Source organism: Triticum aestivum, chromosome 4A, assembly GCF_018294505.1.
Source record: "Triticum aestivum cultivar Chinese Spring chromosome 4A, IWGSC CS RefSeq v2.1, whole genome shotgun sequence".
Lineage (NCBI taxonomy): Eukaryota > Viridiplantae > Streptophyta > Magnoliopsida > Poales > Poaceae > Triticum > Triticum aestivum.
Genome location: NC_057803.1, coordinates 510,388,846 through 510,533,024, shown reverse-complemented (window position 1 = coordinate 510,533,024; position 144,179 = coordinate 510,388,846).

Below are 144,179 nucleotides of genomic sequence, written 5' to 3'. Positions count from 1 at the left end.
TACACTTTTTAAGTTTTTTATGAAGCTGAGTTTAATGTGAGTGTTCCACATGAACGCTGGACTAGCGTATGAACGTTTGGAATTTACATTATGGCCCCAGTTAACTGCATGAACCACTGTAACAAGATACATAATTGCTTATATGTCAGACATCAGATTATTGATTGTTAGTTGGTCGATAGCCTAGTGTTGAAGCGAGTTGAGCCACTGTGTCATGTTTTGCACAACTGCTTATAAGTGGGGTAGCACCAACAGTGTTTACAAGTACTTATTGTCAGTGTTCTGGGAACAGGGGTCCCCAGACTTGCCTGCCTGCGGCCTGCAGCGTGGCTCAAAGGGGGGCCAGCACGACCCATCTTCACCAACACAAACCCAAGACCCTCGTGAGGGGCCAAGCCTCGCGGGGCAGACGACGCGGAGCTTCCTCAGGCACGGCCTCGTCAGGCTGGCTCATGAGGAGGCGGAGAAATCAAGGCGGGGTACCTCGTGAGGTGCCCGCACGCAAGCCATGACGACTCAGGGCGCCAGGCAGGTGCCAGCCCGCGTAGCATCCTCCTTTCCTCTTTGGTGCAAAGGGGGCAAGTGCAGCCGTGGAGTACCGAGGCATCAAGCAAAGATTGCCATTTCGGTGCAATGAGACCAAGACCAGGAGGACTACGAGATGGAGGTCACCGTGGAGCCCAAGACGGCGTCATCACCAGAGCTTTGCGCAGGCGAAGACTACTTTTGTCAGGATAGCTGATACTTGCTGTCCCCTTTCAAATTAGCCCGCCATTGTTGGCTCCCTTCCCGCTCGATATTTGGGAAGAGGACCAGGGCCTCTATAAATAGGACCTGCCACCCACATAGCAGGGGGGGTGTTCGTTGGTTCGTTCGTTCGGTCAGTTAGAGAGAGAGAGAGAGAGAGAAAGAGAAAGGCGACTGAACTCCTCCCAGCAGTTCATCGCCCCGGCCAAGTACAGACCCTCGCGAGGCTGTTCTTCCTTGTATTGTTCATCATCATCAGCCCAAGAGGCAATCCACCACACCACACACTGGAGTAGGTTATTACACCACAACGGTGGCCTAAACCAGTATAAACCCTGTGTCTCTTGTGCTGTCCTTCCCACAGTTTAGATCCTAGCGTGGCGGAGGGGTGCGGGTAGATAGGAGGCATAATCTTCGCGTGCACCCCAGTGTTTGAACCTCAAGGGTCTGCCAGAACCCGAAATCTGACATTTGGCACGCCAGGTAGGGGTGCGCCGGAATTCGTCTTCCATCACCCCGTTCTCCTCCGACCATCGCGCCCATGTCTGACACTCGTCGGGACCGCGCGGAGCGCCGGGCTGCCCTCGCTTCCCGCGTCGCCCAGACAGCCCCTGTCGGAGGGCGTCCTCGCCATTCCTCGTCACCTGCCGTCAACGCCGCCACCGGCCTGGCGGGGGACGAACAACAAGCTTCGTCTCAGCATCCATCCGTGCACCAAGACGGCCGCACCACAACTCCCTCGCTCGCCCCAGCTAGATCTTCGTCCCGCGCGCTCCGCGCACCCATGGAGGCTCGAGCTGTGCTCATCGCGGCAAACGAGCTCCTGTGCTACTGCCCCGTCGACGACGTCTACGAAGAATGGCTCGACCGCATCGCCGAGCTCGTCCGCGCCACAGGGGGCTCTTCCGCGTCATCCGTTCCGCTGCACCGCACCCCGCCCCGCGCGGGCAACGAGGCTCCGGCGGCACCCCGACCGCCTCCTCCTCAAGAAGACGCCATGGCTCCAAGGCGCGTGGCCCCTGGGCGGAACCCGCTCCTTCAGGTGCCAGCGCAGCAAGAACAGAGCTGCCAAGAAGTCCCTCGCCCGCAAGAAGCTGCCCGGGCGCTCCCTGCTCCAGCACATCGCGACCATGCTCCTGCTCCCGCGCGTCAAGACCCCGTGCTGCTCTCAGCTGCAGCGCGTGGGGACATGCAAGACCAGGCACTCCGTCACCCAAGGCCTCACGTGGCCACAGCAGGCTGCCGCGCCTACACCACTGAACTACGTAGCGTCGCGTGGCCCGGCAATTTCAAGCCAGACCTGCCTCCTCGCTACGACAGCACGGCCGACCCTGTGGAGTTCCTCCAGCTCTACGAGTTGGGCATTGCAGCTGCCAACGGAGACGAGAAGGTCATGGCAAACTGGTTTCCCATGGCGCTTAAGGACGGGGCCCGCACCTGGCTCCTGAACCTGGCTCCAGGCACAATCTCCTCCTAGGACGAGATGTGCACCCGCTTCATCGCCAACTTCCAAGGCACTCGCGACCGGCCACCCGCTGTGAGCGACATGCGCCGCATCAAGCAGCAGCCCGGGGAGACCCTACAGAAGTACATCCAGCGCTTCAACAACGCACGCCTCAAGATTCCCAAGGTGACTGAGGAGGCCATCATCTCGGCCTTCTCCGACGGCGTGCGCGACGTCAAGATGAAGGAGGAGCTGGCGATGCATGAAGACCTGTGCACTTCCTTGGAGCTATTCAACTTGGTGAACAAGTGCGCCAGGGCTGAGGAAGGGCGTCTCTCCCTCCTCGAGCTGCTTGCCGCAGACCCAGAGGAGAAGAAGCTCAAGGCCAAGGACGTGAAGTGCAAGGGGGCTGTCGTGCTCGCAGCAGAACCGGACACCAAGCGGGGCAGAGATCATCCCGAACCATCCAAGGGCAGCCGGTACTATGTGTACCATGACCTCCACACCCACAACACCAACGAATGTCAAGAGCTCCAAGCCGTGCGTGAAGGAAGGATCGGCCGTCGCCCTGACCGCGGTGACCGGAGCTACGGCCGAGGAGGAGGAAGGAACGCAGCATGCTTGGAAGACCGTGGCCCGCGCCAGGGGTGGCGGGCAAGACCCGCCTCGCGAGGGAGGCTGGAGGGATCAGCCTCGCGAGGCTCGCCCGCAAGGCAACGCAGGCCTCCCACCGCTGCCGCTGCAGCCAAGGAGAAACGAGGACCGTCACTAGGACGAGGAGGCTGGGGGCTTCCAGGAGCCGCGCGCGATCGCCTGCATCTTGGGTGGAGCACAAGCCCCCGCCTCTCAACGCATCTTCAAGCAGTTTGCCCGCAAAGTGAACGCAGTCCTCCCCAAGCTCGAAGCCACGCGCCCTCTCAGGTGGTCGGCGTGCGCCATCACGTTCAGCTTAGCAGATCAGCTCAAGTGTGCGGCTACAGCCGGAGTCCTCCCCATGCTTTGTTCCCCAATTATCAGCAACGTGGTGGTCACCAAGACTCTCATCGATGGCGGGGCAGGGCTCAACGTCCTGTCCATGGAGACATTCAACAACCTCCAAGTGCCCTACAGCCAGCTTCAGCCAACCAAGCCTTTCTCCGGTATCACCGACGGCTCCACGGTCCCGATTGGGCAGGTCCGCCTCCCTGTCACCTTCGGGGCACGCGACAACTACCACACCGAGCTCATCGACTTCGACGTCGCCCACATTCGCCTACCGTACAATGCCATCCTTGGGTACCCAGCGGTGGCCAAGTTCATGGCTGTAACTCACCACGGCTACAACGTCCTCAAGATGCCAGGAAGCGGCGGAGTCATCACGGTGCCCTGTGAAGAGAAGGACGCAGTGTGTTCCCTGGAGCGAGCCTTTCAGGCCACATCACTGGAAGACCCGGATTGTGGAACCAGGAGGCCTTCCAAGACCGCCCCCAAGAAGAAGAAGACATCATCCGGCCTGGCCCCTCAGGAGGCAGGCCCCTCCGGGCCCGCGCCTGCCTAGGGGGAACCTCCCTCCATCGCATAGGAAAGCGCGCCCAGCGCCCTCCTCAGGCAGGGCACGGGGGCTCTCCCCTGGAGGGCCGCCGACCTAGCTAGGGTCACGAGGGAGGCACTTGGGCACCACCTGGAGGCGTGTTTCGAAGCACGTTTCCCTCAAGAAGGAGCAATGCAAGGAGATCCAGCCCCTCAGGAGTTCGTCAGCAAGGCCATTCAGGAGCTATAGGAGTCAAGAGTCATGAGAGGCGGCCGTCGCCTACCAGCAGTGGCCCCCCATCCAGGCGAGGATGGCGGGCTACGCGTCTGCATCGATGTACCAGGGCTCAACCAAGGCTCCTCCCTGGAGCGCCTATGGCCCTCGCGAGTGGGGCGCTGCGGAGGCCTACCCCACAGCTACGTTCGCATGCTTTACGGCTTGCCGAGTGCGGCTGACATGTACCAGCGCCTCATGAGGGGCATCACGGAGGCACGAGAGGCCAGGCATTCCGCATCCCTGGCAGAGATGGAGATGGCCCGCGAGGAGCCGCCAGCGCCTCCGGAGCCTCCCTAGGCCCCTGGGCCTGGGGGCTCGTGAGGATCGGCTCCCGCAGCCCACCGAGTCTGCTACACCGACACTCCTTCGCCCTCAACATCATCAGTTGACATCTCTCTAGTTTCATTTCCAACTGGGAGCGCCCCCCCAGGGTTGCATTATTCCCAGGCCGTGTGGGTCCGTCCCTGCGGCGTGTATCCCTTTTTATTTCACGTCGTTAGCTTACCTCGTTGGGGGCGCCCCTCAGGCCGCATGATCCCCAAGTCGCTCGGGCCAGGCCCAGTGGCATGTATCCCATCTGCATTTATTTCCGATTATGCGTTAAACCCACCATGCATGATTATTCGATGTCGGTCCACGGCACCTCTTCTTCTCCATGCCGACCACTTGCACGTTAATGGGGGGGTACCTGAGCATCGCTACTCAGGGCTCTTACTGGCTCTCCAGCCCTCACCCTCTGGCCTTGTCCATGGCATCGCGACCTGGCATACCAGCGACGGCTGAGACCAGCTCGAGGGCCGGGACCCGAGGACATAGAGTGCAGGCATCTAACCAAATTTGTAGGGATACATCACAAGATAAGGCCTAGTGTCAGGCGCAACCCACCTAGAGGTAGGGCCCCGCGAGTCCCGCGCTGGCTCACGGGTGCCCAGATACACCTCGCCAGGCCCTACCGTGCCAGCCACGTGTCAGGGCGGGGCTATACACGCCCCGGGGGATCCTCCCGGAGGGGGGCCCCCTCCCACGTACCAGTGGAAGCACCATGCTCCGCGCTGGCTGACGACACTACCGAGGAGCGGCTATGCCCGTACACATACGGTAGCACTATGCTCCGCGCTGGTGATAAACAACTGAGGGTGGCCCCCGGGCTGCATCAACCTCAGGGAGCCCAGAGCTCAGTGTCTAGCCTCATTGTAACGCCTCCCTTCAGGAGTGCCGCGTGAGGGGGCTGGGCACGGGGGCTGCGCCTGGGTCACGCCCAGACGCAATTCGTCGCGCGTCCCTCCTCGAGCGGAGCCAAGGTACGAAGGCCATTTGAGCGTCAAGGTGGACTCCTGAGCATCGCGACTCAGGAGCCTAACTGGTCATGTAGCCCCTCACTCCTTTGGTCCCGTCCTGGTTTCCGGTCGGGGCTAATGCTGGGTGAGGTATGCGCGGGGCCGGGCTCTGCAGACGTAGAACGGTGGATACACCCACATCACACCTCCCTACTTGCTGTTCGCGCGCCAAGGGGGACTCCTGAGCATCGCGACTCAAGAGCCTAACTTGTCACGTAGCCCCTCACTCCTTTGGTCCCGTCCTGGTTTCCGGTCGGGGCTAATGATGGGTGAGGTATGCGTGGGGCCGGGCTCTGTCGGTGTAGAACATAAGCAAGTAGGAAGGAAAAGCGTAAATTCAAGGAATTCAAAAGTGAAACATTACAGTCCACATTGTTATCTCGATACCAAACGCAAGTTTGAGTGCCTCCTCGAGGCATGATACATGTGCAGGAATTAAAAGCAGGGCAGGAGCCACAGCGGAGCCACTTGTTGGCGGTGGAGCAGCGCGGCGTGGGTTCGCCTCACGGAGCAGCGGGGTCGGCAGCGCCTTGCTCCGGCTTGGTGCTGAAGCCCCGGAACTTCCACAGCAGAGCCTCCGCACGACCCTTCACGGCCTCGGCAGCAGCGGTGGCACGCTCGCCGCTTGCTGGCTCCAGCAGGCTGTCGAGGTCGATGCCGGGATCGCGAAAGAAGATGTGGGTGAGGACCCGCGTCAGCGCTGCAGAAGACAGGACACACGCCTCAGCCTCGGCCGTGGGGCCAAGGCCAAGGGCGACATCTTCAAGAGCATGAACCAGGAAGGGAAGCAGATTCGCGGGGCCGTCCTCGAGGCAGCCAACGGGCTCTCCAGGCCGCTGTCGTAAACCGTCCTCAGTGAGGAGCGAGCCCTCGCCTCCATCTCCGTGAAGGCCACGCGGTACTCGGCAAGAACCAGGGCCTTGTCGTCCAGCTCGGACTTCCTCGCCTTCAACTCCTGCTCCAGCGCGCCTAGGCGGTCGTGGCGTTTCTTAAGCTTGACCTCCCTCTCCTCGAGAGCCGCCTCGCAAGCCTTCACGCCTTCTTCCTGCTCTTGGCGAAGGCAGACCTCGTTCGCGAGCTGGTCCCGCAAATCTTGCAGTTCGCCCTCCAGCGCCTTGCAGCGACCACAGACGACGACCACCTCCCCCAGGGCTGCGTCACGAGCAGCCTTCGCTTCAAGGACGGCCTGCTTCTCCTCATCGCAAGCCGTCGAGGCCTGGACCAGCGCCGCCCGAATCGAAGCGACGGAGCGAACCCATCCGGAAGCCAGCTCCAAGCGCCCGGCCACCAAGCGAGGGTCGGCGCCAAGAAGATCCTGCTGCAGTCGGTCCAGCTCAGTGACAGCACTATCCAGAACGGCAGAAGGAGTCGAAGAGATAGCAGTCGGTGGAGTAGGAGGAGAAGGCGGCTGCGCGGCCACAGCATCCTGAGGCGGAGCCTGCTGCGCCCTAATGGCTGTAGTGGCGGCAGCAGGCGAGGACACCTCAGAAGTCACCTGGGCCATGGGGGCCAAGCTCGCCCCAGCCGGCTCGGCCAGGCCTCGCGAGGACGACCGAGCAGGAGAAGCCCATGCGTCGCGGTCACTCTCCTTCACGGGGAGAGGTGCTGCCACGGATGGAACCTCGGGAGCCCCCTTCGGCTTCTTTGCTGCGGGCGCCAGCCTATCCAAGAGATGCGGACGTCAAGCCTCAGTAGCAGAACAAGAGATAAAGACAGGAATTGAATGCTTACGAGTCGTAGCCAGCGAGCTCAAGCGGCCTCCGGCCAAATTTGAAGCCTAAAAGCCGGCTGGAAGGGTCAACCTCGGGAAGCTTGGAGGCGGAAGGTGCGCTTGCGGTCTGCCCTGGGGCCGGGGCAGACCCTCGGGAGATCAGCCCGGTCCTGTCCTTCTTCGGGATCGGGGGCGAGCTCCCGCCGTCCTGCTCGTCATCGTCTTCATCGTCATCCCCGTCATCATTGCTCGGAGAGTGGCGGAGAACGCGGGACCTGCGCCGGGGGAGAGGAGCCCTCGACTCTCCGTCAGTCGCCTCGGAGTCAGGCCCTTTTCCCCACTCCCCTCCTTCCTCCTCTTCGCTGGAATCGTCGGAAGGCACGTCCACCGGTTCCTCGGGAGTTTCCATGGGCACGAGCCCATCCCCGTTGAAGGCGGACATGGACTCCACTACCTGCTCCCAGTCATCGCGAAGGAACAAGGGCGTAGGAGCACCCACCAACCTCCCCACATCGCCCCGACCAGAGATTGGAGGACCGCGGCCAGATCTCCGTCAGCCAAAGCCGCGGGGCTCGGATGGGGCCTCCACATTGGGAGCGAGTACTGCCAGAGCAGAGCCAGCTGGTGCTCCAGGAATTCCCTCAGCAGCGACGCACCGGTCAGCTTCGCCACCGCCATGTTGGCCGGCCTCAGATCCGCGTCCATCTTCTCCAACACCAGCTTCATGCGATGGTCCGCGAGCTCCGCCCGGCCCCAATTGCTGGAGCTCGTGGGCTGCTCCGTGGGCAAGATCAGTCGAGGGTGAATGCGCCCGGCATCTACCAAGACCCACTTGCTCCTGAAGCCCTCAATCCTTTTCCCGGGGTTCGAGATGACAATGGCGCCACCGTATGCGAAGAAGCTCGTGCATGCGGAAGCAGTACCGGAGAGGTCCGGAGGTAGAAGTAGTGGCGCAGCAAGGCCACTGAGGGCTTCACCCCTACGTGAGCCTCGCAGTAATAGGCGAATATTGCCAGGAGAAGGACGGAGTTGGGGTGGAGATGCAGAGCCTGTAGCTTGTAATGGCGGAGGACAGAGAAGAAGAACTTGGAGAAGGGAGGCACCAGGCCAGCAGCAATGGCACTTACGAAGAGCGGATAGAAGGTGCTCCCTTGACCCTCAGGGGTGGCGGAGCCGGCCTTGAACACCTTCGCCCCGTCGATGCCCCACGCCGCCGCCATCCGGCGCAACCAGGCAAGGCTCGCCTCCAACACATTCGGTGAGTCCAGGGCAGGCGAGTACCAAGCTACGGCCGGGGACTGACGAGGCGCCATGGCTTCCTAGGTCACGCGGTCAGAGTAGATCTGGAAACTTTGGAGGAAGGAAGGAGAGGCGCAAGAAAGGGGATCTAAGCAGCAACCAGAGAAAGTAAAAAAGCAAAGCCTAGGCAGATGCCGCTCCTTCATCAACTCGCACGGTTGCTAAGGCGCTCACGTCCAATCAACCGCCACGCGGCACCTAAGGCCGCAGGCTGTTAGGGCCCGCAGCACTTCGCCCTCGCCCTTCCGCCTCCCTGCACGGCCAAGTCCGGGCGCACCTTGGGCCCGGGGGCTACTGTCGGCGTTCTGGGAATGGGGGTCCCCAGACTTGCCTGCCTGCGGCCTGCGGCGTGGCTCAAAAAGGGGCCCAGCACGGCCCATCTTCACCAACACAAACCCAAGACCCTCGCGAGGGGCCAAGCCTCGCGGGGCGGACGAGGCAGAGCTTCCTCAAGCACGGCCTCGTCAGGCTGGCTCACAAGGAGGCGGAGAAATCAACGCGGGGTACCTCGTGAGGTGCCTGTGACGCAAGCCATGACGACTCAGGGCGCCAGGCGGGTGCTAGCCCGTGCAGCGTCCTCCTTTCCTCTTTGGTGCAAAGGGGGCAAGCGCAGCCGCGGAGTACTGAGGCATCAGGCAAAGGTTGTCACTTCGGTGCAATGAGACCAAGACCAAGAGGACTACAAGATGGAGGTCACCGTGGAGCCCAAGACAGCGTCATCACCAGAGCTTTGCGCAGGCGAAGACTACTTTTGTCAGGATAGCTGATACTTGCTGTCCCCTTTCAAATTAGCCCGCCATTGTTGGCTCCCTTCCCGCTCGATATTTGGGAAGAGGACCAGGGCCTCTATAAATAGGACCAGCCACCCACATAGCAGGGGGGGTGTTCGTTGGTTCGTTCGTTCGGTCAGTTAGAGAGAGAGAGAAAGAGAAAGGCAACAGAACTCCTCCCAGTAGTTCATCGCCCCGGCCAAGAACAGACCCTCGCGAGGTTGTTCTTCCTTGTATTGTTCATCATCATTAGCCCAAGAGGCAATCCACCACACCACACACTGGAGTAGGGTATTACACCACAACGGTGGCCCGAACCAGTATAAACCCTGTGTCTCTTGTGCTGTCCTTCCCACAGTTTAGATCCTAGCGTGGCGGAGGGGTGCAGGTAGGTAGGAGGCGTAATCTTCGCGCGCACCCCAGTGTTCGAACCTCAAGGGTCTGCCGGAACCCGAAATCCGAGACTTATGTATACATCGGTGCATAGTTCTCGAATGAGTACTCTATTTCATCAAACACACACTGCTCGCATGGTAAACCGTGACAACTTATGTCTTACCATGGCATATTCATGAAAAAGCTAGTGAGGACGCATCTGTTTCAGCAACAATTACGATGGTTCTCACATGATTCATGGGCACACAAAAGTAGCAGCAGTTCCCATAGACGGATTCAAACAGAGTACTAGCCCCAGAGGGCTTGATAATAGGCAAGGTTCAGATAAGTAGACACAATCCAAACTAGTATTAAACACTAGCTGGGGCAACTATTTCATGGCTTGATCTAATTTGGGTTGGACACAAGACAGACCTTGCCATGAACATAATCGAGGATGTCCAACAGCAGATCAATCCTGTGAACCTTCATGAAGATAACCTTGTGGCCTTGCCACTCATAGACTTGTTTGTGCAGGCATGCCACACCATCTTCCTGTGTAAGCTTGACAAGAACAGCATGCCTCACAAACGAAGGAGTAGCTTTGAACTTCTAGTGCTTCAGTACACCCTGGACAACATGCCTGACAACAGTGAGGCTAGAATACAACTCAACATCGGTATAAGCGCAAATGGATTCCATGATCCAACAGCCTAAGAACTCCGTTTTCTTAGTGCGTATATTCAGGTCATCCGCCTCATAGCGAGTGACATGGACAACCACACAATCCTTGTTTGCATCAAGGCTCTAATTGAAACAGAAACAAATTATGAAGTACTTTCCAGTATAAGAGACACAAGTTATTTAAACCACTATGTATAGCATGGCATCGAACCTAATAAAATTTTTCATTATTCATCACCACATACTTAGATGAAAAACCACAGTCGAGATCGGCAAACAAGAAAATCACCTTGGGCAGCTCAGTGGGGGGCACATCCTCGAAGGGGGAAAACTTCTCCCGCAGTGCCAAGGGGGCTGTAACCTCAAACGGGTCGCCTCGATGGTTGCCTCCATCTTCTTGGAGCTCTCTGTCTCGTGGGGATCAGCCTCCCGCGTCTGCTCCAATATCAGCAGATCTTTGCCTGGTTCTCCTTGGTTCATCATGAAACTAACGAATACTAGGAGACCATTGAAAGGAAAACACAATCGCAATGACAATGAACCAAAAAAGAGAGTGAGGATCGGTTACTGCTTTGCAAAAGTTCTTTTTTTTGTTTGAACGAAAATATACAAATATCACGGATCCGCTTACCTTCCCTTTGTTGGGAGAAAAGAACAGTGGCAGATGCGAGTGTTGGCTTTCTTGAACACGGTGAGGGAGAAGGGGATTTAGCGAAGAGTGAAATGATGGTTGCTTCGTCCGTCAAACTTAGACTGCGGGGAGGTGGGGTTTTGTGATATGACGGCTCATTACTGCCGCGCTATGACCGGGGTGACTCTCCGCCTGCATACTGCCTTCTAATTTAGTGGATGGCATTTGGGCCCGCGCACGGCATGGCCCGCATATCGGTGAACAAAAGTAAAACAACATTCAGTAGAGGGAGACGTTTCAATGACCTAGGAGGAGCCAGAAGCGGTAGTGTATCCACTGTACTAGTAGTATAAGTAATTGTTTTTCTGGTATCTGTAGAGTGTCTCCACTGTACTAGTAGTAATTGTTTCTCTGGGCCCAAGGTAAAACAGCCCATCCACCCTAGTAAATAATAAAATCAATTCAAAAGCCCATATATTTACTTAATGAGAGGCGCTACCCCCAACCAGCACACCGCCCCCCAAAAAACCTGGGTGCTCTTCTTCCTCCTCACTCCCATCCACCTCACGTCAGCTCACTCCACTTGTACCCCCAAATTCCTCACCTCACTCCTACAGAAAACCCCAGCTCCCCTTCTTCCTCACTACTACAAAAAACCTCAGCTCCCCTTCTTCACTCGCACTACAACTAGGCTCGTCATTCGTTACTTTGATCAAATCCATGAGTGCGACACGGCGCCCTTGAGGAAAATGGAGTCGGTTGACCCCAGCGCCAAGAAGATGAGGCTCCCGCCAGCGACGACGCCTGTTGTAGATCCCACACCCGGCAGCGCGGGGAGAAGCGGCGACCCCGCCCCCACCGGATCCCAGGAACCCATAGAATCTCGGGTGGACCGCATCAGTAATCTCTCGGACGCCGTCCCTGGGGAGATCATCTTGCTTCTCCCCACCAAGGACTACTGCCGCACCCAAGTCCTCTCAATTCGATGGCGCCCTCTATGGCGCGCCGTGCCCCTTAATCTCGACTGTCATCACCTATCTCTCTTCAATGATTTTGAAATTCCTAGAGACATCATCTCCTCCTACCGAGGCTCCGTTCAAAGCCTCTGCATCCCGTCATGCTACCTGAGCAAGCATACCATGCCCTGCATGGTGAACGCCTGGCTGAAATCCCCTGAATTCATAGAACTACGGCTGCTTGAGTTCTACTATTCCCCTAGAAATCACCTACCAGATACCGAATGCCGTCTACCCGTGCCCTCAGCACCGATGTCCATCTCGCGGTTTTCCACCTCTCTCCACACCACCACCTTTGTGATGTGCTACCTACCAGACAATCTGGTACTAAACCTTCGACTCCCATTTCTGAAGAAACTTGCACTTGTGCGGGTTCGTATATCAGAGGCCTCATTACACAGCATCATCCACTCCAGTTGCCCTGCCGTGGAGTGCTTGGTGCTTGTTTTCACAGTTAGAATCGGTTGTCTCCAAATAAAGTCGCCTAACCTTGTAAGAATTGGAATTTCTTTTGACAGAAGGCAGCTCATCATCCAAGATGCCCCTTCACTTCAAAGGTTGATCCTTGATTCTAGTTATTCACCGTCACAAATAACAGTCCTCTCTACGCCTAAACTAGAGACCTTGGGTGTTATACATGATCTCTGTGTTCATTTCAAGATGGTTTTTGGCTCCATAGTTCTTCTGGTACTTTATATTATCATCTACACTTGTAACCATAAGCTGCATTTTAAATTTCTGCGCATAAGTTATATATCATCTCGGAGTACACACTTTGTACTAATATTATGTTCTATGCTCAATGAAGAGTTTCTCCATGGATAGCCTATCAATGGTGCTGGATTCTGTCAAGATCTTATATATCCAAATGAATAGTTTTGATCTGAACAAGATTATTGGCTTGCTGCAATGCTTTCCATGTCTGGAGAAGTTGTATATAAAGGTGATAATTTCACGCACATTGGAAGCCCGCATATAGTGTACTATAATTAACCGTTCAGCTATTGCTCTTTCCACTCTTTTTAGACCTTAACTGTTTTCAATCTTCATGTCTATTTAGGCAACAGAACAGGGTAAGAAAGTTATAACCAATTGGTGGATTCGTAAGCACTGGGATTTTCTCACTTCTCATGACATTCGATTGAAGACAATAACGCTAGAACGATATGTAGCCAACCATGCAAACACTAGATTTGTCACATTCTTCCTGCTGAATGCGAGGTTACTATTGTCCATCAGGCTTAAGTTTATCAGCAACATGGTTTTGATGGATGGGTACGTCGAAGAGCAAAAAAAGGAGTTTCAGGTGGGCAAAAGAGCTTATGAACATGCCGGGCTTCTATTTACAACATATTGTGGTCATAATCCAGTAAATTTTATGACCCAGGATGTTCATTAAATGGACCTGACCGATCCATTTGACTGTGACTGCCGAAAACAGTGCTGGAGTTAGATGTTGTTGCCCTTTTCAACCTAGGTTTTGTCTAAACCTGCTGAACAATTAACCCTCGTGCTTTTGTATAGTTTGTAAGCTGGAGTTAGATGTTCTTGCCCTTTTCAACTCGGCTCTGACTATCATATTTTCTTTGAAACAAGGCAAATGGCTTGCCATTCGTTTAATTTAGAGTGAAATATTGTAACAAATCCCAACCAAGGGAAATAACATCACTCTCGCTGGCTGCTTGAGCTCACTGTGCATTACAGAAACCAAGTGATTAGCCCCCACCAGCACCCACAAACTTATTTCGAACTAGCACATGAAATGGGCTATAAAAAGTCATAGGAAAGGCTGCATGACTATGACAGATTTGGATTCTGACATTTGGGACCCACGAGGAAATAGCCTATCCAAGGTGGTGTCGACTTACTAGCTAGTCAACAAACATTTCTTCCTACCAGCCGTTGGATTGACATCCAACATCTGTCGTGTATCTTCTATCTCTGGTCTTCTTCCTCCAGCCACCCAAACCAAACCACCCCATCGGCTCCGCCTGCTCCCGCCTCCCTTGGCTGGCTGCGCCTCTGCCGCCCTACCGTACCCTCCAATGTTGGCCAGTCCCTCCCTCTATTCCATCACATGTCCTGTTATTTTCCGGCGACGTCAGCCCCAACACGCACCCGCACCTGAACCGGTCAACCCTCGTACTCCCCTCCGCCTGCGACTGGACCGGCGCATCTTCCATGGCTCCTGTTTGTTCCATCCGAGGCCTCGCCATCATCCTCGGCCTTGGTTCGCTCGCCATGCAAGGTGCGCCGCCCTCTTGCGTTGCCAACGCCATCAACAACCGAGAGGAACAAGGATATGACTGTACATGGAAAGTATGACAGTAGGGACCCACCAGCGTCATGGCAGTATGCAAGCAAGTGCTTTGTTATTACTACAAGCCCCAAAAAATGGTTGTTCCTAATGGTTGGACATCTGGGGCTCACGCCATTGTCAACGTAGTCAGTTAACGAGAGAATTACACAACGAGCGGCTGACACTAGGGACCCAGCAGGTCGCGCAGTTGTTATTTACTTTTTTTGAGGAATAAGCAGTTGTTATTTATACTAGTTTTAGCGACTGATCAGGGTAATAACGGGGCTGTGCGGGGGTTGTGGCCCGTCTAGCCAGGGTTTTATTTATGTTTACCACATCATGAGCTCAGTTGTGTTTTTTTCTAGCTGAAAATGGCTAGCCCAGTTCTAATTTTTAAAAGAAATACCCAAACGAGTCCTACTTGCTTTATCAGCCCTGCTGGGCTGCAAATCTTTCAAGACGAGGTGAGAGTTTCATTCAGTTTGCCCAGAAATGGGCGGTACGTTTTTAAAACACATCAAATCGGGAATTAGTTTCATTTTTTTAATTACAAGATTTTAAATTCCATTGATTTTTATGCATGGACATTTATTTGGATTTTATATTTATATAATTTATTTTTCAAAATAGTTTGAATGTGACTCGATATTTCGGGATTAAAAACAGTTGACCGCACCGAAATATGCAAAAATAGCATAATTTTTAACCATGGCCACAATATGGGGTGTAATGCTAACAAAAATAAGAGGGGCTCCAAAAAAATTATTAAGAATTGGCAAATGGGCTATAAATTATTAGAAATAATGGCAGATGGGTTGTATGTTGTTTTCCACAGATTTGAGGCTGACTTGTGCGCCTACTACAGGTTGACGTGTATGCTTTCCTAAAAAATAAGGTTGACGCACACGCAACGCCATGTCAACTTAGTCAACACACGAGAGCAATGACTGTTGGATGTCCATCCAACGGCCGTCGTGCTTCTTCAATCTCTGCTCTTCCTGCTCCAGCCGCTCAAACAAGCGCCGGCGGGACTGCCTGCTCCCTCATCCCGCGACCGGCTATGCTGCCGCACAGGCCTCACCGCCCCATCGTTCTCCAATCGCTGGCCTAGCCATCCCTCTGCTCACCCACACCTGCTGTTATTCTCCGGTGACAGTGGACGAACCAGTAAACCCTTGCACTCCCCTAGGCGTGGGAAACAACTACCGAGTTTTCCCTGGCTCCATGTCGTTCCCTTCCTAGGCCTCGTCGTCAGTGGCGGAGCTTGGCCCAATTAGTTGGGCAGGCCGGCTGAAGGAAATACGTATCTGGGCTTATTTTGCAAACTGTAGGTATACAATAGAAAAAACTCATGGAATGGGCGGGCCATGGCCCACTCGGCCTTGCTGTAGCTTCGCCACTGCTAGATGTCGTCCACCGCCCTGGTGCTCTCGGTATGACGTGGTCAACATGGTCAACGAACAACATGCATCGGAAGTGGACTGTACGTGCAGAGGCTGACAGCAGGGTCCACGGCCGCACGCAAGGAAATGCCTCCTTATTACGCGCAAAATAATGATTCCTCCACCTAACGGCTGGGACCCATCGGAAGGGCCTCTGTATCTCACAAAAAAACATTGCCCTACTGACAGGTTGGACCCATCAGCTATATCTTCGCACGCAAGGAAGTGCCTCGTTATTACGCACAAAAAAATGAATAACCCCCTGGTAGCTGAGACCCACCATACTGGGAGGCTGACTTGTGGGCCTACTAAGATGACGGGGATGTAGGGCTTTGTCAACTTAGTCAATATGAATGATTCTAGCTCCAGTGACCATACAATGTCCGTCCAATGGCCGTAGTGCTTCTTCAATCTCTGGTCTTCTTGCTCTAGCCGCCCAAACAAGCGTCGGTCGTGTCGCCTGCTCCAGCCTCCCGTGTCCAGCTGTGCTGCCACCGCTGGCCATGCCATCCCTCTATACTCACCCACACCTCCTATTATTCTCTGGCGACGGCAGCCTCACACCACAGCCGAAGCAGTCAACGCACATACTCCCCTCCGCCTGGGCATATACCATGAATCTAGGACGTGGTTCAAAGAGGAAATGAGTGGGGGGAAAGTAGTGGGAAAAGTTGTATATAGCATGAATCTAGGACATGGTTCAAAGAGGAAATGAAGGGGGAAAGTTGTATAGCATGAATCTAGGTCGTGGTTCAAAGAGGAAAGGAATGGGGGAAAGTAGTTGGCAAAGTTGTATCGCATAAATCTAGGATGTGGTTCAAAGAGGAAAGGAAGGGGCAAAAGTACTAGTTCAAAAAGGAAAGGAAGGGACAAGGTTGTAGAGTTTGAGTAGGACTAGATTTGCTGCACTCACATAGGGAAAGGTGTCTAAAGATAACAAAACTGGGACCAACACAAATATGCTCCTTGGTTATTTGTTCTTTGTTGCAACAGACTATGCATGACCACAGTATATCGGTAGATGCACATGGTGCTGGTGCATCCACTGTCCCGTGCAACTCATTAGCTGTTGTTAATCTAAGGCCCTGTTTGGTTAGAAACTCCCTAGTCCCTACCTGCTTGGTTCCAGGGACTAAACATGGACTAGAGGTTATTAAATGACATGCTAAAAGACCTTGTTACCCCTAGTAATGAACTAATAGAGACAATGTACGATGCGTGGCAGGGGCAACTGTTAGAAAAAGTCCCAGAAAGACTCCCTCGGGGTCTTCTTTCTTTAGTACCAAATGTCCACTTTTAGTCCCTAAAAGTCCCTCCTGTTTGGTTTAGATGGGACTGACACGGAGTTTTTTTAGTCCCTACACCAAAATGTCCCTGTAAACAAACACCCTCTAATAATGCCGCTAGAAAATTGATGCAATGCCACAGTTAAAAGCAAATTACATGTTTAATGAATTTTATTGTTAATATAATCTCTATGTTAATATTAATCAATGCCACCGTTTGAGAAATGCTACTGTCTTGCTTTCTTTCCCATTTAGATAAGGTAGATTCTTCTTTTTGTTGGCTTCTATGTCATCCACCGTTATTGACCACTAATTGTTTCCTTTGCACCTCTGTGTAAACAGGGTTATCTACTTCACCTCGTTGCCATTGTGACCTTTTGTTGCACTGCACAAAACACTTTTGTTTTAAGAGTGTTTTGTGCAGTTCAACCAAAATCTCACACCGACAACGTTGCTTGATTGCTTGATCTTAGTAGAACTGCACAAGAGGAGATCTTACTTCCTATCTGTTAAGGTGAATTTGGTTCAGATCTTCTTCTTGTGAGTTGTTTGAATTCTGCATCATGAGAGGTCAGTACTAGCCTTCTTTCACATGATTCTGCAGTGTCCTTTCATATGTTCTGCTACTTGTACGATAATGTTGCTTGATTTTAGTGAACTGCACAAATGGAGACATGACTTCCAATATGTATGTGCACCGTAATATCCCATTGAGGTAGGATAAGGATATTTCACAACTGCTGGCCTGTATTTTGCCACTTTCATCAGAAAATTAAGTTTAGTACTATACTTGTGCTCCCTAATTGACATGCCAAATCTTACATTGAAGGCGAAGCTTGTCTGTTATTGAACCAAGTGATGAAGGGGAAGAACAAGCGGAAGAAAACCAAAAATCAACTCCTGGTGCTGTAATGAAGCACTGGAACTGTGATGACACAAGTAATGATATAGTTTTGCATCTTAATTTATTGCTATGGCTGGAACGAGCAATTGTTTTGCCACTGATCTGATGCCACTCTTAATGTAATATGTAATTATCTCTACTTGTGCAAACAGGGATCTTCTTTGAAGATACTATATATTTTAGTGGAACTGCACAAGAAGATGTTGGAAACATTAAACTAATCGAGGAGTATATAGTAAGCATGACCACCACCGTAGATAGCAACAGATGGTTCCGGAGAAGTGCTTCATCTATATGCTCTACACAATAAGCCTCCTGACAAAGGTTGGTACTCGCCCACTGATTTCATCCATATGATTGAGCTTTGTCATCTCTATTACTGTTGTGCTACTGTTTAGATACTGTCATGAAAAAGTGGTATTGTCCTTGAGAAGTGCTTCATCTGTGCTGTTTTAAATATTTTCTTTCCTTTTTTTCGAGCAAACAGGGATGCTAGCATTTAGTAGTCCTCTTGTCTTTGCACAACAGGATCATCTTCCTCTGAAGAAGAATATGGAGTACGTGAAGTGACTAGTTTCGGTTATGCCAGGATGAAGAATCCCTGTCTATCTTCTCATCAGAAGGAGCAGTTGAAGGATGGTTACATTACTCCCCATAAGACCAAACTAACTTCAGCTCAGAAGGACTGAAAAATCTCCATTGTTTTGCTGTGATGCGCGAGTACAATGTTGTTCTAGGATTCTTTCTGGTGAGTTCCATTTTTCTAAAAGTGTGCTCTACATGGACCATGTATGTGCATGTTGAAACTGTCAATTCATAGTATAGTTTGCTTTATACTGATCACTTTTTTGTATTTGTGCAAACAGGGGTGCTCAGCTTGATTTCAATGGGAACTGCACAAAATGTTCATGAATACATCGAATCATTCATTTCCACCACAAGAAAGGAGGTGCCGATAAGTTCAAGGCGTTGCAACATATAAGGGCGAAATCATACAAGCTACGCGCGAATTTGGTTGATTTTGGTGGAACTGCACAAAAAGAACAGCTGGTTTATTTAGCACGAGGTGCCATGTCAATGTCCGAACTGATGGCAAACCCTACCCATTCCACAATCGTAGGCATTTGATATTTTGGAATGGGACAACCTTGTCAAATTTTGCTCATTGATTTTAGCAAGACATGCGTTTGATATTTTCGAATGGGACGCCCTTTGCTATCAGCAGCGTCGATCAATTTTTTCTTTATTCTTTAGTTGTGAAGTAAATATTGCCTCTGACATGTGAGTCGCTAAGATGCATAATCATCGATTGTTTTGAATGTTCTCTATGAACTGCCAGGCCTGTGTGTTTGATTGCAATGTACAGAAACGCTAAAAAGCTGCTCAAACTCTTTGTACTCCTTCTGTTCCTTTTTACTTCGCACATTGTGAAAGCGCATACTTTTTTGTATAAGATTGGTCAAAGTAGAGATACTTTGACTGCAGACAAAACGTGTATGCAGACTAAAAAGGACCGGAGGGAGTGCATGTGAAACTGCTGCAAACGAGTTGATCACCCTGGGAATAATGCTAGTACGTATTGTTTTGCATGTTCATCCAATGCCAGTGATACAGGAATTCGAACTAATCGAAATAAATTCATTCATACACGGTCGGATTTCATATAAACATGCCGGATTTCATTACATTTCATACATTCTTCAACTAAAAAGGGGTGCAATGGAGGTATAATTAATTAACTGAAGCTACCCACCTGTGTCCCGCTGAGCCGTACAGAAGCTTCAGTGACTTAACTGCAGGTGCAGTTGCATAACTGACATGTGGCCTGTTGGGCCCATGTGTCAGTCAGCCAACTGCACCAGCAGTTAAGTAGAAGCAGCGTTCTTCTCCAGCGCAGCTCTCCGACTCCACGTCGCCACCAAGAAGCTAACCGGCCATTAATGGTCAACCCGCCTAGCTTGGCTTCAACCGGAGGGTAGCAGTGGTGGCCTTACTTGGACCCGAGCGGCGGCGACCTACCGTGTTCTACTCTTCCTCGTTTTTTGTGTGGCGCGGCCTCGATGGCAGGGGGCGGGGCCTCGGCGGAGCCGGCGATGTCCTCTATCTTGTTGCTGGCCGGTGGCGCCTCAGTGGAGCGGTGGAAATCCTCCCCCATGTTGTCGGCAGGGTGGGGCCTCGGCTGAGTTGGCGATGTCCTCTGCCTCGTTGTTGGCGGGGCGGGGCCTCGGCGGAGCCGGCGGTGTCCTCTGCCTCGTTGTTGGCGCTGCGGGGCCTCGGCGGAGCAGGGCCTCATCGACGCCAGCAGAGCGGGGACTCATCGGAGCCGGCATTGTCCTTTGCCTCGTCCTTGGTCTCGCCAAACAGCGCCTCGCCCGCTTCATTGCCCTCTTTGCTAGCCTCTTTGTAGGCGGCCGCAGCCTCCGCCACCTGCATGCGGTACCGCCAGCGCTTGAGGCGGCCCTTGCGGGCGGACTGGTACAAGTCGAGCAGCGCCTCCTGCTCCGCCCGCTCCGCGGCGATCTACTCCTCCGCCTGCAGGTGCTCCTGGAGGAGATGGTGGTTGTAGGCGGCGTCGGCCTGCGCCTCCCGGAACTGCTCCTCACACATCTGCCTCACCCTGTCCATATATTGGGCATGGGCCTCGCCGATGGTCATGGTGCAATGCACTGGCGAGGATGGCGCGGAGGAGGGGGTTGGCGCCGGATCGTCAACTAACATGTTCTCCATTGGGACGTCGTCGTCCTCTGGCTGCCTGCCGGCCAGCCGGTCGGCAGCAATGGCTGCCATCTCCTTGTGGTCCGTCATCCGCCCGTCCCGAAGAGCGCTGGAGCGTGAGGAAGCCATGGTGGGTAGTAGTGGTGTGGACAGGAGAAAGGGAATGGATGCGGATGACTGCGGCTATGGCCGGCGCAGCAGTTTATATAGCAATGGAGGGTGGGCGGAGGGACGGAGGTGTGGCATCGGAGTAGCCGCCTCAGCAACCGCGTATCATTAATGTGGGTGGCAGATGGATGGACGGGCGACACTTGTGTCATTTGAAGGCGGAGCAATCGCCTGCACCGGGAAGCGGGGCAGGCGGCGCTTACTGTTTCGGGCGGAAAGCGCGCGCAGGCGAGGAGATGACTTTACTTGGAGAGGATGACAATGGGGACCCACCAGGTCCATAGCCTCACGTACGCAAGTGCCTCCTTATTATATATATAACTATAATTTATTTTGCTTCCTCATGGTTTCCTGACATCACTGTCCCACACCATTGTCACCCTATGTAGTACTAGTCAATAAACGAGAGAATTGCACAAGAAGGGGCCTACAGCTGGGACCAAGCAGCTCGAGCAGTATTTGTGTTTTTGAGGTGTGAGCACTTTAGAGTTTTTCGATTTTTAGCCCAGATATTAATTTTTCTCCTCTGAACAACAACGAAAACATCGCTGCAGGTATTAACTGGGTGGGCTGTGGCCCGTCTAGCCCAGGCCAGATATCCAACCCAGATATTAGTTTTTTTCAAGCTGAAAATGGCTAGCCCAGCTATACTTTTTTAGGAATACCCAGGAAAGGTCAAGTTGTTATTCTCCGCCCCGCTGGGCTGCAAATCTTTCCTAGGAGGGATGCATTAGGCTTAACAAGAAAATGGGCTTTAAGAAATAATAAATGGGATGTAATTATAAAAACTGGGCAGTAACTATAAAAAAATGCACCAAACATGTGATTACTTTATAAAATATTATTTTTGGATATTGAAAATTTTAATTTCATTAATTTTTGCGAGCGCAATGTTTCTTTGGATTTTTACGTAATATAAATTTATATTGAAATTGTATTTAATCTGACTAGAAATTTCGGGATAAAAATATTTTAGATCCCATCAAAATGTGGGAAATTTTATTGAATTTTGTTTTGAATGGTTGGTTGAAATGGGTTGTACTTTTAACAAACTGTAAATGGGCTGTAGTAAATTCCATTAGAATTCAAAAATGGGATACACATTCTTACAAATCTCAAATGGGCTATAAGTTCTCTACCACACACTTCTGGCCTTACTAAGTTGACGCGTCCCCTAAAAAACAGAGTTGACGCGTATGCAAGGCTTTGTCAACTTATAGTCAACACACGGTTCTAGCAGCAGTGGCCGTTGGATGTCCATCCAACGGATGCCGTGCTTCTTCTTCAATCTCGGATATTCTAGCTTCACCCGCCCAAACAATGATTCCTCCCCCTGAAATCTGGGGCGCACCGTTCCGGAAGCTGACCTATGGCCTACTAAGTTGACGTACCAAGGGCTTTGTCAACTTAGTCAACATAAATGATTCTAGCTGCAGTGACCGTACGATGTCCATCCAATGGCCGTCGTGCTTCTTCAACCTCTGGTGTTCTTGCTCCAGCCGCCCAAAGCAGCGCCGGTCGTGCCGCCTGCTCCTGCCTCCCGTGGCCGGCTGTGCTGCCGCGGAGGCCTCACCGCCCCCTACTACTCCCACCGCTGGCCAGGCCATCCCTCCACTCACCCACACCCCCTGTTATTCTGCGGCGATGGCAGCGCAGCCTAACCAGTGAACCCTCGTACTCCTCTCCGTGTGTGCATCCACTATCGCGTCTTCCCCGGCTCCGCGTCGTCCCCTTCCTAGGCCTCACCGTCGTCCACCGCCTTGGTGCTCTCAGCGCGGCGTGGTCAACGTGGTCAAGGAACGACTTCCATCGGACGTGGACTGTACATGGAGAGGCTGACAGCTGGATCCACGACAGCCACAAGGAAGTGCCTCCTTATTGCGCGCAAAATAATTATTCCTCCACCTGACAGCGGGGACCCACCGGACGGGCCACCGTATTTCGCGAAAAAAATGATTCGCCCCCTGACTGCTGGGACCCACCAACTACATCTTCGCACGCAAGGAAGTGCGTCCAAAAAAACGATTTGCCCCCCTGACTGCTAGGACCCACCAGCTACATCTTCGCACGCAAGGAAGTGCGTCCGAAAAACGATTCGCCCCCCGACTGCTGGGACCCACCAGCTACACCTTCGCACGCAAGGAAGTGCGTCTGGGCAAAAAAAACGATTCGCCCCTGACTGCTGGGACCAAGCAGCTACACCTTGGCACGCAAGGAAGTGCGTCCGGGCAAAAAAAAAACGATTCGCCTCCCTGACTGCTGGGACCCACCAACTACATCTTCACAGGCAAGGAAGTGCCTGACAGTCGGGACCCACCTGGTCGAAGCATACATAGCATTGTCATTCTGGTCGCGAACGTCTACGTACATACTGGTCGATGTAGAGGCGCGCACGTGTCTTAGTAGAGGCGCGGACGTGTCGTAGTAGAGGCGCGCACGTAGCATGTACACGTACGTACAGTGGCCAGGGTGCAAGAAAGAAAATACGGCTAGTTATGTGTACATACAGGCAGGGTCTCGAACGCCTACTCGCGCATACGTACGGCCAGGGCTCGTGTACATGGCTGGGTCAGAACAGAGAAATAGCATCGCCGTCGTGTTCATGGGGAGGCAACACAATGCGTCGTGTTCATGGGGAGGCAACGGAATGCGTCGTATTCATCGGGAGGCAACGGAATGCGCCGTGTTCATCAGGAGGCAACGGAACGCGTGGGAGCCAACCGGCTGGGTCAGAATGGAATGCGTGGTCGTGTTCATCGGGAGGGCTTGGACGGAATAGGCGGTGGAAACAAGGCCTGGCGTATAGCAGAACGGAGGAAACGGACCTTCTATGGTTGAAACGGGGGTCCTGTTGATCGGGAGGGGTGTGGCGTACCGCAAAACGGAGGAAACGGACCTCCTACGGTCGAAACGGGGGTCCTGTTGATCGGGAGGGGTGTGGCGTACCGCAAAACGGACGAAACAGACCTCCTATGGTCGAAACAGGGGTCCTGTTCATCGGGAGGGGTGTGGCATACCGCAAAACGGGACTCCACGGGATACTGTTCATCTCCACCATTGACCTCCTCCAGCCTCCACGGGCTCCTGTTCATCTAGCCTCCACCGCGCGCTACTCCACCGACTATTGTTCAACCACCCCTTGATACGTCTCCAACGTATCTATAATTTTTGATTGCTCCATGCTATAGTATCTACTGTTTTGGATATTATCGGGCTTTATTATCCACTTTTATATTATTTTTGGGACTAACCTATTAACCGGAGGCCCAGCCCAGAATTGCTGTTTTTTGCCTGTTTTAGGGTTTCGAAGAAAAGTAATATCAAACGGAGTCCAAACGGAATGAAACCTTCGGGAACGTGATTTTCTCAACGAATAAGACCAGAGAGACTTGGACCCTACGTCAAGAAATAAAACAGGAGGCCACGAGGTAGGGGGCGCGCCCACCCCCACCAGGCGCGCCCTCCACCCTCGTGGGCCCCTTGTTGCTCCACCGACATACTCCTTCCTCCTATATATATCCACGTACCCCCAAACGATCAGAACAAGAGCCAAAACCCTAATTCCACCGCCGTAACTTTCTGTATCCATGAGATCCCATCTGGGGGCCTGTTCCGGAGCTCCACCGGAGGGGGCATCGATCATGGAGGGCTTCTACATCAACACCATAGCCTCCCCGATGAAGTGTGAGTAGTTTACCTCAGACCTACGGGTCCATAGTTAGTAGCTAGATGGCTTCTTCTCTCTTTTTGGATCTCAATACAATATTCTTCCCCTCTCTTGTGGAGATATATTCGATGTAATCTTCTTTTTGCGGTGTGTTTCTTGAGACCGATGAATTGTGGGTTTATGATCAAGTCTATCTATGAATAATATTTGAATCTTCTCTGAATTCTTTTATGTATGATTGGTTATCTTTGCAAGTGTCTTCGAATTATCAGTTTGGTTTGGCCTACTAGATTGATCTTTCTTGCAATGGGAGAAGTGCTTAGCTTTGGGTTCAATCTTGCGGTGTCCTTTCCCGGTGACAGTAAGGGCAGCAAGGCATGTATTGTATTGTTGCCATCGAGGATAACAAGATGGGGTTTTCTTCATATTGCATGAGTCTATCCCTCTACATCATGTCATCTTGCTTAAGGCGTTACTATGTTTTTAACTTAATACTCTAGATGCATGCTGGATAGCGGTCGATGAGTGGAGTAATAGTAGTAGATGCAGGCAGGAGTCGGTCTACTTGTCTCGGACGTGATGCCTATATACATGATCATACCTAGATATTCTCATAACTATGCTCAATTCTGTCAATTGCTCAACAGTAATTTGTTCACCCACCATAGAATACTTATGCTCTCAAGAGAAACCATTAGTGAAACCTATGGCCCCGGGTCTATCTTTATCACATTGATCTCCTGCTACTTAGTTATTTCCTTTGCTATTTACTTTTCCTTTATTTTACTTTGCATCTTTTATCATAAAAATACCAAAAATATTACGTTATCATATCTATCAGATCTCACTCTCGTAAGTGGCCCTATAGGGATTGACAACCCCTATTTGCGTTGGTTGCGAGGATTTATTTGTTTTGTGCAGGTACGAGGGACTTGCGCGTAGCCTCCTACTGGATTGATACCTTGGTTCTAAAAAACTGAGGGAAATACTTACGCTACTTTGCTGCATCATCCCTTCCTCTTCGGGGAAAACCAACGCAATGCTTAAGAGGTAGTAAGAACGATTTTTGGCACCATTGCCGGGGAGGTCTATGCAAAAGTCAACATACCAAGTACCCATCACATACCCTTATCTCCCGCATTACATTATTTGCCATTTGCCTCTCGTTTTCCTCTCCCCCCACTTCACCCTTGCCGTTTTATTCACTCTCTCTCTATCCTCCCTCTCTTTCTCTATTTGCCTCTTTTTGCCCGTTTCTTGTTTGCTCGTATGGTTGGAACAGAGAACCTAAGATCTATGGATCCTCATCCGCTTGCTAATCTTTTTAAGAGATCCAATTATGATGAACCAATTGCTAGTGAGTTTTGTGCACTAGATTATCTTTATGAAGTTTTGCTTGAAATTCGTGAATCTGAAAATTGTGATGAAGTACTTTATGGAGTGATTCACGATAGATCTTTGAATAAAAAGCATGATTGCAATGATTTTACTATAAATTCTCTTGATGTCAATTGTGCTAATAATATGCAAAATCCTGAGCTTGCGGATGCTAGTTTTGCTATGACTACTATTTGTTTCAACGATCATGATTGGGGTGATTCTTCTTATGATCTTGAAAATTTATTTAAGACCCATGATGAATATGAGATTGATAATAGTATTTGCAATATTATTGAGAGTGGGTTTGGAAGAGTGCCAACTTTAGATCCCACATATTTGGAGAATGTTCAATCTTATGAAATTTTTGATAAAAGTGGGTTTGGAAAGGTCATGACTTTAGTTAATATTAATCCCACTATTTTGGAAGAATGTCAACTTTGCATGCATGTGGATCATGTATAAAATATTTTATGTGATAGCTATTTTGTTGAATTTGCTTATGATCCTACATGTAATTATTATGAGAGAGGAAAATATGGTGGTAGAAATTTCCATGTTACTAAACTACCTCTCGTCATGTTGAGATTGCAATTGTTTCTTTCCTCTTCCTTGCATATGCTAGTTTTTGCTTGCCTTGATAATTTGTTTGCCTATAAGATGCCTATGCATAGGAAGTATATTAGACTTAGATGTGTTTTTCACATGCTTTATGATGCTCCTTTTGTGCTTCAATTCTTGTCTTTCATGTGAGCATCATTAAAATTATCAATGCCTAGCTATAAGGCTTTAAAGAAAAGCGCTTGTTGGGAGACAACCCAATATTTTTCCATGCTGTTATGTAATAAATAATTTATCTAGACTCTGTTTTGGTTGTGTTTTTTGTGTTTAATTAGTGTTTGTGCCAAGTAGAACCGTTGGGAAGACTTGGGGAAAGTCTTATTGAACTTGCTGTAAAAAACAGAAACTTTAGCGCTCACGAGAACTGCTGACATTTTTATTTGGAGAGTGCTATTTAGTTAATTATTTTTGCAGATGATTAATAGATAAATTCCTCACGTCCAGAAATTTATTTTTGAATTTTGGGGGTTCCATATCTTGCGCTAGCTACATATTAGTACAGATTGTTCTGTTTTTGACAGATTCTGTTTTTCGGGTGTTGTTTGCTTATTTTGATGAATCTATGGCTAGTAAAATAGTTTATAAACCATAGAGAAGTTGCAATACAGTAGATATAACACCAATATAAATAAAGAATTAGTTCATTACTGTACCTTTAAGTGATCTTTTGTTTTCTTTCGCTAACGGAGCTCACAAGATTTTCTACTTTAAGTTTTGTGTTGTGAAGTTTTCAAGTTTTGGGTAAAGATTTGATGGATTATGGAACAAGGAGTGGAAAGATCCTAAGCTTGGGGATGCCCATGGCACCCCCAAGATAATCTAAGGACACCTAAAAGCCAAAGCTTGGGGATGCCCCGGAAGGCATCCCCTCTTTCGTCTACTTCTATCGGTAACTTTACTTGGAGCTATATTTTTATTTACCACATGATATGTGTTTTGCTTGGAGCACCTTGTATGATTTGAGTCTTTATTTCTTAGTTTACCACAATCATCCTTTCTGTATACACCTTTTGAGAGAGCCATATATGATTTGTAATTTGTTAGTATACTCTATGTGCTTCGTTTATATCTTTTGAGTTATATAATTTTGCTCTAGTACTTCACTTATATCTTTTAGAGCACGGTGGTGGATTTGTTTTATAGAAACTATTGATCTCTCATGATTCACTTAGATTATTTTGAGAATCTTAAATAGCATGGTAATGCTTAAAATCCTAATGTGCTTGGTATACAAGATTAATAATAAAACTTTCTTATGAGTGTGTTGAATACTATGATAAGTTTGATACTTGATAATTGTTTTGAGATATGGAGATAGTGATATTAAAGTCATGCTAGTTGAGTAGTTGTGAATTTGAGAAATACTTGTGTTGAAGCTTGTGATTCCCGTAGCATGCACGTATGGTGAACCGTTATGTGATGAAGTCGGAGCATGATTTATTTTTTTATTGCCTTCCTTATGAGTGGATGTCGGGGACGAGCAATGGTATTTTCCTACCAATCTATCCCCCTAGGAGCATGCGCGTAATACTTTGCTTTGATAACTTGTAGATTTTTGCAATAAGTATATGAGTTCTTTATGACTAATGTTGAGTCCATGGATTATACGCACTCTCACCCTTCCACCTTTGCTAGCCTCTCTAATACCGCGCACCTTTCGCCGGTATCATACACCCACCATATACCTTCCTCAAAACAGCCACCATACCTACCTATTATGGCATTTCCATAGCCATTCCGAGATATATTTCCATGCAACTTTCCACCGTTTCGTTTATTATGACACACTCCATCATTGTCATATTGCTTAGCATGATCATGTAGTTGACATCGTATTTGTGGCAAAGCCACCATTCTTAATTCTTTCATACATGTCACTTATGAGTCATTGCATATCCCGGTACACCACTGGAGGCATTCCTATAGAGTCATATTTTGTTCTAAGTATCGAGTTGTAATTGTTGAGTTGTAAGAAAAATAAAAGTGTGATGATCATCATTATTAGAGCATTGTCCCAGTGAGGAAAGGATGATGGAGACTATGATTCCCCCACAAGTCGAGATAAGACTCCGGACGAAAAATAAAAAAATAAAAAGGAAAAGAAAAGATGCCATAAAAAGGCCCAAAAAAATAAAAAAATGAGAGAAAAAGAGAGAAGGGACAATGTTACTATCCTTTTACCACACTTCTGCTTCAAAGTAGCACCATGATTTTCATAGTAGAGAGTCTCTCATGTTATCACTTTCATATACTAGTGGGAATATTTCATTATAGAACTTGGCTTTAATATTCCAATGATGGGCTTCCTCAAATTGCCCTAGGTCTTCATGAGCAAGCAAGTTGGATGCACACCCACTTAGTTTCTTTTTGAGATTTCATATACTTATAGCTCTAGTGCATCTGTTGCATGGCAATCCCTACTCACTCACATTGATATCTATTGATGGGCATCTACATAGCCCGTTGATACGCCTAGTTGATGTGAGAGTATCTTCTCCCTTTTTTGTCTTCTCCACAACCACCACTCTATTCCACCTATAGTGCTATATCCATGGCTCACGCTCATGTATTGCGTGAAGATTGAAAAGATTTTGAGAATGTCAAAAGTATGAAACAATTGCTTGGCTTGTCATCGGGGTTGTGCATGATTTAAATATTTTGTGTGGTGAAGATAGAGCATAGCTAGACTATATGATTTTGTAGGGATAACTTTCTTTAGCCATGTTATTTTGAGAAGACATAATTGCTTAGTTAGTATTCTAGAAGTATTATTATTTTTATGTCAATATGAACTTTTTTCTTGAATCTTTCGGATCTGAATATTCATACCACAATTAAGAAGAATTACATTAAAATTATGCCAAGTAGCACTCCACATCAAAAATTCTGTTTTTATCATTTACCTACTCGAGGACGAGCAGGAATTAAGCTTGGGGATGCTAGATACGTCTCCAACATATCTATAATTTTTGATTGCTCCATGCTATATTATCTACTGTTTTGGACATTATTAGGCTTTATTATCCACTTTTATATTATTTTTGGGACTAAACTATCAACCGGAGGCCCAGCCCAGAATTGCTGTTTTTTGCCTGTTTTAGGGTTTCGAAGAAAAGGAATATCAAATGGAGTCCAAACAGAATGAAACCTTCGGGAACGTGATTTTCTCAACGAATAAGACCAGAGAGACTTGGACCCTACGTCAAGAAATAAAACAGGAGGCCACGAGGTAGGGGGCGCGCACACCCCCACCAGGCGCGCCCTCCACCCTCGTGGCCCCTTGTTGCTCCACCGACGTACTCCTTCCTCCTATATATATCCACGTACCCCAAACGATCAGAACAGGATCCAAAACCCTAATTCCACCGCCGTAACTTTCTGTATCCACGAGATCCCATCTTGGGGCCTGTTCCGGAGCTCCGCCGGAGGGGGCATCGTTCATGGAGGTCTTCTACATCAACACCATAGCCTGTCCGATGAAGTGTGAGTAGTTTACCACAGACCTACGGGTCCATAGTTAGTAGCTAGATGGCTTCTTCTCTCTTTTTGGATCTCAATACAATGTTCTCCCCCTCTCTTGTGGAGATCTATTCGATGTAATCTTCTTTTTGCGGTGTGTTTGTTGAGACCGATGAATTGTGGGTTTATGATCAAGTCTATCTATGAATAATATTTGAATCTTCTCTGAATTCTTTTATGTATGATTGGTTATCTTTGCAAGTCTCTTCGAATTATCAGTTTGGTTTGGGCTACTAGATTGATCTTTCTTGCAATGGGAGAACTGCTTAGCTTTGGGTTCAATCTTGCGGCGTCCTTTCCCGGTGACAGTAAGGGCAGCAAGGCACGTATTGTATTGTTGCCATCGAGGATAACAAGATGGGGTTTTCTTCATATTGCATGAGTCTATCCCTCTACATCATGTCATCTTGATTAAGGCGTTACTCTGTTTTTAACTTAATACTCTAGATGCATGCTGGATAGCGGTCGATGAGTGGAGTAGTAGTAGTAGATGTAGGCAAGAGTCGGTCTACTTGTCTCGGATGTGATGCCTATATACATGATCATACCTAGATATTCTCATAACTATGCTCAATTCTGTCAATTGCTCAACAATAATTTGGTCACCCACCGTAGAATACTTATGCTCTTGAGAGAAGCCACTAGTGAAACCTATGGCCCCCGGGTCTATCTTTATCATATTGATCTCCTATTACTTAGTTATTTCCTTTGCTATTTACTTTGCCTTTATTTTACTTTGCGTCTTTTATCATAAAAATACCAAAAATGTTATCTTATCATATCTATCAGATCTCACTCTCGTAAGTGGCCCTATAGGGATTGACAACCCTTATTTGTGTTGGTTGCGGGGATTTATTTGTTTTGTGCAGGTACGAGGGACTTGCACGTAGCCTCCTACTGGATTGATACCTTGGTTCTCAAAAATTGAGGGAAATACTTATGCTACTTTGTTGCATCATCCCTTCCTCTTCGGGGAAAACCAACGCAGTGCTCAAGAGGTAGCACCCCTCCACCGTCTATTATTCATCCAGCCCTCCACACCACGGGGTCCTGTTCAACCACCCCTCCACAGGCACCCCTCCACCATCTACTATTCATCCAGCCCTCCACACCACAGGGTCCTGTTCATCCAGAGGCAACGCCACCGCTCACTATTCATCCAACCCCCCCCCCCCGCAACGCTCATTGTTCATCCAATCGATCGGCTTCAGTTAGCAGCAGTAGCGAAGGAATCGCTCGATCGGGTTCAGTTAATAGCCATCGACCGATCGCCCGGGTTCAGTAACGCATAGCCTGCAGTGCAATCGCTCAGGTTCAGTTAGAGCCCAACGCCTTGCTCGGATTTAGTTAGAGCCAATGCCTCGCACACACGCGCATATATGTACGAGAGAAACGTGCATCGCTCGGCCCGCGACCTCCCACCATAACCGGGAACTCCACGAAATTTTCCTCGCCCTCGCTTCTACCACGGTTTTTTCCATCATGGAACGGCCCAAAGAATGTCATGCAACTGTGTCTCCGGCCCGCCCAGGACGAAAAGCCCATTTTCTATCATGATTTTTTGTCATAGAAGTAGGAGCCCACCAAATCTATGATGATACCGGGTTTTGTCACAATTATCGTCATAGAAGTGTCATATGTATGACAGAAAAATCTTTCGTTCGGCCCAAAATGGATATGAATGAACGGGTCCCTTCAAAGGGTGGTCGTACTCCTATGGCAGCCTCCGGAGACCCAGAGGCGCCGGATATCTTAACGAAAATGCTGCGGCAGGCGTCCGTCTCAGAGGAACATCATACCTTGATGGGCACGGTGGTTGAAAAGGTCGGATTGGATGAGGCCTTTGCGAGCCTACTAAGAGGCTTCGAGGTTTGTACTGTAATATGTGCAATTGTGTTTTATTCATAAAATACACCTATGTATAGATAGTAGCCCCTGAGACTCGGGTTCGCTTCCCATGCGAGGAGAATGAAGGATCAACAAGAAATATTCAAGGACTAATCTGATTAAATTGAACACAGGCTGCTTCCCCTGGCTACTTCCCAGACTACGGATATTGCCGAGCTGCGACGGAAGCTTGATGTGGCCAGGGATGACATTACGTTAATCAATATGCGTCTTGATGAATCGCAAGGTGTAGTCCCTTCACATACATTTTTGTGATATAAGCATGACGCTGAAAGTTATATACTGTAATATGCATGGTTGCAGATGGTGCTGCTGCCGTTGAAATTCTCCGGGCGGAGCTGGCCCGGGCCAAGGAACAGGCCCGGTGTAGTAATGCGGCTGCCGAAAAGGCATTGGCTGAGTTAAAAGCCGAATGAGCTGCTCGGCGTCAAGACGAGGAGAAGATATCCATGACGGCGCTCGAGCTAAAAAATGCTGCTAGCCGCTGTGAACTCCTTGAGAAGGAGAATGAAGCCAAAACGGCTAAAATTGACAATGCCTTACGAGAGGCGAGAGAAGCACGGTCTGAATCCAGAGCCGCCATCCGACAAGCTGGGGAGATTGCGGCTGGTAAGCCATTTTTGCTACAGACTAAGTTCGCCGATCCAAACTATGCTCAGCTTAACAAATTGTGGAGTTCTCCGGACGAGTTTTTAGACTTGCCGAAGAGTTCTTCCGATGCGGCGCAATTTTACCAGGCGCGAGAGGGGTATGCAAGGAGAAGCTTTTCTGGTCACAATTCGGCGCATCGAAGCGCCCCTGTTGCTGAATGAGCAGATGTCCCAGTGGGCCAAGCTTCATAGGATATCCGGCGCTACCATGAAGAACGTCATAATCCGGTTATGGCCAACTGAGCCTATTCCGAATAGTTACTTTGGCTTGGTGCGGCGGCTTGTTGACGTGGTGCCACGTATCGATGCTGTGAAGCGGTCAGTGTGCATCGAGGGTGCATGGATGGCCTTTGCCCGAGTCAAGACATTCTGGGGGAAGATGAAGGCCATTGATGTTGCGGTTAAGAGTCCACCCAAGGGCAAGGACCGCCATGAACCGGAGCATTATTTTGAAGACGTCCTAGTGGTCGCCCGCTTGATAGAGGGTCAATGCTCTAAAGACATAATTTTCAAGTGAGGTGTATGAGAATTGTACGAGACAATTTTATACTTAATCTGTTTTTAGGTTGCTCGAAAGTTTGTGTTCCTCTTGTACGGCCGTTTTAATATAATCTGAAAGTTTTTCAGTCGTCGGCTTCAGCCCCCTCATAGGAAGTACGGGGGTGTTCATAAAAGCATTTGATCACTCTTGACCCAACATCTTGGTCTGTGAAGGAGGTGTCAAAGCGGCAAACCAGGCAACCAGACTATAGGGCGTCAACACTTCCACTTAGCCATAGGAGTTTTATGGTGGGTCTAGGACATAGCCCCTAGTATGTACGCGGCTTATTCATACAATGCGTTTACATATTTGACCGGAAAGAGGTCCTTCATGTGACACGGAGGAATCGCTAGAGATTCCGATAAGTCATTGAGTGGTTGACCAGCTCTCGCCGCATCATGACAGTCAGTTTTCGGCTTTCTCTACTGAGGTGCTGAGCCAGGTGAACCGGAAGCACAATCGCAGTAGTTCTCCCTTTACTACCCTAGCCGATAGAGCAGAACGTAGGATAGCAAGCACAGGAGCCAGGAAACCCAACTATTGACCCAAGACATGATTCGGAGCTGATGCATATAAGGCCAAACTCGCGACGCCGAAACAACCATAGGGGGCGTATTCATTTGCGGAAAGATGCGGATGATTAATTCGGGTAATGTGAACTGGGACCTGAGCGCTATGCCAAAGATTACTTGATATATATAAAGGCCACGACCCCGGCTATTTGATATGCCCTGGGTCGAAGGCAGAGGAAAAAGGCATGTTACAGGCTCGAAAAAGAGTGCGGTCTACAAAAAGTTATTTTGGACCTCCTGTCGCACGTCTGTGCCACCTATCCTTGGCGAGGGGAATCCTTGAAGGAAGTAGCCCCGTAGGTGAGTGTACGGATCCGAACTCCGATGGAGTCGGTCTTAAGTGTTTCTCCTTTGCACCACCTGTTTTTAAGAGATAATGAAGAAAGAAAAAAGGAAAGTAGATAAAAAATTTACCGGAGTGCTTGCAGACTTGTCCGTATTATGCTTCCGCAAATTCCCATGGTATCTTAAGTGCAGAGTTATGTATGTGCGGTATAGTTTTAACAGGTATAAGAGATGGGCAACGGAAGCCAAACTGCTATTTCTGCTCCGGATTTGATCGATCTTCGGGGGAAATTGCTTCTGACCCCCGGCATTTGGCTGGTGAACCACTCCATCGTCCCTATTGCCTGGCGGCCCCCTTCCCTTGTGTTCGGCGTTGAGCTTGCCGGCCTGCTTGAGGACCCAACAGCTTATGTTGGTATGATTAGCTGGTTTATTGGGGTGGCCGTGAATCTGGCAGGGTCGGTCCAGTATCCTGTCTAGGTTGGATGGACCGTCTCTGTTTGCCTTGAATGGCTTTTTCCATTGACTGGGCTTGGGGTTGCTGAATCCGGCGTTGATCGTTGTATCGCGTGATCTTTCATTATCATTGCGGCTATTGTGTTTGCTTTGTCGTGGCTTGCCATTGCCGTCTCAGATTTCAGAAGTGCCCGAGTCGCTGGCGCTATTGCTTCTGCGAGCGAGCCATCTATCTTCTCCCGCGCAAAAGCAGGTCATTAGAGCGGTAAGGGATGTCATTGATCTAGGTACTTCTTGACTGAGGTGGCATGCAAGCCATTCATCCTGTACGCTGTGTTTAAAGGCCGCAAGGGCTTCCGCGTCCGGACAGTCGATGATTTGGCTCTTTTTAACTAAGAACCTAGTCCAGAGCTTCCTGCCTGACTCTCTGGGCTGCTGGACAATGTGACTTAAGTCATCGGCGTCCGGTGGCCGGACATATGTTCCTTGGAAGTTGTCGCGAAAGGCGTCCTCCAAATCTTCCCAGCTGCCAATAGAATTTTCCAGCAGACTGTTTAACCAGTACCGAGCTGGTCCTTTGAGTTTTAGTGGTAGGTATTTGATGGCATGAAGGTCATCTCCGCGGGCCATGTGGATATGGAGGAGGAAATCCTCGATCCATACCATGGGATCCGTTGTTCCATCGTATGATTCGCTATTTATAGGTTTGAACTCGTCTGGGAATTCATGCTCCATTACTTCGTATGTGAAGCAAAGAGGGTGTGCGGTGCCTCTATGTTGGGCCACACTGTGACGTACCTCCGATGGAGTCCATTTGAAGTTTTCGTCCCGGGTGTGGCTAGGTTTGTCACGTCCGAATAGGTGGCCGTTGTCGTGTGTCCAGGTATGTCCTCGCGATCCATAGATCGCTCTTGAGTGTCCTGCTCTACTGCCCAAGTCCTGTTGAAGGTCGTATGCACAGCCCTGAGCTGTTTTGTTCTTGCCTTTACGATGAGGTGGGCGGTCTGGTGTTCGGCTTGAGTTGCCGCTTTACCCAGACCAAGTTGTGGTCGACCTGCCGCCTTGTGCGATGATGGCACGGGCTTGAGCGCCTTGTCGTCGCCCTAGGGTAGCAATCTACGCTTCGTGTAGCTTTTGGCTGGGCCACTAAGGCCATATTCTTCGGCGGCTAGGACTTCGGTCCATCTATCATTGAGCAGATCTTGGTCAGCTTGAAGCCGCTGCTGCTTCTTTTTCAGGCTCCTTGCAGTGGCTATTAGTTGGCGCTTGAAGCGCTCCTGCTCAAGAGGTTCCTCAGGCACGATGAAATCCTCAGTGCCGAGGCTCACCTCATCCTCAGAGAGCGAAAGGTAATTGTCGTCCTCCGAATCTTCATGCGTGGCCTGTTTACTAGGGCTAACATGCCCATCTTCTTGTTTATCTTGTTCATTAGTTGTATCAACGGGATCTTCATTGTCTTCGGCATCACCGTCCATACCGTCAATGTTCTCAGAGTCATAATCAAGTGTATCGGTCGAATCCTCAACCGTGGCTATGAAGTGGGTGGTGGGTGGGAAGTAAAATTCTCCACCATCAGCCCTTGGTTCGAGTCGGATATAATTCGGTTGTGAGTCCTCCACCAAGGACGGGTTCTTTAAGGAATTTAGCACATCGCCCAAGGGCGAGTGCTGGAAGATGTCTGCGATACTGAATTCGAAGATCAATAAACGATCAAGCTCGACGTCCGCGGGCTCACGTGGTTCGAAACTTACGGCCGGAGACGAGTCCGGAGTTCCGCTGACAAAGACGTCGTGAGAGGCTAAGTCTATGTGCGGCTCTGACGCCGTGGAATCTGTGGCCTCCGTGGTGGGGTTGATCCTCCCGTCCTTGGATGGCGCAGCTTGCTCCGGATCTAGGGATAGAGCGGTTACAGGAGCAATCTCCTGGATGTGGCCAGATGACAGATTTAGGTCATGATCATCGGGGTGACCGGGAGCGGCTATCGCGGTCTCGAATCCGGCGAATATCAAGTCTCCACGGATGTCCGCAACATAGTTCAAGCTCCCAAATCTGACCTGATGGCCAGGGGCGTAACCTTCAATCTGCTCCAGATGGCCAAACGAGTTGGCCCGCAGTGTGAAGCCGCCAAACATGAAGATCTGTCCGGGGAGGAAAGTTTCTCCTTCGACGGCGTCATTATTGATGATTGAAGGGGCCATCAAACCTTTTAGCAAAAACACAGAGGAACTCTCAATGAAAGCAGCAATGTCGGGGTCAAAACCGGCGGTTCTCGGGTAGGGGGTCCCGAACTATGCGTCTAAGGTCGATGGTGACAGGAGACAAGGGACACGATGTTTACCCAGGTTCGGTCCCTCTCTATGGAGGTAATACCCTACATCCTGCTTGATTGATATTGATGAATATGAGTATTACAAGAGTTGATCTACCTCGAGATCGTAATGGCTAAACCCTAGAGGTCTAGCTTGTATGGCTATGATAATGAGTCTCTCCTATCCGAACTAAGTCCTCCGGTTTATATAGACACCAGAAGGATCTAGGGTTACACAAGGTCGGTTACAAAGAAGGGAATCTACATATCCGGTTGCCAAGCTTGCCTTCCACGCTAAGGAGAATCCCTTCTGGACACGGGTACAGTCTTCGGTCTTCGCATCTTCACAGCCCATCAGTCCGGCCCATAGCTAACAGGCCGGAAGCCCGAGGACCCCTTAGTCCAAGACTCCCTCACCCACTATCTATTGATGATAGCTTTCCTGATGAACAACTAGTTGTCATAAATGCTTCTCGTACTGCTCCATGGTATGCTGATTATGCTAATTACATTGTTGCTAAATTTATACCACCTAGTTTCACATACCAGCAAAAGAAAAAGTTATTCTATGATTTAAGACATTACTTCTGGGATGACCCACACCTTTACAAAGAAGGAGCAGATGGTGTTATTAGACGTTGTGTACCTAAGCATGAACAGGAATAGATATTACGTAAGTGTCACTCTGAGGCTTATGGAGGACACCATGCTGGAGATAGAACTGCACACAAGGTATTACAATCCGGTTTTTATTGGCCTACTCTCTTCAAGGATGCCCATATGTTTGTTTTATCCTGTGATGAATGTCAAAGAATTGGTAATATTAGTAGACGTCAGGAAATGCCTATGAATTATTCACTTGTTATTGAACCATTTGATGTTTGGGTCTTTTATTATATGGGACCGTTTCCTTCCTCTAATGGATACAAACATATTTTAGTTGTTGTTGATTACGTTACTAAGTGGGTAGAAGCTATTTCAACTAGTAGTGATGATCATAACACCTCTATTAAGATGCTTAAAGAATTTATTTTTCTGAGGTTTGGAGTCCCTAGATACTTAATGACTGATGGTGGTTCACATTTTATTCATGGTGCCTTTCGTAAATGCTTGCTAAGTATGATGTTAATCATAGAATTGCATATCCTTATCACCCACAGTCTAGTGGCCAAGTAGAATTAAGTAATAGAGAGCTTAAATTAATTTTGCAAAAGACTGTTAATAGATCTAGAAAGAATTGTTCCAAGAAACTTGATGATGCATTATGGGCTTATAGAACTGCATACAAAAATCCTATGGGTATGTCTCCGTATAAAATGGTTTATGGTAAAGCATGTCACTTACCTCTTGAATTAGAACATAAGTCATATTGGGCCATTAAAGAGCTCAATTATGATTTCAAGCTTGCCTGTGAGAAGAGGCTTTTTGATATTAGCTCACTTGATGAATGGAGAACCCAGGCCTATGAAAATGCCAAGCTGTTTAAAGAAAAAGTTAAAAGATGGCATGATAAAAGGATACAAAAACATGAGTTCAATGTAGGTGATTATGTATTGTTATACAACTATCGTCTAAGATTTTTTGCAGGAAAACTTCTCTCTAAATGGGAAGGTCCTTACGTCATCGAGGAGGTCTACCGTTCCAGTGCCATGAAAATCAACAACTTCGAAGGCACAAATCCGAGGGTGATAAATGGTCAAAGAATCAAACATTATATCTCAAGTAATCCCATAAATGTTGAAACTAATGTTATTGAAATCGTAACCCCGAAGGAATACATAAGGACACCTTCTAGAACATTTCAGACTCCGAAAAGGAATAGGTATGTGGTACGGTAAGTAAACCGACTCCAAAACAGTTCTAATGGCAATTTTTATCCGTTTTGGAATATTTAAGAAAATAGGAAAATAAGAAGCAGTCTGGAAAGGACACGAGGCTTCCACGAGGGTGGAGGGCGCGCCCTACCCCCTGGGCGCACCCCCTGCCTCGTGTGCTCTCCGAACTCCGTTTTCTTGCATGATACTTCTTTTGGCCGGTAAAAATTCATTATATAATCTCCTGAAGGTTTTGACCACTGTATCACGCAAATATCTCCTGTCTTTATTTCGAGTTGTCCTGCTGCATATTTGAGCAACATGTCGTCCCAGGATTCGGAAGGAGAAAGCTATGTGGCTGATTACCTTGCAGATCCTAAGGTCTATGGGGATGTGGAGCATTGTGGTTGGACTACGGAAGAAGAAGAGGACTATGAACCTAAGGGAAAGGAGGAGACGAGCTCAGATGAAGATGAAGTCCCATTACCTCAACCTGGGGACATGCATGTGGAGTTCAAAAAGTCAATCCTCCCGGATAGAGCAAAGAAACCTAAGATCGAGTTTATACCTCTTCACTTCCTGCAGGAAAACAAGAAGGAGTTATGCAAAAAGATACTAATCCTGGAGCAGGAGATCAATGACCTGAGGGATCAAAATTCTGTCCTCAAGCGCAAATTAAGGAAGTAGCCTACGCCATCAACAAAACCATCATCTTCTTCACCAACAAATAAGAACCGAGTATCTGGTATGGGCACTCCCCTTGGCAACTACCAAGCTTGGGGGAGTGCCCTGGTATCGTATCACCATCACACCTTTTATCTTTACTGTTTTTCTTAGTTCGATCCTTTTGGTAATATCTTGATCTAGTAGAATAAAGTTTTAGTATGATATAGTTTTGAGTTTTGCTCTATGATCCTTCTATGTAATCGAGTCTATGAGCTATATAATAAATATTAGTGTTGAGTCAAGGGCTTGATTATTTTTCTATGACCTTGAGGGAGTAGAATAAAATAAAAGAGAAAGAATAAAAATAAATAAAGGGGTCATATGGATCTTATGGAGAGTAATGACTTCACATATAAAAGTATGATGAATAAAAGTTGTTGAGTGTTAACAAATATAGTTTTGGTCATCGTTGAAATTAATAGGAAGTAATAGAGAAAGAGAGGTTTTCACATATAAATATACTATCTTGGACATCTTTTATGATTGTGAGCACTCATTAAAATATGACATGATAAAGAGTTGATGTTGGACAAGGAAGACAACGTAATGGGTTACTTTTTCTTACATCTGAGATAAATTATATTGTCATGGATCATCCAACATGTTGAGCTTGCCTTTCCCTCTCATGCTAACCAATTTATTTGCACCAAGTAGAGATACTACTTGTGCTTCCAAATATCCCTAAACCTATTTTTGCCATGAGAGTCCACCATACCTACCTATGGATTGAGTAAGATCCTTCAAGTAAGTTGTCATTGGTGCACGCAATAAAAATTGCTCTCTAAATATGTATGATCTATTAATGTGGAGAAAATAAGCTTTATATGATCTTGTGATGTGGAATAAATAAAAGCGACGAACTGCATAATAAAGGTCCACATCACAAGTGGCAATATAAAAAGATGTTCTTTGGCATTAAGATTTTGTACATCCAACCATAAAAGTGCATGACAACCTATGCTTCCCTCTACGAAGGGCCTATCTTTTACTTTTATCTTCTACCTTATATAAGAGTCATGGTGATCTTCACCTTTCCTTTTACATTTTATCCTTTGGCAAGCACAATGTGTTGGAAAGATCCAGATACATATAGCTAATTGCATGTGAGTTTTCATGAACTATTATTGTTGACATTACCCTTGAGGTAAAAAGTTGGGAGGAAAACTATAAGCCCCTATCTTTCTCTGTGTACGGCTAAAACTTCATAACCATACATATCGCGTGAGTGTTAGCAATTGTGGAAGACTAAATGATAGTTGAGTATGTGGACTTGCTGAAAAGCTCTTATTGACTCTTTCCGATGTTATGATAAATTGCAATTGCTTCAATGACCGAGATTATAGTTTGTAAGTTTTCAATGAAGTTTGTGATTCATACTTGAAATTGTGATTGAATTGTTACTTTAACATAAGAGATCATATGACAATATATATATATATGTTGTTCTAAGAATGATCATGATGCCCTCATGTCCGTATTTTATTTTATCGACGCCTCTATCTCTAAACATGTGGACATATTTTTTGATTTCGTCTTTCGCTTGAGGAGAAGCGAGGTCTAAGCTTGGGGGAGTTGATACGTCCATTTTGCATCATGTTTTTATATCGATAATTATTGCATTATGGGCTGTTATTACACATTATGTCACAATACTTATGCCTATTCTCTTATTTTACAAGGTTTACATGAAGAGGGGGAGGCCGGCAGCTAGAATTCTGGGCTGGAAAAGGAGCAAATATGAGAGACCTATTCTGCACATCTCCAAAAGTCCTGAAACTCCTCGGGAGTTATTTTCAGAATATATAAAAAATACTGAGTGAAGAAAGTACCAGAGGGGGGCCACCCACCATCCACGAGGGTGGGGGGCGTGCCCTACCCCCTGCCTCGTGGGCCCCTGGTGGCCCTCTGATGCCCATCTTTGGCTATATGGAGTCTTTCATCGAGGGAAAAATCATAAGCAAGCTTTCAGGAAGAAACTCCGCTGCCACGAGGCGGAACCTTGACGGAACCAATCTAGGGCTCCGGCGGAGTTGTTTTGCCAAGGAAACTTCCCTCCGGGAGGGGGAAATCATCACCAACAATCCTCTCATCGGGAGGGGGCCGATCTCCATCAACATCTTCACCAGCACCATCTCATCTCAAACCCTAGTTCATCTCTTGTATCCAATCTTTGTATCCAAACCTCAGATTGGTACCTGTGGGTTGCTAGTAGTGTTGATTACTCCTTGTAGTTGATGCTAGCTGGTTTACTTGGTGGATGATCATATGTTCAGATCCATTATGCATATTAATACCCCTCTAATTATGAACATGAATATGCTTTTTGAGTAGTTATGTTTGTTCCTTTGTTCCTGAGGACATGGGAGAAGTCTTGCTATAAGTAGTCATGTGAATTTGGTATTCGTTCGATTTTTTGATGAGATGTATGTTGTCTTTCCTCTAGTGGTGTCATGTGAACATCGACTACATGACACTTCACCATTGTTTGGGCCTAGAGGAGGGCATTGGGAAGTAATAAGTAGATGATGGGTTGCTAGAGTGGCAGAAGCTTAAACCTTAGTTTATGTGTTGCTTCTTAGGGGGCTGATTTGGATCCATATGTTTCATGCTATGGTTAGGTTTACCTTAATACTTCTGCTGTAGTTGCGGATGCTTGCAATAGGGGTTAATCATAAGTGGGATGCTTGTCCAAGTAAGGACAGTACCCAAGCACCGCTCCACCCACATATCAAATTATCAAAGTACCGAACGCGAATCATATGAGCATGATGAAAACTAGCTTGATGATAATTCCCATGTGTCCTCGGGAGCGCTTTCCTTCATATAAGAGTTGTCCAGGCTTGTCCTTTACTACAAAAAGGATTGGGCCATCTTGCTGCACCTTATTTACTTTCATTCCTTGTTGCTCGCTACAATCTATCTTATCACACAACTATCTGTTACCGATAATTTCAGTGCTTGCAGAGAATACCTTGCTGAAAACCGCTTATCATTTCCTTCTGCTCCTCGTTGGGTTCGACACTCTTACTTATCGAAAAGGCTACGATAGATCCTCTACACTTGTGGCTCATCACGCTGCTCAGTCGCTGATGTCAAGAAGGCTTCGGCTGATACCACGACGTCGAGTGCCCATAACTGTTCCCGCGTAGTTGGTTAGTGCGTATAGGACAGTGGCTAGACTCAGATCAAATAACAAGATCTCGTTAAGCGTGTTATTTTGAAGTAACCGCGAACGCCGCCCAGGGCCAGGCGCACCTCTCTCCGAGGTGGTCTCAACCTGCCCTGTCGCTCCGCCACAAAGTAACAGTCGGGGGCCATCAGGAACCCAGGCCCACCACTACTGGGATGGAACCACTTGTCCTTTCAGCCCCCACATTGGAATCACTTGCGGGTACTCTACGAGCCGACCCGACTTTAGTCACCACCATGTATCATATATTATGTATCTAAGTATAAACCCGTCATCACCTCCCGAGTGATCACGGCCCGATAGTATAGCATGGCAGACGGAGAAGAATGTAGGGCCACTGATGGAATTCTAGCATTCTATACTAAGCATTTAGGGTTGTAGGTAAGGGTAACAACTGTAGCAATGACATACTATGCAGCAGAATAGGAATATCGGAAAGCAGTAACATGCTACACTACTCTAATGAAAGCAGTAGAGAGAAGAATAGGCGATATCGGGTTGACTAGGGGGGCTTGTCTGGTTGCTCTGGCAAGGAGGGGTCGTCCACAAAGTAGTCGATCGGGGCACCAGCCGCGACGTCAGTCTCGTAGTCTACCGGAGAGAAGAGGGGGGAGAAACAATAAATACAATGCAAATAGATGCATATCCATGCATGACATGACAAGTAACGGTGCCAGGTGTGCCCTAACGCAGTACTAGGTGATACCGGCAAAGGGGGAAACATTCGGGAAAGTATTCCTGGTGTTTCGCATTTTCAGACAGATGAACCGGACGGGGAAAGTTGCGTGTCCATTATGCTAGGGATGTGTGGCGGACGAACGAGCTACGTATCCGGATTTGTCTTGTCGTTCTGAGCAACTTTCATACATAAATTATTTTCATACGAGTTACGATTATTTTTCTATGATTTTTCAAAGTTTTAATAACATTCTGGAATTTTCTGAATTAAATTAATTCGAATTTAAACAGTGGAATATTATTTTATACCTAGCAGTAGCTAGCTACTAAGTATGATAGGTGGGGTCCAACGACTGAGTTAGCATGCACAGTCAGCAAGTCAAAGGTCAACATTGACCAGTCAAACAGGGGTGGGACCCGGGTGTCATAGGATGTTTTATTAACAGCAGTTTTAATTATCTAGTTTATCAAAAAGGGCCCACTAGTTAGTGGGATATTAGGTGGGGGTTAGGTTAGTGCCTAATTAACAGGGCCGGGCCCACTAGTTGGTTTTAACCAGTGCGTGCCAGCGGTGGTATACAGAGGCGACGGGGCTCGCCGGACTCACGGCTCCGGCCACCACTTGGTCAACCGAGAGCGGCTACGGGGAGAGGGCGATGGCGCGAGTCGAGGAGAGGGGTCAGTGGGTGTGGGTGGTGTCCGGAGCGGCGGCGGCGAGGTCTGCAGGCACGGCGGTGAAAACCCACAAGTATAGGGGACGCAACAGTTTTTGTGGGTAGAGTATTCAACCCAAATTTATTGATTCGACGCAAGGGGAGCCAAAGAATATTCTCAAGTATTAGCAGCTGAGTTGTCAATTCAACCACACCTGGAAACTTAATATCTGTAGCAAAGTATTTAGTAGCAAAGTAATATGATAGTAGTGGTAACGGTGGCAAAAGTAACGGTAGCAGTTTTGGTTTTATAGTGATTGTAACAGTAGCAACGAAAAAGTAAATAAGCGAAGAACAATATATGAAAAGCTCGTAGGCATTGGATCAATGATGGATAATTATGTCGGATGCGATCAATCAGGCAACAGTTATAACATAGTGTGACACAGAACTAGCTCCAGTTCATCAATGCAATGTAGGCATGCATTCCGAATATAGTCATACGTGCTTATGGAAAAGAACTTGCATGACATCTTTTGTCCTACCCTCCCGTGGCAGCGGGGTCCTATTGGAAACTAAGGGATATTAAGGCCTCCTTTTAATAGAGTACTGGACCAAAGCATTAACACATAGTGAATACATGAACTCTACAAACTACGGTCATCACCGGTAAGTATCCCGATTATTGTCACTTCGGGGTTAACGGATCATAACACATAATAGGTGACTATAGAATTGCAAGATAGGATCAAGAACTCACATATATTCATGAAAACATAATAGGTTCAGATCTGAAATCATCGCACCCGGGCCCTAGTGACAAGCATTAAGCATAGCAAAGTCATAGCAACATCAATCTCAGAACATAATGGATACTAGGGATGAAACTCTAACAAAACTAACTCGATTACATGATAAATCTCATCCAACCCGTCACCGTCCAGCAAGCCTATGATGGAATTACTCACGCACGGTGGTGAGCATCATGAAATTGGTGATGGAGAAAGGTTGATGATGACGATGGAGACGGATTCCCCTCTCCGGAGCCCCGAACAGACTCCAGATTAGCCCTCCCGAGAGAGATTAGGGCTTGGCGGTGGCTCTGTATAGTAAAACGTGATGAATCCTTCTCTCTAATTTTTCTCCCCGAACACGAATATATAGAGTTGGAATTGAGGTCAGTGGAGCACCAGGGGGCCCATAAGGCAGGGGGGCGCGCCCAGGGGGGTAGGCGCGACCCCACCCTCGTGGACAGGGTGTGGGCCCCTAGCCTTGATTCTTTTGCCGGTATTTTTATATATTCCAAAAATAATCTCCGTTAATTTTTAGGTCATTCCAAGAACTTTTATTTCTGCACAAAAATAACACCATGGCAATTCTGCTGAAAACAACGTCAGTCCGGGTTAGTTCCATTCAAATCATGCAAGTTAGAGTCCAAAACAAGGGCAAAAGTGTTTGGAAAAGTAGATACGTTGGAGACATATCAACTCCCCCAAGCTTAAACCATTGCTTGTCCTCAAGCAATTCAGTTGACAAACTGAAAGTGATAAAGAAAAACTTTTACAAACTCCGTTTGCTCTTGTTGTTGTAAATATGTAAAGCCAGCATTCAAGTTTTCACCAAAGATTATGAACTAACCATATTCGCAATAACATTCAGGTCTCATGTTTACTCATATCAATGGCATAATCAACTAGTGAGCAATAATAATAAATCTTGGATCACAACACTTCCTCAAAACAATCATAATATGATATAATAAGATGGTATCTCGCTAGCCCTTTCTAAGATCGCAAAACATAAATGCAGAGCACCCCTGAAGATCAAGGGCTGACTGGAAATTGTAATTCATGGTAAAAGAGATCCAGTCAAGTCATACTCAATGTAAACTAACAATAATACATGCAAATGACAGTGGTGCTCTCCAACTGGTGCTTTTTAATAAGAGGATTTTCCGTGTCAAAACCGGTGGATCTCGGGTAGGGGGTCACGAACTGTGCGTCTAAGGCGGATGGTAATAGGAGGCAGGGAACACGATGTTTTACCCAGGTTCGGGCCCTCTTGATGGAGGTAAAACCCTACGTCCTGCTTGATTAATATTGATGATATGGGTAGTACAAGAGTAGATCTACCACGAGATCGGAGAGGCTAAACCCTAGAAGCTAGCCTATGGTATGATTGTATGTTGTAGTTGTTGTGTCCTATGGACTAAAACCCTCCGGTTTATATAGACACCGGAGAGGGTTAGGGTTACACAAGGTCGGTTACAAAGGAGGAGATACACATATCCGTATTGCCTAGCTTCCCTTCCACGCCAAGTAGAGTCCCATCCGGACACGAGACGAAGTCTTCAATCTTGTATCTTCATAGTCTAACAGTCCGACCAATGGAGATAGTCCGACTGTCCGGAGACCCCCCAATCCAGGACTCCCTCAAGGATGATGACTCAACATAAAAGTAAATGGATAGGCCCTTCACATAGGGAAGCAGGGATTTGTAGAGGTGCCACAGCTCGGTTTTGAAATAGAGATGAATAATATTTTGAGCAGTATACTTTCATTATCAACATAACAACCGAGAAATCTCAATATCTTCCATGCTACACACATTATAGGCGGTTCCCAAGAAGAATGGTAAAGTGTATACTCCCCCACCACCAACAAGCATCAATCCATGGCTTGCCTGAAACAACGGGTGCCTCCAACTAACAACAATCCTCGGGGAGTTTTGTTTGCAATTATTTTGATTTGATTTGAGCATGGGACTGGGCATCCCGGTGACCAGCCATTTTCTCGTGAGTGAGGAGCGGAGTCCACTCCTCTTGAGAATAACCCACCTAGCATGGAAGATACAGACAGCCCTAGTTGATACATGAGCTATTCGAGCATACAAAACAGAATTTTATTTGAAGGTTTAGAGTTTGGCACAAACAAATTTACTTGGAACGGCAGGTAGATACCGTATATAGGAAGGTATGGTGGACTCATATAGAATAACTTTTGGGGTTTATGGAGTTGGATGCACAAGCAGTATTCCCGCTTAGTACAAGTGAAGGCTAGAAAGAGACTGGAAAGCGACCAACTAGAGAGCGACAATAGTCATGAACATGCATTAAAATTAATCAACACTGAATGCAAGCATGAGTAGGATATAATTCACCATGAACATAAATATCGTGAAGGCTATGTTGATTTTGTTTCAACTACATGTGTGAACATGTGCCAAGTCAAGCCACTCGAATCGTTCAAAGGAGGATACCACCCCATCATACCACATCACAACCATTTTAATAGCATGTTGGCATGCAAGGTAAACCATTATAAACTCCTGGCAAATTAAGCATGGCATAAGCATCTATAATCTCTAATTGTCATTGCAAACATATTTCATTCATAATAGGCCGAATCAGGAATGATGGACTAATCATATTTACAAAAACAAGAGAGGTCGAGTTCATACCAGCTTTTCTCATCTCAATCAGTTCATCATATATCATCATTATTGCCTTTCACTTGCACAACCGAATAGTGTGGATAATAATAATAGTGCACGTGCATTGGACTAAGCTGGAATCTGCAAGCATTCAACTCAAGAGAGAAGACAAAGTAATATGGGCTCTCTTGTTAGATCAACAATAATGCATATGAGAGCCACTCAACATTTTCATCATGGTCTTCTCCTCTCGACCCCGACAAAGAAAATAAATAAAACTATTTACACGGGAAAGCTCCCAACAAGCAAAAGAAGAACGAGAAATCTTTTTGGGTTTTCTTTTTAATTACTACTACTACAAGCATGGAAAGTAAACTAGCTAAAAGCTACAACTAATTTTTTTTTGTTTTTCTTAATTTTTTTCAAACACACAAGAAGAAATCTTAAAAAGAAAATAAACTAGCATGGATGATACAATGAAAAAGTATGAGTACCGACAACTAGCATGAGTGTGTGAACATGAATGTAATGTCGGTGAGAAATACATACTCCCCCAAGCTTAGGCTTTTGGCCTAAGTTGGTCTATGCCCATGGATCAAAGTTGCAGCTGGGGTCGTACTGAGATGCAGCGGCAATCGCCTCATGAGCTGCAGCTTGGAGGCGAGCTGTCTCCGTTCTCCTCTCGTACTCATTCGCCTCCTCCCTGGTTATAACATATCTCCCTTTTGTCTGAAAATCAAAGAAAGCAGGAGCAGGGAGAGCAACATGGAAGGTGTGCCGTCTGTCAAAGATTAGTCGGTACTGGAGGAACTGGTCGTTCCTCTCAACAAACTGATGACGAACCATAGCATTATAATCTAGATAAGCAGGAGGCAACTCAATATCATCCCCACGTATGGGTATACCAAGAAAATTAGCTATACGAGTTGCATAAATTCCACCAAATAAATCTCCAGTTAAACCATTAAGATGCAACCTACGTGCAACAATATCCCCCAAGTTGTATTGTTTATCTCCTAATACAGCACTCATGAGAACACTAAGAACGGGAACACACATGTAACATGCTTCATCCTTACCGGGTTTTTTGAAAGAATTCATCCTTACCGTTAATGCATCTACCCACGAAGAGAGCAAAATAATGTATGGCAGGAAAATGAATGCTCCCTATGGTAGCTTGTGTTATTTCTCTAGATTCCCCCACAGTGATACTAGCAAGAAATTCTTTAAATTCAGATTTGCGAGGTTCACTAGCGCTACCCCACTGCGGGAGTTTAAAAGCAGTATTAAAATCTTCTAAGTCCATGGTATAAGATTTATCATAAAGATCAAACAGGACAATGTGAAAATTGCGTGAGGAAGTAAATTTAAACCTTCTCACAAATGGATCGGTTAAATAGAGGTATTGCCGGCACTTATCTGCCTCGGAGCTCTCAAGATCAGCGTTACGCACATATGCGTCAAATTCTTCCTTGATGCCTGCCTGAACCATGAAATCCTCTGACGGCCATTCACAAGGCGGCACTTGACCCGCCCTTGGTAGTTCATTGTCTGGCTCGCGTATTGTTGGCCTTGGGCCTTGCTTCCTTCAGGAGCCACCTTGGTACATTTTCCTAAACATACTTCTTCCTCTGAAACATTTCTGAAATTTTTAGTGACTCAAAATGAAAGTGAACCAAACTCAACAAAATTGATAGCAACTACTCCTACAAGTGCCTAGAGGCTATATCATGCATTAAAACTACTTTTGACCACATAAATTTGACATGCAAGCTCAATAACAGGGTCACCCTAAGCAACAAAAATTTGCAATGAATAAAGCACTAGAGCAAAAACTAATTGGACCATTGGAGGAGTCACATACCAAAGAACAATCCCCCAAAGCAGTTTTGTGAATGGAGCTTTGAGCAAGGAGATTGAAAATGGTAGCAAGATGAGCTAGAACTCAGGTTTGAGCTGGTGGGTGATTTTTTCTAGAGCAAGACGAAGTGTGTGGGTGCAAGAATAACTGGAGGGGACCCATGTGGGGTCCACGAGGAAAGGGGGCGCGCCCAGGGGCTGGGCACGCCCTCCACCCTCATGGGCACGTGGTGGGTCCCCCTGGTGTGTTCTCAGTGCCAATAATTCTTAAATATTCAGGAAAAAAATCATATTTCATTTTCAGGGCATTTGGAGAACTTTTATTTTTGGGGTATTTTTTATTGCAAGGATGATTCAGAAGACAGACGGAAAATACTATTTTTGCTTTATTTAATATAAATAACAAAAAGTAAAAAGATGGTACAGAAGGTTGTGCTTTCTAACTTCATCCATCTCATGCTCATCAAAAGGAATCCATTAACAAGGTTGATCAAGTCTTGTTAACAAACTCTTTCCGAATAACATGAAACCAGAGAATTTTCGAATAACACTATGTTACCTCAACGGGGATATGCATGTCCCCAACAATAAGAATATCATATTTCTTCTTGACAGTAGGAAGAGGTAATTCAAAACCTCCAATAGTAATTGTTGAAATTTTTCCAATAGAATTGATACTGTGGACTTGAGGTTGTTTCCCTGGAAAATGTACCGTATGCTCATTACCATTAACATGAAAAGTGACATTACTTTTGTTGCAATCAATAACAGCCCCTACAGTATTCAAAAAGGGTCTTCCAAGAATAATGGACATACTATCGTCCTTGGGAATATCAAGAATAACAAAGTCCGTTAAGATAGTAATGTTTGCAACCACAACAGACACATCCTCACAAATACCGACAGGTATGGCAGTTGATTTATTGGCCATTTGCAAAGATATTTCAGTATGTGTCAACTTATTCAAATCAAGTCTACGATATAAAGAGAGAGGCATAACACTAACACCGGCTCCAAGATCACATAAAGCAGTTTTAACATAGTTTCTTTTAATAGAGCATGGTATAGTTGGTACTCCGGGATCTCCTAGTTTCTTTGGTATTCCACCCTTAAAAGTGTAATTAGCAAGCATGGTGGAAATTTCATCCTCTGGTATCTTTCTTTTATTTGTAACAATATCTTTCATATACTTAGCATAAGGGTTCATTTTGAGCATATCAGTCAAACGCATATGCAAAAAGATAGGTATCATCATTTCAGCAAAGTGCTCAAAATCCTCATCATCCTTTTTCTTGGATGGCTTAGGAGGAAAAGGCATGGGTTTTTGAACCCATGGTTCTCTTTCCTTACCATGCTTCCTAGCAACAAAATCTCTCTTATCATAATGTTGATTCTTTGATTGTGGGTTATCAAGATCAACATCAGGTTCAATCTCTACATCATTATCATTTCTAGGTTGAGCATCAACATGAACATCATCATTAACACTATCACTAGGTTCATGTTCATTACCAGATTGTGTTTCAGCATCAGAAATAGAAATATCATTGGGATTCTCAGGTGTGTTAACAACAGGTTCACTAGAAGCATGCAAAGTCCTATCATTTTTCTTCTTCTTCTTCCCCTTAGAAGGACTAGGTGCATCAACATTAATTCTCTGAGAATCTTGCTCAATTCTCTTAGGATGGCCCTTGGGATACAAAGGTTCCTGAGTCATTTTACCCCCTCTAGTCATAACTCTAACAACATTATCATTTTTCTTATTATTTAAATCATTGACCAAATCATTCTGAGCCTTAAGTACTTGTTCTACTTGAGTGGTAACCATAGAAGCATGTTTACTAATAAGTTTAAGTTCACCTTTAACTCTAGACATATAATCAGTCAAGTTTTCAATCATATCAGCATTGCGTTTCAATTGTCTACCAACATAAGCATTGAAGTTTTCTTGTTTAACAATAAAATTATCAAACTCATCTAAGCACTGCCTAGCAAACTTATAACGAGGAATATCACCTTCATCAAATCTATAGAGATAATATACCTTTACTACCTGTGTCGGGTTATCAATACCATGTATTTCTTCAATAGGTGGTAAATTCTTAACATCTTTAGCTTTAATACCTTTTTCTTTCATAGATTTCTTTGCCTCTTTCATATCTTCAGGACTGAGAAATAGAATACCCCTTTTCTTCGGAGTTGGCTTAGGAGTTGGTTCAGGAAGTGTCCAATCATTTTCATTACTCAACATATTATTCAATAGCAATTCAGCTTGATCAACAGTTCTTTCCCTGAAAACACAACCAGCACAACTATCCAGGTAGTCTGTGGAAGCATCGGTTAGTCCATTATAAAAGATATCAAGTATTTTATTCTTCTTGAGAGGATGATCAGGAAAAGCATTAAGTAATCGGTGAAGCCTCCCCCAAGCTTGTGGGAGACTCTCTTCTTCAATTTGCACAAAATTATATATTTCCCTTAAAGCAGCTTGTTTCTTATGAGGAGGGAAATATTTAGCAGAGAAGTAATAAATCATATCCTGGGGACTACGCACACAACCAGGATCAAGAGAATTAAACCATGTTTTAGCATCACCCTTTAATGAGAATGGAAATAACTTAAGGATATAATAATAGCGAGTTTTCTCATCATTAGTGAATAGGGTGGCTATATCATTTAATTTAGTAAGATGTGCCACAATAGTTTCAGATTCATAGCCATAAAAAGGATCAGATTCAACCAAAGTAATTAACTCAGGACCCCCAGGGCGCGCCCCCTACCTCGTGGGTAGGGTGTGGCCCCCTGGTGAAGTTCTTGCTCTCAATATTTTTTATATATTTGGAAAACATCTTCCATGAAGTTTCAGGACTTTTGGAGCTATGCAGAATAGGTATCTAATATTTGCTCCTTTTCCAGCCCAGAATCCTGGCTGCCGGCATTCTCCCTCTTTATGTAAACCTTGTAAAATAAGAGAGAATAGGCATAAGTATTATGACATAAAGTGTAATAATACCCATAATGCAATAAATATTGATATCAAAGCATGATGCAAAATGGACGTATCAATCATCACTTTCATCAATATTATCAGTTTCAATAATTTCATTCTCTCTAACCCTAGCAAGTTGTTCATCAAGAAATTCACCTAGTGGCACAGTATTATCAAGCATAGAAGTAGTTTCATCATAAGTATCGTGCAAAGCAAAAGTGGCATCATCAATAACATGCGACCTATCAGAATCAATAGCATGTCTAGGTGTCGCAAGTTTACTCAAAACAGAAGGTGAATCAAGTGCAGAGCTAGATGGCAGTTCCTTACCTCCCCTCGTATTTGAGGGAAAAAATCTTGGTTCTAGCATCTTTCAAGTTCCTCATAGTGATCAGCAGATATAAATACCAAGTGACTCAAAGAATAGAGTTATGCTCCCCGGCAACGGCGCCAGAAAATAGTCTTGATAACCCACAAGTATAGGGGATCGCAAAAAATTTCGAGGGTAGAGTATTCGACCCAAATTTATTGATTCGACACAAGGGGAACCAAATAATATTTGCAAGTATTAGTAGCTGAGTTGTCAATTCAACCACACCTGGAAACTTAATATCTGCAGCAAAGTAATATGATAGTAGTGGTAACGGTGGCAAAAGTAACGGTGGCAGTTTTGGTTTTATAGTGATTGTAATAGTAGCAACGGAAAAGTAAATAAGCAAAGAACAATATATGAAAAGCTCATGGACCAATGATGGATAATTATGTCAGATGTGATCAATCATGCAACAGTTACAACATAGGGTGACACAGAACTAGCTCCAGTTCATTAATGCAATGTAGGCATGTATTCCGAATATAGTCATACATGCTTATGGAAAAGAACTTGCATGACATCTTTTGTCCTACCCTCCCATGGCAGCGGGGTCCTATTGGAAACTAAGAGATATTAAGGCCCCCTTTTAATAGAGTACCGGACCAAAGCATTAACACATAGTGAATACATGAACTCCTCAAACTACGGTCATCACCGGTAAGTATCCCGATTATTGTCACTTCGGGGTTAATGGATCATAACACATAATACTGGACTATAGACTTGCAAGATATGATCAAGAACTCACATATATTCATGAAAACATAATAATCTGAAATCATGGCACTCGGGCCTTGGTGTCAAGCATTAAGCATAGCAAAGTCATAGCAACATCAATCTCAGAACATAATGGATACTAGGGATCAAACCCTAACAAAATTAACTCGATTACATGATAGATCTCATCCAACCCATCACCGTCTAGCAAGCCTACGATGGAATTACTCACGCACAGCGGTGAGCATCATGAAATTGGTGATGGAGGAAGGTTGATGATGACGATGGCGACAGATTCCCCTCTCCGGAGCCCCAAACGGACTCTAGATCAGCCCTCCCAAGAGAGAATAGGGGTTGGCGGCAGCTCCGTATCGTAAAACGCGATGAATCCTTCTCTCTGATTTTTTTCTACCCGAACACGAATATATAGAGTTGGAGTTGAGGTCGGTGGACCTCCAGGGGGGCCACGAGGCAGGGTCCGCGTCCAGGGTGGTAGGCGCACCCCCACCCTCGTGGACAGGGTGTGAGCCCCCTGGCCTTGATTCTTTCACCAATATTTTTTTATAAATTCCAAAAATTATCTCCGTTGAATTTTAGGTCATTCTAAGAACTTTTATTTCTGCACAAAAATAACACCATGGCAATTATGCTGAAAACATCGTCAGTCCGGGTTAGTTCCATTCAAATCATGCAAGTTAGAGTCCAAAACAAGGGTAAAAGTGTTTGGAAAAGTAGATATGTTGGAGACGTATCAGGCGGCCAGAGGTGGAGGGTCGCGTGCGGCCGAGGCATGGTGGCTACGGCAGCAGGCCGCACCAGCGGCGGGAGGGGCAGGCAACAACTGGCAGGAGGAGGGGCGCGGCCCGGGCGGACGGGAAAAGGGAGCGCAAGGCATAGGGGACGGCCGAAGCGGGCGCGACGGGTCAGACGGCGATGGCGGGGCCAACGAGCGGGGCGAGGGGAGTAGGGGCATGGGCAAAGCACAGCGGCAGTGGCGGGGCTCGGCCCCGAGCGACGTTTAGGGAGCGAGCGGGGCGCCGGAGTGCGCGGGGCGCGGTTCGTGGCGAATCGGCAGTAGGCAGCAGCAAGCTGCAGCAGCGGCATGCTTCCGCAGAAGTAGTAGCAGGAGGAGGTGAGCGGGGCGTGAGACTAGCTGCATTCGAACGCCAGTGATGCAGCGAATCGAGTGCTGGCACTGGCGCGACCAGGGGAGACCGGATTTGGCCGGTGCCAGGACGTCCGACGGCGGCCGAAAGGGGAAGCTCGGACAGAGAGGGGGCTATGCGGGAAAATCCAGAGGAGAAGCTCACCAAGGAGCCAAGGACATGGTCGGGGAGGCTGGGGACGGTCGGGGTCGAGCGAATCGACGACGGCGGCCGGCGGTGCAGGATGTCGAAGACGAGATCGATGGCGGAGATTCGGTGCGGCTCTTCTTAATTTGACACTCTGGATGTACGAGGTCGACGGTGGCGATCCTCCTGGACTCGTCGGTGCGGAGAACGATGGTCGATGGCCACGGGCTTGGCGATGGCGCGGTGACGTCCCGCCCGGCCATCGAAACAGGGAGAGGTGGAGGGGTGAGCGAGAGGGGAGGTTGAGGAGGGGTTAGGGTTTCCGACGATGGGAGCTTCGCTATAGGCGAGGGGGCGCCGCAGGGCCACCAAATGGATGCCACGGCGATGGTCGTGGTCGTGGCGGTCATCGGTTGTGCCCATGACCCCCCCCCCCCCCGGTGAGCAGGGAGGGGGCGCAGGGGTACGCTGGGCCAGCCTGGCTAGTTGGGCCAGTGGCCCCGGGGGTAGTCTGGCCTTTTCCCTATGATTCCTTTGCCTATTCTTCTTTTATTTCCTTTTAATGTTTTATTTTTAGTTTCATTTTATTTTAGTTTTATGAAATACAAGTACAACTCCTAAATTAGTGTTATAACTTAGTCTACTGCCACAAAAAGTTTGACACCTAAATAAAATAGTTTGCATTATTATAATTTTTAAAAGGCATTTAATTAATTGTTATAGTTGCTGTTTTAATTTTTTTAAGCCTTTAATTACTTTATAGAGATGTGGATTCTCCACCATAGTTATCTATGATTTATTTGACACATTTAGAACATTTTAGTTTTAATGTTTGAAAACTTTTGTTGTTTGCCTTTATTTTAAATTTGAATTTGAATCATTTTTGAACCATCACGAGATCGACAACAATAACTGTGGTGACATGGCATCATTAGCATGGAATTGCTACCTCTTGAGCACTACGTTGGATTTCCCCGAAGAGGAAGGGATGATGCAGCAAAGTAGCGTAAGTATTTCCCTAAGTTTTTGATAACCAAGGTATCAATCCAGTAGGAGGCTACGCTCGAGTCCCTCGTACCTACACAAAAACAATAGCTCAACGCAACCAACGCGCTTAGGGGTTGTCAATCCCTTCACGGTCACTTACGAAAGTGAGATCTGATAGAGATGATAAATAATATTTTTGGTATTTTTGGTATAGAGATGCAAAGTAAATAAAGTAAAAGCAAAGTAAAAGCAAAGCAATAATAAAGTAATGGAGATTGATATGATGAGAAAGAGACCCGGGGACCATAGGTTTCACTAGTGGCTTCTCTCAAGAGCATGAGTATTCTACGGTGGGTGAACAAATTACTGTTGAGCAATTGACAGAATTGAGCATAGTTATGAGAATATCTAGGTATGATCATGTATATAGGCATAACGTCCGAGACAAGTAGACCGAAACGATTCTGCAACTACTACTATTACTCCACTCATCGACTGCTATCCAGCATGCATCTAGAGTATTAAGTTAAAAAACAGAGTAACGCCTTAAGTAAGATGACATGATGTAGAGGGATAATTTCATGCAATATGATAAAAATCCCATCTTGTTATCCTCGATGGCAACAATACAATACGTGCCTTGCTGCCCCTTCTGTCACTGGGAAAGGACATCGCAAGATTGAACCCAAAGCTCAGCACTTCTCCCATCGCAAGAACAACCAATCTAGTAGGCCAAACCAAACTGATAATCGAAGAGACTTACAAAGATAACCAATCATACATAAAAGAATTCAGAGAAGATTCAAATATTATTCATAGATAGACTAGATCATAAACCCATAATTCATCGGTCTCAACAAACACACCGCAAAAAGAAGATTACATCGAATAGATCTCCACAAGAGAGGGGAGAACATTGTATTGAGATCCAAAAAGAGAGATGAAGCCATCTAGCTACTAGCTATGGACCTGTAGGTCTGAAGTAAACTACTCACACTTCATCGGAGGGGCTTGGATGACGATGTAGAAGCCCTCCGTGATCGATGCCCCCTCCGTCGGAGCTCCGGAACAGGCCCCAAGATGGGATCTCATGGATACAGAAAGTTGCAGCGGTGGAACTAGGTTTTTGGCTCCGTCCCCGATTGTTTGGGGGTACGTGGATATATTATAGGAGGAAGAAGTACGTCGATGGAGCTTCGAGGGGCCCACGAGGCAGGGGGCGCACCCCCTACCCTCGTGACCACCTCGTGGCTTTTGTTGACGAAGGGTCCAAGTCTCCTAGATCTTATCTGATGAGAAAATCACATTTCCGAAGGTTTCATTCCGTTTGGACTCCGTTTGATATTCCTTTCCTTCGAAACCCTAAAACAGGCAAAAACAGCAATTCTGGGTTGGGCCTCTGGTTAATAGGTTAGTCCTAAAAATAATATAAAAGTGGAAAATAAAGCCCAATAATGTCTAAAACAGTAGATAATATAGCATGGAGCAATCAAAATTATAGATACGTTGGAGACGTATCAAGCATCCCCAAGCTTAATTCCTGCTCGTCCTCGGGTAGGTAAATGATAAAAACAGAATTTTTGATGCGGAATGCTACTTGGCATAATTTTATTGTAATTCTTCTTAATTGTGGTATGAATATTCAGATCCGAAAGATTCAAGACAAAAGTTCATATTGACATAAAAATGATAATACTTCAAGCATACTAACTAAGCAATTATGTCTTCTCAAAATAACATGGCCAAAGAAAGTTCATCCCTACAAAATAATATAGTGTAGTCATGTTTCATTTTCGTCACACAAGAATGTATCATCATGCACAACATCGATGACAAGCCAAGCAATTGTGTCATACTTTAGTAATCTCAAACCTATAAAATTTCATGCAATATATGAGCGCGAGCCATGGTGAAAGTGCAACTATCCCTGGGTGGTTTTGGTAATTCCTAACAACATATAGCTCATTGAGCTAACATTATTCCAAGATTAATATTTCAGGAAAAGCTCAACGAATGGCATGGCGTGGATGAGGAAAGTGGATCCCTCAAAATTCTAAGGACAAAAAGTTTGGCTCAAGCTTGAAGCTCAAGACTCTACATTTTATATTTTAGTGATCCAAGATCACATTGAGTCTATAGGAAAAGCCAATACTATCAAGGAGGGATGAGGTGTTGCTTAATGGCTTGCTTGCTCAAAGTGCTTAGTGATATGCTCCAAAAACCCTCAACTACCTTCCCACATCCACATATGACCTAAACCAAAAGTCAAACTCGGCCCCACCGATTCTTTCTATCCGGCGCCACCGATTTTCAAATGTCATAGCCACTGCCACAAACCCTAGGCAAATCGGTCTCACCGATAGGGATCTTGGTCTCACCGAGATGGGATTGTAATCTCTCTGTTTCCCTTCGTAACATTTCGGTGTTACCGATATGAGTGATCGGTCCCACCGAGATTGCAATGTAAACTCTCTGTTTCCCTTTTGTAACATTTCGGTCTCACCGAGATGAGCGAATCGGTCCCACCGAGTTTACCTGACCAACTCTCTGGTTAGCTTATTACCAAAATCGGTCCCACCGAGTTTGTGTAATCGGTCACACCGAGATTATGTTATGCCCTAACCCTAACCATATTGGTCCTACCGAGTTGCATCTCAGTCCCACTGAAAATCCTAATGGTCACTAGGTTTCTAAATCGGTCCGACTGAGTTTAACCATTCGGTCCCATCGAGTTTGGAAAATTGTGTGTAACGGTTAGATTTTGGGTGGAGGCTATATATACCCCTCCACCCACTCTTCATTCGTGGAGAAAGCCATTAGAACATACTTACACTTCCAATACACAGTTTCTGAGAGAGAACCACCTACACTTGTGTTGAGGTCAAGACATTCCATTCCAACCATATGAATCTTGATCTCTAACCTTCCCCAAGTTGCTTTCCACTCAAATCTTCTTTCCACCAAATCCAAATCCTGTGAGAGAGAGTTGAGTGTTGGGGAGACTATCATTTGAAGCACAAGAGCAAGGAGTTCATCATCAACACACCATTTGTTACTTCTTGGAGAGTGGTGTCTCCTAGATTGGCTAGGTGTCAATTGGGAGCCTCAGACAAGATTGTGGAGTTGAACCAAGGAGTTTGTAAGGGAAAGGAGATCGCCTACTTCGTGAAGATCTACCGCTAGTGAGGCAAGTCCTTCATGGGCGACGGCCATGATGGAATAGACAAGGTTGCTTCTTCGTGGACCCTTCGTGGGTGGAGCCCTCCGTGGACTCACGCAACCGTTACCCTTCGCGGGTTGAAGTCTCCATCAACGTGGATGTACGATAGCACCACCTATCAGAACCACGACAAAAACATCCGTGTCTCCAATTGCGTTTGAATCCTCCAAACCCTTCCCTTTACATTCTTGCAAGTTGCATGCTTTACTTTCCGCTGCTCATATACTCTTTTGCATGCATGCTTGAATTGTGTGGAGATTGCTTGACTTGTGCTAAGATAGCTAAAATCTGCCAAGAACTAAAATTGGGAAAAGGCTAGATTTTTATTTGGTCAAGTAGTCTAATCACCCCCCCCCCTCTAGACATACTTTCGATCCTACAAGTGGTATCAGAGCTTTGGTCTCCATTTGCTTTGATTTCCATAGCTTTTGGTGATCATAGCCTTGGTTTCACAACCTAGGAGAGTATGGCATCTAGCGAGGGAAATTATCACCGTAGAGGTCCTTACTTTGATGGCACTAATTTTGCTAGTTGGAAGCATAAGATGAAAATGCATATTCTTGGACATAACCCCGCTGTTTGGGCTATTGTGTGTATTGGCTTGCAAGGTGAATTCTTTGATGGGAAAGAACCGAACCGTGAAGCCACCACGGAAGAGTTGAAAATACTGCAATACAACGCTCAAGCTTGTGATATCCTCTTCAACGGATTGTGCCCCGAATAATTCAACAAAATCAGCCGTCTTGAGAATGCAAAGGAAATTTGGGATACTTTGATTGATATGCACGAAGGTACCGACTCCGTCAAGGAATCCAAATTGGATGTGCTTCAAAGTCAACTTGACAAGTTCAAAATGAAGGACGGTGAAGGTGTCGCTGAAATGTACTCTAGGCTTGCTCTTATCACAAATGAGATTGCCGGCTTAGGGAGTGAAGAGATGACCGATGGATTCATCATCAAGAAGATCCTAAGAGCCTTGGACGGAAAATATGATACCGTGTGCACATTGATCCAAATGATGCCCAATTACAAAGATCTCAAGCTAACGGAAGTCATCGGAAGAATTGTTGCTCATGAGATGTCACTCAAGGATAAAGAGGAACTTGACAACAAATCAAGTGGTGCTTACAAAGCCTCATGTGAAGCCCCCACATCATCGAGTGAGAAACAAACCTTCAATGAAGAATTGAGCTTAATGGTGAAGAACTTCAACAAGTTCTACAAGAGTAGAAGCAAAGAGAGAAGCTCCAAGTCAAGGTCCTACAATGACAAAAGATCTTCTAGTCGAGAGCGAAATTGCTACAATTGTGGAAGGCCTAGACACTATTCCAATGAGTGTACGGCCCCCTACAAGAGAAGAGAAGATTCTCCCAAGAGAAGAAGTAGAAGAGAAGAATCACCATCTAGAGAAAGGAGTAGAGATGATCGTTATGAACGAAGACCCTCACGGAGAAGCAAGGATTAGGAAACAAAGGACAAGTCATCAAGGAGCTACACAAAACGAAGACATCAAGCTCATGTTGGTGAATGGGTATCCGGCTCCGACTCCGACAACCACTCCGAGAGAAGCTATCACTCCGACTCCGAATATACTCAAGATGAAGGTGTTGCCGGTCTAGCACTTGTGACAACAAACTCCTACGACATATTTGACTCACCAAATGAAGGAGTTGGAACATGCTTCATGGCTAAAGGCCCAAAGGTATCACACCCCGAGTGTGTTGATTTCAGTAGTGATGAAGATGACTTGTTAGTGATGATGATTTACTTGTTGAGAACTCTAGTGATGAATATTGTGATGAAACGTCAATTAATCATGCTAATCAAGATAAAACGAATGACAATGATAAGGAGAAGATTGAGTCTCTAACTAAAGAACTAAACACTCTTAAGTTAGCTCATGAAACTATCTTAGGAGATCATCGAGAACTTTTAAGGACTCATGAGAAATTACGCTTTGAAAATCTCAACCTTGAGAAAGAGCTTGAGTTCTTAAAAGCAATCAATGATGATCTTCGCAAGAAAAGTTCTTACATTGCCAAGTGTTTACTCTTATCCACTTACATGCCTCAAGTCAAGTCTAGTAACAAGAACAAGAAATATTCTTCCTCTAGTAGTAACAACAATCATGCTAAATCCAATATTGTTGCTTCTATTAGTTCTCTTGATTCCACTAATGATTCTCTTAGCCAAGTTACACTTAAGCAAGAAAATAGCTTATTAAAGGGAATTATAGAGAAAGGTGTTTACAAGAGCCTTGCCGGAAGTAAGCCATTCGAGGAAATTGTACGCAAGCAAGGAAGGCACTGGAAGAATCAAGGTGTTGGTTTTGAACGGAAGTTCAATGCCAATGGAGTTGAGTGGGAAGAAGATCAATACCCCAATACGAAGTTTGTTCCTCAACAAGAGAAGTATGATCCTACTTCTTTCAAAGAGACACAAGCTCAAGATGATCTTCCACCACAAGACCACAAGCAAAAAGGCAAGGACAAGCTTCAAGAGGAAATTGATGCATTTGAAGAAGCTCCTAAGGCCTTGGTCAAGTGGGTTCCCAAGACTACTTCAAGTTCCACTTCATCAAGTACAACTACAACACCGAGGATTCCCATCAAGATGGTGTGGATCCCGAAGAAGAACTAGAGAGTTCTTGAGGGTGACTCCGCCAACATACTTCACTCTTATCATCTTGGCAAGAACAAGTGCAATCAACTTCCACATCTTGCACTAGTTCAAGGAGTCACAAACCCTCTTGTTGGTAAGACAAGGGACAAGGTAACCTAAAAGCTTTCATAGACATCATCTTGTGTGTGCATCACTTTATGTCTATGGATATCCTTGTTTGTTCCTTGTGGGACTAACCCGTGTAGGTATTGAAAGTGCAACTCACTCCAATGGATAGATCCAAATGATCTACATCAACATTGAGCATCCACATCTTCAACATCTACATGAAGTCATCATCGACAAAACCCAAGGTTAGTTCATCCCTCTTAGGGGGGATCTCACATCTAGGGGGAGCTTTACTCTAAGAATTGAGCTAAAGCAACTCTAATGGTGTGAACACAACAAATGCTTTATGTAAAAGTGGTAACACCACTTGTGCTTAAACGATGAGTATGACCTATGATCAAATGTTCTCATTTGACTCCTAAGTCAATATACTCATATATAGATGACCTAGTCATCGCAAATTGTTTGATAGATGCTAGAATTGGTTGTGCATGCTTTGCCACATATTTCAATTGCCATTTTATTGTGTGAGCATGTTGATTGCATATTTTACTCATTCGAGGACATCCACTTGTTGTTTTGATTGATTGGTTTTCTTTTCTTTTGCCAAGTGGATGGACAAGAATGCCTAAGAACCCTCTCTAGCTATCTATGCTTTTCTCGTCTCAAACTCTATTCGTGCTACATCACAAAATTTGATCAAGTCAGATTCGAACCACTCTGTGTGAGGAGCACTCGGAGTCCCCGATTCGTCATAGACTTAAACTTCCAAAACTTCTTTGTGCATTTCGGTCTGACCGATTCCTCCATTTCGGTCATACTGAGATCACTAAGTCGATCTAGGTTTTCAATCTTGGTGCAACCGATTTGAACCTTTCGGTCACACCGAGTTTCAGTAACAGCTTGCAGTTATGAATCTCGGTGCCACCGAGTTGTTCCACTCGGTCACACCGACAGGGTCGGGCTATATATATTCATGAGCAAAATTTTGGAAATTTCTCCGAAACCCCTTCGCCTGCGCATAGCTCACTCTGCCTCCTGGGTCTCCGGATCGTCCTCCTTGTCGCCAGCCGCCTCCTGTCGCTGGTCTCCGCCGCCATCAACGGAATTCTTCCCCGCCATTGCCGCCGTAGCGAGTTCATCGCCGAACTAGGGTATGGAGTCGATCATAGTGCTATCCCCGTCCGATTCCTAGCACATTGTGTTCATTATGATCCTTACCACGATTGAAACGCTTCTATCCAGTCAAAACACTCCGTAGATTAGAGTTGAATTTAAAATTTAGGGTTAGGTTTCCACTGAAACCATCTCGGACCATCCGAGTTGTGGAACTCGGTACCACCGATTCGGCTCAGGCCATTGCACATGTAATTTTCGGTCTGACCGAGAATTGCAAATCGGTGTGACCGAGTTCAGGACTTTGTGAAACCCTAGCAGTCTCGGTGCCACCAAACTGTGACTCGGTCTGACCGAGTTCACTAGTTTAGGTTCCAACAGCTGCTTCGGTATCACCGAGTTTACAAATCGGTTGATCCGAAATGCTTTTTGTGGAAAACTAAAACTAAGTTTTTGACTCATTCTTTTGCAAAAACTTCTGCATTTTGTGCTGCTCATCCACTCTATCTCATTTATATCTATTCACAGGGTCTGCTGTCAGTGTTTGCAATATGTCTGATCAGAGTGACAACCAGAATAGGTCAGAGGAGCAGGTTCACCTGAGTGAGGGCACTAGTCCCTCTAGCAGTTCAGATGATGGTAGCAGGAGCACTCCCAGCAACTTGCCCAAAGCTGCCACCAGAACAAGAAGAAGAACTGCTGTTGATTACAGGTTCCACACAAAGGAATAGCAAGATTTCTATGAGACAGTGCTGTTGGACAAGAAGCCTATAGTGTGTGAAATGAGGTGGGTCGACTGGAAGTATATCAAGGAAAATGAGGAACACTATCCTGGTGTGTTTGACAGCTTCAGTGCTTGTGGAGTTGCAGACTTTGTTGAGCAGAAGCTCACAAAGTGGAATGAGGAGCTCATAATGCAATTCTATTCCACAGCACACTTCTATCAAGATGGCAGGATAGTATGGATGTCTGAAGGTACAAGGTACCACTCAACTATTGAGGAATGGGCAAATCTGATCAATGCTCCTAACAAAGAAGAATATGACTTGTATGTCTATGCCAAGAAGAAGATGGATCACAACTCTATGGCAAACATGTACAAGGAGATTCCTGAAGATGATCTTGAGACTCACCAGTTTGGGTCAGTAAAACACTTGTTGTCAGGGCTGCCTACAATCAATTGGATCCTTAGTCACACTCTCTTGCCCAAGTCTGGTGATCACAGAATGATCAGAGGCCATGCAATTCACTTGCTACATATATTTGATGTGCCACAGAAGTTCAAGGTCATGAGCCTTATAGTTGAGACTATCAAGAGGACTGCAGCTGACTAGAAAAGAAGTTGTGGATATGCCCCACAAATCCAGGAGTTGATAAACTCAAAGATGGGAACAGGCACATACCTGTTGGATAAGGAACACTTGCCTATCTATCCTGACTTTGAGGACAATCAAGTTGTGATGAATGAGAATGAACCATGATCAGTACAAGCTCAAGAGAAGAAGGAGAAAGCAAAGAAAGAGAAGGTTGCCAAGATGCCAACTCAAGAGGAGGCATCTGAGTACTTTTTGAAAAGCAAGCAAGATCAGCTTGGCTACCTGATTGCATCCACTCTGAGGATTGAGAAGGGACTGGCCACCCTGACTCAAAACCAGGAGAGCTTGGAAAGAATCGTGGAGCAAAAAATTCTATGACTTGGATGTGAAGGTAACTGAGATTCAGTCTGTTGTGGAGCAACTTCAAGATGATATGCAGGAGAGGAAGGGCAAGACAACCACTGATGCATTTGCCAGAGTGCCTAGAGCTCAGAGGTCTGCTGCAGTGCGTGTTCCGGACACTAGAGCCACTTCATCTGCACCAGCTACAGCTTCAGCGCAACCAGCTCCAGTACCAACTCCATCAGCTCCATCCACATCAACTGAAGCCTTCGTCCTTGGCATTCTCCAGACACCACCACCTGAAGACCAAGCCTGAGAAACGTTTTAGTGCTATGCATTTTCTATGAACTTTTTGGTAACTTGTTGCCAAAGGGGGAGAAAAATGTATAGATCATAGGCTTCGAGAGAGAGCGTTGCTTTTTATTCTCTCTTTCTTTGGTGGTTGAACTTTGTTTGTCTTTTGATTGCTTGAGGTACTATGCTATTATCTCTGAGACATTGATGATCATGTGGTTGATCATAAGCTACACTTATGCTTGTTAGATGATATTATCTTACTTATCCTTATATGATCATTCACTTTGCTTGGTGATGAGTGCATGTATTTAATTCTTATCATTTTGAGCGCTCCACCAAGATGTATGTGACATGGAAGAGTAACCCATGATCCTAACTCATTGTGCATTTGCAGTCCAAAGCAAATCTTAAGATATGCACAAATTTAGGGGGAGCTCTTGCTTTTCACATACTTCTCAAAGCGACAATATCTTTCACTCTTATTATCATTTGTCAAAACTTTGATCTATATGTTGTCATCAATTACCAAAAAGGGGGAGATTGAAAGTGCAACTACCCCTGGGTGGTTTTGGTAATTCCTAACAACATATAGCTCATTGAGCTAACATTATTCCAAGATTAATATTTCAGGAAAAGCTCAATGAATGGCATGGCATGGATGAGGAAAGTGGATCCCTCAAAATTGTAAGGACAAAAAGTTTGGCTCAAGCTTGAAGCTCAAGACTCTACATTTTATATTTTAGTGATCCAAGATCACATTGAGTCTATAGGAAAAGCCAATACTATCAAGGAGGGATGAGGTGTTGCTTAATGGCTTGCTTGCTCAAAGTGCTTAGTGATATGCTCCAAAAACCCTCAACTACCTTCCCACATCCACATATGACCTAAACCAAAAGTCAAACTCGGCCCCACCGATTCTTTCTATCCGGCGCCACCGATTTTCAAATGTCATAGCCACTGCCACAAACCCTAGGCAAATCGGTCTCACCGATAGGGATCTTGGTCTCACCGAGATGGGATTGTAATCTCTCTGTTTCCCTTCGTAACATTTCGGTCTTACCGATATGAGTGATCGGTCCCACCGAGATTGCAATGTAAACTCTCTGTTTCCCTTTTGTAACATTTCGGTCTCACCGAGATGAGCGAATCGGTCCCACCGAGTTTACCTGACCAACTCTCTGGTTAGCTTATTACCAAAATCGGTCCCACCGAGTTTGTGTAATCGGTCACACCGAGATTATGTTATGCCCTAACCCTAACCATATTGGTCCTACCGAGTTGCATCTCAGTCCCACTGAAAATCCTAATGGTCACTAGGTTTTCTAAATCGGTCCGACTGAGTTTAACCATTCGGTCCCATCGAGTTTGGAAAATTGTGTGTAACGGTTAGATTTTGGGTGGAGGCTATATATACCCCTCCACCCACTCTTCATTCGTGGAGAAAGCCATTAGAACATACTTACACTTCCAATACACAGTTTCTGAGAGAGAACCACCTACACTTGTGTTGAGGTCAAGACATTCCATTCCAACCATATGAATCTTGATCTCTAACCTTCCCCAAGTTGCTTTCCACTCAAATCTTCTTTCCACCAAATCCAAATCCTATGAGAGAGAGTTGAGTGTTGGGGAGACTATCATTTGAAGCACAAGAGCCAGGAGTTCATCATCAACACACCATTTGTTACTTCTTGGAGAGTGGTGTCTCCTAGATTGGCTAGGTGTCACTTGGGCGCCTCCGACAAGATTGTGGAGTTGAACCAAGGAGTTTGTAAGGGCAAGGAGACCGCCTACTTCGTGAAGATCTACTGCTAGTGAGGCAAGTCCTTCGTGGGCGACGGCCATGATGGAATAGACAAGGTTGCTTCTTCGTGGACCCTTCGTGGGTGGAGCCCTCCGTGGACTCGCGCAACCGTTACCCTCCGTGGGTTGAAGTCTCCATCAACGTGGATGTACGATAGCACCACCTATTGGAACCACGATAAAAACATCTGTGTCTCCAATTGCATTTGAATCCTCCAAACCCTTCCCTTTACATTCTTGCAAGTTGCATGCTTTACTTTCCGCTGCTCATATACTCTTTTGCATGCTTGCTTGAATTGTGTGGAGATTGCTTGACTTGTGCTAAGCTGGCTAAAATTTGCCAAGAACTAAAATTGGGAAAAGGCTAGATTTTTATTTGGTCAAGTAGTCTAATCACCCCCCCTCTAGACATACTTTCGATCCTACACATGGAGATAGCACTATGGGTGGAATAGAATATAATGAGGGGGTTATGTGGAGAAGACAAAAAATAAGAAAGTCTCACATCAACGAGGCTAATCAATGGGCTATGGAGATGCCCACCGATTGATGTTAATGCAAGGAGTAGGGATTGCCATGCAACGGATGCACTAGAGCTATAAATGTATGAAAGCTCAACAAAAGAAACTAGTGGGTGTGCATCCAACTTGCTTGCTCACGAAGACCTAGGGCACTTGAGGAGGCCCATTGTTGGAATATACAAGCCAAGTTCTATAATGAAAAATTCCCACTAGTATATGAAAGTGATAACATGAGAGACTCTCTACTATGAAGATCATGGTGCTACTTTGAAGCACAAGTGTGGTAAAAGGATAGTAACATTGTCCCTTCTCTCTTTTTCTCTCATTTTTTTGGCCTTCTCTTTTTTTATGGCCTTTCTATTTTTTTATCCCTCACTTGGGACAATGCTCTAATAATGATGATCATCACACTTCTATTTATTTACAACTCAATGATTACAACTCGATACTAGAACAAAGATGACTCTATGTGAATGCCTCCGGCGGTGTACCGGGATATGCAATGAACCAAGAGTGACATGTATGAAAGAATTATGAATCGTGGCTTTGCCACAAATACTATGCCAACTACATGATCATGCTAAGCAATATGACAATGATGAATGTGTCATGATGAATGGAATGATGGAAAGTTGCATGGCAATATATCTTGGAATGGCTATGGAAATGCCATAATAGGTAGGTATGGTGCCTGTTTTGAGGAGGTTATAAGGAGGTTTATGTGTGAAAGAGTGTATCATATCACGGGGTTTGGATGCACCGGTGAAGCTTGCGCCAACTCTCAATGTGAGAAAGGGCAATGCACGGTATCGAAGAGGCTATCAAGGATGGAAGGGTGAGAGTGCGTATAATCCATGGACTCAACATTAGTCATAAAGAAATCACATACTTATTGAAAAAATCTACAAGTCATCAAAAATCTCGGCACTACGCGCATGCTCCTAGGGGGATAGATTGGTAGGAAAAGACCATCGCTCGTCCCCGACCGCCACTCATAAGGAAGACAATCAATAAATAAATCATGATCCGACTTCGTTACATAACGGTTCACCATACGTGCATGCTACGGGACTTGCAAACCTCAACACAAGTATTTCTCAATTTCACAACTACTCAACTAGCATGACTTTGATATTATTACCGCCATATCTCAAAACAATCATCAAGCATCAAACTTTTCTTAGTATTCACACACTCATAAGAAAGTTTTATTATAAATCTTGCATACCAAGCATATTTGGATTTTAAGAAAATTACCATGCTATTAAGACTCTCAAAATAATCTAAGTGAAGCATGAGAGATCAATAGTTTCTATAAAACAAATCCACCACCGTGCTCTAAAAGATATAAGTGAAGCACTAGAGAAAAACTATAAAGCTAAAAAGATATAAGTGAAGAACATAGAGTATTCTATCAAATTCCAAATCATGTATGGCTCTATCAAAAGGTGTGTACAGCAAGGATGATTGTGGTAGAATAACAAGCAAAGACTCACATCATAAAAGATTCTCCAAGCAAAACACATATCATGTGGTGAATAAAAATATAGCTCCAAGTAAAGTTACCGATAGAAGTAAACGAAAGAGGGGATGCCTTCCGGGGCATCCCCAAGCTTTGGCTTTTAGGTGTCCTTAGATTATATTGGGGGTGCCATGGTAATCCCCAAGCTTAGGTTCTTGCCACTTCTTGTTCCATAATCCATCAAATCTTTACCCAAAACTTGAAAACTTCACAACACAAAACTTAAAGTAGAAAATCTCGTGAGCTCCGTTAGCGAAAGAAAACAAAAGACCACTTCAAGGTACTGTAATTAACTCATTCTTTATTTATATTGGTGTTATACCTACTTTATTCCAACTTCTCTATGGATTATAAACTATTTTACTAGCCATAGATTCATCAAAATAAGCAAACAACACACGAAAAACAGAATCTGTCAAAAACAGAATAGTCTGTAATAATCTGTAGCTAGCGAAAGATCTGGAACCCCAAAAATTCTAAAATAAATTTCTGGACGTGAGTAATTTATCTATTAATCATTTTCAAAAAGAATTAACTAAATATCACTTTCCAAATAAAAATTACAGCAGTTCTCGTGAGCGCTAAAGTTTCTGTTTTTCACAGCAAGTTCAATCAAGACTTTCCCCAAGTCTTCCCAACGGTTCTACTTGGCACAAACACTAATTAAACACAAAAAACACAACCAAAACAGAGGCTAGATAAATTATTTATTAAATAACAGCAAGGATAAATATCGGGTTGACTCCCAACAAGCGCTATCGTTTAACGCCCCTAGCTAGGCATTGATAATTTTAATGATGCTCACATAAAAGACAAGAACTGAAGCACAAAGAGAGCATCATAAAACACGTGACAAACACATCTAAGTCTAACATACTTCCTATGCATAGGCATCTTATCGGCAAACAAATTATCAAGGCAAGCAAAAACTAGCATATGCAAGGAAGCAGAAAGAAACAATAGCAATCTCAACATAACTAGAGGTAATTTAGTAACATGAAAATTTCTACCACCATATTTTCCTCTCTCATAATAATTATATGTAGGATCATAAGAAAAATCAACAAAATCGCTATCACATAAAAACAATTCAACACGACCCACATGCATGCAAATTTGACACGTTTCCAAAATAGTGGGATTAACATTAACTAAAGTCATGACCTCTCCAAACCCACTTTTATCAAAAACTTCATAAGATTGAACATTCTCCAAATATGTGGGATCTAAAGTTGACACTCTTCCAAACCCACTTTCAAGAATATTGCAAACACTATTATCAATCTCATATTCATCATGGGGCTTAAATAAATTTTCAAGATCAAAAGAAGAATCACCCCAATCATGATCATTGCAACAAATAGTAGTCATAGCAAAACTAGCATCCCCAAGCTTAGGGTTTTGCATGTCATTAACACAATTGACATTAAGAGAATTTATAATAATATCATTGCAGTCATGCTTTTCATCGAAGGAACTATCAAGTATGGGTGCAATAGCAACGATCTCATGTTTAACATAAGGAACTATAGCAAATTCATCTTCATAAATATTGGCATCATGGCCACAAGAATAGAAAGCATCATGTTCATCGAGGGATATTTCAACCAAATCATCGGAATCATCATTATCTATAGATTCATGCATATCATTATTTTCTTCCAAAGCAATGGTCATTCTTTTAATAAATTCTTGGACATAGACATTATGAGCAAAGTTTTCATTGCAATATTTAAGTATGACGGAATTTTCAGATTTATTGAGAGTAAAATCATACTTTTCAATCAAAGAAGCAACTTCATGAGCACCCTTAAAAACGACAAATTCTTCAATTTGTTCGATATCATAGTAACTATAAACACCCTTTGCATAAGAAGATAAGATTTCATTATCATTGAACTCACATAGGTAGGGAAGGTGTTTTTTAGGGTTCTTAGAGCAACAAGTAAAATCACAAATTTCACAAAGATTCCAAGCATAGCATAGCAAACTATTTATATGATACCATAAGAGCTTCCCTTTTTCAGAAAAACGATGACGCACAAAATGAGCATGCTCATCTAAAGATTTCCCATCAACTAGGCTAGTTGGGGTTTCAGCACGAGCGCATAAGGATCGAAGATGATCCAAGTAGAACACTTTAAGTGGATCCATAATAATAGATTATTAGCAAGCAAAGATGCAAGCAAATGGAAGGCACATGGTAACACAAGCAAACAAGCAACGGGCAAAAAGAGGCAAATAGAGAAAGAGAGGGAGGATAGAGAGAGAGGGCGAATAAAACGGCAAGGGTGAATTGGGGGAGAGGAAAACGAGAGGCAAATGGCAAATAATGTAATGCGGGAGATAAGGGTATGTGATGGGTACTTGGTATGTTGACTTTTGCGTAGACCTCCCCGGCAACGGCGCCAGAAATTCTTCTTGCTACCTCTTGAGCACTGCGTTGGATTTCCCCAAAGAGGAAGGGATGATGCAGCAAAGTAGCGTAAGTATTTCCCTCGGTTTTTGAGAACCAAGGTATCAATCCAGTAGGGGGCTACGCTCGAGTCCCTCGTACCTACACAAAAACAATAGCTCAACGCAACCAACGTGCTTAGGGGTTGTCAATCCCTTCACGGTCACTTACGAAAGTGAGATCTGATAGAGATGATAAATAATATTTTTTGTATTTTTGGTATAGAGATGCAAAGTAAATAAAGTAAAAGAAAAGTAGAAGCAAAGCAATAATAAAGTAATGGAGATTGATATGATGAGAAAGAGACCCGGGGACCATAGGTTTCACTAGTGTCTTCTCTCAAGAGCATGAGTATTCTATGGTGGGTGAACAAATTACTGTTGAGCAATTGACAGAATTGAGCATAGTTATGAGAATATCTAGGTATGATCATGTATATAGGCATCACGTCCGAGACAAGTAGACCGAAACGATTCTGCATCTACTACTATTACTCCACTCATCGACTTCTATCCAGCATGCATATAGAGTATTAAGTTAAAAAACAGAGTAACGCCTTAAGCAAGATGACATGATGTAGAGGGATAATTTCATGCAGTACGATAAAAAACCCCATCTTGTTATCCTCGATGGCAACAATACAATACGTGCCTTGCTGCCCCTTCTATCACTAGGAAAGGACACCGCAAGATTGAACCCAAAGCTAAGCACTTCTCCCATGGCAAGTGAGGGAGTCCTGGATTAGGGGGTCTCCGGACAGCCGAACTATATCCTTTGGCCGGACTGTTGGACTATGAAGATACAATATTGAAGACTTTGTCCTGTGTCCGGATGGGACTCTACTTGGCATGGAAGGCAAGCTAGGCAATACGGATATGGATATCTCCTCCTTTGTGACCGACCTTGTGTAACCCTAACCCTCTCCGGTGTCTATATAAACCGAAGGGTTTTAGTCCGTAGGACAACAGCCACAACATACAATCATACCATATGCTAGCTTCTAGGGTTTAGCCTCTTTGATCTCGTGGTAGATCTACTCTTGTACTACCCATATCATCAATATTAATCAAGCAGGACGTAGGGTTTTACCTCCATCAAGAGGGCCCGAACCTGGGTAAAACATTGTATGCCCTGCCTCCTATTACCATCCGGCCTAGACGCACAGTTCGGGACCCCCAACCCGAGATCCGCCGGTTTTGACACCGACATTGGTGCTTTCATTGAGAGTTCCTCTGTGTCGTCGCTGTTAGGCTCGATGGCTCCTCCGATCATCAACAACGATGTAGTCCAGGGTGAGACTTTTCTCCCCGAACAGATCTTCGTATTCGGCGGCTTTGCACTGCAGGCTAATTCGCTTGGCCATCTGGAGCAGATTGAAAGCTACGCCCCTGGCCATCAGGTCAGATTTGGAAGTTTGAACTACACGGCCGACATCCGCGAAGACTTGATCTTCGACGGATTCGAGCCGCAGCCGGGCGCGCCGCACTGTCACGATGGGTATGACCTAGCTCTGCCGCCGAACAGTACCCCAGAGGCCGCGCCCGCATTAGCTCCGACCCTTAGCTCGGAGCCAACTGCACCAATCAAGGACGGGTGGCTAGACACCGCCTCAGGGGCTGCAGTCTCAACGGTGATCGAGCCGAACACCAGCCTAATCCTCTGTGAAGCCCGTGACTCCAAGGTGCCGGACTCTTTTCCGGACTCCGAACCGTCCGCGCCCCTGCCAATCGAATCCGATTGGGCGCCGATCATGGAATTCACCATCGCGGATATCTTTCAGCACTCGCCCTTCGACGACATTCTGAATTCACTAAGGTCTCTCTCTTTGTCAGGAGAGCCCTGGTCGGACTATGGCCAACAGGATTGGGATGCGGACGACAAAGAAATTCGACGCCCACCCACCACCCACTTTGTAGCCACTGTCGATGATTTAACTGACATGCTTGACTTCGACTCTGGAGACATCGACGGTATGGACGACGATGTAGGAGACGAACATGAACCAGCACCTATAGGGCACTGGAGAGCCACCTCGTCATATGACATATACATGGTGGATACACCCAAAGAAGGCAATGGCGATGAGATAACAGAGGTTGACCCCTCCAAGAAGCAACCCAAGCGTCGACGTCAGCGGCGCCGCTCTAAGTCCTGCCAAAGCAAAAGTGGTGATACCGGCACAGGAGATAATAACACTCCGGATAGTGCCGAAGACAACAACAATCCCCTCCAGCAAGATTTAGAGCAGGAGGATGGAGAAGCCAGCCCTCCTGAGAGAGCGGTAGACGGAGAGGAGGAACATGAAAATTACATGCCCCCCTCCGAAGACGAGGCAAGCCTCGGTGACGATGAATTCGCCGTACCAGAGGATCCCGTCGAACAAGAGCGCTTCAAGCGCCGGCTTATGGCCACGGCAAATAGCCTCAAGAAAAAGCAGCAGCAGCTTCAAGCTGATCAAGATCTGCTAGCTGACAGATGGACTGAAGTCCTCGCTGCCGAGGAATATAAAATCGAGCGCCCCTCCAAGAATTACCCAAAGTGCAGGTTACTACCCCGACTGGAGGAAGAAGCATACAATACGGCTGATCGGCCACCTTGTCGCCGCGATAGAGAGGCATTCCAGCCAAAAACTCAGCCTCCACCCCGATGCCATCCACACAAAAAGGCCTGGGGAGATACGCCAGACCTGCGGGACATATTGGAGGACAAAGCAAAGCATGCAAGATCGATCTACGGATCACGAAGGCGCACCACTCTGCGAGACGATAAACTTCATGCCGGATACAGTAAAAGCAAATCCGGTCGGGTCGAACACAGCGGGCAAGACCCATTCGAGCTGCATCGCGATATAGCCCAATACAGAGGCACCGCACACCCCTTATGCTTCACAGACGAAGTAATGGATCATCAATTCCCAGAAGGTTTCAAACCCTTAAATATTGAATCATACGACGGCACAACAGATCCCGCAGTATGGATCGAGGATTTCCTCCTCCACATCCACATGGCCCGCGGTGATGACTTACACGCCATCAAATACCTCCCACTAAAGCTCAAAGGACTAGCACGACATTGGCTTAACAGCTTGCCAGCGGACTCCATTAGCTGTTGGGAAGATCTGGAAGCTGCATTCCTCGACAACTTTCAGGGCACTTATGTGCAACCACCAGACGCTGATGACTTGAGCCACATAATTCAGCAGCCAGAAGAGTCGGCTAGGCAATTCTGGACTCGGTTCCTTACAAAAAAATCAAATCATCGACTGTCCAGATGCAGAGGCCTTAGCAGCTTTCAAACACAACATCCGAGACGAGTGGCTAGCCCGACACCTTGGTTAGGAAAAGCCGAAATCTATGGCAGCTCGCACTATGCTCATGACCCGCTTTTGTGCAGGAGAAGACAGCTGGCTGGCTCGCAGTAATAACATATCAAAGAACCATGGTACCTCGGATACCAAGGACGGCAATAGCAGGTCACGTCGCAACAAACATAAGCGCCGCATTGACAGTGAAAATACCAAGGATACGGCAGTCAATGCCGGATTCAAAGGCTCTAACCCGGTCAGCGGAAAAAGCCATTCAAACAAAGTATGCCGGGTCCGTCCAGCTTGGACCGTATACTCGATCGCTCGTGCCAAATACACGGCACCCCAGACAAGCCGGCCAATCACACCAACAAGGATTGTTGGGTGTTCAAGCAGGCCGGCAAGTTGCTTGCCAAAAACAAAGACAAGGGGCCGCATAGCGATGACGAGGGGGAATCACGGCAGCCACACACCGGAGGACAGAAGAGGTTTCCCCCACAAGTGCGGACGGTGAACATGATATACGCAACCCACATCCCCAAGAGGGAGCGGAAGCATGCGCTCAGGGACGTATATGCGTTGGAGCCGGTCGCCCCAAAGTTCAACCCTTGGTCCTCCTGTCCGATCACCTTCGATCGCAGGGACCACCCCACTAGTATCCGACATGGCGGATTCGCCGCACTGGTCCTAGACCCAATCATTGACGGATTTCACCTCACTCGAGTCCTTATGGATGGCGGTAGCAGCCTAAACCTGCTTTATCAGGACACAGTGCGCAAAATGGGTATAGAACCCTCAAGGATCAAACCCACAAAAACGACCTTTAAAGGCGTCATTCCAGGTGTAGAGGCCCATTGCATAGGCTCAATTACACTGGAAGTGGTCTTCGGATCCCCGGATAACTTCCGAAGCGAATAATTAGTCTTCGACATAGTCTCACTCCGAAGTGGTTATCATGCGCTACTCGGGCAAACCGCATTTGCTAGATTCAATGCGGTGCCACATTATGCATACCTCAAGCTCAAGATGCCAGGACCTCGCAGAGTTATTACAGTCAATGGAAACACAGATCGCTCTCTCCGAACAGAGGAGCACACCGCGGCCCTCGCAGCAGAAGCGCAAAGCAGCCTCTCAAGGCAATCAACCAGTTCGGCGCTTCAAAGCCCGGACACCTTCAAGCGCGCTCGGAGCAATCGGCAAATGGACCGCCTGGCACCTAGCCCAATGGCAAAACTCGTGCCACGCGTACATAACTATGCACTAAAAATATCAGGGGCACAGGTGGGGAGGGGGGAAAAACTACGGCACGCCCCAAGACACGGCTTAAACCGCACTAGGGGCTTCCTGTTTTGTAATTTTTCTCTTTTTTCAAGACCTTAATCTCTGGAAACACTGTCTGGCAGCACTATTACCAAACACATGATGCAGCAACCAAGGAGGCAACCAGCTACGTCATACCACGGAATTCCCAGGTGGATTACAATAATGAGCGAAATATTGGATTTCATATCATTCCTCAGCTTGCCCTTGGAAGGGACATAGTCCTACTCTTTGCTTATCGCACTACCTGTATCACTCTGCTTTAACGCAATCTTTTGACTAAACAATGCATGACTTTACGACTATTATTGCATTCCTGTTATATATATTTCCATGTGTTCATTAATGACGCCTTGCAACCGTACACTTTGGTACGGCCAACACACCAGGGGCTTACTTACCCCACAATTCGGTGTGAAAACTCCGAACACTTTCACAAGTGCGGCACCCCAAACTTATAGCATTATATGCATCAGCTCTGAATCATGTCTTTGGTCAAATGTTGGGTTTTCCCGGCTCCTATGTTTTGGTACCTTACGTTCCACTCTATCAGCTAAGGTAGCGCTAGGAGAACTACTGTGATTGTGCCCCGGTTCTGCTGGGTTCAGCACCTTAGTAGGGAAAGCTAAAACTGACTGTCATGATAAGGGGAGAGACTGGTCGCTATTCGGCGAGGTTTTCGAGTCCCTAAAGACTTATGCCGCTTAGAGCGAGGGGTCAGCCCTGTCCGGCTTAAAGGCGTGTATTGCGCCCCGAATTCGGCCTTCCGAATACCAGGGGCTTCACCGAAATTTAAAATTATAGAATTCTATGGCTAAGTGAGAGTGATAAAGCATTATTAGTCCGGTTGCCTTGTTCGCTGTGCTGAGCACCTCCCTCGAAGGACCCAAATATGGGAACAAGAGTGCTCAGGTTTATCCCGAACACCCCAGCACTCGTGGCATGGGGGCAGAAGCCGAGGACTAGCCATCTCTCAGATTGATAAACGGCCAAATAGAAGGTAATATTTTAAATTCAAACAAGCGTTGCATAGCGCATATGAAACAAGTTTTCATAAATACAGGATAAAACGAGCAAGTCTCACTCAAATATTACATCTTTCGAACACTCGTCTGCTATGAGAAGGGCACCCGGCAAAACACCCTCGTAGTACATCTCGGGGTGGCGGTGCTCCTTACCCTTCGGTGGCCCCTCCTTGATCAGCTTCACAGCGTCTAGCTTGACCCACTGCAATTTCACATGGGCGAAAGCCCGGCGTGCACCCTCAATGCAGACAGATCGCTTGACGACCTCCAGCCGCGGACAGGCATCCACAAGCCGCCTCATCAGGCTGAAGAAGATATTCGGAAGGGCGTCGCCAGGCCACAGCCGGACTATAAAACCCTTCATAGCCTGATCGGCCGCCTTATGTAGCTCGACCATCTGCTTCAGTTGGTCGCTCATTGGCACCGGGTGTTCGGCCTCAGCATACTGAGACAAGAACAGCTTCTCCGTTGAGCTTCCATCCTCGGCCTGGTAAAATTGTGCGGCATCGGACATGCTGTGGGGCAAATCTGCGAATGCTCCTGAAGAACTCCGGATTCGGGTAAGTAATCGATAATTTACTTTTACATGCTTGCTTTGCATATAGAAAGCCTTACCCGCCGCTATCTTCTTCATTGCGTCGATCTCCTGGAGGGCCCTTTGGGCTTCGGCCTTGGCACTTTTTGTGCTCTCGAGGGCCGCGGAAAGCTCAGACTCCCGCGTCTTTGAGTCAAGCTCCAACGCCTCGTGCTTCGCCACGAGAGCCTGGAGCTCTTGCTGCACCTCGCCCACCCGAGCCTCGTGCATCTCTCGATCGGTGCGCTCCTTGGCCGCTTTATCTTCGGCCTTGGTCAGCGCTTGCTTCAGGGTCGCCACCTCGGTCGTGGCCCCTGGCAAATATACGATGGTCTTGTCATTTTGCAATCGCGTCTTCTTTTGTATATACATATCTATAGACAGGGTATTACTTACCCTTGTTCTCCTCGAGCTGCCTCTTGGCAAGGACGAGCTCTTTCCTGGACCCCTCCAGGTCCTGCTTCAGTATGGCGACCTCCGCAGTCAGTGCGGCGAACGCCAGCAGGGAAGCCTGCATATGCATATTGACATACTTATATTAGACTCATGCGATATTATTTGATCCTCTGTTCGGCTTTTCTTTGTGAACACCGAACAAAGCATCAGGGGCTACTGTCTATGCGGTAATATTTCTACTACATTTTAAAACACTTACCTCGAAGCCTATTAGAAGGCTGGCACAGGCTTTAGTCAATCCGCTCTTGGCAGACTAAACCTTCTGGATCACCGCACTCATGATAGTGCGGTGCTCCTCGTCGATAGAACCGCTACGAAGCGCTTCTAGCAGATTATCCGGCGCCTCTGGATGGACAGAGGTCACTGGCACAAGCGTCTTGCCCCTCTTAGAAGGAGGCCGCAGGCCCGAGCCCGGAACCACTGGAGGTTCCGGCGTGGTGTTCGGCTGAGGGGCGAACTCGGAGCTCTCAGGGGCCCTGTCCCCTCGGCTCCCGGAGTCCGGAAGGTCGCCTTAAGGCGCCTCCAGGACTGTCTCCCCTCGACCCGGTGCCTCTTGAGACAGCACCTCGGCATCGTCAGCAGGATGAGGGGAGGTGGCGGTCGGGACTGGATTGCTATCCATGTCCGACGAGCCCAGGGAGCCGTCCGATGATACATCGATACTGGCTCGTGGCGGCCTGCATAATTATGTTCGGCGTTAGGGAAAGCAGTGCGACAAAGGAATACTATGAGTTACTCTGGTACCCGAATACTTACGATCTCCCCAGGGGCTTGGCCCTGGGCAACCACTCATCTTTGTCTTCATCGGCAGCGGTGGAGCTGTCCGGAAGGAGAGTCCTTCCCTTCTTGGACCCTTCGGCCCCCACAGTCGGGACGACCTTCCTTTTCTTGTCTCCCCCGCCTGGAGGGGGAGCATCTTCTTCTTCCTCCTCGTCTTTGGGGGAGGAGTGTGCCGCAGAGTTATCGGACGATGAGTCAGATAACACCTGGCGCCGAGAACTCTTTAGGGTTCCCGTGGCCTTCTTGGTCTTCTCCGGCACCTTGTAAGGAGCCGGAGTCAGCATCTCCGTCAGGAGAGCGCCCGCAGTGTCTTCGGGTAAAGGGGCCGGATAGTTAATCTGCCCCGACGTCTCCACCCAGTCATGTCAAAGGCATGGAGATTAGACCCCGTGCATGATTAAGCTAGGGGAAATAAATGTCCTACGGGACGTATTAAACTCACCGAATGCGCTAGGCGCTTTGCGCTTAGTTCGCGGTCCTCGGCGAGAGAAGGAGGGACCTCGGTGCCCTTGAACAGCACCTTCCAAATGTCCTTGTGCATCGTATCAAAGAGCTCGCTCAGAGTCTGGTGCCGGGCCGGGTCAACCTCCCACAAGTTAAAATCCCGTTGTTGACACGGGAGGATCCGGCGGATGAGCATAACCTGGACTATGTTGACAAGCTTGAGCTTCTTGCTTGCCATACTCCGGATACATTTCTGGAGTCCATCCAGCTCCACTGATGAACCCCACGACAAGCCCTTCTCTTTCCAGGAAATGAGCCATGTAGGGAATCCGGATCGAAACTCGGGGGTTGTCGCCCATTTGGCGTCGCGCGGCTCGGTGATGTAGAACCACATCGATTGCCATCTCTTTATTGTCTCCACAAAGGAGCCTTCGAGCCATATAACGTTGGGCATCTTGCCCACCATGGCTCCGCCGCATTCTGCTTGTTGGCTTCGTAACACCTTTGGCTTGATATTGAAGGTCTTTAACCATAGGCCGAAGTGGGGCCGAATGCGGAGGAAAGCCTCACACATGACGATGAACGCTGAAATGTTGAGGACGAAGTTCAGGGCCAGATCATGAAAGTCCAGCCCGTAGTAGAACATGAGACCACAGATGAATGGATGGAGGGGAAACCCCAGTCCGCAGAGGAAGTGGTGGAGGAAAACTACCCTCTCGTGAGGTTCCGGGGTAGGGACGATCTGCCCCGCAGCGGGCAGCCGATGCACGATATTCGCGGCTAAGTATCCGGCTCCGCGCAGCTTCTTGATGTCTCCCTCCGTGACGGAGGATACCATCCACCTGCCTCCCGCTCCGGGCATGGTTGGAGAAGGTTGAGGTGAGAAGTGCGGACTTGGGCGCTAGAGCTCGAGTGTGCGAAAACGGATGAGCAAAGGAGGAAGAAGGCGTGGATAGAAAGGTGAATCCTTATCCCTTTATATGGGCGGACGAAACTAAACGTCCCCACTTACCTAGTAAAACTTGCTTATCCCCCAAGCGCCGTAATCGATGGTGCGGTTGGGTTACCCACGCCCGTATTGATGAGAATCCCGTAATAAGGGGACACGATCTCTGCTTTGACAAGACGTGTCGAAAAACTGCCTCGCGTTATGTGTGGGGCTAGTTAAAGGAAATGGTTCGAATAATCACCGGGCCATGACATAACATCATACTGTCAAAACAAGTCAGCAAATTAGATTTGCGAAAATATTATTCTCTCTACGGTGGTATGTGGAACTTATTTTGCAGGGTCGGACACTCTCCTCGTATTCAAATTCTTCTGTGATGTATTCGGAGGAGGAACCCGCCTTGCAATGCCGAAGACAATACTGCGCGCCGGACTCATCGTCATTGAAGCCTGGTTCAGGGGCTACTGAGGGAGTCCTGGATTAGGGGGTCTCCGGACAGCCGGACTATATCCTTTGGTCGAACTGTTGGACTATGAAGATACAAGATTGAAGACTTCGTCCCGTGTCCGGATGGGACTCTACTTGGCGTGGAAGGCAAGCTAGGCAATACGGATATGGATATCTCCTCCTTTGTAACCGACCTTGTGTAACCCTAACCCTCTCCGGTGTCTATATAAACCGAAGGGTTTTAGTCCGTAGGACAACAACCACAACATACAATCATACCATAGGCTAGCTTCTAGGGTTTAGCCTCTCTGATCTCATGGTAGATCTACTCTTGTACTACCCATATCATCAATATTAATCAAGGAGGACGTAGGGTTTTACCTCCATCAAGAGGGCCCGAACCTGGGTAAAACATTGTGTCCCCTGCCTCCTGTTACCATCCGACCTAGACGCACAGTTCGGGACCCCCTACCTGAGATCCACCGATTTTGACACCGACAGCAAGAACAACCAATCTAGTAGGCCAAACCAAATTGATAATTCGAAGAGACTTGCAAAGATAACCAATCAGAGAAGATTCAAATATTATTCATAGATAGACTGGATCATAAACCCACAATTCATCGGTCTCAACAAACACACCGCAAAAAGAAGATTACATCGAATAGATCTCCACAAGAGAGGGGGAGAACATTGTATTGAGATCCAAAAAGAGAGAAGAAGCCATCTAGCTACTACCTATGGACCCGTAGGTCTGAAGTAAACTACTCACACTTCATCGGAGGGGCTTGGATGATGATGTAGAAACCCTCCGTGATAGATGCCCCCTCTGGCGGAGCTCCGGAACAAGCCCCAAGATGGGATCTCGTGGATACAGAAAGTTGCGGCGGTGGAATTAGGGTTTTGGCTCCGTCCCCGATCGTTTGGGGGTACGTGGATATATATATATAGGAGGAAGAAGTACGTAAATGGAGCTTCGAGGGGCCCATGAGGCAGGGGCGCGCCCCCTACCCTCGTGACCACCTCGTGGCTTTCTTGACGGAGGGTCCAAGTCTCCTGGATCTTATCTGATGAGAAAATCATGTTTCCGAAGGTTTCATTCTGTTTGGACTCCGTTTGATATTCCTTTTCTTCGAAACCCTAAAACAGGCAAAAAATAGCAATTCTGGGCTGGGCCTCCAGTTAATAGGTTAGTCCCAAAAATAATATAAAAGTGGAAAATAAAGCCCAATAATGTCTAAAACAGTAGATAGCATGGAGCAATCAGAAATTATAGATACGTTGGAGACGTATCAGGAATTACTGTACCTTAATTATCCGGGCGTCACAATTCTCCTCTACTACAAGAAATCTCGTCCCGAGATTTAATGGGGTGGAGCAAGGGGGGAAGACTAGGTTATGAAATTCTAATGATTCTTCTTGGTCTTGGTTGCTGTTCACGAAGAGGTCGATCCATTACTTTGATGTCTTCATTTCTCTGATTCCGTTCATCATGATGAAGTCGTCATCCTTTCTTCGGGAACTCCATCGTACTTATGAAAAGGATAAGGGTATCTTTGACAGAACAGGCCTCTACAAGGTTGCTTATCTAGAAAATAATATCAAGGAAGGTGGTGGAAAGTAACTCTCAAATTTGAAACCTCAGAAAATATCGAGAGCAAAGTAAGGAGGTGTCATGGGAAGTTTCGAGCGGGCAGGCTATCGTTCGATGCCTGATGCAGGGCATCAAAGGGGTTCAAAGCAATTGGAATAAGTATTGTGTCTGTACCAGAATTGATGATATCTCGGAAGGTGGCTCATGAATTACCTATGAGGCCACGCGTAAGGAACAACCTTGGGAACAGGGGGTGTACAGGAGAGTCAGGTTTCGATCCTGTGGAACTGTGGGTTATGGGCCCACCATGTGGATTAAAAGTAGAAGGAGCGGTGACATCTTCCATGGTCATGATAGCAAGGCATGTTAGAGGGTAGCATGTCAGTTGTGTTGGCAACAACGTTGGTACAAAGGGGGAGGGACGAAGAGAACCATTTTCCTGCTCGTTGAATGAGGCGGACCAATAGGCAAAGTTCTCATTCATCGGTGGTTACCGGAATGTCATCAATAATAGTAACAGGATCTGGCTGACAGAATTGTACACCGAGGTGTTTACATAAGCAGGAGAATATTACTGCTTAGCTCATATAGATCACAATAAAGGTTAAACCAAACAACAAAAAGAAAAAATATGATTATCAGATTAAACAGAACAATGGAAAGGAAAATGTGCTTAAACACATATTTCAGGGATATATCCTTCCCAAGGACAAGTAGAGCATGATATCTGTGACAGGGTATAATGTAGAAACCCCTTTAGGTAAGGGGAGAGAAATTTCATGACATTACCCATACAACGGTGTTTGGATAATTGAGCAAGAAACATTTAGCATTGGGCTTTAAATGTTCTTGTTGAAAATTGGAGTACCACGGACATGCTTCGAGATAGCATTGACATGGTCTTCAAGCAAAGGTCGGACTTTGGATACACGAAGGATTCATCAGGAACAACTTGTAGAATAAGTCTTAAAGTTTCCTCATGGAAGAATGGATAACCTTGCTGAAAAGGAAACTATAACAATAGGGCCTCCGGCCAGGTGTGCTATGCATGACATCACCTTACCGGGTCATGTAAAGACCACTATTAAAACTCTAGGAAATATGTTCCAACCATCTGATTGGTATCAGGATACCTCAGACTCAGAATGCCTGAGAAGAAAAGGTGCAACAAAAGTTGACGCAAAGACATTTTAAGATTCTCAGGAAATGAACCATGGGAGCAAGTTCTGAAACCAGAGTTCAGCATTAAACCAAGGAGAGGATGAGGCGGTGGCTGATGGACTCAGTGACATATCATCGAGATTTCCAAAAAGATGGATTTCCACAATTATGTGACCAAGGAGATAACATTTGTCATATCAAATGATATAATGACGTATGCTAGAGGAAAAACATACACAATTAAACATTGGCTGAAAGGTGCACCCGAATTATGAGCTTGGGGAGCATGATCAATCTTAGAAAGGTGATTCGATAACCAATGGTCTAAGAATGAAATATCGACCATTAACTTCAAAGCAATAGGGTTTCTAGAAGTTTTGAAGTCGCACATGATAGTTTAATTGTCAGTTTTCCAGTTAGAAACAACACGGGGACCAAGGAATGAACGGACATGGCAAGAAGTGTCACCTGTATCAAGATCTCTTAAGAGGTGGTGAAATTGTCACGATATTCTTGACATAAAAGATGGTAATACTCCAAGGTAAAGAAGAATGATTGCTGGATTGCAAGGATCTTCAGGTATAACACAAAACACAAACAAGTTTGTGTTGCAGGGAAAGCAGTAATGTTGTCGATGATAACACAAATTATCGAGGGGCAAGGATGGTACTTGTCATCATGAATTTGATTGATATTCTGGAAGGAGTCAAAATGTTGATGATGATCACGACAAATTTTGTCGAGAGGATCCATGAAGAAGCAATCGAACAACGACTTCATCAAGAAAAGGAGTGTTGCAGCGAAGGATTATTGGAACCACGGATACGTCTCCAACTCGGAATCAAGCTTGCAGTTCAAGGTGAAACGATATGACGAGGAAGAGCGACGTAAGCTTAGCTCATCATCAAAATTGTGCTCCGGGAAGAAGGACCAGGTAGCATAGTTAAAATTTAGCACGCTAATGATATAGCCGATCAGGCTAGGAATGACTTAAATGATTATTAACTTGTAAGCAACAAAAATTACTTAAGAGTTATTGAATCAGAGTGTGGAATAAATTCACTTATCGGTGTTCTCAAGTGACTATTAACTCGAAACCCGGGGGTGGATTGGAATCGGCAAGAATAATAGTTGATGAACAACTCATAAGAAGTTATGTAGTTCCTTGATATTCTTTAGATACCAGAGGGTATACTCGAAGGCAAATCATAATAGAAACTGAATTGGAGCATTGACTTGCGATAGCAAATACTTTAATCTTGTCAGAATAGACGAGGCAATGGAATGGTTTCCTTTCGGATACATTGAATAAGGTTAGCATGGTCGGAACCATAACTGCAAGGGATCCAATTTACAATACCGGAAGAATTATTCAAATGATTAAATATTCTTGCAAGAAGCTTTCATGATAAGTTCCACATCATATATGTGGGCATGAACACAAAGGTTTAAGGTCGACTCCCACTTTTGCAATGCATAAACTTTCATTCACTTCTCGTTTTTTGAAAAAAGTTGTACTGTTGAAATTTTATTTGGCGAAGCAACAGAAGAGTATGATTCGCAAAAACTTTCGGGTTCATACGGTTTGGGGAAGGCATAGGTTCAACCCATCGGGGTATCTGAGGAAGAACAAATAACACCAGCTCGATAGTAGGGCATGCTTGAGAAAGCAGAGGATACAATTTACCAAAGGCATTATGTATCCGAGGAAAGGCTCACAAGCTTATTGAATATGAAGGACGTTGTCGGATAAAATCCGACAAAGGGTCTGGTGGTCCACAAGGGATCTGATGTGAGCATCGGTACTCAACCAGAGGAAGAAAGAATGCAAGGAGATCAGATTATAGAAACAACTGAGTAACTCAAAGTTCAAATGCAAAGGAATTATGAATTCCAAGGCAAGGGATCAGAAGCAATGCTTTGATTAGGGATGGATAAGTTGAATAGCCTTAGGGGTACAATCGATGGCAATTTGATTGGTCGAGATCCAGCTCATATTTAAAATGATGTATGAGCCGGGAGGATGAATTCTAGGATCTGATTGAGGATTGCGAGCATTCACAACATATTGAATTAACGGACTCAAAATGATAATGACAAACGATGCCAATAAGATTACCAGACTTATGGGATTAATCATAATGAAGCAAGAATTTCAAGAGCAATAGGCGGTTGAGGATTTTTGGAAGATCGAATGGTATTTCGAAGACTTTTGTGAAATACTTGAATCAACTGGGATAAGCGGATACTCGGTAAGTGCGAGGAATTATATGTAGGGGTATTCATGTGGCAAAGAACTGCAAGGCAGTAGGCACAAGTATTCTCGGAACAATAGAGAGGATTTCGAGGTATCTTATCATAACAAGATCAACGGGGAATGATTGTATGGATGGCAAGTGTATGTGGTTATCCACAGAGGTTTATCGATGGATGGGAAATGCAAAAGCGATGGCACACAGTCTCGAGAGAACATCATAGAGTATCCTCGGGATCTTCTGGGGCAGTAGACGATCATCGGTAATAAGGTGCTCTCCAGGTGAAAGTGATCACGAGATCCTAATGTTAGATTTAGCAAAATTCATTTAACCCGAATAGAAGAGAGTTCAAAGGCCTGGAGTAAAGACCGAGGAGTAAAAGATCCTAATACCACCCAAATGGTGATGTGGGCCCGTAAGACACACAACCATGTTAGTAAAAGTTTTGCAATGTCTAGACTCGACTTCGGCCAAGGAGTGTAGAAGGGGGATTCCTACGGGCTGTCGGCTCTGATACCAACATGTGGCGCCCTCGATTTAACCTTACACTAATCATACACGCAAATGTGTACGATCAAGATCAGGGACTCACGGGAAGATATCACAACACAACTCTAGACACAAATTAAAATAATACAAGCTTTATATTACAAGCCAGGGGCCTCGAAGGCTCGAATACAAATGCTCGAAGACACAAGAGTCAGCGGAAGCAACAATATCTGAGTACAGACATAAGTTAAACAAGTTTGCCTTAAGAAGGCTAGCACAAAAGTAGCAGCAATCGAAAAGGCAAGGCCTCCTGCCTGGGACCTCCTAACTACTCCTCGAAGTCGAACTCCATGTAGAATTATCCTCGGGATCCTCTGGCTCCTGGAATCCATCATATGATCACAATAACCGGGAAAGGGGGGAAATAAGTAGCAAAGAAACCATGAGTACTTATCCAAAGTACTCGCAAGCAAGGATCTACACTACATATGCAATGATATCAATGAAATGGGTAGTATATGTAGATTGAACTACAGAATGCCAGAATAAGAGGGGGATAGCTAGTCCTATTGAAGACTACGCTTCTGGTAGCCTCCATCTTGAAGCATATAGAAGAGAGTAGATGGTAAGTTCACCAAGTATCATCATATAGCATAATCCTACCCAGCGATCCTCTCCTAGTCGCCTTGTTAGAGAGCGATCACCGGGTTGTATCTGGCACTTGAAAGGGTGTGTTTTATTAAGTATCTGGTTCTAGTTGTCATAAGGTCAAGGTACAACTTCGGGTAATCCTTTTACCGAGGGACACGGCTATGCGAATAGATAAACTTCCCTGCAGGGGTGCACCACATTACCCAACACGCTCGGTACCCTTTGGCTGGACACACTTTCCTAGGTCATGCCCGGCCTTGGAAGATCAACACGTCGCAACCCTACCTAGGAACAACAGAGAGGTCAGCACGCCGGTCTAAATCCTATGTGCGCAGGGGTCTGGGCCCATCGCCCGTTGCACACCTGCATGTTGTGAACGCGGCCGGTAAGCAGACCTAGCCTCCCTAATACAAGAGCAGGCGTTCCAGTCCAATCCGGCGCGGCCCGCTCAGTCGCTGACATCAAGAAGGCTTCGGTTGATACCACGACGTTGAGTGCCCATAATTGTTCCCGCGTAGTTGGTTAGTGCGTATAGGCCAGTGGCCAGACTCAGATCAAATACCAAGATCTCATTAAGCGTGTTATTTTGAAGTAACCGCGAACGCCAACCAGGGCCAGGACCACCTCTTTCTGAGGTGATCTCAACCTGCCCTGTCGCTCCGCCACAAAGTAACAGTCGGGGGCCGTCAGGAACCCAGGCCCACCACTACCGGGATGGAACCACCTGTCCTTTCAGCCCCCACATCGGAATCACTTGCGGGTACTCTACGAGCCGACCCAACTTTATTCACGACCATGTATCATATATTATGTATATAAGTATAAACCCATGATCACCTCTCGAGTGATCATGGCCCGGTAGTATAGCATGGCAGACGGACAAGAATGTAGGGCCACTGATGGAATACTAGCATCCTATACTAAGCATTTAGGATTGCAGGTAAGGGTAACAACTATAGCAACAATGACAGGCTATGCAGCAGAATAGGAATATCGGAAAGCGGTAACATGCTACACTACTCTAATGCAAGCAGTAGAGAGAAGAATAGGCAATGTCGTTTTGATCAAGGGCGGGCTTGCCTGGTTGCTTTGGCAAGGAGGGGTCGTCAACAATGTAGTCGATCGGGGCACCAGCAGCAGCGTCAGTCTCGTAGTCTACCAGAGAGAAGACGGGGAAGAAACAATGAATATAATGCAAACAGATGCATATCGATGCATGACATGACAAGTAACGGTGCCAGGTGTGCCCTAACGCAGTACTAGGTGATACCGGCAAAGGGGGAAACATCCGGGAAAGTATTCCCAGTGTTTCACGTTTTCGGACAGATGAACCGGAGGGGGAAAGTTGCGTTTTCATTATGCTAGGGATGTGTGGCGGACGGCTACGTATCCGGATTCGTCTCGTCGTTCTAAGCAACTTTCATATATAAATTATTTTCATACGTGTTGCGGTTATTTTTCTATGATTTTTCAAAGTTTTAATAACATTCTGGAATTTTCTGATTTAAATTAACTCGAAATTAAACAGTGGAATATTCTTTTATACCTAGCAGCAGCTAGCTACTGAGTATGACAGGTGGGGTCTAGCGGCTGAGTCAGCATGCACAGCCAGCAAGTCAAAGGTCAACATTGACAAGTCAAACAGGGGGTGGGACCCAGTTGTCATAGGATGTTTTATTAACAACAATTTTAATTAGCTAGTTTATCGACAAGGGCCCACTAGTCAGTGGGATATTAGGTGGGGGTTAGGTTAGTGCCTAATTAATAGGGCCGGTCCCACTAGCTGGTTTTAACCAGCGCGCGCCGGCGGTGGTGTACAGAGGCGACGGGGGCTCACCGGACTCGCGGCTCCAGCGACCACTGTCAGGACCCCGACTCGATGTCACATCGATCTAGCCGGTAACACTTCATATCACTTTGCGGCCTCACGCACGGTGTTCCCACGGGTGTCGCCTTACCTTTGCCCGGGACCGTTTGCGCCTTTTGGCTCACGTATATGATAGTGTCGCTAGCACCCATATGATAAAGAGCCCGGGCTGACATGACTAGTCGTAAACCCAAAGTGGCACAGACTTACAGGGACAGGCATCCATGACCCAGCTTCGAACGTGTCGGTCATCAGCAAGTGGGTCCGGGCTGTAGCACTGGGCTAGCAGGACTCCGGTAAACCGGGCTGTAGCGGGCTAACAGGACTCCGGTACTCAAAGCGTGACATTTCCCCGAAGGGACAGACACAGGAACGAAGAAGGACACATGCCGGCCAGCCTAAGTGTCCCAGAGCAGTAGCAAGCTACCATGGCTCAGCGGTAACACTAGGAGACATTTCCCGGTAAGAGAGGCTACTAAAGATAAACAACTAGATAGTCAGATCCCACACATACCAAGCATTTCAATAACATACACACAATATGCTCGATATGTGCAAATACAACATGGCATCACAACATGACTCTACGACTCAAGTAATTTATTCAATAGGCTCCGAGGAGCGAGATATTACAAACAGGGGTCTCACGACCCAACACTCAGAGCATACAAATCAAAGCACAAGCGGAAGCTATCATGTCTGAGTACAGACATCTATAAATGAAAAAGGCCGAGAAGCCTGACTATCTACCAGATCCTGCCGAGGGCACAAGATCGTAGCTGAGGTATCAAGCTAAACGTCGAAGACCACGCGGAATTACTAGTGAGACTGAAGTCTCTCTGCAAAACATAGAATAGGCAAACGTGAGTACAAATGTACCCAGCAAGACTTACATCAGAGCTAACTACATATGCATCATTATCAACAAAGGGATGGTGGGGTTTAACTGCAGCAAGCCAGCTTTGACTCGGTGACTATCCTGAACTACGACTGCAAGTAACTCTTTGAGGTGGCGCACACGAGTCCACATATTCACCATATCAATACACCACTATGGATCCGCTCCCGTCTCCCTACGAGAACGCCATCCATAGCACTCACGCTTATCTTGCGTATTTTAAAGTATCCACTTTCACTTGTCTATGAACTGATATAAGCAACCCAGAAGTCCTTTTCCGCGGACACGGCTATTCGAATAGATCATATTAACCCTGCAGGGGTGTACTTCTTCATACATGTTTCCACCACTTAGCGTCTGCACACGACATGTGCTCGGCAGACTTCAAGCGAAAGCCGACGTGGGTGTAGACCACGACCTACCTAAACACTCAAGTCTCTAGTCCAGGTTTATCGCCTATTCGGGTTCCATCCATGAGGAGATCCGGCCGGAGTTTCGCTCACAGCCCCAAACGATGTGAACAGGGTTCCGTGACACCAAACGGGCGCCCGGTTTACCCGGCCACGTGCCTACCGCATCACAGCCCACCCCTACGGTCAGCGCTGTCCTCGGCCTCCAGCATACTACAAACACCAGAAACTACTTGCAACTCCTGGACAGAGGACAAGGGTGAATAAGAAGTCGAGCGGGGTCATATTTCAGGGCCCAATGTATGGTAGTAGCTGAATCATGGATCACAAACACAGAACTTAGTTCCTGAGGACGGCTGCAATGAGACAACCCACCATGTACTCCTACATGGCCTCTCACCGCTACCTTTACCAAATCGTGTTCACACACTTAGCTCTCACACAGTAGGACATGTTCACACGCCTCTGATTCATCCCCGATGAATCAGACCTGACTCAACTCTAAGCAGTAGCAGGCATGACAAACAAACATGAATGAGTAGGCACATCAGGGCTCAAACAACTCCTACTCATGCTAGTGGGTTTCATCTATTTACTGTGGAATGACAGGTCATGCAAAGGATAAAGGGGTTCAGCTACCGCAGCAAGTAACAGATGAATCGGTGTTGTCCTAATGCATTAAAAGAGAGCAGGAGCGAGAGAGTAGGATTGTATCGAAATGAACAAGGGGGGTTTTGCTTGCCTGGCACTTCTGAAGATAACATTGAGTCTTCATCAGTGTCAACGATCACATCATCGGTATTACGTCTATCGAGAGGGGACAAATACCGGCAACACAGAAGGGAACACAATCAATGCAATGCACAATATGATGCATGATCATGACATGGCAAAATGAATGTGTTTTGGGCTAATGCAACTAGCAACAGATTAAATGAAGTTGGTTTGAATACAAGATTCAAATTCAAACTCCATATGTGATTATTTAAATGTCATTCACTTCATTTGCTCTAAACAGTAGTGATAAGTTGTTCTAACATGCATGAAAATGGTACAGATGGATTCCTTGAATTTTTCTGATAATTTTTCATATATAAATTATTTAATTTGGAGTTACGGTTAATTTTCTATGAATTTTAGAAGTTTTAGTTATTTTCTGAAATTAATAAATCATTTTAGAATTATTTAAATTCCAGAAACATTTACTGCGTCAGCAGTGCATCATCATGACGTCAGCAAGTCAACAGGGGTCGGTCAGGGTCAAACCTGACGTGTGGGGTCCACACGTTAGTGTCTCAGTCAACTAACCAGGTTAGTTAGCCCTAACTAACTTAGTTAGCCGGGCGGGGCCCGCATGTCAGTGGGTCAGTGGCTTAACTAAAAGTAGTTATTAACTTAACCAAAGTTAGCAGGGGCCGGGCCCACCTGTCATGGACCCAGGGAGGTCAAACCCCTGGTCAGCCGAGGCTAATATGCCGGCGGCTCGTCGCCGGTGAAGCCCGAGACGGCGGAGGGGGTCGGAATTCCTCCTCCGGCGACCAAATGGCCGGCGGAGGGCAGCTACGTGACGCTGAAGATCCCGCGCGTCGAGTGGTGCGGTCAGTTAGGCCGGGGGCGACCTATGTCGACGGCGGCGAGCTCAAAGACGGCGGCCGGAGCACGGCGAAGTCGGGGTTGGCGCTAGGGGGCACGGCAGGTCGCACGGGTGGGCGCGCTCGGCTCCTGGAAGGGTGCTGAGCATGTTGTCGTGCTCGGGAGTTAGCTACGGTGGCTCTAGCACCGTCTGCGTCATCGCCGGCGGCGAGGAACGGTCGGCTCCGACAGTCGGGGTGGTTAGAAGGCACGGACGGGCACGGGGAGAGAGGGGAAATGGACAGGGGCTCACGAGGGGTCGGAAGAGAAGCTCGGTGGGCTCGGGGAAGCCTCTGCAACGGCGAATTGACGACGGCGATCTCCGGGCACCAGAGATGAAGACGACGACGCTCCGGTCGACTGCGGCCTCCTCTGGTCGCGTGTGTCGCGTGTGTAGCTCCACGGGGTCAGGGCGGAGCTCAGGGATGCATAGTGGGAGCGAGGGGGTGGCTGTGGCCCCGGTAAACGGCATCGGTGGCGATGGGCTCCGCTCGGGCGCGTGAGGGAGAGAGAGCAGAGGATGGGGAAGAGTGAGGAAGAGCGCGAGGGGTTCCAGGGAGAGTGAGAGAGAGGCCAGGGTGTCGTGGCGTCTCCAGGCGCATCGAGGAGGGAGGCAACCAGGCAGGAGGTGGCGCACGGCGGCGCGCGCGGCCGACAGGCAGCTGCCTGCCTGCTCTGGCGGGAGGAAGCAGGTGGCTGGCACGGGCCAGCACAGTGCTGGGCCGGCCAGCAGGCTGCCAGGTAAACTCAGGTAGGCTTTGCTCTTTTTATTTATTTCTGTTCTGTTTTGTTTTGTTTTATTTAATTGCCACTGAATTCAAATTCAAACAAATTTGAAAACAGTGCCAAAACTCCCCTGGATAATTTTATTTTGATAGATGGACTTTTCCAAAGCTCATAAAATATTTCAGAGGTATTTGAAAATATATTCATTATATATTATGAATATAATTCCAAATTCAAATAGAATATGATTTAAATTCAGAGACCAAATAATTCCTTAAAAATATTCCAGAATTTTGGTTTGATATATAACTCTTGCCAAAATTCACAAAACTATTTTTAGGGCATTTTGGATTCACAGAATGCAATTTAAAGGGTGTTTGCCCTTCTTTTAATTAGGGTTTTGAGGCTTCTGAATTCCTCAGTTCAATTTTCAAAAATATAGACATGATGCACACATGAAGCTAACCTAGAGCAATGCCTGAAGCTAGGGATGTGACAACTCACCCCCACTAAACAAGAATCTCGTCTCGAGATTCAAGCGTAGGGTAGCTGAAGGGGAAGCGCAAACTAGTATAATCTTCACGATCCCGGTTGCACTTCAAATGAACGTTGATTCGATCACCATCATCGTCTTGAAGTCTTGCTCTGAGAATTCCTGTCAACATGACATGGAGGGAAGAAGGAGACTCTAGAAGGGTCGATCTTCTCGAAGATCGAACAACTCATGGAATGAGACATAGCAACATCTCTTGAGCTGGGAGACGAAGCACAGATTTGAAGAAATGGAGTGGAACAGATGACGAAGGTTCACTAGGTAGACAACGATTCCACGCTTAAGAAGGTGGTAAACGATTGCCAACGTAGCGAAGAGTTGAGTTGCCATGATACCATGACGAAACATCCTGGAGGAGGGTGATTCGTAGATTATTATCTTAAGTGGCAAAAAGAATTACTTTTGATATTAGAGATCATTGAGACTCTCTATATCAGCCTAAGGTAATCACAAGCGATCATTTGGAGGGGTCGGTAGAATGGCATACTCGACTTGGATGATGTGGATTACCTTGTTGAAGACAACGCAATGGATGATTTACTTATCACCGGAAATGGAAGGGACATTGGTGGTGCAAGCTGGGAACAAAATGCAAATGCTGGGAACGATTCTGGTAACTGGGGAAGAACCCAACAATAGAGAGTGGAATTCACTGTTGGAGTGGTTATAGCATAGCCGAGGAAATCTGGGGCAATCCAGCTAGTGCCGATGATAAACGTAGCACTTGTGCGTGCTCTCAAGAACTTGAGCATTTCCATATTCATCAAGTTTACCAACATCCGTGTCAAGGGTCCGGTAACACAACTTACTACCATGATGAATGGTGATGGAGGATGCAGATGCGAAGGAGGATAACACTTTCTCAGATTTCACCTTAGCGAGGCCAAGCAAATAAAATCTGGATGATCGACCGAGAGACATTTAGCACTCCGCTTCTAATGTTCTCCTTGATGTGCTAGTATAACCCATTCATAGATATGGTTTGATATCTAAAACACCAAGTAAAAGGTCGGACTTCGGGAACACAATAAGCATAAGGCACAACTAGGAAGTAAATCCTACGAAATCCCTAGGGGGGGGGGTGGCCAACTTCCTCAAACAAGATACTATAATAATAGGTCTACCGGATGAGTGTGTTGGCCACGACATCCACCTTACCGGTTATCGAGGGACCAATATTATAATTCTTGGGAAATGTTCCAACCATCACATCTGCCTGAGATTCAGATCTGGTTGGTGTCGGAATATTCCAGACCCATCGAGTCTAGGAAGGAAAAATCAAAGTTTGCAACACAAATCGACGAGATGACGTTGCGGGATTCTCGGGAGATGAACTACGATAGCAAGCTCCAAAACATGAGCTGGTTCTGCTACAAACATGTGAACACGTTGTCCAAGACAAGCATGACCACAAAGTAGTCTTATAATAAAACACTACCGAGTTCAGGTTGGGAACCATCAGCGAGGATATCGAAGTTCTTACATAAGTCCGGATTAACTCTTATGAAGAAACTCCTTCTCCTTGAACAAATCAATCAGTGGCTTGGTGTGCTAGGGATACATATAGATTGAAGGTTGCAAGTCTTCAAACCACAGCATTCTTCGCACGTGTGCATGACTGATTTGGAATGATTCCAAAGAAAGCAACATTGACTTTCTCGAATCCACGGCGGCAACTTGCATCAGATGCACATGAATTAAAGGAAGTCACTACCTTCATCCAAACATATGCTTCATGAACGGGGCATGAAGTAAATGCTTTCAAAAGTTTCCAACACTAACTTAATGTTCAACAACATCATGGAGGAGATAAAAATGTTGTCAATGGGCTCAACAACAACTCATCAGAATTTCCATACCACTGGACTTCCACCATCGTGTGAACACGGTGATAGCATTGGTCAGCCCCAAAGATATAATGGTGTATGCTCGAGGGATCAACCACGAGTAAGACAACATTACGAACATCGTTGGTTCTGACTTGATTTGACGATAGCCCACACTCAAATCAAAGGATTGATAAGACAATAGGTCCAGCAACTGATCACAGGGACCAATCGATGAAGATATCATCTTTCTTCAACACACACTACACAAGAATATCCCTTTGGAACGAACTAAGTCAGGCAAGCTTTTATCTTCCAACTCTCCAAGTTATTGTTTAGCTTAACCAACTAGCTCAGGGATATCTAACACCGATTCTTGGAGAGAAGGTGGTTCACAAGAAACCAACTTGATCACGAGCTCAACATAGCGGTCAGGTGACAACCTGGTAATACTTCTGAGAAGATATTCGGAAAATCACGAACCACCGGTATGTTACTAAGCTCGAGAACAATCTTGCTTTCAGGGCAAGACGATATGATCAAATGAGCAGGACTTGACAAGATCCTAACTCATCAATCGAAGGGTGCACCGAGAACAAGGACTAGGTAGCACGATCAATCTTAGAATGATGATTCGAAAACCAACATACTAAGAATGAAATTATTATCCTTTAACTACCAAGCAACAGAGTTGCTGGCAGTATTGATTTCACACATCACAATTCATTTGTCGGTATTCCGGTTGCATCAACACGAGGGCCGAGGAATGAACAGTGATGGCAAGAAGTATCACTGTACCAAGAGTTCATGGGATGGTGTGCAATTCCTATAATAATCTCGATATAAAATATGTAATACTCCAAGGTAGAGCAGAACCAAAAGCTGGATTGGCATTTGATCTGCGGAATACAACTACTTTGACCCAATCCTAGATATGGATGAGGTACTGGAGTTTGTTTCTCCTAGTCATTCTGCAATAGAATGGCTTGACGGATCACAAGAGTAATAGGCATCGATAAACGAATGCATGCATACTCTTGATATCAATTGATAGACGAGGGTCAGAATGCAACTAAAGAGAGACAACTCAAAGGAACATACGATTTTCTGAGTTGTGGATGCATGGTTTAGCATGTCGAACGAATTCCACATGTTTCTTCCAGATAACCCATGCAGAAAGGTAGAACTGGCAGAGTCACGATTTATGAATGGAGAACTCCTCAAGAGTACTCTAATTGTGATCTTTTGATCCAATAAACATCTGCCATAAGCGGTTCATAGTATTTGGAAGAAGGAAATACCACGGACCTCGAGGACTATCGCAAAGTTACTAATATCCTGAAGGAATTAGCAAACACTATCAACATGAAGTAAGTAGAGTGAATCTCGGGTTCAAAACCAAGGAGTAGAATACCTACTACTAAGTGGCATCACGGGATGCTTTCGAGAATAAAGCCAGAATCATCACACTGGGACACAAAACATGGCTAGACTACTAGATGATCCCCTGAGACACCTAGGGTCATAGTAATAACTCTAACATAAAGGTTGAGGCAGTAGAGTACCTCAACTCAACAATTTGTGTGATTAATCTGACCAAAGGCACATCGGAAACAGGAGGAAGGGATTTGCAAATGCATCAGACTACTTAGAAACCTGGGATGACTCGGACAGCATAACGGCTATAATTGCTCAAAAAGATTTGAGACAATCACAAAAATGGTGGCATAACCACTCAGAAGCACAATATCAAGGTTCCGAGATCAACAATTAACATACGGAAGTAGTAGGAGCTGAACTGAGGCTTGAATCAACAATCTTATAAGTCTACGGATTAGTAACACGTGATCCTGATAGAAGGAAGAGATAGCCTAGTTCTTTAATCCCCGTAGAAGATAAGATGATGACTCAGATCAGAAGGGCATAAGGTATAAGGAGTAAAAAGAGCCTTACGTTCCATCCCACAATCAATTCCCTTACATAACTAAAGAATTTCTAGACTCAACTTCGACCAGTTTGGCTTGGTAATCCTACAGGCAGTCAAGCTCTGATACCAACGCTGTCAGGACCCCGACTCGATGTCACATCGATCTAGCCGGTAACACTTCATATCACTTTGCGGCCTCACACACGGTGTTCCCACGGGTGTCGCCTTACCTTTGCCCGGGACCGTTTGCGCCTTTTGGCTCACGTATATGATAGTGTCGCTAGCATCCATATGATAAGGAGCCCGGGCTGACATGGCTAGTCGTAAACCCAAAGTGGCACAGACTTACAGGGACAGGCATCCATGACCCAGCATCGAACGTGTCGGTCATCAGCGAGTGAATCCAGGCTGTAGCACTGGGCTAGCAGGACTCCGGTGAACCGGGCTGTAGCGGGCTAACAGGACTCCGGTATTCAAGCGTGACATTTCCCCGAAGGGACAGACACAGGAACGAAGAAGGACACATGCCGGCCAGCCTAAGTGTTCCGGAGCAGTAGCAAGCTACCATGGCTCAGTGGAAACACTAGGAGACATTTCCCGGTAAGAGAGGCTACTAAAGATAAACAACTAGATGGTCAGATCCCACACATACCAAGCATTTCAATAACATACACACAATATGCTCGATATGTGCAAATACAACATGGCATCACAACATGACTCTACGACTCAAGTAATTTATTCAATAGGCTCCGAGGAGCGAGATATTACAAACAGGGGTCTCACGACCCAACATTCAGAGCATACAAGTCAAAGCACAAGCGGAAGCTATCATGTCTGAGTACAGACATCTATAAATGAAAAAGGCTGAGAAGCCTGACTATCTACTCAGATCCTGCCGAGGGCACAAGATCGTAGCTGAGGTATCAAGCTAAACGTCGAAGTCCACGCGGAACTACTAGTGAGACTGAAGTCTCTCTGCAAAACATAAAATAGGCAAACGTGAGTACAAATGTACCCAGCAAGACTTACATCAGACTATCTACATATGCATCATTATCAACAAAGGGGATGGTGGGGTTTAACTGCAGCAAGCCAGCTTTGACTCGGTGGCTATCCTGAACTACGACTGCAAGTAACTCTTTGAGGTGGCGCACACGAGTCCACATATTCACCATATCAATACACCACTATGGATCCGCTCCCGTCTCCCTACGAGAACGCCATCCATAGCACTCACGCTTATCTTGCGTATTTTAAAGTATCCACTTTCACTTGTCTATGAACTGATATAAGCAACCCAGAAGTCCTTTTCCGCGGACACGGCTATTCGAATAGATCATATTAACCCTGCAGGGGTGTACTTCTTCATACATGTTTCCACCACTTAGCGTCTGCACACGACATGTGCTCGGCAGACTTCAAGCGAAAGCCGACGTGGGTGTAGACCACGACCTACCTAAACACTCAAGTCTCTAGTCCAGGTTTATCGCCTATTCGGGTTCCATCCATGAGGAGATCCGGCCGGAGTTTCGCTCATAGCCCCAAACGATGTGAACAGGGTTCCGTGACACCAAACGGGCGCCCGGTTTACCCGGCCACGTGCCTACCGCATCACAGCCCACCCCTACGGTCAGCGCTGTCCACGGCCTCCAGCATACTACAAACACCAGAAACTACTTGCAACTCCTGGACAGAGGACAAGGGTGAATAAGAAGTCGAGCGGGGTCATATTTCAGGGCCCAATGTATGGTAGTAGCTGAATCATGGATCACAAACACAGAACTCAGTTCCTGAGGACGGCTGCAATGAGACAACCCACCATGTACTCCTACATGGCCTCTCACCGCTACCTTTACCAAATCGTGTTCACACACTTAGCTCACACACAGTAGGACATGTTCACACGCCTCTGATTCATCCCCGATGAATCAGACCTGACTCAACTCTAAGCAGTAGCAGGCATGACAAACAACATGAATGAGTAGGCACATCAGGGCTCAAACAACTCCTACTCATGCTAGTGGGTTTCATCTATTTACTGTGGCAATGACAGGTCATGCAAAGGATAAAGGGGTTCAGCTACCGCAGCAAGTAACAGATGAATCGGTGTTGTCCTAATGCATTAAAAGAGAGCAGGAGCGAGAGAGTAGGATTGTATCGGAATGAACAAGGGGGTTTTGCTTGCCTGGCACTTCTGAAGATAACATTGAGTCTTCATCAGTGTCAACGATCACATCATCGGTATTACGTCTATCGAGAGGGGACAAATACTGGCAACACAGAAGGGAACACAATCAATGCAATGCACAATATGATGCATGATCATGACATGGCAAAATGAATGTGTTTTGGGCTAATGCAACTAGCAACAGATTAAATGAAGTTGGTTTGAATACAAGATTCAAATTCAAACTCCATATGTGATTATTTAAATGTCATTCACTTCATTTGCTCTAAACAGTAGTGATAAGTTGTTCTAACATGCATGAAAATGGTACAGATGGATTCCTTGAATTTTTCTGATAATTTTTCATATATAAATTATTTAATTTGGAGTTACGGTTAATTTTCTATGAAATTTAGAAGTTTTAGTTATTTTCTGAAATTAATAAATCATTTTAGAATTATTTAAATTCCAGAAACATTTACTGCGTCAGCAGTGCGTCATCATGACGTCAGCAAGTCAACAGGGGTCGGTCAGGGTCAAACCTGACGTGTGGGGTCCACACGTCAGTGTCTCAGTCAACTAACCAGGTTAGTTAGCCCTAACTGACTGGGTTTGACCAGGGGTGGGGCCTACTGTCAGTGGGTCAGTGGCTTAACTAAAAGTAGTTATTAACTTAACCAAAGTTAGCAGGGGCCGGGCCCACCTGTCATGGACCCAGGGGAGGTCAAACCCCTGGTCAGCCGAGGCTAATACGCCGGCGGCTCGTCGCCGGTGAAGCCCGAGACGGCGGAGGGGGTCGGAATTCCTCCTCCGGCGACCAAATGGCCGGCGGAGGGCAGCTACGTGACGCTGAAGATCCCGCGCGTCGAGTGGTGCGGTCAGTTAGGCCGGGGGCGACCTATGTCGACGGCGGCGAGCTCAAAGGCGGCGGCCGGAGCACGGCGAAGTCGGGGTTGGCGCTAGGGGGCACGGCAGGTCGCACGGGTGGGCGCGCTCGGCTCCTGGAAGGGTGCTGAGCACGTTGCCGTGCTCGGGAGTTAGCTACGGTGGCTCTAGCACCGTCTGCGTCATCGCCGGCGGCGAGGAACGGTCGGCTCCGACAGTCGGGGTGGTTAGAAGGCACGGACGGGCACGGGGAGAGAGGGGAAATGGACAGGGGCTCACGAGGGGTCGGGAGAGAAGCTCGGTGGGCTCGGGGAAGCCTCTGCAACGGCGAATTGACGACGGCGATCTCCGGGCACCGGAGATGAAGACGACGACGCTCCGGTCGACTGCGGCCTCCTCTGGTCGCGTGCGTCGCGTGTGTAGCTCCACGGGGTCAGGGCGGAGCTCAGGGATGCATAGTGGGAGCGAGGGGGTGGCTGTGGCCCCGGTAAACGGCGTCGGCGGCGATGGGCTCCGCTCGGGCGCGTGAGGGAGAGAGAGCAGAGGAGGGGGAGGAGTGAGGAAGAGCGCGAGGGGTTCCAGGGAGAGTGAGAGAGAGGCCAGGGTGTCGTGGCGTCTCCAGGCGCATCGAGGAGGGAGGCAACCAGGCAGGAGGTGGCGCACGGCGGCGCGCGCGGCCGACAGGCAGCTGCCTGCCTGCTCTGGCGGGAGGAAGCAGGTGGCTGGCACGGGCCAGCACAGTGCTGGGCCGGCCAGCAGGCTGCCAGGTAAACTCAGGTAGGCTTTGCTCTTTTTATTTATTTCTGTTCTGTTTTGTTTTGTTTTATTTAATTGCCACTGAATTCAAATTCAAACAAATTTGAAAACAGTGCCAAAACTCCCCTGGATAATTTTATTTTGATAGATGGACTTTTCCAAAGCTCATAAAATATTTCAGAGGTATTTGAAAATATATTCATTATATATTATGAATATAATTCCAAATTCAAATAGAATATGATTTAAATTCAGAGACCAAATAATTCCTTAAAAATATTCCAGAATTTTGGTTTGATATAGAACTCTTGCCAAAATTCACAAAACTATTTTTAGGGCTTTTTGGATTCACAGAATGCAATTTAAAGGGTGCTTGCCCTTCTTTTAATTAGGGTTTTGAGGCTTCTGAATTCCTCAGTTCAATTTTCAAAAATATAGACATGATGCACACATGAAGCTAACCTAGAGCAATGCCTGAAGCTAGGGATGTGACAACCACTTGGTCAGCCGAGAGCGGCTACGGGGAGAGGGCAACGGAGCGAGTCGAGGAGAGTGGTCAGTGGGTGCAGGTGGTGTCCGGAGCGGCGGCGGCGAGGTCTGCGGGTGAGGCGGTCAGAGGTGGAGGGTCGCGCGTGGCCGGGGCATGGTGGCTGTGGCAGCAGGCCGCACCTGTGGTGGCGGGGGCAGGAAACAGCTGGCAGGAGGAGGGGCGCGGCCCGGGCGGACGCGACAGGGGAGCGCAGGGCGTAGGGGACGGCCGAAGCGGGCACGATGGGTCAGACGGTGACTGCGGGGCCAGCGAGTGGGGCGAGGGGAGCAGGGGCGTGGGCAAAGCACGGTGGTAGTGGCGGGGCTCGGCCCCGAGCGACGTGTAGGGAGCGAGCGGGGCGCCGGAATGCGCGGGGCGCGGTTCACGGCGAATCGGCAGTAGGCAGGAGCAAGCTGCAACAGCGGCATGGTTCAGCAGAAGCAGTAGCAGGAGGAGTCGAGCGGGGCGCGAGACTGGCCGCATTCGAACGCCAGCGATGCAGCGCATCGAGTGGTGGCACTGGCGCTACTAGGGAAGACCGGAGTTGGTCGGTGCCATGACGTCCGACGGCGGCCGAAAGGGGAAGCTCGGAGGAAGAGGGGGCTATGCGGAAAAATCTGGAGGAGAAGCTCACCAAGGAGCCGATGACATGGTCGGGGAGGCTGGGGACGGTCGGGGTCGAGCGAATCGACGACGGCGGCCGGCGGTGCATGATGTCGAAGACGAGATCGATGGCGGCGATTCGGTGCGGCTCCGCTCGATTTGACGCTCTGGATGGACGAGGTCGATGGTGGCAATCCTCCTGGACTCGTCGGTGCAGCGAACGATGGCCGGTGGCCGCGGGCTTGGCGACGGTGCGATGACGTCCCGCCCGGCCATCGAAACAGGGAGAGGGGTGAGCGAGAGGGGGATCTGAGGAGGGGTTAGGGTTTCCGTCGATCGAAGCGTCCCTATAGGCGAGGGGGGCGCCGGAGGGCCGCCGGATGGACGCCACGACGATGGTCGTGGCCGTGGCGGCCATCGGCCGTGCCCACGACCCCCCGGTGAACAGGGAGGGGGCTCAAGGGTAGGCTTGGCCAGCCTGGCCAGTTGGGCCAGTGTCCCGGGGGGTGGTCTGGCCTTTTCCCTATGATTCCTTTACCTATTCTTTTTGTATTTCCTTTTAATGTTTTATTTTTAGTTTCATTTTATTTTAGTTTTATGAAATATAAGTACAACACCTAAATTAGTGTTATAACTTAGTCGACTGCCACAAAAAGTTTGACACCTAAATAAAATAGTTTGCATTATTATAATTTTTAAAAGGCATTTAATTAATTGTTATAGCTGCTATTCTAATTTTTTAGCCTTTAATTACTTTATAGAGATGTGGATTCTCCACCATAATTACCTATGATTTATTTGACACATTTAGAACATTTTAGTTTTAATGTTTGAAAACTTTTGTTGTTTGCCTTTATTTTACATTTGAATTTGAATCGTTTTTGAGCCATCACGAGATCGACAACAGTAACCGTGGTGACATGGCATCATTAGCATGGAATTACTGTACCTTAATTATCCGGGCGTCACACTCAGATCAAATACCAAGATCTCATTAAGCATGTTAATTGATGTAACCGCGGACGCCGACCAGGGCCAGGCCCACCTCTCTCCTAGGTGGTGACAACTTGCCCTGTCGCTCCGCCACAAAGTAACAGTCGGGGGCCGTTGAGGACCCAGGCCCACCACTACCGGGATGGAACCACCTGTCCTTTCAGCCCCCGCACCGGAATCACTCGCGGATACTCTACGAGCCGACCCGTCTTTAGTCACCATATGTATCATGTATAAGATATATAATATATACCCGTGATCACCTCCCTAGTGATCACGGCCTGATAGTATAGCATGGAAGACGGACAAGAATGTAGGGCCACTGATAGAACACTAGCATCCTATACTAAGCATTTAGGATTGTAAGTAAAGGTAACCACAGTAGTAGCAAAGATAGGGTATGCATCAGAATAGGATTATCGGAAAAGCAGTAACATGCTACACTACTCTAATGCAAGCAATAGAGAGAAGAATAGACAATATCGGGTTGATCAAGGGGGGGCTTGCCTGGTTGCCCTGGCAAGAAGGAGGGGTCGTCAACACCGTAGTCGTACTGGGTAGCAGCAGCGTCGGTCTCGGTGTCTAACGAGAGAAGAGGGGAAGAAACAATAAATACAATGCAAACATAAGCATGACGATGCATGACATGACAATGTGCGGTGCTAGGTGGGCCCTAACGTGGCAGTAAGTGGTACCGGCGAAGGAGGGAAACATCCGGGAAAGTTTTCCCGGTGTTTGACGTTATCGGACACATGAACCGTAGGTGAAATGTTGCATGTTCGTTATGCTAGGTATGTGTGGCTGACAAACGGACCGCATAATCAGATTTGTCTCTTCGTTCTGAGTAACTTTCATGTACAAAGTATTTTCATCCGAGTTATGGATTATTTTATATAAATTTTCAAAGTTTTAAGCATTTTATGAAATTATTATTAATTAAAAAGTAAACACTGCACCAGCATGATGTCAGCATGATGTCATCAGTCAACATTGACCACTGACTGGTCAAACTGACAGTCAGGGCCCGCTGTCATAGGCACATATTAATTTAAACAGTTTAATTAGCTAACCTAGTTAATTAGGGTAATTAAGCAAAGTTAATTAAGTCAAATAGTTAATTACTAAATAATAAATTAATTAATTTTATTAATACTTTTTGAAATCTTTTTTGACAGGGGGGCCCTATGGCCAACGGCCCACAAGGCCTAATGGGCATGCGGGCGAAACTGGCAGTGGGGCGTGGGCGTCGGGCGATGGGCGCCCGACTGTGGTGTTATGGGGCGCCGGTGGTCATAGGAGGGGCGGTCGATGCGGCGAGCAGGGGAAGCGCAGCGGCGAGAGCAAGGGGAGGTGGTGGCCGGGCACGCAGGGCGAGCCACAGGCGTGCACGGCGGCCGCGGGCGCATGGCAGTGACGGCCAGCGGCGAACAATGGTAGGCAGCGGCGCCGGCAAGCAGCATTAGCAACATACAGTGGCAGCAGCAGTTAAGAACAGCAGCAGGAGGAGGAGGAATGGCAGCAGCGCAGCCGCAAGTAGTAGGCAGCAGGAGGAGCAGCTACGGGAGCAGGGGCACGGCCCAGGCGGACATACGCGCGCGAGGGAGCGACCTGGGGCGCGCCCGGTGCGGCAAAGGGGCGGCCAGGGGGGCGCACGGGAGTGGGCGGACGGGGCGTGCATGGGGCAGCCAGGTGATGCGGGGACGTGGCCAGGGGTTCGCGGAGCTCCGAGCATGGCAGTGGGGTGGCGACTTGCGGTGACGAAATTATGGGAAATGGCAAGGGATCGATAGAGAGGCTCACATCGAGCCTATAGAGGTGCTAAGTGGGCTCGGGCGGGGCTCTACGGCACCGGAATCGAAGACGAACGCCGGCAGTGGTCCGAGGTAAACGGAGCTCAATCCCGACGATGTAGGGGTCCCCGACTTGAGCTCGTGGTCGAGGAGGACGTAGCGGTCGCTGGCGGAGCTCCTGGATGCCACGACGGGGTGTCAGGATGATGGAGAGCGTGTGGGCGACAACGAGGTCCGGCGGTGTCGTCGGCGTTCGCCCCTCCCCAATCTAGAACAGGACCGAGAGGTGGGGGAGACATGGGAGAGTGGAGGCAAGTGGGGGAGTGGGGTCTCGGTGGGCTAGGGTTGGCCCGGGGTGGGGGTTAAGCAAGGGAGGAGCCGACTAGGCCGGCCTGCTCGGCTGGGCCAGGAGGGCCAGTGGGGGTAGGCCTCTTTTCTTTATTTTGCTTTGTTTTTTTCTTTTCTTTTTCTTTTTACATTTTCTGTTTTCTTTCTAGTTTTATTTATTTTGGTTTTGTAAAAATACCAAGTTAGCACCCAAATTAGTATCATTAATATAGGCCACTGCCCAACAACGTAAATTAGTTTAATATTGTTATAATTTAAAAGGCTATTATATTATTATTTTAGCCGTTGCTTTAACTAGTTTAGGGCATTTCACACTTTACAAAAATTTGTTTTCTCCACCATAATTACTTATGATTTATTTGACACATTTAGAACATTTTAGTTTTAAATGTTTGAAAACTTTTATCGTTTAACTTTATTTTAAATTCAGACGCGAACGGGATTTGGTTCATCGCAAGATTAACAATAGTAATCGTGGTGACGTGGAATCGCTAACAGGGAATTACTGTAGCGTAACTATCCGGGCATCACAGTTCGGGAGAGCCTCGCTTGCGCAGTAGTTTGAAGGGTTTTGTTTTGCACGCCTGGAGTTCAATAGCTCCAAGTGGGCCGGCCCATTCACGACTGTCTTCAAGGAGGGCTCAACAATTAGACGCCCGCGGGCGGGAAATAGGAGCTCTCGTCCTCACTTGGCGACCGCACTTGGGGTCCGACCAACGCTTATAATTTTTTTATGCGGCTGGAGTTGGATAACTCCAAGTCGGGCGGCTCATTTGTGACAAACCGATAATGTCTCGTCCCCATGAGCGGATGGATAGCCATTGCGCATAGAGGTGAGCTTGTGCCAACATCGAGGCACTTTCTCAAAAATCAGCGGGGCGATCTCCACAATGGACTTGCTATCGAGCCAATGATCCAACTAGAATCTGCAAGTACGGCCATCCCCAAGGGTGCAAGCCATGGATGCCCGGAAGATTGCCTAAACATTGGGGCAACTTGGCATGTGCAGGTGATACTACAATCATGAGGGATCGGTGCACTGAAGCCACAACCATCGAGTCCGCATGGCGATACCTACTCGCTAGAAGTCTGAGATGCCGAGGCCGCCCAGAGAGATAGGATGATAGGCCATGGACCAATTCACAAGACAATGCCAGCCATTGGCCTCCTTTGACCCGTGCCAAAGGAAGGAGCAGATGAGGCGGTTGATCTGCCTCGGTATTGGCGGGGTAAGGGCCATGGCCATCAAGATGTGTTAGGGCTTGGCTCCGAGGACATGGCGAGAAATGGACAGTCTGTCACCCCTCGAGAGCAAGGATGCTCACCAAGGTGAGATTTCCTGCTTGAGCTTGTCAATGAAGGGCTGCAGCACAGAGGAAGATATCTTTCTAATGGAGAGAGGTAGGCCATGGTACCTAGTAGGGAAATCGATGATCAGGCACTCCAGGCCATGAAGGATGGCACTATGACCATCGGCGGAGCACTGGATAGGAGAGGCATTCAGCGAAGTTAGTGTGCAGGCTAGAGGCAACACCATAGACCCAAAGAAGTACTCCAGGAATAGCTCCGAGAATGTGAGAGATTGATACGTCTCCGTCGTATCTACTTTTCCAAACACTTTTGCCCTTGTTTTGGACTCTAACTTGTATGATTTGAATGGAACTAACCCGGACTGATGTTGTTTTCAACAGAATTGCCATGATGTTGTTTTATGTGCAGAAAACAAAAGTTCTCGGAGTGACCTGAAACTCCACGGAATACCTTACAATAAATAATAAAAAATCCTCGCCAAAGACGAAGACCAGGGGGCCCACACCCTTCTCACGAGGGTGCCCCCCCTAGGGCACACCCCCCTACCTCGTGGGCCCCCTGGAGACCTTCCGACTCCAACTCCACCTCCATATATTGAGTTTCGGGGAGAAAAATAGAAGGGAAGAAATCATTGCGTTTTACGATACGGAGCCGCCGCCAAGCCCTAAAACCCCTCGGGAGGGTTGATCCGGAGTCCGTTCGGGGCTCTGGAGAGGGGGATTCGTCGCCGTCGTCATCATCAACCATCCTCCACCACCAATTTCATGATGCTCACCGTCGTGCATGAGTAATTCCATCATAGGCTTGCTGGACGGTGATGGGTTGGATGAGATTTATCATGTAATCGAGTTAGTTTTGTTAGGGTTTGATCCCTAGTATCCACTATGTTCTGAGATTGATGTTGCTATGACTTTGATATGCTTAATGCTTGTCACTAGGGCCCGAGTGCCATGATTTCAGATCTGAACCTATTATGTTTTCATCAATATATGAGAGTTCTTGATCCTATCTTGCAAGTCTATAGTCACCTATTATGTGTTATGATCCATTAACCCCAAAGTGACAACAATCGGGATACTTACCGGTGATGACCGTAGTTTGAGGAGTTCATGTATTCACTGTGTGCTAATGCTTTGTTCCGGTTCTCTATTAAAAGGAGGCCTTAATATCCCTTAGTTTCCATTAGGACCCGCTGCCACGGGAGGGTAGGACAAAAGATGCCATGCAAGTTCTTTTCCATAAGCGCGTATGACTATATTAGGAATACATGCCTACATTACATTGATGAACTGGAGCTAGTTCTGTGTCGCCCTATGTTATGACTGTTACATGATGAACCACATCTGGCATAATTATCCATCATTGATCCGATGCCTACGAGTTTTCTATATACTGGTTTACGCTTATTTACTTTCCCGTTGCTATTGTTACAATCACTACAAAATACCAAAAACATTACTTTGCTTTTGTTACTCTTTTGTTACCGTTACCATCACTATCATATTACTTTGCTACTAAACACTTTGCTGCAGATATTAAGTTTCCAGGTGTGGTTGAATTGACAACTCAGCTGCTAATACTTGAGAATATTCTTTGGCTCCCCTTGTGTCGAATCAATAAATTTGGGTTGAATACTCTACCCTTGAAAGTTGTTGCGATCCCCTATACTTGTGGGTTATCAAGACTAATTTCTGGCGCCGTTGCCGGGGAGCATAGCTCTATTCTTTGAGTCACTTGGGATTTATATTTTCTGGACACTATGAAGAACTTGAGAGATCCAAAAACTAAGATTTGTCCCTGAACTACGAGGGGAGGTAAGGAACTGCCATCTAGCTCTGCACTTGATTCACCTTCTGTTATGAGTAAGCTTGTGACACCTACACCTGCTTCTGCTATTCGTTCCGATATGTCACATGTTATTGATGATGCCACTTCTGCTATGCATGATACTTATGATGAAACTACCTCTATGCCTGATACTACTATGCCACTTGGTGATTTTCTCGATGATCAACTTGCTAGGGCTAGAGAAATTGAAAATATGGAATCTGATGAAAGTGATGATGAAGAATCACTTGTTATTCCTGAGGGTTATTAATTTGATCAAGAAGCTTCTTTTGCTATTTTAGCTTGCATAAATAGAACTGAACTTAAAAAATTATTAGCTAAATGGAGTAAGCAATCTCTAAATGCCAGAATGAAACCTGACCCTGATTTTGCTACTTCACCTATCTTTGTTACTGATAAGGATTATGAATTCTCTGTTGATCCTGATATATTACTTTAGTTGAATCTAATCCTTTTCATGGTTATGAATCTGAAACTGTTGTGGCACATCTTACTAAACTGAATGATATAGCCACCCTATTCACTAAAGATGAGAGATCTCGCTAATTTTATATCCTAAAAATATTTCCGTTCTCATTACAGGGTGATGCTAAGATATGGTTTAATTCTCTTGATCCTGGTTGTGTGCGTAGTCTCCAGGATATGATTTACTACTTCTCTACTAAATATTTCCCTGCTCATAAGAAACAAGCTGCTTTAAAGGAAATATACAACTTTGTGCAAATTAAAGAAGAGAGTCTCCCACAAGCTTGGGGGAGGCTTATCAAGTTACTTAATGCTTTGCCTGATCACCCTCTTAAGAAAAATGAAATACTTGATATCTTTTATAATGGACTAACCGATGCTTCCAGAGATTACCTGGATAGTTGTGTTGGTTCTCTTTTCAGTGAAAGAACACCGGATGAAGCTGAAATCTTATTGAACAATATGTTGACAAATGAAAATAATTGGGCACCTCCTGAGCCAGCTCCTGCTCTAATTAATGATCCTATTCCTAAACCAACTCCGAAGAAGAGAGGTGTTCTATTTCTCAGTCCTGAAGATATGCAAGAGGCAAACAAATCTATGAAAGAAAAGGTATTAAAGCTGAAGATGTTAAGAATTTACCTCCTATTGAAGAAATACATGGTCTTAATTCACCGCCTATTTAAGAAACATATGATCTTAATCCTTTATTTATTGTAGAACCTCCAGACCTCGATAACCCGACATAGGTAGTAAAGGTAAATTCTCTCTATAGATATGATAAAGCTGTAATCCCATTTACTAAAATTGCTAGCCCATGCTTAGATGAGTTTGATAAATTTATGGCTAAGCAAGAAGACTTTAATGTTTATTTTGGTAGACAATTAAAATACAATTCAAATATGCTTGGACACTTGGGTGATTATATGGCTAATGTTAAAGGTGAACTTAAACTTATTAGTAAACATGCTTCTATGGTTACCACTCAAGTAGAACAAGTACTTGAAGCTCAAAAATAATTGCTCAATGAAATGAATAGTAAGAAAAATGATTATGCTGTTAGAGTGGCTACTAGAACTGGTAGAATGACTCAGGAACCTTTGTATCCTGAAGGCCACCCTAAGAGAATTGAGCAAGATTCTCAGAGAAATAATATAGATGCACAACCTGGTAATGAACATGAACCTAATGAAAATGTTAATGATAATATTCATAATGATGCTCAACCTAGTAATGATAATGATGTAGAAATTGAACCTGCTGTTGATCTTGATAACCCACAATCAAAGAATCAACGTTATGATAAGAAAGACTTTGTTGCTAGGAAACATGGTAAAGAAAGAAAACCTTGGGTTCAGAAACCCGTGCATTTTCCTCCCAAACCATCCAAGAAAAAGGATGATGAGGATTTTGAGCGCTTTGCTGAAATGATTAGACCTATCTTTTTGCGTATGCGATTAACTGATATGCTTAAAACTAATCCTTATGCTAAGTACATGAAAGATATTATTACAAATAAAAGAAAGATAACGGAAGCTGAAATTTCCACCATGCTTGCTAATTATACTTTTAAGGGTGGAATACCAAAGAAACTTGGAGATCCAGGAGTACCCACTATACCATGCTCTGTTAAAAGAAATTATGTTAAAACTGCTTTATGTGATCTTGGAGCCGGTGTTAGTGTTATGCCTCTCTCTTTATATCGTAGACTTGACTTGAATAAGTTGACACCTACTGAAATATCTTTGCAAATGGCTGATAAATCAATTGCTATACCTATCGGTATTTGTGAGGATGTGCCTATTGTGGTTGCAAACATTACTATTTTAACGGACTTTGTTATTCTTGATATTCCCGAGGACGATAGTATGTCTATTATTCTTGGAAGACCTTTTCTTAATACTGCAGGGGCTGTTATTGATTGCAACAAAGGCAATATCACTTTTAATGTTAATGGTAATGAGCATACGGTACACTTTCCGAGGAAACAACCTCAAGTTCACAGTATCAATTCTATCGGAAAAAATCCATCGATTATATTTGGAGGTTTTGAATTTCCTATTCCTACTGTCAAGAAGAAATATGATATACTTATTATTGGGGATGTGCATATCCCCGTTGAGCTAACCTAGTGTTATTCGAAATTTCTCCGGTTTCATGTTAATCGGAATGAGTTTGTTAATAAGACTTGATCAACCTTGTTAGTGGATTCCTTTTGACGAGCATGAGATGGATGAAACTAGAAGCACAACCTTCTGTACCCTCTCTATACTTTCTGTTATTTAGTTTAAATAAAATAAAAATAAATAATTTTCTGTCTGTTATCTGATTATCCGTGCAATATAAAAATACCTCGAAAATAAAAGTTCTCCAAATGCCCTGAAAATTAAATATGATTTTTTTCTAGAATATTTGAGGATTTATGGAATAGAGAACACACCAGGGGGGGCCAACCACCTTGCCACGAGGGTGGAGGGCGCGCCCACCCCCTTAGGGGGGCACCCCCCGCCTCGTGGGCCCATGGTGGCCCTCCTCCACTTATTCATGCACCCATCCTCTTCTTCTTCCTCCCACAAACACGAAAAACAAACTCAAGCACGGGTTCCAGCCCTCTTTGCTACCATTTTCGATCTCCTTGCTCAAAGCACCTCTCACAAAACTGCTTGGGGAGATTGTTCCTTGGTATGTGACTCCTCCATTGGTCCAATTAGTTTTTGTTCTAGTGCTTTATTCATTGCAAATTTTTGCTGCTTAGGTGACCCTGTTCTTGAGCTTGCATGTCAAATTTATATGGTCAAAAGTAGTTTTGATGCATGATAGGAGTAGTTGCTATCAATATTATTGAGTCTGGTTTACTTTTATTTTGAAGTTACTAAAAAAATTCAGAATTTTTCAGAGGAAGAAAATGTTTAGGAAAATGTTCCAAGGTGGTTCTTCAAAGAAGCAAGGACCCAGGCTTGCAATGCGTGATGCTGACGAAGAACCACCAAGAGACGCTCCAGTGCGTCCTTGTGAGTGGCCTTCTAAAAATTTTATGGATCGAGCGGGAATAAAAGAAGAATTCAACGCATATTTGCGTAACGCCGATCTTGTGAGCTTCGAGGAAGAGAAGTGCAGTCAGTATCATAACCTCACTAGTTCCTTTGTGAGGAGGTTTGAATTTTCCACTTCACGTAACTCTCCAACTGTCATGTTTGATCTTTATGATAAATCTTATACCATGGACTTAGAGGATTTTACCACTGCATGCAAACTTCCACAATGGGGTAGTGTTAGGGATCCCCCTAAATCTCAATTTAGAAACTTTCTTGCTAGTATAACTATAGGGGAATCTAGAGTACAATGCAAGCTACCATAGGGAGCATTCACTTTCCTGCTATACATTATGTTGCTCTCTTTATAGGTAGGTGCATAAATGCTAGGGATGAAGCATGTCACATGTGTGTCCCTGACCTTAGCATTCTCAGGAGTGCTGTATTAGGAGACCAATCTTATCATTTGGGAGCCATAGTAGCTCGTAGGTTGCATCTTAATAGACATAATGGAGATTTCTTTGGTGGAATTTATGCAACCCGCGTAGCTAATTTTCTTGGTATAGATGTGCGCAAAGATGATATTGAATTACCTCCTGCCTATCTAGATTTTAATGCTATGGTTCACCACCATTTTGTCGAGAGGAACGAATCACCTCTCCAGTACCGACTAATCTTTGACAGACGCCGTGCTGTCCATATTACTCTCCCTGCTCCTGCTCTATTTGATTATCAGGCAAGAGGAGGGTATACTATTACCAGAGAGGAGGCGGATGAGTACGAGAGGAGAGCGGAGGCCGCTCGTCGCCACACTGCAGCTCAGGAGGCGATAGCCGCTGCATCTCAGTACGACCCCAACTTTTACTACGGATATCCGCCAGGCCAGCCGTGGCCATAAACCAACTTAGGTCAAAAGCCTAAGCTTGGGGGAGTACGTATTTCCCACCGACATTACATTTATGTTCACACACACTCATTGCTAGATGTCGGTACTCATACTTTTTCATTGTATCATCCATGCTAGTTTATTTTCCTTTTTATGCTTTCTTCTTGTGTTTAATAAACCTTAATAAAAACCAAAAAATAGTAGTAATTTACTTTCAATGCTTGTAGTAGTAATTAAAAAGAAAACCCAAAAATATTTCCCGTTCTTCTTTTGCTTGTTGGGAGCTTTCCCGTGTAAATAGTTTTATTTCTTTTCTTTTCTTTGGGGGTCGGTAGGAGAAGACCATAATTAAATTGTTGAAGTGGCTCTCATATGCATTATTGTTGATCTGACAAAAGAGCCCATATTGCTTTGTCTTCTCCTGTTTATTGAATGCTCGTAGATTCCAGCTTAGTCCAATGCACATGCACTCTTATTATTATTCACATCGTTCGGTCGTGCAAGTGAAAGGCAATTATGATGATATATGATGGACTGACTGAGATGAGAAAAGTTGGTATGAACTCGACTTCTTTTGTTTTTGTAAATATGATGAGTTCATCGTTCTTGATTCAGCTTGTTATGAATAAACATGTTTGCAATGACAATTAGAGATCATAGTTGCTTGTGCCATGCTTGATTAGCTATGAGTTATAACGGTTTACCTTGCGTGCCAACACGCTATTAAAATGGTTATGATGTGGTATGATGGGGTGGTATCCTCCTTTGAATGATTTAAGTTACTTGACTTGGCACATGTTCACGCATGTAGTTGAAACAAACCAACATAGCCTTCATGATATTTATGTTCATGGTGGATTATATCCTACTCATACTTGCATCCAATGTTTATTAATTTTAATACATGTACATGGCTGTTGTCGCTCTCTAGTTGGTCGCTTCCCAGTCTTTTGCTAGCCTTCACCTGTACTAAGCGGGAATACTGCTTGTGCATCCAATCCCTTAAATCCCAAAGTTATTCCAGATGAGTCCACTATACCTTCCTATATGCGGTATCTACCTGCCGTTCCGAGTAAATTTGTATGTGCCAAACTCTAAACCTTCAAATAAATATCATGTTTTGTATGCTCGAATAGCTCATGTATCAACTAGGGCTGCCTGTATCTTCCATGTTAGGCGGGTTATTCTCAAGAGGAGTGGACTCCGCTCCTCACTCACGAGATAAATGGCTGGTCACTGGGATGCCCAGTCCCATGCTTTATGCAAACTAAATCAAAAATAATTGCACAACAAAACTCCCCCTGGGACCTGATGTATGTTGGAGGCACTCGTTGTTTCGAGCAAGCCATGGATTGATGTTTGTTGGTGGAGGGGGAGTATAAACTTTACCATTCTTTTTGGGAACCGCCTATAATGTGTGTAGCATGGAATATATCGCCATCTCTTGGTTGTTATGTTGGCAATGAAAGTATACCGCTCAAAATATTAATTATCTCTATTTCAAAACCGAACTCTGGCACCTCTACAAATCCTGCTTCCCTCTGTGAAGGGCCTATGTATTTACTTTTATGTTGAGTCATCACCCTCTTATTAAAAGCACTAGCTGGAGAGCGTAGTTGTCATTTATATAGGGTGTGACTATGATTGGATCTCTTTTACTATGAATTACAATGTCTAGTCAGTCCTTGATCTTTAAAGGTGTTCTGCATTTATGTTTTGCGGTCTCAGAAAGGGCTAGTGAGATACCATCTTGCTATATCATATTATGATTGCTTTGAGAAAGTGTTGTCATCCGAGATTTATTATTATGGATTGCTAGTTGATTATGCTATTGATATGAGTAACTATGAGATCTGAGAATTATTGCAAATGTGGTTAGTTATAATCTTTGCTGAAAACTTGAATGCTAGCTTGACATATTTACAACAACAAGAGCAAATAGAGTTTGTAAAAGTTTTGCTTTATTTCTTTCAGTTTGTCAACTGAATTGCTTGAGGACAAGCAAGGGTTTAAGCTTGGGGAGTTGATACGTCTCCGTCGTATCTACTTTTCCAAACACTTTTGCCCTTGTTTTGGACTCTAACTTGTATGATTTAAATGGAACTAACCCGGACTGACGTTGTTTTCAGCAGAATTGCCATGATGTTGTTTTATGTGCAGAAAACAAAAGTTCTCGGAATGACCTGAAACTCCACGGAATACCTTACAATAAATAATAAAAAATCCTCGCCAAAGATGAAGACCAGGGGGCCCACACCCTTCTCACGAGGGTGGGGGTGCCCCCCTAGGGCACGCCCCCTACCTCGTGGGCCCCCTGGAGACCTTCCGACTCCAACTCCACCTCTATGTATTGAGTTTTGGGGAGAAAAAAATAGAAGGGAAGAAATCATCGCGTTTTACGATACGGAGCCACCGCCAAGCCCTAAAACCTCTCGGGAGGGTTGATCTGGAGTCCGTTCGGGGCTCCGGAGAGGGGGATTCATCGCCATCGTCATCATCAACCATCCTCCATCACCAATTTCATGATGCTCACCGCCGTGCGTGAGTAATTCCATCGTAGGCTTGCTGGACGGTGATGGGTTGGATGATATTTATCATGTAATCGAGTTAGTTTTGTTAGGGTTTGATCCCTAGTATCCACTATGTTCTGAGATTAATGTTGCTATGACTTTGCTATGCTTAATGCTTGTCACTAGGGCCCGAGTGCCATGATTTCAGATCTGAACCTATTATGTTTTCATCAATATATGAGAGTTCTTGATCCTATCTTGCAAGTCTACAGTCACCTATTATGTGTTATGATCCGTTAACCCCGAAGTGACAATAATCAGGATACTTACTGGTGATGACCGTAGTTTGAGGAGTTCATGTATTCACTATGTGCTAATGCTTTGTTCCGATTCTCTATTAAAAGGAGGCCTTAATATCCCTTAGTTTCCATTAGGACCCCGCTGCCATGGGAGGGTAGGACAAAAGATGTCATGCATGTTCTTTTCCATAAGCACATATGACTATATTCGGAATACATGCCTACATTACATTGATGAACTGGAGCTAGTTCTGTGTCACCCTATGTTATGACTGTTACATGATGAACCACATCCGGCATAATTATCCATCATTGATCCGATGCCTATGAGTTTTCCATATACTAGTTTACGCTTATTTACTTTCCCGTTGCTATTGTTACAATCACTACAAAATACCAAAAACATTACTTTGCTTTCGTTACTCTTTTGTTACTGTTACCATCACTATCATATTACTTTGCTACTAAACACTTTGCTGCAGATATTAAGTTTCCAGGTGTGGTTGAATTGACAACTCAGCTGCTAATACTTGAGAATATTCTTTGGCTCCCCTTGTGTCGAATCAATAAATTTGGGTTGAGTACTCTACCCTCGAAAGCTGTTGCGATCCCCTATACTTGTGGGTTATCAGAGATAAGGGTCTTCCAGTCCAGCTGTCAGTCCAAAACAAAGCTGTGTATCTCACACCTGCCTTGCAAATAGCATGTTTCTTGAAGTCGGGGAGTAGTTTGGAAACGATTCTCCACCAAAATGAGCCCACTTTTCTATCACCAGGAAGGGTTCTTTGATAGTAGGTTTCCCAGATAATGTTCACCCATGGGATATCTGCTTTATTGAGGAATTTGTGAAGAAACTTCGTCAGGAGATCTTGGTTGTGTGTGCCAATGTCTAGTACTCCAAGGCCCCCATTTTCTTTAGGTTTACAAACTTTCTCCCATGATATTAAAGGAGATCTAGAATCAATAGTCCCATATTTCCTCCAGAAACACTGCTTGAGGTAAATGTTGATTTGCTTAACCACTGTTTTAAGCAATGACAAAGTGCACATGAAGTATGTGGGCATACTGGTGAAGACTGATTTAATCAAAGTTAGCTTATCACCAGTGCATAGAAGTGTGGAACAACTCAGCAATCTGTTTTCAATCTTCTTCAACATTAGCACATAGTCAATTACTTTGGGCTTGGTTGTGCTGAGTGGGAGGACAAGATAAGTGTGTGGTAAGGTACCAATTCTGCATCCCAGGAGCTCAGATAGTTCAATCATCTTAGTGGCAGGGGTGTTGATGGAAATCATGGTGGCTTTAGAGTAATTCACTTTGAGCCCGGTGTAATCAGCAAAGTGTAGCAGAAGATTTTTGATATGAGTGAGTTGTTGTGCATTAGCATTGGCCACTAGAATGGTGTCATCTGCATACTGGATGATTGGGCAGTCTTGGGCAGGAATGGTGTTGTAATGGAGAGTTCGCCAGAGAGTTGTTCATGGCCTCATTCATCGTGGTTTGGAGCATGTCTGCTGCTAGTACAAAGATTAGTGGGGGAAAGGGGTCTCCTTTTCTGACTCCTTTTTGCAAGGGAATTGTTTCCCTGGGATACCATTGAGCAATAGTGATGAATAACCAGTACCATAGATCATTTTAATCCACCCAATCCATTTATTGCCAAAACCCTTTTCTCTCATAATATCAATGAGAGTCTCGTGGTTGAGCATATCAAATGCTTTCTCAAAGTCCAGTTTCAAAAGAACAATTTCCTTCCTCGATTGTTGGCATTGATGAATGTATTCATAAGCCCAAGCAAGACAATCCTGAATGCATCTATTATTAAGGAAGCCATACTGATTTTTATGAATCATCTTAAGGATAACCTTTTGCAATCTATATTGTGTGTAGTTGATAATTATTTTAGTATACATAGCTATATTTTTTACTTCCTGTTAGATGTAATGATGGCTCATAGAATGAAATAGTACTAGAACACATTGTCACATTATTATTAGCACTAGATGGTTTGGCGCGCTCCTCCGCGCCCGTAACAGCCGCACACTCGTCCGTACATGTGTTCTATATTTATCGCTGATGGGTGTTGTTTATTTTTAGGAATTAGGAGTCCAAATGATTGTGATATATGTACCTCAATGTTTAACGTTGTGGAAGTTTATTATTTTTTTAGTACATGATGTAGTTGGGATCAAACATCGATGGCTGCATAGAGCAGTGTCATTATAATTCCTTATTAATCTTAAGGAAATAAAAAGGTAGCCCTTAAATGCCATGTCACCATATGCTACACGGCCTTCGAACCAGGAAAAAAATCACACACATAGGATTGTTTATTCTGGAATACCTGCTACCTGGTCCCACACGACAGTGAGCTAGTGGCAAATGGCCTCAGGGGCATTGAATCTAGCCCAGCATAAACTATGTAGGAGATTGTCATACAAATGTATTAGTATACTCACTTCCTTAGACCATTAGAGTATTGAGTATCTTCATGTGGGTGTTGAAGTATAGGCGCATCCAACAATTTAAGAAAAAACTCTAAGGACCCATATAGGTGTCATGAGAAGGTGGTGGAAAGTTTAGTCCACATCACAAGTGAAAGAGAGTTGAGACCCCTTCAAAATGGATCCTCTTCCGCTTGCTATTGAAGTTTAAAAGAGGAGTTGTTCTCGCACACTCCTCCTCCATCGCCCGCTTCGCCATGTCTCGCCCGTGTGCGTGTCATGTCGTGTTCCGTGATCAAGCCAAGTTCAACCCTATGTCATGCGAGCACTTAAGTTTTGTAGGTCAGGAACAGATAATTCATTGGCCATTAATTACGAGTCATTAACGAACACACAACGAATCTGAGATGTCGGATCATGGGCTATTGCCGACTTGGACATGGGCCCAATCCACGCCCCCCTACCCGACTGCGCCTATATATTGGAGGCGTCGGCGCCTGTATATGGGAGGCATCGGCAAACCTAACTGCCACCCAAATTAGATCACATTCTCTTCCTAGGGCACACCGCCTACTAATACGTCTCCAACGTATCTATAATTCTTGATTGTTCCATGCTATTATATTATCTGTTTTGGACGTTTTATATGCATTAATATGCTATTTTATATTATTTTTGTGACTAACCTATTAACCTAGAGCCCAGTGCCAATTCCTATTTTTTCCTTGATTTAGAGTTTCGCAGAAAAAAAATACCAAACAAAGTCCAAACAGAATGAAACTTTCACGATATTTTTTCTTGGACCAGAAGACATCCAGAGAACTTGGAGTACACGTCAGGGAAGCAACGAGGGAACCACAAGGACGTAGGGCGTGCCCCCACCCTTGTGGGTCCCTCGTGACTCCACCGACCTATTTCTTCCGCCTATATATTCTCAAATACCCCAAAACCTTCCAGGGGAGCCACGAAATCACTTTTCCACCGCCGCAACCTTCTGTACCTGTGAGATCCCATCTAGGGGCCTTTTATGGCATCCTCTCCGGAGGGGGATTCAATCACGGAGGGCTTCTACATCAAAACCATTGAGTCTCTGACGAAGCGTGAGTAGTTTACCATAGACCTACGGGTCCATAGCTAGTAGCTAGTGCGGCTTGAAGCTACGTCGGTATTTCCCCAAAGAGGAAGGGATGATGCACCCCAGCGACGGTAGGTATTTCCCCAGTGATGAGACCAAGGCTATCGAACCAGTAGGAGAACCAAGCAACAACACGTAAGCGGTGACTGCACACAAATAACAACTACTCGCAACCCGACGTATTAAAGGGGTTGTCAATCCCTTTCGGGTAACGGTGCCAGAAATTGGCAAAACATATGTGAATAAATTGTAGTAGATTGATAGATCGAACGCCAAATAAAATAAATAAGAATAAATTGCAGCAATTATTTTTGTATTTTTGGTTTAATAGATATCAAAAAAAGCAAAGGCAAATAGATCGCGAAGGCAAATATATTAAAGAAGAGACCCGGGGGTCGTAGGTTTCACTAGTGGCTTCTCTCGAGAAAAATACCAAACAGTGGGTAAACAAATTACTGTTGGGCAATTGATAGAACTTCAAATAAGCATGACGATATCCAGGCAATAATCATTATATAGGCATCACGTCCAAGATTAGTAGACCGAGTCCTGCCTGCATCTACTACTATTACTCCACACATCGACCACTATCTAGCATGCATCTAGTGTATTAAGTTCATGGGGAAACGGAGTAATGCAATACGAACGATGACATGATGTAGACAAGATCTATCTATGTAGAGATAGACCCCATCGTTTTACCTTAGTAGCAATGATACATACGTGCAGGTTCCCCTTCTGTCACTGGGATCAAGCACCGTAAGATCGAACCCACTACAAAGCACCTCTTCCCATTGCAACATAAATAGATCAAGTTGGCCAAACAAAACCCAGATATCAGAGAAGAAATACGAGGCTATAAGAAATCATGCATATAAGAGATCCAACAAGATTCAAATAACTTTCATGGATAAAACGATAGATCTGATCATAAACTCAAAGTTCATCCGATCCCAACAAACACATCGCAAAAAGAGTTACATCATATGGATCTTCAAGAGACCATTGTATTGAGAATCAAACGAGAGAGAGGAAGCCATCTAGCTACTAACTACGGACCCGAAGGTCTACAAAGAACTACTCACGCATCATCGAAGAGGCACCAATGGAAGTGGTGAACCCCTCTGTGATGGTGTCTAGATTGGATATGGTGGTTCTGGACTCTACGGTAGCTAGAATTTATTTTTGTCGACTCCCCTAGGGTTTCTGGAATATTGGGGTATTTATAGAGCAAAGAGCCGGTTCGGGGGGCACCTGAGGTGGGCACAACCCACCAGGGTGCGCCTGGGCCTCATGGCGCGCCCTGGTGGGTTGTGCTCCCCTCGGGGCACCCCCCTAGGTGCTTCTTCAGCCCACTGGTTCTCTTCTGGTCCAAAAAAAATCTCCAAAAAGTTTCGCTGCGTTTGGACTCCGTTTGGTATTGATTTCCTGCGATGTAAAAAAACATGCAAAAAATAGCAACTTGCATTTGGCACTATGTCAATAGGTTAGTACCAAAAAATAATATAAAATGATTATAAAACATCCAAAATTGATAATATAACAGCATGCAACAATCAAAAATTATAGATACGTTGGAGACGTATCAGCATCCCCAAGCTTAATTCCTGCTCGTCCTCGAGTAGGTAAATGTTAAAAAGAGAATTTTTGATGTGGAATGCTACCTAACACGTCATATCATATTTATTTCTTTATAGCATGGACATTTTGACTTTTATATTGTTCAAAGCAATAGTCTAGTTTTGACATGATAATTTAAATACTCAATCATGCCAACAAGCAACCATGTCTTTCAAAATATCAATGGTAAAATAATCTATCCCTAGCCCATTATGCTCAATCATTGATCCATTCATGAAACACACTCGCATATTAACTACACCCAATGCTCAAGTATGATCATAGTGCCTCCTAGTTGGTGCTTTATAAGAGAAGATGGAGACTCAAATTCAAAATAAAAATTTGATAAAGTAAAAGAAAGGCCCTTCGCAGAGGGAAGTAGGGATTTGTAGAGGTGCCAAGGCTCAAAGCGAAAATTGAGAGATAAAAAAAATTTGAGAGGCATACTTTTCCCACCAACGAAATCAACTTAGAGTTCCCAACACTTTCCATGCTAGATATATCATAAGCGGTTCCCAAACAAAAATTAAAGTTTATTCCTTTTTCCACCATACTTTCACTTTCCATGGCTAACTGTATCCATGGGTGCCTTCCATACCAACACTTTCCAAGGAATTTATTATTTGACAACATAAATTAAATTAATTTTTTATTTCGGGACTAGGCATCCCTAATACCTTGCCTTACTCTCGTGCAATGACAAGTGAATAAACACTCATCGTGAGAATAACACATCTAGCATGGAAAATATTAGCTACCCCTCACCGTCTTGTTGGTAGTATGAGCACACAAAGGAGAAATTTATTTTGAATATTAGATATGGCACATACAAATTTGCTTAGAACGGCAAAAGAATACCGCATATTGGTAGGTATAGTGGACTCATATGGCAAAACTGGTTTAAAGGTTTTTGGATGCACAAGTAGTGATCGTACTTAGTGCAAAATGAAGGCTAGCAAAAGATTGAGAAGCGACCAACCAAGAAAGGAATAATCTCATAAGCGAGCATTAAGCATAATAAACACCGAATAATGCACCACAAGTAGGATATAATTTAATTGCATATTGACTTTCGTGCTTGCATAGGGAATCACAAAACTTAACACCAATATGCTTACTAAAGCATAATTACTCATCAAGATGACTCACATATCACATCATCATATCTCAAAACTATTACTAAGAATCAAGTTTATTTTGTCCAATGATCTTCATGAAAGTTTTCATTATATCCTTCTTGGATATCTATCACTTTGGAACTAATTTTCATATGTTGCTTTTGATAAGCTCAAACAAATATAAGTGAAGATCATGAGCATAAAATTTCTTTCTCTCAAATTAATTTAATTGAAGGAAGAGAGAATTTCTTGAAAATTTTACTAACTCTCAAATAAATCTAAGTGAATCAAGAGAGCATTTCTTCAAAAATACTAAATCACACCGTGCTCAAAAAGATATAAGTGAAGCACTAGAGCAAATCCATAGCTCATAAAAATTTAAGTGAAGCATACAGAGCAATTCTAACAAGTCATGGCATAATTTCGGCTCTCAAATAGGTGTGTCCAGCAAGGGATCAAGACTTAAAACAGAAAATAAAACAAGCAAACACTCATATCATACAAGATGCTCCAAGCAAAACACATAGTATGTGACGAATAAAAATATAGCTTCGAGTAGAATACCGATGGTCGTTAGAAGAAAGAGGGGATGCCACTCGGGGCATCCCCAAGCTTAGTTGCTTGCTCTCTTTTGGATAATAGCTTGGGATGCCGGGGCATCCCCAAGCTTAGGCTCTTCTTACTCCTTATTCCTTCATCCATCGTAAGACAACCCAAAACTTGTAAACTTCAATCACACAAATCTCCAAAAAAATCTTCGTGAGATCTGTTAGTATAAGAAAGAAAATCACTACTATAAGTATTGTAGAAAACCAATTTATATTTTGTTCTTGAATTATATCTACTGTATTCCAACTTTTCTATGGCAAAAACTCATCAAAGGAAACCATAGAGCCATCAAAACAATCACACAATGCAAAGAAAACAAAATCTGTCAAAAACAGAACAGTCTGTAGCAATCTAAAAATTTCGAGTACTTATGAAACTCCAAAAATCTTGAGAAATTAGGAAAACCTGAGAAATTCGTATATTAATCTTCTGCAAAAACAATTGGTATTTTATCGCGCCCTGGTTAAAAATGAGAAAAAAAATTCATGAGCACAAAAGTTACTGTTTTTTCAGCAAGATCAAACAACTATCACCCAAGAAGATCCTAAAGGATTTACTTGGCACAAACACTAATTAAAACAAAAAACACAATCTGAAAGAGATATGCCCTAGAGGCAATAATAAAGTTGTTATTTATATTTCCTTATATCATGATAAATGTTTATTATTCATGCTAGAATTGTATAAACCGGAATCTTAGTACATGTGTGAATACATAGACAAACAGAGTGTCACTAGTTTGCCTCTACTTGACTAGCTCATTGAATCAATAATGGTTATGTTTCCTAACCATAGACATGAGTTGTCATTTGATTAATAGGATCACATCATTAGAGAATGATGTGATTGACTTGACCCATCTGTTAGCTTAGCACGATGATCGTTTAGTTTGTTGCTATTGCTTTCTCCATAACTATACATGTTCCTATGACTATCAGATCATGCAACTCCTGAATACTGGAAGAACACTTTGTGTGCTACCAAACGTCACAACATAACTGGGTTATTATAAAGGTGCTCTAAAGGTGTCTCTGATGGTGTTTGTTGAGTTGGCATGGATCAAGATTAGGATTTGTCACTCCGATTGTCGGAGAGGTATCTTTGGGCCCTCTCGGTAATGTCATCACAATAAACCTTGCAAGCAGAACTAGGTATTAAGATACCGACGATCAAATCTCGGGCAGGTAACATACCGATGACAAAGGGAACAACGTATACCGTTACGCGGTTCAACCGATAAAGATCTTTGTAGAATATGTAGGAGCCAATATGAGCATCCAGGTTTCGCTATTGGTTATTGACCGAAGACATGTCTCGATCATGTCTACATAGTTCTCGAACCATAGGGTCCGCACGCTTAACGTTCGGCGACGATCGGTATTATGAGTTTATGTGCTTTGATGTACCTAAGGTAGTTGGGAGTCCCAGATTTGATCACGAACATGACGAGGAGTCTCGTAATGGTCGATACATAAATATCTATATATTGTAAGCCTATATTTGGACATTGGAATGGTTCAGAGTGGTTCAGGCATTTTTCCGGAGTACCGGGAGGTTACCGGACCCCCCCGGGGAGTATATGGGCCTTACTGGGCCTTAGTGGAATAGAGGAGAGGGAAGGTAAAAGAGGAAGGCACGACCCCAAGCCCAATACGAATTGGGAGGGGGGCCGGGCCCCCTTTACTTCCTCCCTCTCTCCTCCTTCCTTCCTCTCCTACTCCTACTTGGAAGGGGGGGAAATCCTACTCCCGGAGGGAGTAGGACTCCCCTAGGGCGCGCCATAGAGAGGGCCGGCCCTCCCCCTCCTCCACTCCTTTATATACGGGGGAGGGGGCACCCCCATAGACACCCAAGTTGATCATTGATCTTTTAGCCGTGTGTGGTGCCCCCCTCCACCATAATCCACATTGGTTATATCATAGCGGTGCTTAGGCGAAGCCCTGTTCCTCTAGCATCATCATCACCGTCACCAAGTCGTCGTGCTAACGAAACTCTCCCATGAATCTCTAATGTATCGTGAGTTCGCGGGACATCACCGAGTGTGCAGATCGCGGAGGTGTCATACCTTCGGTGCTAGATCGGTCGATCGTGAAGACGTACGACTACATCAACCGCGTAGTCATAACGCTTTTGCTTGCGGTCTACGAGGGTACGTAGATGATACTCTCCCCTCTCGTTGCTATGCATCATCATGATCTTGCGTGTGCGTAGGAATTTTTTTGAAATTGCTGCGTTCCCCAACAGTGGCATCCGAGCCAGGTTTATGCATAGATGTTATATGCACAAGTAGAACACAAAGGAGTTGTGGGCGTGGGTATATGCATATTGCTTGCCGTCACTAGTTGATTCTTGATTCAGCGGCATTGTTGGATGAAGCGGCCCAGACCGACATTACGCATACGCTTACACGAGACTGGTTCTACCGACGTGCTTCGCACACAGGTGGCTAGTGGGTGTCTGTTTCTCCAGCTTTAGTTGAATCAGATTCAATAAACATGGTTCTTTCTGAAGATCAAAAAGCAATCACTATACCGCGTTGTGGTTTTTGATGCGTGGGTAAGAACGGTTCTTGCTCAACCCGTAGCAGCCACGTAAAACTTGCAACAACAAAGTAGAGGACGTCTAACTTGTTTTTGCAGGGCATGTTGTGATGTGATATGGTCAAGACATGATGCTAAATTTGATTGCATGAGATGATCATGTTTTGTAACATAGGTATCGACAACTGGCAGGAGCCATATGGTTGTCGCTTTATTGTATGAAATGCAATCGCCATGTAATTGCTTTACTTTATCACTAAGTGGTAGCGATAGTCATAGAGGCAATACTTGGCGAGACGATAATGATGCTTCGATGGAGATCAAGGTGTCAAGCCGGTGACGATGGTGATCATGACGGTGCTTTGGAGATGGAGATCAAAGGCACAAGATGATGATGGCCATATCATATCACTTATATTGATTGCATGTGATGTTTATCCTTTATGCATCTTATTTTGCTTAGTTCGCTGGTAGCATTATAAGATGATCTCTCACTAAATTTCAAGGTATAAGTGTTCTCCCTGAGTATGCACTATTGCTACAGTTTGTCGTGCCGAGACATCACGTGATGATCGGGTGTGATAAGCTCTATGTTCACATACAACGGGTGCAAGCCAGTTTTGCACATGCAGAATACTCGGGTTAAACTTGATGAGCTTAGCATATGCAGATATGGCCTCGGAACACTAGAGACCGAAAGGTTGAGCGTGAATCATATAGTAGATATGATCAACATAGTGATGTTCACCATTGAAAACTACTCCATCTCACGTGATGATCGGTCATGGTTTAGTTGATATGGATCACGTGATCAGTTAGATGATTATAGAGATGTCTATCTAAGTGGGAGTTCTTAAGTAATTTGATTAATTGAACTTTAATTTATCATGAACTTAGTACCTAATAGTATTTTGCATGTCTATGTTGTTGTAGGTAGATGGCCCGTGATGTTTTTCCGTTGAATTTTAATGCGTTCCTAGAGAAAGCTAAGTTGAAAGATGATGGTAGCAATTACACGGACTGGGTCCGTAACTAGAGGATTATCCTCATTGCTGCACAAAAGAATTACGTCCTAGAAGCACCTCTAGGTGACAAACCCGCTGCAGGAGCAATGCCAGATGTTATGAACACCTGGCAGAGCAAAGCTGATGACTACTCGATAGCTCAGTGTGCCATGCTTCACGGCTTAGAACCGGGACTTCAACGACGTTTCGAACGTCATGGAGCATATGAGATGTTCCAGGAGTTGAAGTTAATATTTCAAGCAAATGCCCGGATTGAGAGATATGAAGTCTCCAATAAGTTTTACAACTGCAAGATGGAGGAGAATAGTTCTGTCAGTGAACATATACTCAGAATGTCTGGGTACCACAACCACTTGACTCAATTGGGAATTAATCTTCCTGATGATAGTGTCATTGACTTAGTTCTTCAATCACTACCACCAAGCTACAAGAGCTTCGTGATGAACTATAATATGCAAGGGATGGATAAGACGATTCCCGAGCTCTTCGCAATGCTAAAGGCTGCGAAGGTAGAAATCAAGAAGGAGCATCAAGTGTTGATGGTCAACAAGACCACCAGTTTCAAGAAAAAGGGTAAAGGGAAGAAGGGGAACTTCAAGAAGAACAGCAAGCTAGTTGCTTCTCAAGTGAAGAAACCCAAGTCTGGACCTAAGCCTGAGACTGAGTGCATCTACTGCAAAGGAACTGGTCACTAGAAGAGGAACTGCCCCAAGTATTTGGCAGAGAAGAAGGATGGCAAAGTGAAAGGTATATTTGATATACATGTTATTGATGTGTACCTTACTATTGCTCGCAGTAGTGCCTGGGTATTTGATACTGGTTCAGTTGCTAACATTTGCAACTCGAAATAGGGGCTACGGATTATGCGAAGATTGGCTAAGGACGAGGTGACGATGCACGTGGGAAATGGTTCCAAAGTCGATGTGATCACCGTCGGCACGTGATAACCCACAAGTATAGGGGATCGCAACAGTTTTCGAGGGTAAAGTATCCAACCCAAATTTATTGATTCGACACAAGGGGAGCCAAAGAATACTCTCAAGTATTAGCAGCTGAGTTGTCAATTCAACCACACCTGGAAACTTAATATCTGCAGCAAAGTGTTTAGTAGCAAAGTAATATGATAGTAGTGGTAACGATAGCAAAAGGTAACAGTAGTAAAAGCAATGTTTTTTGTATTTTGTAATGATGATAGCAATTGCAACAGGAAAGTAAATAAGCGAAGAACAATATATGGAAAGCTCGTAGGCACAGGATCGGTGATGGAGAATTATGCTGGATGCGGTTCATCATGTAACAGTCATAACCTAGGGTGACATAGAACTAGCTCCAGTTCATTGATATAATGTAGGCATGTATTCCGAACATAGTCATACGTGCTTATGGAAAAGAACTTGCATGCCATCTTGTGTCCTCCCCTCCCGTGGCAGCGGGGTACTTACGAAAACTAAGGTATATTAAGGCCTCCTTTTAATAGAGAACCGGAACAAAGCATTAACACATAGTGAATACATGAACTCCTCAAACTACGGTCATCACCGTTAAGTATCCCGATTATTGTCACTTCGGGGTTAACGGATCATAAAACATAATAGGTGACTATAGACTTGCAAGATAGGATCAAGAACACTCATATATTGATGAAAACATAATAGGTTCAGATCTGAAATCATGGCACTCGGGCACTAGTGACAAGCATTAAGCATAGCAAAGTCATAGCAACATCAATCTCAGAACATAGTGGATACTAGGGATCAAACCCTAACAAAACTAACTCGATTATATGATAGATCCCATCCAACCCATCACCGTCCAGCAAGCCTACGATGGAATTACTCACGCACGGCGGTGAGCATCATGAAATTGGTGATGGAGGATGGTTGATGATGACGATGGTGACGGATTCCCCTCTCCGGAGCCCCGAACGGACTCCAGATCAGCCCTCCTGAGAGGTTTTAGGGCTTGGCGGCGGCTCCGTATCGTAAAACGCGATGATTTCTTCTCCCTGATTTTTTTCTCCCCGAAACTCAATATATGGAGTTGGAGTTGGAGTCAAAGAGGCAACAGGGGGCCCACGAGGTAGGGGGCGCGTCCCCCACCCTCGTGGAGAGGTGGTGGGCCCCTGGCCTTCATCTTTTGCAGGTATTTTTCTTATTTTCTGAAAAGTGGCTCCGTGAAGTTTTAGGTCATTCCGAGAACGTTTGCTCCTGCACATAAATAACACCATGGTAATTCTGCTGAAAACAGCATCAGCCTGGGTTAGTTCCATTCAAATCATGCAAGTTAGAGTCCAAAACAAGGGCAAAAGTGTTTGGAAAAGTAGATACGTTGGAGATGTATCAGCACGCTACCTCTACATCTACCTTCAGGATTAGTATTAGACCTAAGTAACTGTTATTTGGTGCTAGCGTTGAGCATAAACATTATATCTGGATCTTGTTTGATGCGAGATGGTTATTCATTTAAATCAAAGAATAATGGTTGTTCTATTTATATGAGTAATATATCTTATGGTCATGCACCCCTGATGAGTGGTCTATTTTTACTAAATCTTGATAGTAGTGATACACATGTTCATAGTATTGAAGCCAAAAGATGCAGAGTTGATAATGATAGTGCAACTTATTTGTGGCACTGCCGTTTAGGTCATATTGGTGTAAAGCGCATGAAGAAACTCCATTCTGATGGACTTCTAGAATCACTTGATTATGAATCACTTGGTACTTGCGAACCATGCCTCGAGGGCAAGATGACTAAAACTCCGTTCTCCGGAACAATGGAGCGAGCAACAGAGTTATTGGAAATCATACATACTGATGTATGTGGTCCAATGAACATTGAAGCTCGCGGCGGATATCGTTATTTTCTCAACTTCATAGATGATTTGAGCAGATATGGGTATATCTACTTAATGAAACATAAGTCTGAAACATTTGAAAAGTTCAAAGAATTTTAGAGTGAAGCGGAAAATCATCGTAACAAGAAAATCAAGTTTCTACGATCTGATCGTGGAGGCGAATATTTGAGTTATGAGTTTGGACTTCATTTGAAACAATGCGGAATAGTTTCACAACTCACGCCACCTAGAACACCACAGCGTAATGGTGTGTCCGAACGTCATAATCGTAGTTTACTAGATATGGTGCGATCTATGATGTCTCTCACTGATTTACCGCTATCGTTTTGGGGTTACGCTTTAGAGACAGTTGCATTCACGTTAAATAGGGCACCATCTAAATCCGTTGAGATGACACCTTATGAAATGTGGTTTGGCAAGAAACCCAAGTTGTCATTTCTTAAAGTTTGGGGCTGCGATGCTTATGTGAAAAAGCTTCAACCTGATAAAGCTCGAAGCCAAATCGAAGAAATGTGTATTAATAGGATACCCAAAGGAGACTGTTGGGTACACCTCCTATCACAGATCCGAAGGCAAGATATTCGTTGCTAAGAATGAATCCTTTCTAGAGAAGGAGTTTCTTTCAAAAGAAGTGAGTGGGAGGAAAGTAGAACTTGACGAGGTAATTGTACCTTCTCCCTTATTGGAAAGTAGTTCATCACTGAAATCAGTTCCAGTGATTCCTACACCAGTAAGTGATGAAGCTCATGATGATGATCATGAAACTTCTGATCAAGTTACTAACAAACCTCGTAGGTCAACCAGAGTAAGATCCGCACCAGAGTGGTATGGTAATCCTGTTCTAGAAGTCATGTTACTTGACCATGATGAACCTACGAACTATGAGGAAGTGATGATGAGCCCAGATTCCGTAAAATGGCTTGAAGCCATGAAATCTGAGATGGGATCCATGTATGAGAACAAATTATGGACTTTGGTTGACTTGCCCGATGATCGGCAGGCCATAGAGAATAAAGATCTTCAAGAAGAAGACTGACGATCGCGGTATTGTTACTGTCTACAAAGCTCGACTTGTTGCGAAAGGTTTTTGACAAGTTCAAGGAGTTGACTACGATGAGACCTTCTCAGCCGTAGCGATGCTTAAGTCCGTCTGAATCATGTTAGCAATTCCCGCATGTTATGATTATGAAATTTGGCAAATGGATGTCAAAAGTGCATTCCTTAATGGATATCTTAAAGAAGAGTTGTATATGATGCAACCAGAAGGTTTTGTCGATCCAAAAGGTGCTAACAAAGTGTGCAAGCTCCAATGATCCATTTATGGACTGGTGCAAGCCTCTCGGAGTTGGAATATACACTTTGATAGTGTGATCAAAGCATATGGTTTTATACAGACTTTTGGAGAAGCATGTATTTACAAGAAAATGAGTGGGAGCTCCGTAGCATTTATGATATTATATGTAGATGACATATTATTAATCGGAAATGATACTGAATTTTTGAATAGCATAAAAGGATACTTGAATAAGAATTTTTTCAACGAAAGACCTCGGTGAAGCTGCTTATATATTGGGCATCAAGATCTATAGAGATAGATCAAGACGCTTAATTGGACTTTCAAAAAGCACATACCTTGATAAAGTTTTGAAGAAGTTCAAAATGGATCAGGCAAAGAAAGGGTTCTTGCCTATATTACAAGGTGTGAAGTTGAGTCAGACTCAATGCCCGACCACTGCAGAAGATAGAGAGAAAATGAAAGGTGTTCCCTATTCTTCAGCCATAGGCTCTATCATGTATGCAATGTTGTGTACCAGAACTGATGTGTGCCTTGCTATAATTTTAGCAGTGAGGTACCAAAGTAATCCAGGAGTGGATCACTGGACAGCGGTCAAGAACATCCTGAAATACCTGAAAAGGACTAAGGTTATGTTTTTCGTATATGGAGGTGACAAAGAGCTCATCATAAACGGTTACGTCGATGCAAGCTTTAACACTGATCCGGATGACTCTAAGTCACAGACCGGATACATGTTTTTATTAAATGGAGGAGCTGTCAGTTGGTGCAGTTCCAAGCAGAGCGCCGTGGCGGGATCTATGTGTGAAGCAGAATACATAGCTGCTTTAGAAGCAGCAAATGAAGGAGTCTGGATGAAGGAGTTCATATCCGATCTAGGTGTCATACCTAGTGCATTGGGTCCAAGGAAAATCTTTTGTGACAATACTGGAGCAATTGCCTTCCCAAAGGAATCCAAATTTCACAAGAGAACCAAGCACATCAAGATTCAATTCCATCCATGATCAAGTCAAGGAGGAGACATAGAGATTTGCAAGATACATACGGATCTGAATGTTGCAGACCCGTTGACTAAGCATCTCTCACGAGCAAAACATGATCAGCACCAAGACTCCATGGGTGTTAGAATCATTGCAATGTAATCTAGATTATTGACTCTAGTGCAAGTGGGAGACTGAAGGAAATATGCCCTAGAGGCAATAATAAAGTTGTTATTTATATTTCCTTATATCATGATAAATGTTTATTATTCATGCTAGAATTTTATTAACCAGAAACTTAGTACATGTGTGAATACATAGACAAACAGAGTGTCACTAGTTTGCCTCTACTTGACTAGTTCGTTGAATCAATGATGGTTATGTTTCCTAACCATAGACATCAGTTGTCATTTGATTAACGGGATCACATCATTAGAGAATGATGTGATTGACTTGACCCATCCGTTAGCTTGGCACGATGATCGTTTAGCTTGTTGATATTGCTTTCTCCATAACTATACATGTTCCTATGACTATGAGATCATGCAACTCCCGAATATCGGAAGAACACTTTGTGTGCTACCAAACGTCACAACATAACTGGGTGATTATAAAGGTGCTCTACAGGTGTCTCCGATGGTGTTTGTTGAGTTGGCATGGATCAAGATTAGGATTTGTCACTTCGACTGTCGGAGAGGTATCTCTGGGCCCTCTCGGTAATGTACATCACAATAAGCCTTGCAAGCAATGTAGCTAATGAGTTAGTTACATGATGTAGCATTACAGAACGAGTAAAGAGACTTGCCGGTGACGAGATTGAACTAGGTATTGAGATACCGATGATCGAATCTCGGGCAAGTAACATACCGATGACAAAGGGAACAACCTATACCGTTATGCGGTTTGACCGATAAAGATCTTTGTAGAATATGTAGGAGCCAATATGAGCATCCAGGTTGTGCTATTAGTTATTGACCGGAGAGATGTCTCGGTCATGTCTACATAGTTCTCGAACCCGTAGGGTCTGCACGCTTAACGTTCGGTGACGATCGGTATTATGAGTTTATGTGTTTTGATGTACCGAAGGTAGTTTGGAGTCCCGGATTTGATCACGGACATGACGAGGAGTCTTGGAATGGTCAAGACATAACGATCGATATATTGGAATCCTATATTTGGACATCAGAATGGTTCCAAGTTGTTCAGGCATTTTTCTGGAGTACCGGAAGGCTACCGGAACCCCCCGGGGAGTATATGGGCCTTATTGGGCCTTAGTGGAATAGAGGAGAGGGAAGGGAAAAGAGGGAGGCGCGCCTCCAAGCCCAATCCGAATTGGGAGGGGGGCCGGGCCCCCTTTCCTTCCTCCCTCTATCCTTCTTCCTTCCTCCCTCTCTCCTTCTTCCTTCCTCTCCTACTCCTACTTGGAAGGGGGAATCCTACTCCCGGAGGGTGTAGGACTCCCCTAGGGCGCGCCATAGAGAGGGCCGACCCTCCCCCTCCTCCACTCTTTATACGTGGGGGAGGGGGCACCCCATAGATACACAAGTTGATCATTGATCTTTTAGCCGTGTGCGGTGCCCCCCTCCACCATAATCCACCTCGGTTATATCGTAGCGGTGCTTAGGTGAAGCCCTATTCCAGTAGCATCATCATCACCGTCATCACGCCGCGTGCTGACAAAACTCTCCCACGAAGCTCTACTGGATCGTGAGTTCGCGGGACGTCACCGAGCTGAATGTGTGCAGATCGCGAAGGTGTCGTACCTTCGGTGCTAGATCAGTCGATCGTGAAGACGTATGACTACATCAACCGCGTTGTCATAACGCTTCCGGTCTACGAGGGTACATAGACGATACTCTCCCCTCTCGTTGCTATGCATCACCATGATCTTGCGTGTGCATAGGATTTTTTTTGAAATTACTACGTTCCCCAACACAAGCATAATAGTAGCATAATTGTGCAAACACTCAAGAAGAGAAAGCAAAAAGCAAAAAAGAAATTTTATTCATTTGGTTGCCTCCCAACAGGCGCTATAATTTTACGCCCTTAGCTAGGCATAAAGCAAGGAACTAAGTTTTGTCATCTTTGTTTCGAGATCCATAAGATGCCCTCATGATTGATTCATATGGTGGCCTGATTCTTGTTCTAGGGAAGTGTTCCATACCCTTTCTCAAAGGAAATTGGAACTTAATATTGCCTTCTTTCATATCAATCACGGCATCGATAGTGCGTTAAAACGGTCTACCAAGAATAATTGGACAAGACGGATTGCAATCAATATCAAGAACAATAAAATCTATGGGCACATAATTCCTATTTGCAAGAATAAGAACATCAGTAATTCTTCCCATATGTTTTTTAATAGTAGAATCTGCCAAGTGCAAATTCAAAGAACAAGATTCAATATCGGTAAGACCAAGCACATCACATAAAGATTTAGGAATTGTAGAAACACTAGCACCCAAGTCACACAAAGCAAAGCACTCATAATTTTTAATCTTGACTTTGATAATATGTTCTCATTCATCATGTAATTTTCTAGGAATTGAAACTTCTAATTCCAACTTTTCTTCTAAAGATTTCATCATAGCATCAACAATATGTTTAGTAAAAGTTTTATACTATTCATCAGCATGGGGTGAATTTATCATGAATTGCAACAAAGAAATACAGTCAATCAAAGAGCAACTATCGTAATTAAAGTCCTTGTAATCCAAAAGAGTGGGCACATCACTAGTTAAAGTTTTGATCTCTTCAAACCCACTTTTATCAATTTTCTCAACAAGATTTTCACCCTCCGAATTATCGGGACACCTTCTAACTGGAGTTGACTCTTCTCTAGTCCCTTTTTCATCAATATTAATTTTCCTAAACAAGGAATCAATAGAAGAAACACCAATCAGTTTAAGATATTCAGCATTTTTATGAAAGCAATCACTAGAATATGCTTTTTCTAAAAATTCTCTTTTAGCTCTAAGCATAGCGGTTCTTTTCTTACTTTCATCCATAGAAACATAAAGAGCTTTAATTGATTCCTCAACTTTAGGCACAAAAATTTTCATCTTGATATTTTCTACATCATGAGCAATTCTATCAATGCTTCTAGACAAATCATCAATCTTATTCAACTTTTCTTCTATGGTAGTGTTGAAAACCTTTTGCGTGTTGATAAATTCTTTAATATTATTCTCAAGATCATAGGTGTTCCTATTATTATTATAAGAAGGATTTCCATAGGAATTACCATAATTATTAGAGGAATTAATAGGAAAAGTCCTAGGATTATTACCTCTATAAGCATTGTTGTTGAAATTATTTCGAGAGATAAATCTACGGTATCACTAGTTTGCTCAATCAAAGTAGACAAAGGCATATCATTGAAATCAATAGGAGCACTTTTACTAGCAACCAATTTCATAAGAGCATCAAATTTTTCACTCAAAGAAGAAATTTCTTCAACCGAATTAACTTTTTACTATAGTAGGAGCTCTTTTAGTATGCCATTGCGAATAATTTGCCATGATATTATCAAGAAATTTGGTAGCTTCACCCAAAGTAATTTCCATAGAAGTACCACCTGTGGCGGAATCTAAAAGATTACGAGAAACAAAATTCAATCCCGCATAAAAAAATTGTATGATCATCCAAAGATTTAACCCATGAGTTGGGCAATTCCTTAGGATCATTTTCATCCTTTACCAAGATTGTCCAACATGCTCATGTTCAAGTTGCTTGAAATTCATGATCTGGGTTCTAAGGGAAATAATTCTTGTAGGCCGAAAATACTTAGTGATAAAAGCATCTTTGCACTTATTCCAAGAATCGATACTATTGCGAGGCAAAGAAGAAAACCAAATTTTTGCAGAATCACGCAAAGAAAATGGAAATAATTTCATCTTCACAACATCATTGTCCACATCTTTTTTCTTTTGCATATCGCATAATTCCATGAAGGTATTAAGATGGGACGCGACATCCTCATTAGGAGTACCGGAAAATTGATCTTTCATAACAAGATTCAGCAAAGCAATATTAATATCACAAGACTCCACACTAGTGGCAGGAGGAGAAATCGGAGTGCCAATAAAATCATTGTTGTTGGTATTTGAGAAATCACACAACTTAGTGTTCTCTTGAGTCATGATGACTACACAACAAGATTGCACTCAAAAAACAGATCTGGCAAGAAAACGGCGAACGAAAAAGAGGGGTGAATAAAATGGCAAATTTTGTGAAGTGGGGGAGAGGAAAACGAGAGGCAAATGACAAATAATGTAAATTGCGAGGATATGAGATTTGTGATTAGGAACCTGGTATATGTTGAAGATCCTCCCCGGCAACGGCACCAGAAGTTCCTTTTGACGTGACTTGAAGCTATGTCGGTATTTCCCCAAAGAGGAAGGGATGATGCAGCACAGCAAAGGTAGGTATTTCCCTCGGTGATGAGATCAAGGTTATCGAACTAGTAGGAGAACCAAGCAACAACACGTAAGTGGCGCCTGCACACAAATAACAACTACTTGCAACCCGACGTATTAAAGGGGTTGTCAATCCCTTTCGGGTAACGGTGCCAGAAATTGGCAAAACGGACGTGAATAAATTGTAGTAGATTGATAGATCGAACGCCAAATAAAATAAATAAGAATAAATTGGAGCAAGGTATTTTTGTATTTTTGGTTTAATAGATCTGAAAATAAAAGCAAAGGAAAATAGATCGCAAAGGCAAATATGTTAAAGAAGAGACTGGGGGCCGTAGGTTTCACTAGTGGCTTCTCTCGAGAAAAATAGCAAAGGTAAACAAATTAGTGTTGGGAAATTGATAGAAATTCAAATAATCATGACGATATCCAGGCAATAATCATTATATAAGCATCACGTCCAAGATTAGTAGACCGACTCATGCCTGCATCTACTACTATTACTCCACACATCGGCCGTTATCCAGCATGCATCTAGTGTATTAAGTTCAGGGGGAAACAGAGTAATGCGATACGAACAATGACATGAGGTAGACAAGATCTATCTATGTAGAGATAGACCCCATCATTTTACCCTTAGTAGCAACGATACATACGTGTTGGTTCCCCTTCTGTCACTGGGATCAAGCACCGTAAGATCGAACCACTACAAAGCACCTCTTCCCATTGTAAGATAAATAGATCAAGTTGGGCAAACAAAACCCAAATATCGGAGAAGAAATACGAGGCTATAAGCAATCATGCAAATAAGAGATCAAAGAAGATTCAAATAACTTTCATGGATAAAAAGATAGATTTGATCATAAACTCAAACTTCATCTGATCCCTACAAACACACCACAAAAAGAGTTACATCATATGGATATCCAAGAGACCATTGTATTGAGAATCAAACAAGAGAGAGGAAGCCATCTAGCTACTAACTACAGACCCGAAGGTCTACAAAGAACTACTCACGCATCATCGGAGAGGCACCAATGGAACTGGTGGACCCCTCCATGATGGTGTCTAGATTGGATCTGGTGGTTCTAGACTCTGCGGCGGCTGGAATTGATTTTTGTCGACTCCCCTAGGGTTTCTGGAATATTGAGATATTTATAGAGCAAAGAGGCGGTTCGGGGGGCACCCGAGGTGGGCACAACCCACCAGGGCGCGCCTGGGTCTCCTGGCGTGCCCTGATGGGTTGTGCTCCCCTTGAAGCACCCCCAGGTGCTTCTTTGGCCCATTGGTTGTCTTCTGGTCCAAAAATATCTCCAAAAAGTTTTGCTGTATTTGGACTCCGTTTGGTATTGATTTCCTGTGATGTAAAAACATGCAGAAAACATCAACTGGCACTTGGCACTTTTTCAATATGTTAGTACCAAATAATGATATAAAATGATTATAAAACATCCAAGATTGATAATATAACAGCATGGAACAATCAAAAATTATAGATACGTTAGAGACGTATCAGTATCTAGATGGCTTCTTCTCTCTTTTTATTCTCAATACCATGTTCTCCTCGATGTTCTTGGATATCTATTCGATGTAATACTCTTTTGCGGTTTGTTTGCCGAGATCCGATGAATTGTGGATTTATGATCAACTTATCTATGAATATTATTTGAATCTTCTCTGAATTCTTTAATGCATGTTTTGATATCTTTACAAGTCTCTTCGAACTATCGGTTTGGTTTGGCCAACTAGATTAGTTTTTCTTGCACTGGGAGAAGTGCTTAGCTTTGGGTTCAATCTTGCGGTGCTCGATCCTAGTGACAGAAGGGGAACCGACACATATTGTATTGTTGACATCGAGGATAACAAGATGGGGTTTTCATCATATTGCTTGAGTTAATTCCGCTACATCATGTCATCTTACTTAATGCGTTACTCTGTTCTTCATGAACTTAATACTCTAGATGCAGGCAAGAGTCGGTCGATGTGTGGAGTAATAGTAGTAGATGCAGAATCGTTTTCAGTCTACTTGACACGGACGTGATGCCTATATTCATGATCATTGCCTCGATATCGTCATAACTTTGCGCTTTTCTATCAATTGCTTGGTAGTAATTTGTTCACCCACCATAATATTTTCTATCTTGAGAGAAGCCTCTAGTGAAATCTATGGCCCCCGGGTCTATTTTCCATAATATAAGTTTCCGATCTACAATTTTAGTTTCCTATTTACTTTCTTTGCAATCTTTTACTTTCCGATCTATAAACCAAAAATATTACTTTACCGTTTATCCATCTATATCAGATCTCACTTTGCAAATAACCGTGAAGGTATTGACAACCCTTTGTCGCGTTGGGTGCAAGTTGGTGTTTGTTTGTGCAGGTATTCGGTGGCTTGTGCGTTATCTCCTACTGAATTGATACCTTAGTTCTCAAAAGCTGAGGGAAATACTTACTCTACTTTGTTCCATCACCCTTTCCTCTTCAAGGGAAAAACCAACGCAAGCTCAAGAGGTAGCAGGAAGAATTTCTGGCGCCGTTGCCGGGGAGATCTACACCAAGCCAAGACATACCAAGTATCCATCATAAACTCTCATCCCTGGCATTACATTATTTGCCATTCGCCTCTCGTTTTCCTCTCCCCCACTTATAAAATGATTTTCGAAAAGATTTGCCTTTTCTTCGTCCTTCTTCCGTTCATATTTTCGTTTGCCTTGATGTCTTATTTGACTCGTTTGCTCATTTGGTTGGAATAATTGTGTATTTATTGCAAATCAGAGAACCTAAGATTTATGGATCCTCACCCGCTTGACAATCTTTTTAAGAGATCCAATTATGATGAACCAATTGCTAGTGAATTTTGTGCACTAGATTATCTTTATGAAGTTTTGCTTGAAATTCGTGAATCTGAAAATTGTGATGAAGTACTTTATGAAGTGATTTACGATAGATCCTTGAATAAAACGCATGATTGCAATGATGTTATTATAAATTCTATGAATGTCAATTGTGCTAATAATATGCAAAACCCTAAGCTTGGGGATGCTAGTTTTGCTATGTCCACTACTTGTTGTAATGATCATGATTGGGGTGATTCTTCTTATGATCTTGAAAATTTGTTTAAGCCCCATCATGAACATGAGATTGATAATAATGTTTGAAATACTATTGAAAGTGGGTTTGAAAGAGTGTAAACTTTAGATCCCACATATTTGGATGATGTTCAATCTTATGAAGTTTTTGATAAAAGTGGGTTTGGAGAGGTCATGACTTTAGTTAATGATATTCCCACTATTTTGAAAGAGTGTCAACTTTGCATGCATGTGGATCATGTAGAGAAAATTTTATGTGATAGCTATATTGTTGAATTTGAATATGACCCCACATGTAATTATTATGAGAGAGGAAAATATGGTTGTAGAAATTTTCATGTTACTAAATTACCTCTCGTTATGTTGGCATTGCTATGGTTCCTTTCGTCTTCCTTGCATATGCTAGTTTTTGTTTTCCTTGATAATTTGTTTGCTTATAAGATACCTATGCATCTTTACGTAGATACATCTATTATTTACATAGTACGTGCCTACATGGTTGGATATCAGTACGAGTTTAATAATATCAATGCCATGTTCATGATCTATTTATCTATTAGATTAATTGAAAATTGCTAATTTACTCAACAGACGGACGGTTTGCTTTGGGGCTCGTCAAAAATTACCCAACAAGCTGATTAAAACGACAACTTTTGGGTGCATCGAAAAAGTAAACACTTCTTTTGTGGGCCGTCTGAGAACCTACACCGACAACTCAACGAAGGAGAAGAGAGCGGTAACTAAGTCTGTGTGCCATAGTTGATTCTATATATTGAATCAGTTATACATACATTTGAGGGGAAAGTAATCTATATTAAGTATTAATTCGTTCAAAATATTGGGTTTATGAAGACTTCTTGAGATCACAAAAATGCCATAGTGTTTCATTTTCTATGTTGACTAGGCATCATAAATAGGTTAGATGGTTTACGGACTTGGATGCGATTTTTGTTGCTTTACATGTGCTCTACCATAGCAGATGATGAATAGATTAGAAGTTTCGCTCGCAAAAAAAAGATTAAGCAAGTGTAGGAAGAGACAATGGCCAATCACATGTTCTTTGTCCTAAGCTTTTTTTCCTAATATAATAGTGATTGACATTATTTTAAGATAAATTTCTAATATGACTTAAGAAGAATATTAAAAGTTGTTACGCTTCTATCATGTATAAAAATCCCAACCACTATAAAATTTTATAGAGACATTAAAAATGAAAAAATGCACTAATTCATCTCTCTCGGTCAATCCACGCTTCTTATCGGACCTGGATTTGTGTGAATCACTAATTGAGGAATACTCCTTCCAAAGATCATTTCCACCTCCTCCGATCACGACAAGTAGCATGTTGCATGTGCGTCACTTGTCACAACCTGAGAGTTTTTTTCATAGATCTGTCTATTTAAAACGATGTATCTCTTAAACCACGTGTCTAAATCTCGAACTGTTTTCATTATTGGATTCCTTGCATTGAGATCTTCAAAACAAGATCCCATGTTGATAGATTTTGACAAACTTTTTTATAAAAAGCCAGACGAAAAAACCAGACCAGGAGCACTTTTTTTCCTTTTTCGAAAGCCGTTTCCGAGAGGCACGGCCGTGCCTCTCGCAGAAGCAAAATCATGCCTCTCAGGCAAGCAAAATCGTGCCTCTCGCGGAAGAAAAAAAAAGAAAAGAAAGCATGTTTTTTTCCATTTCCGATAGGTACGGCCGTGCCTCTCGTGAAAGCAAAATTGCACCTCATGCAGAAGGAAAAAATGAAAACGCATTTTTTCGTTTCTGGGAGGCACGGCCATGCCTCTCGCGAAAGGAAAAAACACATATATTTTTTTTTCTGTTTTCGAGAGGCCCGGCCGTGCCTCTCGAGGAAGAAAAAAAAAGCAAAAACGTTTTTCCTGTTTCCGAGAGGCACGGCCGTGCCTCACGCGCAAGCAAAACAATGTCTCTCACGAAAGCAAAACCATACCTCTCGCGGAAGAGAAAAAAGAAAATACGTTTTTTTCCATTTCCGAGCGAAAGCAAAACCATGCTCTCTAGTTAGTTTTTTTTTTTTGAGAATTCTCGCCTCCTTTATTTATTCAGAAGCAATTGTCATAGGTACAAGATCGGGATCATGAGGATTGCCCAACCAAACATGTCTACCTATATCTAGGTTGCAAGCAAATTTGGCGAGATTATGAGCTTCAAAATTGAAGTTCCTGCGCTCGAAAACAAAAGAGCAAGAAATAAAGCTATTACAATGGTTCATTATTTCATGTACCAACGATGCATTGGGGCCTCCTGTACCCCTGTTGATATCATTAACCGCTTCTTGGCAGTCCGATGCCACGTGAATCTTCTGCTGTCCTAGGTCATCTGCTAGAGCAAGAGCTTCCCGGCATGCATATGTCTCCAGGGTTAGAGGGTCCGTCATACCATAATAAACCATAGCCGAGGAGCCTAGATAGTGCCCATCCTGGTCACGGCAAAAGGCAGCAACCGCTCCTCCTCTCCTTGAGCGACCCACAGCCCCGTCAACATTAATTTTTGCAGAGCCTGTAGGAGGAGGAAGCCACCTTTTCGGTTGTGGTGGTGCAGGTACAGATTGTTCGCGCACTCTTCGCACAACTAAGTGGCCTAGCTCATCGATGTAATTATTTATAAACGAAGCCGTTTGCTGGGGGTTCTGGAATATAGATTCATAGATAGCCTTCCTCCTCGCAAACCATATAGACCATAGTGTGATGACCATCCTTGTGAAGCTAGCTTGGTCCAGTTTTTCATATAGATCAAACAGCCATATTCTTGCGTTGGATTCATCATTTTCAGCCATGTTTGACACCAAGTTTTCCTCCGAAAGAGCCCACACGCAGCGAGACATCGTGCATGCTACCAACGCATGTCTCCAAGAATCCTCACATCCACACAACGGACAAACTTCTCTCTCTGACATGTTTCTTCTTTTCAGGACATCCGTTGTAGGGAGTGAGTGATGAGCTAACCTCCAAAGAAAGATCCTCACCTTCGACGGGATTTTAAATTTCCACAAGGAAGTCCATGCTTTTTCGTCCTTATCGGTGTGAGATGTTCCGCTACTTCCATTTAACCACTCCTCCCTCTGTAATTTTGTCTTGAGCAAAAACTTATAAGCCGAACTGACACTAAATTTGCCTTTCTTATCCGGATACCACGCCCAAAAGTCCTCAACGTTGCGGGTGCATACCGGAATCTTCAATATGGCCTCAGCATCTATAGGCAAAAACACGGACCGGACCAAACCCTCATTCCATGAGGCTGTCGCCGGGGAGAGCAGCTCCGAAACGTGCCTGGGAGGGTGAGGAACCAACGAGACAATAGGCCGTGGCGTCATCTCCTTCGGAATCCAGTTATCCGTCCAAATCTCCGTTGAGTGCCCATTACCAATCCGACGAATGAGCCCCTGCCTCAACAGATCACGTCCTTCCAATATAGCCCGCCAAATCTGAGACGGCCTTGGTCCCAACTCCGCATCAAGAACCGAATTGTTTGGATAATATGCGGCCTTCAAAATTCTTGCGCTCAAACTCATTGGTTCTTGTAGTAGTCGCCAGGCTTGGCGAGCCAACAGGGCTAGATTGAAAATCTCCAGATCCCTGAAACCTAGCCCGCCTAGATGTTTAGGACGTGTCATCACATCCCAGGAAACCCAAGCCGGCTTACGTTGTCCCTGTTTGCACCCCCACCAAAACTTCCTGATTATGGATTTTATATGATCACATAAACCTCTTGGGAGTTTGAAGCATGACATCGAGAACACCGGGATGGCCTGGGCCACTGATTTAATTAGCACATCTTTTCCACCTGCTGATAGGCATTTGCTCATCCAACCTTTTACCTTGTCCCAAACTCTGTCACTCAAATATTTGAAAGTACCCTTTTTTGAGTGGCCCACGTCTGTTGGCAAACCCAAATATCTGTCGCTCAATGATTCATTAGGGACCTGCAAATGGCCTTTGACCGCAGCACGTACTATCTCTGGGCTTCCCTTGCTAAAAAAGATTGTAGATTTATCTTTGTTGATCCGTTGACCTGATGCCAAACAATATGTATTCAACAGGTTTGATACTGCTTCCGCTCCATCAACACTCGCCCTGAAAAACAGCAGGCTATCATCCGCGAATAAAAGGTGATTCACCGCCGGAGCCGACGGTGCCACCTTAATGCCGCTGAGCTGGGATGATTGATTTTGGGATTTTAAGAGGCACGATAGGCCCTCTGCTGCTAACAAGAAGAGGTATGGAGAGATTGGATCTCCCTGACGAATCCCCCTCGTAGGATGAAAAGCTTCTGACTTCACACCATTGAACATAACTGAAAAAGAAACTGAGCTCACCATATTCATCACAACTGAAACCCATGGTGCCGCAAAACCCAACTTCTCCATAATCGATCGTAGGTAGGACCACTCCACTCGATCGTATGCCTTCATCATGTCAAGTTTCAGTGCTGCAAAACTGTTATTCTTTGACTTGTTTTTCTTCATAAAATGCAAGCATTCATAAGCCGAGATTATGTTGTCAGTAATGAGTCTTCCTGGCACAAAGGCCGACTGCTCCTCCGAAATTATCTCCGGAAGAATTAGCTTGAGGCGATTTGCTAGAACTTTCGAGGCGATCTTGTAAAACACGTTACATAAGCTTATGGGCCGGAACTGAGATAATAAGTTTGGATTGGATACCTTAGGAATAAGGACCAGAAGGGTGTCATTCAGACATGCAGGGCTCTCCTCGCCCCTAATAATGGCCAGTACTGCTCTCGTGACAGCTTCTCCACATACATCCCAGTGTCTCTGGAAAAAGTGTGCCGGAAACCCATCTGGACCGGGAGCTTTTGTAGGAAACATTTGGAAAAGAGCGGTCTTAACCTCCTTCGCTTCATACGGAGCCAACAATGCTGCATTCATTTCCGCCGTAACCTTCGTAGGCACATGCTGAAGAACGTCCTGCACCCCCTCCACTCCCTCCGAAGTGTACAGCTGTTTATAAAAGTCCAAAGCCATCTGCTGCATCTCCGTTAACTCCGTGGTCAATTCTCCATCTGGTTTCTGCAAGGCCTTTATCAGATTCTTCCTTCTCCGCATGGAGGCGCGCATGTGGAAAAAACGAGAGTTACGGTCCCCCTCAGCTAGCCACTGGACACGAGACCTCTGTCTCCACATCAACTCTTCACGCAAATAGAGCTCGACTAGCCGGTCGTTAATTTTGATCTCCGCATGAGAAGGTCCGGCCCTTGTTATGTCACTCCGAAGGCGATCTAGCTCTTTCTTGAGGCTTTGTATCTCTCCTCTCACACTACCGAAAGTTGATCTTGACCATACGCCAAGGTTACTTGCTAGGGCCTCGAGTTTTGCGCGAACTTCACTCGCCGTTTGATTAAGGCCGTTGGGCTCCCAAACTGCATCCACCGTGGGTTTCAAATCAGGGTGGGTGTCCCACATCACCTCGTACCTGAACTGCTTCGTCTTCGGTCCTCCTCTTGGTTGGGTTAGCTGCAGTAATATGGCAGAATGATCAGATGTCGCTGATGTGACATGATGGACAGCCGCCTGTGGGTACAGACCACACCAGTCCACCGATCCCAAAGCTCTATCAAGCCTGACTCGCGTATACGATCCGCCTGTTACTCTTTTCTCATAAGTCCACTTGATGCCCTTGTAGCCAAGGTCGAGTAGACCGCAAACATCTACCGCATCTTTGAAGCCCTGAATCTGTGTCTGACTTCTCGACCCAATACCATCATGTTCATCATGCTTCAGAACTTCATTGAAGTCCCCGATACACACCCACGGCATATCTTGGAGAGCTGCCAAATTTTTCATCGTATTCCATGTGTGATAGCGAAGATGGGTCTGGGCTTCTCCATAGAAACAGGAGAGCCTCCACGGTTGATCCCCTAGACCTGTCACCTTTCCATCTATGTGGTACTTGGAGTAACCCAAAATATCGATGTTTATTTCATTATTCCAAAACATAGCTAAGCCTCCACTCCTACCGGAGGCATCAACAGCAAAAGAACAATCATAACCTAAAGAACTTTTTAAGTTTTCAGCTCTCTCCCCACTTATTTGGGTTTCAACTATACAAAGCACTTTAGGGGCAAACTTATTCGCGAGTTCGCGAAGTTCTTGAACTGTCGGGGCGTTGCCAATCCCCCGGCAGTTCCAGCTTAGAAGATTCATTGCGTTCGGCGGTCCTCCGTCACGGAGGCCGCCGCTCTCGCGTCCGAGCTCTTTACCCCATTGGGGTTCTTCTTCACCGTATCAGCCAACCCCTCTTTGTCATTTGAACTTGCTGGCTTCCCCAACTGGCCCATGAGTTTGGACCGTTTTGTATCTTGCTTCGGTGGTGGACTAATTGGGACCCCCTTCTCATTCCCAACAGGCTTCGGTACTGGTACCAGTTCCATCCCCGTTAATTTGATGTTCGGGGAGATAACAACCTGATCAGACGTCCGCTTCCTTGTGGTGTCCAGCTCCATGCCCTCAGCTGCCTCTCCATCATTGCTTGTCCCGGGGTTATGCCCCATCTGCTCCTCCTTCTGCTGATTCTGATAGTTGTTTTGCCTGTTCCTGTTGCGACGCCGGGTTCCCCAGGCAGTGGTTGCCGGGGCCCTAAGATTTTTGAACACAAGAGCAGAAGGGGGATGCACCCCGTCACCATGTTCTTTGAACTCGTGCCCCATCATGCCGCAAACCTGACACCAGTCTGGCAGTCGCTCATACTTCACCGCAAAAATCTCCCTCTGGCCTCCCCGGATCAAGGATATGGCCCT